This window comes from Sinohyriopsis cumingii, chromosome 16, assembly GCF_028554795.1.
Source record: "Sinohyriopsis cumingii isolate HCF-2022 chromosome 16, ASM2855479v2, whole genome shotgun sequence".
Lineage (NCBI taxonomy): Eukaryota > Metazoa > Mollusca > Bivalvia > Unionida > Unionidae > Sinohyriopsis > Sinohyriopsis cumingii.
Window position 1 is genome coordinate 29,245,506 of NC_142976.1, and position 141,131 is coordinate 29,386,636.

At 35.7% G+C, this 141,131-nt stretch overlaps 2 protein-coding genes and 1 long non-coding RNA gene across 4 annotated transcripts; 1 reads left to right on the forward strand and 2 right to left on the reverse strand.

Moving 5' to 3' along the window:
* Positions 1-2,178: 2,178 nt before the first annotated feature.
* On the reverse strand, positions 2,179-62,062 carry LOC149780124 (protein odr-4 homolog). The gene is made up of 12 exons (XM_089936894.1): positions 61,874-62,062; positions 56,738-56,923; positions 52,515-52,610; positions 46,926-47,032; positions 45,799-45,835; positions 41,085-41,222; positions 38,593-38,760; positions 20,395-20,520; positions 17,757-17,838; positions 15,076-15,258; positions 11,412-11,513; positions 2,179-7,292 (listed from the first exon to the last, which is right to left on the reverse strand). The coding sequence occupies exons 1-12, from the start codon at positions 61,967-61,969 to the stop codon at positions 7,222-7,224; spliced, it is 1,392 nt and encodes a 463-aa protein (XP_089793020.1). The 5' UTR covers positions 61,970-62,062; the 3' UTR covers positions 2,179-7,221.
* Positions 62,063-62,160: 98 nt separating this feature from the next.
* On the forward strand, positions 62,161-76,004 carry LOC149780125 (zinc transporter Slc39a7-like). 2 transcript variants are annotated; one of them, XR_016415010.1, is made up of 4 exons: positions 62,161-63,177; positions 66,914-67,125; positions 68,822-70,659; positions 70,748-76,004. XR_016415010.1 is itself a non-coding variant. In XM_089936895.1 (3 exons), the coding sequence occupies exons 1-3, from the start codon at positions 62,253-62,255 to the stop codon at positions 69,071-69,073; spliced, it is 1,389 nt and encodes a 462-aa protein (XP_089793021.1). In that variant the 5' UTR covers positions 62,161-62,252; the 3' UTR covers positions 69,074-76,004. The 2 variants fall into 2 exon arrangements, 1 of the variants encoding a protein (XP_089793021.1); XM_089936895.1 differs by having other exon boundaries at positions 68,822-76,004.
* A 38,611-nt stretch (positions 76,005-114,615) lies between these two features.
* On the reverse strand, positions 114,616-120,900 carry LOC149780126 (uncharacterized). Its single transcript, XR_016415011.1, has 2 exons — positions 118,322-120,900; positions 114,616-118,272 (listed from the first exon to the last, which is right to left on the reverse strand). It is a non-coding gene; the product is annotated as an uncharacterized LOC149780126 (long non-coding RNA).
* Between the last annotated feature and the right edge of the window lie 20,231 nt (positions 120,901-141,131).

A 141,131-nucleotide genomic window follows, 5' to 3' on the forward strand; every position in this document is an offset into this window, starting at 1 on the left:
GTACGTACATTTATTTCTACAAGGCACATAACTGTCATAATTTACATGTTCACAATGAGTGGTAATAATAAAAGATTAAATTCTCATAGAGATCAACATCAGTCAATTTCAGTTTTGTGTTTTAGCTGAACAAACATAACTTTCCACACAATGGAAAGCTTGATGTTTCGGTGTCTCCAATGTTGATAGTCGGCGAATTTGTCTTTCATTTTTTGACAGCAGTACAGGCCAGTTAATCATTAAAACCCTGAAACTAGCTTGTGATAAGAGGGAATTTTGACCCGTAACTATACCAGTTTAACATCGGTATATACGGTATAAAAATGCCAGGTGTTCACTCGTGTAAGTTTCTTTCGTGGAAATGGAGCTATAGCACATGGAGTTACAGCATTCGTGGTGATCATTCTTGGGATTGAAATTAATTGTGGACGATTTGATTGTTGTATTTTTTTTGTTCTGTTTTTTTTTTTAAATATTTGTTTTATTTTTGTAGAGGTAAAACAAATCATTAATTTACATAATTTTAAAACATAACGTTCTATTTAGTGAAGAAGCAAATTTTTTACATTAATTATTTCTTCACAATAATAATTCACAGGTGATCCAACAGAACATGTAGGACTTTTCTTGTTTAGAAGAAATGAAAATCAAAGAAATAATATAATCAGGAGTTCTCTGCAAAAATCGGAAGATATTATGAAATCGGGAGTTAGGCGTGCAGCGGCCTAAAAAATCAGGAGTTTTTTCTCTCCTCCCAGCGTGAAAGTTGACAGGTATGGTGTAAGGTCGCTTACATCAAAGCAAACTACAACTCAGCTTTTACGGCATTAGCATAATTTTCAAAGCATTATTTCCGAAACGTTATTATTGTATTTTGGAGATATAAAAGTTGAGTGCAGTAGTGGCCATGATTCGACTCCAAGGGATGTACTTAATTCAGCGTCTAATTACACCTACAATGTACATGCGGTGGCGCCATTATCTAAATATGTTCAGTAGCCTAATTGCGAGCATTGAATCGAACCATATTGTTTGTTTGTTGTGTTGTCATACTGGGATTACATTTTAATGAGTTTAGGTATTTACAATTTCAAAGCAAAGTAAAAATGTAATTACCAGTGCACTGATATAAAATGTCCAATGCAATAATGCATAAAAACAAACAATAATCGAGTCAAAATGGAGAGGTAGTGTTACAGGAACTCGCAATTGCTAATTTCTTGTCATCGTTCGATCAAATTGTACACAAATCTAAATTAGGCAGAAACAATAAGAAAACAGAAATTAAATAAATTACTTTTCAAATAAGTTTATACCATTTCTTTTTGGGGCTCCGAGTGGCCGAGTGGTCTAAAGCGCTCTCCATTACAGATCATTGCCATCTCACCTCTGTCTGCGTGGGTTTGAGTCTAGGATTCAGCCAATGTGGGTATGTGAGAAAGCTTGCCAGTAGCTTCTTATTGGTCGGTGGTTCTTTCTGGGGTTTTCCCAGGTTCTTCCTCCACCATTAATACTGGCCACCATGTATAGCCTATCGTGTGCTGAAAAATGGCGTTAAACACTACAACAACAACAACAACCATTTCTTTTTAATAATCATGCACGCCAACTTCGAGATAGGTATACATGTAATTTTTTTTAAATACATCTTTGCCTAAATAAATGCATTTAGAACTTACTTCGTGCATCTTGAGATGCCTCAGAGTTGTAAGTTGGCTTATAAACGGGTCATGCACTTTTTAGTGTTTATACCTGTTCAGTTTGGTGGTCAGCTTATACATGAATGGGCTTATATGCAAGTATATACAGTAATAATAAGTCTCATTGACAGAACTAGGATATTATCAAGACATTTAATAAAACAAGGTCCCATTGACAGAACCAGGATATTATCAAGACATTTAATAAAACAAAATCCCATTGACAGAATCAGCACAAAAATAATAGCCAGTTCTTAGTACAACATATGCAAATATCAAATACCGTATATACTCACATATAAGTCGGATCAAACTACAAACTGCATACACCCAGATCTTACACAAAAATCATACAAAAAAATGACACGGTTATAAAAAATGTGTACATGTTACACAAAGTCAAACACGATGGTTTCACAAACTGCTCCAGAGACATTCAACATTGCTATTATTACATAATACTCAAACCAAGTCCATGACAGAATTCAATGTTTAATGATATTACATTGAGGTTTCATAGACCAACAACACAGAATTCAATGTAAATGCTATTACTTTGAGGTTTCATACACTAACACCACAAAATTCATTGCAATGATATATTTATTATGTGAAAATATTAAAAAAAGCGTATGATAGTTTTGGGGTTTTATGCTACGGTTGAAAGCAATTTTAGCACCTGACAGGCTATATGCTGTGGTTGGTATATTAGGTGGAGGAAGAACCAGGAAAAACACCAGAAAGAACAACCAGCCCGTGGGAAGCTACTGGCAAGCTTTCTGACATACCCACATTGGTCAAGCCAAGGCTCAAACTTATGCAGACAGGTGAGATTTGTGAGTGAGCTGTAAAGGCATGTATCTTAGAGCACTTGCCCCACCCACCACAACAACGAAGAATTCAATGTAATGACATATTTCTGATGTAAAATTAATTAAATAAAAAAGCATATCATTGTAACTATATCTGACTGCTCAATTTAAAAAAAGGGAAAACAGTTCAGAGACAGTACTTGCACAAAAGACTGGAGTTCACAAAAAAGCACCAGAGAATTTCCAAGTTTTTTTGTTAAAAATGATCAGGTATCCATTTTGCTTGTTGTTGTTGTTGGTAATCATAATTGTTCAGCAGATTCTCCAAAAGAATCTTACATAATTACATTTTCCACTGACACCTGGCTAATACATTATGTAAATAGTGTTCTTTATCACTGTATAAAAACTGTATCCAGTGGTATAATTAGTGTTGTATGCCACATTATAAAAAGTATTGTATCCAATGGTATAGTGTTGTACACCATGGTATAAAGGTTTGGCAAGGTACAAAGGATATAAAATATTTAATTTGTTTGTATGTCCTTTGGCAGAATAATTGTGGAAAAAAGGTAGAAAGGTGTAACAGTTTGCACAATTTTTTTAAATCAATATTTTAAACATACAATCATCAAAATCAGTGCTCACATATATTCTTGTGCAGTTTATTTTGACATCTTGTGCTCTTTTCTATGTTGATAATAATTTGAACTTGTACTAAAATCTTGGACATGTACAACAATTTAATCTGATGAAATAATGACATCAAAAAGGAAAGTGAAAAAGGTTTTAATACAAATATACAGACTTTACAAACACTACCAATTTATAAAATTAGAAGTAAAAAAATATTAACGTCTACTTTCACTAAATATTTCCAAAAATTTACACTCATCCTCTAATTCTAACACAATGTTATATCCCAAACCCCTTCTATTGCACACTCACACATCCATCTCTAATCCAAAGACAATACCCATCTATATTCTGCTTTTTAAAAAAAAAAAATGTCCAATCTGATTCTTGCACTCTGCATTTTTATATTTCAAAAATCAAAGCTGCTTGTATTTTTTCCCCAACAATTTATTCACAGACTTTATCTCACAGGGCCATAAAATATATCTGAACATTTTTTCTGACAGATTTTGTTATAATAACATGCCATCTTCCCTGATTTTGAAGATGAAAACAATAAGGCAATGTCCTTTACAAAGGCACAATGTTTCAAAACATAATCCTGATTTAAGGCCTCAATATGTTAGGGCTGTTCCACTGAAACATGATTCCCATCCAAGGAAGATGCTTTCCATTTGGAATGTGTGTGTGTGTGTGTGTGATTAGGATTCTTAACGTAGCTTTAACAATTTTTCAGTCATATCACTACGATGTCTGCAGTGTGGCAGTTTATAGTGATGTCTAACACTTGGGCATCATGCTGCAGACATGTAGCATGATGTCCCACCCAGTCACATTATCCTGACACCAGGCTGACCAGTAATAACACTAACCGCTTAAGGCTGAGCGCCAAGCGAGGCAGCTGTAAGTACGATTTTTGTAAGCCTCTGGTATGACTCAGCCAGGGATCAAACCCACAACCTCCCACTTCCAAGGTGGACACTCTAACCACCAGGCCACCGGAGTGGTGTGCTTTCCATTTGGAGTATTTACTCATTGATTTGTAATTCTTGTATTATTTTTGTACGAACTTGTTGAGTGATCATAGTACCCTGGCAGAGCTGTCATACAGGGTGGGCAATATGGGCAACTGCCTGTAGTGCCATTTTGCAGAGTTTGCACTATATTTAAATGGAATGGCCCATAACATACAGAGCTCCTTTGAACTACCTCTGCTATTTCTGTGAGAAAAAATATGCCACAGATGTATGTTGGTTCAGTAATTTACAAAAAGCATCATCAAACATTTTATTCAATGAAAATAACTATCTGTATGGCTGGATTGACCATGACTGTACAAGAAGTCACAAATAAATAAAAAAGGTTTCATATATTAAAACCTACTTGGTCAATACATGTTTAGTAAAAATAAATTTGAGCCTGGGGCAAGTTGAACATTCTTTGCTGGGCCAGCAAAACATGTTGCTGACATCGATACAAAACCTTAATACAAAAATAACAACAAATTTCAATATTTATTACAGAAGAGAGAATTTCATGAAGATCAGACATGTAAGTTAGACATTTTCCCCTACCTGAAAGATCTGCTTGAATACAGAACACTAGAAAAGTGCAAGAGCTGGAGGATTCCTCAAATTCATACACATGGCTGAACCAAACAAGTCAATGAATTTTCAAAACCAAGATTTCTATAATCCTTAACAAAATAAACTGTAAGAAACCTTTGACAATTAAAATCAAAATATGTATAATATTAAAGTGCTCTCCATTGTACAACAATGCATTTTTGCACAACATTACAGGTTTGTACAACAATGCATTTTTGTACAACATTACAGGTTTGTACAACCATGCATTTTTGTACAACATTACAGGTTTGTACAACATTACAGGTTTGTACAACAATACAGGCTTGTACAATAATACAGGTTTGTACAACAATACAGGTTTGTACAGTAGATACTACTTTAATATTATATATCATTCGTTTTAAATTGACTGTCATTCCTAACAATGGGTAATGGGTAAATGTCCTCTTACTTTGAAGCAGGGGCCATGGTGGCCTAATGATTAGTGTGCAACCGAATTCTACCAACAGATTGGCCTGGACTGAATTCTACTATCAGACTGGCCTGGACTGAATTCTACCATCAGACTGGCCTGGACTGAATTCTACTATCAGACTGGCCTGAACTGAATTCTACTATCAGACTGGCCTGAACTGAATTCTACTATCAGACTGGCCTGAACTGAATTCTACCATCAGATTGGTCTAGACTGAATTCTACTATTAGACTAGCCTGGACTGAATTCTACCATCAGATTGGACTGAATTCTACCATCAGCTTGGACTGAATTCTACCATCAGCTTGGCCTAGACTGAATTCTACAATTAGACTAGCCTGGACTGAATTCTTCCATCAGACTAGCCTGGACTGAATTCTTCCATCAGCTTGGCCTAGACTGAATTCTACCATCAGCTTGGCCTAGACTGAATTCTACTATTAGACTAGCCTGGACTGAATTCTACTATTAGACTGGCCTGTACTGAATTCTATCATCAGACTGACCCAAACTGAATTGTGTGTTTGTGATTTCGATTTTTAACGTAGCTTTAAAAAAAATTCGGCATCACTGCGATGTCTGCAGTGTGACAGTTTATAGCAATGTACCATTTTTATAAGCCTTTGGTATGAATTGGCCAGGGATTGAACCCACGAATTCAGTAATGGGTTCGATCCCCAGCCGAGACATACCAAAGACTTACAAAAATGGTACTAACAGCTGCCTCGCTAGGCACTCAGCATTAAGAGGTTAGTGTTAGGACTGGTTGGTCTGGTGTCAGGATAATGTGACTGGGTGGGGACATCATGCTACATGTCTGCGGCATGATGCCCCAGTGCTAGACATCACTATAAACTGTCACACTGCAGACATCGTAGCAATATGACTGAAAAATTGTTAAAGCTATGTTAAAAATCCAAATCACACACACACACACTACCATCAGATTGGCCTTGGCTGGCTACTATAGTGTGTCCTTGGACAAGGTACTTTATGACAACTGCCTTGGTACAAAACAACCTCCATGTGGTACTGTACCATAAAGCGGTAAAACCAAATCAAGCCAGTCACACTACTAAGAACAGCTATACAAAATGTAATGCTTTGTACTTGAAGCTGAACTTAAAATGAGCTACACCTCAAGAATGATCATGTGAAAATACTTTCACCAATAGGTAACAATTTAAAAAATAATTTACCCCGTCTATTGATGCCCTTTACACTTAGTGCTGGCTGTACTCTTCATTAACACACAGGTGGCATGAGGGTGGTCAGTGATTATTTTTGACCTTTGCACATGAAGGCCCAAGAGACTGAATCCTGGATGGTAGAAGTACAAAAAACTGTTCTTTAAAAAGTAAAATTAAGCCACTTTCTTGAAAGCATATGTTACAAAATAAAGTACATGCTCTAATCCAGCTGACATGTCTGAACAGGTAAAATAGAATATAAAATAATCATGTGGTTTAGTGGAACTAATGAAATGTTAAATCAATAATTAATGCAGTGCAGAATTATGTAATTTTCATGTTTTTCTTTAACAGAGTACACTTGGCAAAAACACCACAATACTGGTTACCAGAATCATTACCTTGACGTAATAGTTCTATAATTGAAATATCTTGGTAAGGACATTAAATTTGTTACTGAAAGGAAAAACAAAAAAAATTCTATTTAGAAAGAGGGAAAGATAATGTTCTACATATTAATGAAAAATTGGGCAGAAAGTGGCCCAGTGACAATATTTTGAATTTTTACATGCAATACTGTCAAATGTTCCTCTGTGTCAAAGTTGCCTTCTAACAGCTGTGACAAATTTCTGGTCAAGGCATGAACATGCAATCATTTGCACATCTCTCACTTCAACGGGTTCGATGTTAACAGTGATGACCACTAAGCAGTAACTGATGTATTGTTCTTAAGTTGGTCCATCCCCAGTGTAAGGTAGGCAACATGCAGTACTTGCTTGCTGTTAGTAACAAAATCAAGATGCTGTCTTGTAGAACTTGTCAGGAATTATTTGTGAAGATGTAAGTGAACCCAGCTGCCACTGTTGCAATCAAAATACCAACTCCAGCTACTGCAATGGAAAATGTGCAATATTTCATTTATCAACATTTGGACCACCACTACATACAATTTTGTTGTCCAGTTACTGAGTTCTAAAGGTCAGAGGTGATTAAATGCAAGATGGTTACCAATAGTGGGTATCTGAAAGTGCATGCCATGCTAAAATGTTATATTCAGTGTACAAGCTTACATTTAACATTATATGAAACTGAATTCAGGCTGATTTTATAAGCAATGTCATAGCTCAGTGGTTAACATGTCTGGCTTGCAACTGAAAAGATGCCGATTTGGATTCGACCATTATATCATCCTGGGTCAGTTACTGTGGTGTGTTCTTAAGCAGTTTGATTTCCACCACTGTATCAGCCCAGGTCAGTTACTGTGGTGTGTTCTTAAGCAGTTTGAATTCGACCATCATCCTGGGTCAGTTACTGTGGTGTGTTTTTAAGCAGTTTGAATTCGACCAGTGTATCAGCCCAGGTCAGTTACTGTGATGTGTTCTTAAGCAGTTTGAATTCGACCATCATCCTGGGTCAGTTACTGTGGTGTGTTTTTAAACAGTTTGAATTCGACCGCTGTATCAGCCCAGGTCATCTTAAGCAGTTTGAATTCGACCACTGTATCAGCCCAGGTCATCTTAAGCAGTTTGAATTCGACCACTGTATCAGCCCAGGTCAGTTACTGTAATGTGTTCTTAAGCAGTTTGAATTCGACTGCTGTATCAGCCCAGGTCATCTTAAGCAGTTTGGATTCGACCACTGTATCAGCCCAGGTCATCTTAAGCAGTTTGAATTCGACCACTGTATCAGCCCAGGTCAGTTACTGTGGTGTGTTCTTAAGCATTTTGAATTTGACCACTGTATCAGCCCAGGTCAGTTAATGTGGTGTGTTCTTAAGCAGTTTGAATTTGACCACTGTATCTTTCCATCTCAGTTACTGTGGTGTGTTCTTGGGCATGGTATATTACTCAAATTGCCTCAGCACTGTATAGTTTTATGTGTTGATGTGCCATGAAATATGAGATCAAGCAAACTGTGTCAATCAATATTTTCTAAACATGAAAAATTCTAAAGGTCAGAGGTCTTCTAAGTTAGATGGTCACCTATAGTGGATATTTCTGAAATTGTGTGCTGTACTAAAATGTTATCTTCAGTGTACAAGTTTACATTTAACATGATGTGAAACTGATTTTATAGGCACTGTGATGGCTCAGTGGTTAACACGTCTAACATACTTTGTGTATCAATATTTTCTTCACCTGAACTGCCTCTGACCTAGTGAAAAAAGAAGCAACCCTTATCTCTGCTTGAAGAATATGTGGAATACTCAAATGCGTTTTTGGAATCATTTGTTACTTCTTTTATAAAGAACAGCATTCAGTTTTGAGTCATTGATGGATGGGGTTAAAATAAATTACTCTGAATTCATCTATATTGATGGGTGTCAATTTTTGTGGTTTTGCAACAAAAGAGAAACCTTAGTCAATATATAAAACTCCTGGATTGGGGAAGTACTGTTATTTCCACAGAAAAATCATTTTCTGTTAGGTTACTAACTTAATGGTTTATAGTAACCATGAAATCAAAGAATATTGACTCCTCATTAAAAAAGCAGCCATGAAATAAAAGAATATTGATTGCCCATGAAAAATAGTAACCATGAAAGCAAAGAATATTGACTCCCCATGAAAAATAGTAACCAAGAAATAAAAAAATACTGACTGTCCATTAAAAATAGTAACCAAGAAATAAACGAATATTGACTGCCCATGAAAAACAGTGAACTCGCAGTAATGTTGTTGCTGTTGTAGGGTTTAATGCCATTTTTCAGCACACGATAGGCTATACATGGCAGCAGTATTAATGGCAGAGGAAGAACCAGGGAAAACCCCGGAAAGAACCACTGACCCACCAGAAGCTCTCACAGTAATGAATGCAAGTGCTGCTCTTGTATTTATCTAGAAATGCATACAACTTTAACAATGGGCTCAATCTAAGGTGTGGGTGGAATGACGCATACATAAATATATTTATTTTGTGTTAAGAGAAGTATTGAAATTAATTCAAGTCTTTTGAGCTAAGGGCTGTTCCAGTAATTTATACCTCAGATCCTGGCAAGGCACATTCAATGTGGGATAGTCACCCATAGATGCAGTTCAGAATTTTTTATCATTTCATATAAACTCTCAGAGTACTCTAGCTTATATCTTTTAAAAAGTGCCCTCTTTTGGTATCATGTATGTTCAAATGGAACAGCCTTAATAAATTTCATTATATTATCACAGCTTTAGTTGCTTAATTTGACAGTCCTTTTCTCTTCAAAATAATTCTCCTGGCATGTATCTGTTGAGATTGAAGACTTCCATTCTCTGTGTGTGATGTCAAAAGATTAATTGGAAAAAAAAATATAAACAGCTAATGTTTATTCTGAAATATCAGTGTTTAAAATAACATGCAATCTCTGTAATAAAGGCTGTAATGACATGACAGTATGTGTGCTTCCTCACTGACCATTGCATTTCAGGCTGTTAAGACATGTCAGTATAATTGCTTCCTCATTGACCATTGCATTAAAGGCCAAGTCAGTATATCTGCTTCCTGATTGACCATTGCATTAAAGCTGTTAAGACATGACAGTATGTGTGTACAATAAAGAATCCACTATGCATGGGTAGATGTCCACTATATATGGGTAGATGTCCACTAGATATAGGTATAGATATCGACTAGGTATGGGTTGATATCCACTAGGTATGGGTAGATATCCACTAGCAATCATGGATGTCCACTAAGTCTAATGGTTGACTAATCAATCTAGTGGAATTCCATCACAGATTTCTTTGCAGCCATAGTAGGCATTATGGCACCCCTCACTGATTTATTGCATTTGCCCTGGGAGCAACACAGTAAAAAAAATACAGTTGGCAGAAACCCTTGACACCTTAAACCTGACCATGGCGGGCGTATATTCCATAGCTTTACCTGTACAAACTACAGAGTAGCAACCTCGCTTACCTTTGTATCATTATAAGTTGCTTAGCTTGGTATATTAATTTGGGACAATATAAATTCTATAGCCTAGGCAAATGTGGTACAGGTAAAATCCATTATAACGCAATGCTTGTGGTTCAAAGAATAACATCGCAATATAAGTGGGAATGCATTAATAAATTTTTATATAAAAAACTTCCTAATAAAAAATATGCATTGAAATTTTAATGTCATCAGTTTTAACTAACCTCCTGATCATATATCATTTGCTTTGTTTGCCGGGTTTCATTAGACATCAAATATATTCGTTAACATATATAACACTGCAATATGTTTTAGAAAATTTCAGAAGTTGAGGCAACATTAAACACAGTGCTGGGATTACAAATCTGCTGCGGATATGAATAATTGGCTTTTCTGAGAGCATGTATTTAAGATGTTAAGAGAGGTTACCTTAAATTAAAATATGGGAGCCATGCTGCCAATGTGTTATAAGCGAAATCACGTATTAATGAATCACATTATTATGGGTTTTACCTGTATTTTAATTTGGGATAATATAGATTCTATAGCCTAGGCAAACATGTAGTATTTTAAAGTGATGCATGTACTGTACAAACATATGCACATGATTGCCAACTAAGTGATTTGTGTACTGTACACATATACATATTCATACAGATGCCACCTAAGTGATGCATGTACAGTACATATATATGTACACAGATGCCAATTAAGTGATGATTGTACTGTACATACATATGTAAACAGATGCAAAAGTAATGATCAGGTGGGCTTCACAAGAAAATTTAAAAGAGACATTTTTCTACTTGAGAAAAAAAGGAAAAAAATGCAGTGATTATAAATTATTAAGATTACTTATAATTTATCATTAAATGAAATCAAACTCTTGATAATAAGTTTGATACTGAAATATATTTAAAATATTTTAAAAAGAATTTAGTCAAATGACAAAACAAAGCCATACCTAAATAATGCCTTACCTAAGCAGTGCCTTACCTAAATGTCTTACCTAAAAAAAATGCATTACCTAAGCAATGCCTTACCTAAATAATGCCTTTAGTACCTAAACAATGCCTTAAGTACCTAAACAATGCCTAACCTAAACAAAGCCTTACCTAAATAATACATTAATTCTTTTCTTAAATCTGAACCATTTTTATCTTTTTCCTCTTCCTCTTCTTCGTCCTCTTTATATCCTCCTGACCAATCCTCCTCCGCTAAAAGTAAAATTAAAATATTCAAAAATCATAAAGCTTGCAAACCAAGTAGTACTATTATAGATAGAACTGATGACATATTGGTTACAAATCTGATCAGCAATTGCTTGAATAATTCAAGCATGTTTTCTCTAAGTTTGTGGATCATAGCTCCTTCTGTTGCATGATTAAGTTGTGCTTGTAAAATAATGGAATTATGTGGTCTAGAAACAAGCAATAAAGCTTCAACCTCTGGGACTACAAATTCATACACACACTCAGAGCCTTTTCCTCTCAAAACCAATAAGAGATTCCATTTAGGAATTATGTGAGTGAGTGTGGTCTGTATATCCCAAAGCTAATCCATATTTTTCTTCAAAAATGCTTGAAACAATCTGGACACAGCAATTCCAAGCAGGGCAAAATAATGATCCACATCACTTCAAAAAGTGTGCCAGAGCTGAAATCTGCTATGAGTGCTCTTAATTTTCTCAATATCTATATGCTTTTTGTTAGCAATATGCTTTTTCAAATCATTCTGCCACATGCCCACAGGGGCTCATATCGTTGCTTACAATTTATATGACATAGATGTACTATATCATAATATTATCTATTTCCTGTTTGACAGGTAAATTGTAAGCAACTGTATTAGCCCTGGTGCTCATTCCTATTTCTGAAATTCGCAAAAAGCATAATGTCCATTGAAGTTTCATGGCTGAATGCAAGGCCAGTTTTCAATGCATTCCAATCTATGCTTCCCTTTTTGTGGAATACATATAATTTTCCTTGGAGGTGAAAACAATTTAAGTGTAGTGCAGTTAAATACATAATGGTATTAATCCAGAAATGAAATCTTGAACGTTTACTTTTTAGTGGTGTTGGTGCATGCGTGGAAAAATATGAACTCAAGCAAATTACGATATATGCTTCTTTCAATATCTCATAAATTCCTACACTTTAAAAAGCTGCCTTTGTTTAGTGTTCGTTTAAAGAAAAATAAAGTTGCTATGAGTATAAACACATGCCATTTAGAAAAAGATCAGTTGGGCTCCAGTTTTCTTCACAAGTATTTGTAAAACTTTTGTTCTACATATAGATTATATACTTCACAATACCTGCTTCAGGGCAAACTGTAACAACTGAATATAGTTCTACTTAGATCACAACAAGCAATGCAGGACAGTTTATTGGCATCAGTGACCACTGCTGATATCTTGATTAACACTTAATGGGATAAAAGTTTTATTCCTGATTTAAGCCCACTGATAATTTGGAATTCCAGAATTTTTGGCATGTAGCGTGAATCCATGAATCACTATCAAGAGTCGAGAAATTCCTGCCAAAATCATGAGGATTGGCAGATCTGAAAGTACATTTTTATTAATTTGTTTACTAATACTCTGTGATTAACAGTATCTTTTTCTTTGTGCCTAAGAGATATTTCTCAATCAACTGACTATCCAATTAACAGTATCTTTTTCTTTGTGCCTAAGAGATATTTCTCAACCATCTGACTATCCAATTAACAGTATCTTTTTCTCTGTGGCTATGTGATAATTTTCTACCAACTGACTATCCAATTAACAGTATCTTTTTCTTTGTGCCTATGTGATATTTCTCAACCAAATGACTATCCAATTAACAGTATCTTTTTCTTTGTGGCTATGTGATATTTCTCTACCAACTGACTATCCAATTAACAGTATCTTTTTCTTTGTGTCTATGTGATATTTCTCAACCAAATGACTATCCAATTAACAGTATCTTTTTATTTGTGTCTATGTGATATTTCTCTACCAACTATCCAATTAACAGTATCTTTTCTTTGTGTCTATGTGATATTTATCTAACAACTGACTATCCAATTAACAGTATCTTTTTCTTTGTGTCTATGTGATATTCCTCCACCAAATGACTATCCAATTAACAGAATCTTTTTCTTTGTGCCTATGTGATATTTCTCTACCAAATGACTATCCAATTAACAGTATCTTTTTCTTTGTGTCTATGTGATATTTATCTAACAACTGACTACCCAATTAACAGTATCTTTTTCTTTGTGTCTATGTGATATTTCTCAACCAAATGACTATCCAATTAACAGTATCTTTTTCTTTGTGTCTATTGATATTTCTCTACCAACTGACTATCCAATTAACAGTATCTTTTTCTTTGTGTCTATTGATATTTCTCTACCAACTGACTATCCAATTAACAGTATCTTTTTCTTTGTGTCTATGTGATATATCTCAACCAAATGACTATCCAATTAACAGTATCTTTTTCTTTGTGTCTATGTGATATTTCTCTACCAACTGACTATCCAATTAACAGTATCTTTTTCTTTGTGTCTATGTGATATTTCTCAACCAAATGACTATCCAATTAACAGTATCTTTTTCTTTGTGCCTATGTGATATTCCTCTACCAACTGACTATCCAATTAACAGTATCTTTTTCTTTGTGTCTATGTGATATTTATCTAACAACTAAATATCCAATTAACAGTATCTTTTTCTTTGTGTCTATGTGATATTTCTCAACTAACTGACTATCCAATTAACAGTATCTTTTTCTCTGTGGCTATGTGATAATTTTCTACCAACTGACTATCCAATTAACTGTATCTTTTTCTTTGTGTCTATGTGATATTTGTCAACCAAATGACTATCCAATTAACAGTATCTTTTTCTTTGTAGCTATGTGATATTTCTCTACCAACTGACTATCCAATTAACAGTATCTTTTTCTTTGTGTCTATGTGATATTTCTCTACCAAATGACTATCCAATTAACAGTATCTTTTCCTTTGTGTCTATGTGATATTTCTCTACCAAATGACTATCCAATTAACTGTATCTTTTTCTTTGTGTCTGTGTGATATTTCTCAACCAAATGACTATCCAATTAACAGTATCTTTTTCTTTGTAGCTATGTGATATTTCTCTACCAACTGACTATCCAATTAACAGTATCTTTTTCTTTGTGTCTATGTGATATTTCTCTACCAAATGACTATCCAATTAACAGTATCTTTTCCTTTGTGTCTATGTGATATTTCTCTACCAAATGACTATCCAATTAACTGTATCTTTTTCTTTGTGTCTGTGTGATATTTCTCAACCAAATGACTATCCAATTAACAGTATTTTTTTCATTGTGTTTATGTGATATTTCTCAACCAAATGACTATCCAATTAACAGTATATGTTTCTTTGTGTCATGTGATATTTCTCAACCAAATGACCATTCAATTAACAGTATCTTTTTCTTTGTGTCTATGTGATATTTATCTAACAAGTGACTATCCAATTAACAGTATCTTTTTCTTTGTGGCTATGTGATATTTTTCTACCAAATGACTATCCAATTAACAGTATCTTTTTCTTTGTATCTATGTGATATTTTTCTACCAACTGACTATCCAATTAACAGTATCTTTTTCTTTGTGTCTATGTGATATTTATCTAACAACTAACTATTCAATTAACTATCTTTTTCTTTGTGTCTATGTGGTATTTCTCTACCAACTGACTATCCAATTAACAGTCTATCTTACTATTTAGGACTTAATACCTACTTGCAACTCTTTCACCTGTAATATCAATGTCATCTTCTGTCACTGCAACATCAAGTAATTCTTTAATTCTGTCCATCACCTCCTGTATCTTTTCATCTTGAAACATGTAGTCACAGAATTCTACACTCGTATCTGGAAGCTTGCCAAACACTCGAATAGGGGTGTCATACAGCTCAATTGCATCTGAAAATAGTGTATAATAAAGGTATAGAAAATAGTGTCTGCCAAGTTAATGGAAAGTAACATTATACACTGATAGACATAATGTACCAGGCAGCATTCAGTAAGAGTAACGCTGTACACTGATAGACTTAATGTACCAGGCAGCATTATGAGTAATACTGACAGACAAAATGTACCAGGCATTATTCTGGGAAAGTGACACTATACACTGACAAAAATAATGTACCAGGCATTGTTCAGGGAAAGTGACACTATACACTGACAGAAATAATGTACCAGGCAGTATTCAGGGAAAGTAACACACTGATAGAAATAATGTAACAGGCAGTATTCAGTAACCCTATAGACAGAAAGAGCAGAATGTGATACTCTGTTATGGAATTTTTAGTACTACGTTGAATTGAACTTTTAACAACATAATCTGCCATAATATAAAGCACGAGTAGATCAGATTTCACGTTGCTTGTTTTACAGATTACTTGTAACAAACTACATAGGTTCAGATCTACAGTGCATTAAATGACAGCAGTCTCTGATCTGGGCACTTTACATTTAACTTAGATTAGATGACAGCAGACTCAGATCTGTGTACTTTACAGTTAACTTAGATTACATGACAGCAGACTCAGATCTGGGCACTTTACACTTAGATTATATGACAGCAGACTTGGATATGGGCACTTTACAGTTAACTTAGATTACATGACAGCAGACTCAGATCTGGGCACTTTACACTTAGATTATATGACAGCAGACTTGGATATGGGCACTTTACAGTTAACTTAGATTATATGACAGCAGACTCAGATCTGGGCACTTTACACTTAGATTATATGACAGCAGACTTGGATATGGGCACTTTACAGTTAACTTAGATTACATGACAGCAGACTCAGATCTGGGCACTTTAGAGTTAACTTAGATTACATGACAGCAGACTCTGATCTGGGCACTTTACAGTTAACTTAGATCACATGACAGCAGTCTCTGATCTGGGCACTTTACAGTTAACTTAGATTAGATGACAGCAGTCTCTGATGTGCGTACTTTACAGTCAACTTAATTTAAATGCCATCAGACTCTGATCTGGGCACTTTACAGTTAACTTAGATTATATGACAGCAGACTCAGATCTGGGCACTTTACAGTTAACTTAGATCACATGACAGCAGACTCAGATCTGGGCACTTTACAGTCAACTTAGATTAGATGACAGCAGTCTCTGATGTGCGTACTTTACAGTCAACTTAATTTAAATGCCATCAGACTCTGATCTGGGCACTTTACAGTTAACTTAGATTATATGACAGCAGACTTGGATCTGGGCACTTTACAGTTAACTTAGATTACATGACAGCAGTCTCTGATCTGGTCACTTTACAGTTAACTTAGATTACATGACAGCAGACTCAGATCTGGGCACTTTACAGTTAACTTAGATCACATGACAGCAGACTCAGATCTGGGCACTTTACAGTTAACTTAGATCACATGACAGTAGACTCAGATCTGGGCACTTTACAGTTAACTTAGATTACATGACAGCAGACTCAGATCTGGGCACTGGGTTCAAGTCTCAGGTTCAGTCAGTGTAGGTATGTGAGAAAGCTTGCCAGTAGCTTCGGGTCATGATTCTTTCCGAGGTTTTCCCGGGTTCTTCCTTCACCATTTATACTGGCTGCCATGTGTAGCCTATTTTGTGCTGAAAAATGGTGTTAAACCCTACAACAACAACAATTACTTTATGTAAAGAGCCCATGATATTGATGTTGCATCTTATCAAATATACTTGTTTCAAACTATCACTTCCAAAAGTTTGCTCTCCATCTGAACTCTGAAACTGTATCTTTCAGTTGCCCTGCTGTAATTTAATGTTGTCCCAGGCTACTGGGCAATGGACGTTTTATATAATGATATTAACATTCAATACAGAGTCCAGGATACTGCCGTTTTATATAAAGATTCCATAACACTGATATTTTATATAAAGAGTCCATGATACTGATATTTTATATAAAGAGTTCATGATAGTGATGTTTTATATAAAGAGTCCATGATACTGATATTTTATATAAAGAGTTCATGATACGGATGTTTTACATAAAGAGTCCATGATACTGATATTTTATATAAAGAGTTCATGATAGTGATGTTTTATATAAAGAGTCCATGATACTCATGTTTATACTGAGTCCATTACATTGATGTTTTATATAAAAATTCCATGATAATGATGTTTTATATAATGAGTCCATGATATTGATGTTGCATTGTGGCAAATATACTTATTTTAAGCTATTGCCACAGAAGTCTTTTGACTGTTGCCCTATTTTAATACAATGTTGTTCCAAACTACCATTTCATGGATTTTTCAACCCTTGAAAAATATGACCTCCTTTTGCATGAAGGTGATACACCCTGAAATGAACAAAAAACAAACACATGTAACTTTCAATATTACTGGAACAAACAACAGATTTTACAGATATTTAATTTACCATCCCCTTCCACAAGATCCAAGTCTTCACACAGAAGTTCACATCTGGACACCAGACTTCTGACTACATCATTCTTAAAGGCCTGTAAATATTGAATAAAAGTCAGTGTGGCTTGCGATATGGAGGCTTGTAAATATGGAATAAAGTCAATATGGCCCAAAATATGGTGGTAACATTACTTTGTATGTACATATATTTAACATGAGATGTCCTTAAAACTCATTTATTTACTAAAAATAAGTCATGGCATATGTAACCTATCATGACATGGCCGTAAATAAAGCAACAAAGGGGGAAAGGCACATTTTTATAAGTTATGCATGGTTAATCAATAGGGAGGAGGCTAATGGAGATATAAGTTATGCATGGATAATCAACAGGGAGGAGGCTAATGGAGATATAAGTTATGCATGGTTAATCAATAGGAGGAGGCTAATGGAGATATAAGTTATGCATGGATAATCAATAGGGAGGAGGCTAATGGAGATATAAGGTATGCATGGAAAATCAATAGGGAGGAGGCTAATGGAGATATAAGTTATGCATGGTTAATCAATAGGGAGGAGGCTAATGGAGACTAATACACATATTTTGCCGATTAGTCCAATTAGACAATGACGGGTGGTAGACTCTTGGACAAAGTGTCTTTCATTCCCACCCCTACCTTTATTTCTCTGACAGTTCTCATAACAATAAACCAAAACCGAGGTATCCTAGAAAGTGTATTTATAACAATATACAAAGGCCCAGGTATCCTAGAGTGTGGATTTATAACAAAATATACAAAGACCCAGGTATCCTAGGGTGTGGATTTATGACAATATACAAATACCAAGGTATCCTAGAGTGCGGATTTATAACAATATACAAAGACCAATGTTTTTCTTAGAGTGCAGATTTATAATAACATACAAAGACCAAGGTATCATAGAGTGTGGATTTATAACAATATACAAATACCAAGGTCTCCTAGAGTGTGGGTTTATAACAGTATACAAAGGCCAGGGTTTCCTAGAATGTGGATTTATAACAATATACAAAGACCTAGGTATCCTAGAGTGTGGATTTATAACAAAATATACAAAGACCCAGGTATCATAGAGTGTAGATTTATAACAATATACAAAGACCAATGTATCCTAGAGTGTTGATTTATAACAATATACAAAGACCCAGGTATCCTAGAGTGTGGATTTATAACAAAATATACAAAGACCCAGGTATCATAGAGTGTAGATTTATAACAATATACAAAGACCAATGTATCCTAGAGTGTGGATTTATAACAATATACAAAGACCAAGGTATCCTAGAGTGTGGATTTATAACAATATACAAAGAGCAAGGTCTCCTTGAGTGTGGGTTTGTAACAATATACAAAGACCAATGTATCCTAGAGTGTGGATTTATAACAAAATATACAAAGACCCAGGTATCCTAGAGTGTGGATTTATAACAATATACAAAGACCAAGGTATCCTAGAGTTTGGATTTATAACAATATACAAAGACCAAAATATCCTTAAGCGTGGATATAGTCACCCCTCCTAGTATTAACAACTTATCAATAAAAATGTACGAATTACCAAAATAAACAGACTCTTACACTGGTGTTTACTTCATATCAAATTTGTGAAAATCTTTGACTGATTTAAAACAAAATGACATTTAAATATCTTCTCTATAAAACTATACAAACAAGGGTTTTGCTAACCAAGGTGTTTGAATTATTAAAGACATTACAAGTCCACAAATACAGGCAAGACTGGAACTTCTATCATGTCAAGGTACGAAACTTCTGAAGTAGTTGTTGTTGTTGTTGTAGGGTTCAACGCCATTTTTCAGCACATGATAGGCTATACATGGCAGCCAGTATTAATGGTGGAGGAAGAACCCAGGAAAACCCCAGAAAGAACCACCAACCCATGAGAAGCTACTGGCAAGCTTTCTCTTATACCCACATTGGCTGAATCAGAGACTCGAACCCACGCAGACAGAGGTGAGATGGCAGTGATCCATAACGAAGAGTACTTTAGACCACTCGGGGCCCCAACTTCTGTAATAGTAATATTCTAGTGTCAAGGTACGAAAACTTTTAAGGTAATAGTATTCTATTGCCAAGGTACAAAACCTTCCAAGTAATAATATTCAGGCAATGTGGCAACTGAATACAATCCAGCCACTCACAAGGTGATATGTGACTTTCAAACGCCTAAACAGCTTCTTCAATAATACTAGTAATGCTGCCATTGCCAATGGAAATGTGATACATCTTGCCATCCAAAGATCAGTCAAAACTCTATCCAGTGGAAAAGCTGACCAAAGATCAGTCAAAACTCCATCCATTGGGAGTGCCATCCAAAGATCAGTCAAAACTCCATCCACTGGGAGTGCCATCCAAAGATCAGTCAAAACTCCATCCATTGGGAGTGCCATCCAAAGATTAGTCAAAACTCCATCCAGTGGGAGTGCCATCCAAAGATCAGTCAAAACTCCATCTATTGGGAGTGCCAGCCAAAGATCAGTCAAAACTCCATCTATTGGGAGTGCCATCCAAAGATCAGTCAAAACTCCATCCATTGGGAATGCCATCCAAAGCTCAGTCAAAGTTTTATCAGGCGAATAGATTCATACATACCCTCTCTGCTTCTGCAATGGTAGCTTTTGTAGTAACAAAGGCATGGCTGTTAAGGGTTCCTCTCAGTATCACTTTCCCTGCATGATCCTGAGGTATTGACTTATCTGTTGTTTGCTTTACATGGCACTGGAAAGAAAATAATTTTAAGATATAAAATATACTATATCTTTTGATGTATCGCAAAACATAAAATCAGGCTTGAAATTTTTTTTTAAAAATGTTCTATTTGCTCAGGATTTTTCCTTCACATTTGACACATAATATGAAGTGACAGAAATTTGTATTTGACCAGCAATCTGTTCAACTTGACTGATTGATCAACAAGCTTTCCACTTTGAACTGAACCAGATATTGATAGATATTATAACTAAACCACCATCTCACTGTATTGTGAAGCCAGATAGCATCTACCAGACAGATATGACAACTTTCTTAATGTGTCACTGTGCAGTGAATTAAGCCAAATAGTGTCTATCAGACAGATGTGGTAACTAGACCACTTAGTCACTGTGCTATGAATTAAGCCAGATAGTGTCTATTAGATGTGGTAACTAGACCATCGAGTCACTGTTCTATGAAGTAAGCCAGATAGTATCTATCAGACAGATGAGGTAACTAGACCATTGAGTCACTGTGCAATGAATTAAGCCAGATAGTATCTATCAGACAGATGAGGTAACTAGACAGATGAGGTAACTAGATCATTGAGTCACTTTGCTATGAATTAAGCCAGATAGTGTCTATTAGATGTGGCAACTAGACCATCGAGTCGCTGTTCTATGAAGTAAGCCAGATAGTGTCTATTGGATAGATGCGGTAACTAGACCACTGACTCGCTGTGCTATGAATTAAGCCAGATGACGTCTGTCAGGTAGATCTACTATGAATTAATTTCATTGGGTATCACTTTTGGAGGTTCTACAAAAAAGATCTGCTGCTACCTGAATTCATGGACTGGGCAAGGATGCCTATCATTTCCACAGAGGGGTTACTGTTCCTTGGATGTTTAAATGGACTTAGAAATGATGCTTAACTCATTAAACCCTGGCGCCATGTTTGTGTGTCAGGAGGTTGTACCCTACTTCAGAGCTCAGAAGCATCAAGGTCATTTAAGATACACCAAAATGGGTGGTATTACAGAAAAGAAGACAAATGTAGCTCTATAAAAATAACAAATAATCTGGACTTTCTACTGGCATTACAAAATACAGAGGGAAAAACATTTTTTGAGACCCGATTTTTTAACACCAACACAATTCATCCATTGTCTGAATCAGATTTTGGACTTTTCAGCAAACCTTTGCAAAAAGTAGGATAAATTGGGGATTTCAAGTTATAAGTAGCCAGGATATGAAAATGATGGGTCCAATAACCTAAAAAAAAATATTTTTATTTACTTTTCTGCACATGCGTGATCGAAAAAGGCTAAGAAAAATGTTTCTAACACAACTAGGCATCAGGCCCAGCAGAAATCATTTGGCTGCAGATTTTTGGGGATATATACAGAAGCAGCCCCCAAAATGTGTTTCCTACTCATATTTCTGGTGAAAATGTCAAAAATCTCCAGGAGTTATGAAGTAACATTTTTATATTGGGGTTACTGTTCCTTGCATGTTTAAAACTGTAACAAGCACAAAATCCATGAAAGCTGATACAAATGAAAAACAGTAAACTTAAAGTATTTCATTATCAAAAAAAATACTACAATTTACTTGCAGAAAATCTCCATCTTTGCAAAACATCTCTCTAAATCACATACCTTTGGAATAGCTTCGAAATTTGGAATAGCTTAAAAATGATCAAGTTTAATATATTAATCATAATTATCAAATCTTATCATTTTAATCATGTTTTTCATTTTTTGTTAGCTATTTAAAAATATGGAATCAATAAGAGTATGTGTTTCTGCTGAATCTATCCATCAGGAATGGTCTTAAAGGTGATGCCAAAATGCAGTTTTCCCAAGTTTTACCTTTGTTGATTATATATGTCAATTCATTTACAACATCCTAAGGATCATTGTGATATTGTTTCCTCCTGCTGTGTATATGTACATGATGAAAAAACTTGATAATGCAACTGTGTATATGTACATGATGAAAACCTTGATAACGCAACTGTGTATATGTACATGATGAAAACCTTGATAACGCAACTGTGTATATGTACATGATGAAAACCTTGATAACGCAACTGTGTATATGTACATGATGAAAACCTTGATAATGAAACTGTGTACATGTACATGATGAAAACCTTGATAACGCAACTGTGTATATGTACATGATGAAAACCTTGATAACGCAACTGTGTATATGTACATGATGAAAACCTTGATAACGCAACTGTGTATATGTACATGATGAAAACCTTGATAATGAAACTGTGTACATGTACATGATGAAAACCTTGATAACGCAACTGTGTATATGTACATGATGAAAACCTTGATAATGCAACTGTTTATATGTACATGATGAAAACCTGATAACGCAACTGTTTATATGTACATGATGAAAACCTTGATAACGCAACTGTGTATATGTACATGATGCAAACCTTGATAATGAAACTGTGTACATGTACATGATGAAAACCTTGATAACGCAACTGTGTATATGTACATGATGAAAACCTTGATAATGCAACTGTTTATATGTACATGATGAAAACCTTGATAACGCAACTGTGTATATGTACATGATGAAAACCTTGATAACGCAACTGTGTATATGTACATGATGAAAACCTTGATAATGCAACTGTGTATATGTACATGATGAAAACCTTGATAACACAACTGTGTATATGTACATGATGAAAACCTTGATAATGCAAACTGTGTATATGTACATGATGAGAAACCTTCATAATGCAACTGTTTATATTTGCATGATGAAAACCTTGATAATACAAACTATATATGTACATGATGAAAACCTTGATATTGCAGCGGTGTATATGTACATGATGGAAATCTTGATATTGCAACTGTGTATATGTACATGATGGAAACCATGATAATGCAAACTGTGTATATGTACATGATGGAATCCTTGATAATGCAAACTGTGTATATGTAAATGATGGAAACCTTGGTAATGCAAACTATGTATATGTACATGATGGAATCCTTGATAATGCAAACTGTGTATATGTACATGACGGAAACCATGATAATGCAAACTGTGTATATGTACATGATGGAAACCATGATAATGCAAACTGTGTATATGTACATGATGGAATCCTTGATAATGCAAACTGTGTATATGTACATGATGAAAAACCTTCATAATGCAACTGTTTATATTTGCATGATGAAAACCTTGATAATACAAACTATATGTACATGATGAAAACCTTGATATTGCAACTGTGTATATGTACATGATGGAAACCTTGATATTGCAACTGTTTATATGTACATGATGGTAACCATGATAACGCAAACTGTGTATATATACATGATGGAAACCATGATAATGCAAACTGTGTATATGTACATGATGGAAACCTTGATAATGCAAACTGTGTATATGTACATGATGGAAACCTTGATAATGCAAACTGTGTATATGTACATAATGGAATCCTTGATAATGCAAACTGTGTATATGTACATGATGGAATCCTTGATAACACAATCTGTGTATATGTACATGATGGAATCCTTGATAATGCAAACTGTGTATATGTACATGATGGAAACCTTCATAATGCAAACTGTGTATATGTACATGATGGAATCATTGATAATACAAACTGTGTATATGTACATGATCAAAAACCTTGATATTGCAACTGTTTATATTTGCATGATAAAAACCTTGATAATACAAACTATATGTACATGATGAAAACCTTGATATTGCAACTGTGTGTATGTACATGATGGAAACCTTGATATTGCAACTGTTTATATGTACATGATGGAATCCTTGATAATGCAAACTGTGTATATGTACATGATCAAAAACCTTGATATTGCAACTGTTTATATTTGCATGATGAAAACCTTGATACTGCAACTATGTATATGTACATGATGGAATCCTTGATAATGCAAACTGTGTATATGTACATCATGGAAACCATGACAATGCAAACTGTGTATATGTACATGATGGAAACCTTGATAATGCAAACTGTGTATATGTACATGATCAAAAACCTTGATATTGCAACTGTTTATATTTGCATGATGAAAACCTTGATAATACAAACTATATGTACATGATGAAAACCTTGATATTGCAACTGTGTGTATGTACATGATGGAAACCTTGATAATGCAAACTGTGTATTTGTACATGATGGAATCCTTGATAATGCAAACTGTGTATATGTACATGATGGAATCCTTGATAATGCAACTGTGTATATGTACATGACAGAAACCTTGATAATGCAACTGTGCATATGTACAAAATGTGTACTGCGTGTATGTAATGAAAACTTGTATAATGCAACTAGAGGTTCAGTTTGCATATGGGATTTTTTTTGCAATCTACAATAACTAAGAAACAAAGCAGCAGCCTACAAACTTGAAACAGTTTTCCTTTAAAATTAAATGCTAATTAACAATGTGATTCAGAGGTAAATAATCTAGTTCAAATAACTGTTATGTATTTGTCTATTTTTATCAGTAAATCAACATCATGTGCAATGTTGTGTACATTGTGTATTTATCTATTTTTATCAGTAGATCAATGTCATGTGTAATGTTGTGTACATTGTGTATTTGTCTATTTTTATCAGGAAATCAACATCATGTGCAATGTTGTGTACATTGTGTATTTATCTATTTTTATCAGTAGATCAATGTCATGTGCAATGTTGTGTACATTGTGTATTTGTCTATTTTATCAGGAAAGTAACATCATGTGCAATGTTGTGTACAATGAAATTAACATCATGTGTAAAGTTGTGTAAATTGTGTATTTGTCTATTTTATCAGTAAATCAATGTCATGTATAATGTTGTGTACATTGTGTATTTGTCTATTTTATCAGGAAATCAACATCATGTGTATTTTATCAGGAAATCAACATCATGCGTAATGTTGTGTACATTGTGTATTTGTCTATTTTATCAGTAAATCAACGTCATGTGTAATGTTGTGTACATTGTGTATTTGTCTATTTTATCAGTCAATCAATGTCATGTGTAATATTGTGTACACTGTATTTGTCTATTTTATCAGGAAATCAATGTCATGTGTAATGTTGTGTACATTGTGTATTTGTCTATTTTATCAGGAAATCAATGTCATGTGTAATGTTGTGTACATTGTGTATTTGTCTATTTTATCAGGAAATCAATGTCATGTGTAATGTTGTGTACATTGTGTATTTGTCTATTTTACCAGGAAATCAACATCATGTGTAATGTATTGTACTGTGCACAATAACCAATTCTTATGAGCTTTTTTTCCTAATGATGCAGCATTCAATATGAAAATTATACACACTTTAACAAAAGAATTAACATAAAAACCAAATAAACTGTCATCTTGAAAGTCGATGTGTTGAAATAGAATTAATTACAACTGATAGGCAGTTCCTGCATCAGTGACAGCCACAAACATTAATATGTTTGCCAATTTTGTAAATGTTGCAGCTGGGATTTTTCTTATACTTCTTTCCTACAACTTTCTGAAAATGACTGAAGTTACATTCTACTGTATACAGAGGTCACAAAACCATTTCACACATATTACAATCTTAACCATGATGTCAATACCCATGTATGAGTTTCACACCTATTGCAAACATAACCATGATGTCAATACCCATGCATGAGTTCACAAATATTGCAAGCTTAACCATGATGTCATTACCCATGGATGAGTTTCACACATATTGCAAACATAACCATGATGTCATTACCCATGGATGAGTTTCACACATATTGCAATCTTAACCATGATGTCATTACCCATGGATGAGTTTCACACATATTGCAAACATAACCATGATGTCAATACCCATGTATGAGTTTCCCACATATTGCAAACATAACCATGATGTCAATACCCATGCATGAGTTCACAAATATTGCAAACTTAACCATGATCTTAATACCCATGTATGAGTTTCACACATATTGCAAACATAACCATGATGTCAATACCCATGGATGAGTTTCACACATATTGCAAACATAACCATGATGTCAATACCCATGCATGAGTTCACAAATATTGCAATCTTAACCATGATGTCATTACCCATGGATGAGTTTCACACATATTGCAATCTTAACCATGATGTCATTACCCATGGATGAGTTTCACACACATTGCAATCTTAACCATGATGCCAATACCCATGTATGAGTTTCACACATATTGCAAACATAACCATGACGTCAATACCCATGGATGAGTTCACACATATTGCAAACATAACCATGATGTCAATACCCATGGATGAGTTTCACACATATTGCAAACATAACCATGATGTCAATACCCATGGATGAGTTTCACACATACTGCAAACATAACCATGATGCCAATACCCATGGATGAGTTTCACACATATTGCAAGCTTAACCATGATGTCATTACCCATGGATGAGTTTCACACATATTGCAAACATAACCATGATGTCATTACCCATGGATGAGTTTCACACATATTGCAATCTTAACCATGATGTCAATACCCATGTATGAGTTTCACACATATTGCAATCTTAACCATGATGTCAATACCCATGTATGAGTTTCACACATATTGCAATCTTAACCATGATGTCAATACCCATGGATGAGTTTCACACATATTGCAAACATAACCATGATGTCAATACCCATGGATGAGTTTCACACATATTGCAAACATAACCATGATGCCAATACCCATGGATGAGTTTCACACATACTGCAAGCTTAACCATGATGTCATTACCCATGGATGAGTTCACAAATATTGCAAACTTAACCATGATGTTAATACCCATGGATGAGTTTCACACATATTGCAAACATAACCATGATGTCATTACCCATGGATGAGTTACACACATATTGCAATCTTAACCATGATGTCAATACCCATGGATGAGTTTCACACATATTGCAATCTTGACCATGATGTCAATACCCATGGATGAGTTTCACACATATTACAAACTTAACCATGATGTCAATACCCATGGATGAGTTTCACACATATTGCAATCTTAACCATGATGTCAATACCCATGGATGAGTTTCACACATATTGCAAGCTTAACCATGATGGCATTACCCATGGATGAGTTTCACACATATTGCAATCTTAACCATGATGTCAATACCCATGGATGAGTTTCACACATATTGCAATCTTAACCATGATGCCAATAACCATGGATGAGTTTCACACATATTGCAATCTTAACCATGATGTCATTACCCATGGATGAGTTTCACACATATTACAAACTTAACCATGATGTGAATACCCATGGATGAGTTTCACACATATTGCAATCTTAACCATGATGCCAATACCCATGGATGAGTTTCACACATATTGCAAACTTAACCATGATGTCAATACCCATGTATGAGTTTCACACATATTGCAAACTTAACCATGATGTCAATACCCATGGATGAGTTTCACACATATTGCAATCTTAACCATGATGCCAATACCCATGTATGAGTTTCACACATATTGCAATCTTCACCATGATGTCAATACCCATGTATGAGTTTCACACATACTGCAAACATAACCATGATATCAATACCCATGGATCAGTTTCACACATATTGCAATCTTAACCATGATGTCAATACCCATGGATGAGTTTCACACATATTGCAATTTTAATTATGATGTCAATACCAATGGATGAGTTTCACACATATTGCAAGCTTAACCATGATGTCAATACCCATATATGAGTTCACACATATTGCAAGCTTAACCATGATGTCAATACCCATGTATGAGTTCACACCTATTGCAAACTTAACCATGATGTCAATACCCATGTATGAGTTTCACACATATTGCAAACATAACCATGATGTCAATACCCATGTATGAATTTCACACATATTGCAAACGTAACCATGATGTCAATACCCATATATGAGTTCACACATATTGCAAGCTTAACCATGATGTCAATACCCATGTATGAGTTCACACATATTGCAAACATAACCATGATGTCAATACCCATGTATGAGTTCACACATATTGCAAGCGTAACCATGTTAATACCCATGTATGAATTTCACACATATTGCAAACATAACAATGATGTCAATACCCGTGCATATGTTTCACACATATTGCAAGCTTAACAATGATGTCAAAACCCATGTATGAGTTTCACACATATTGCAATCTTGACCATGATGTCAATACCCATGGATGAGTTTCACACATATTGCAATCTTAACCATGATGTCATTACCCATGGATGAGTTTCCCACATATTGCAAACATAACCATGATGTCAATACCCATGTATGAGTTTCACACATATTGCAATCTTGACCATGATGTCAATACCCATGTATGAGTTTCACACATATTGCAATCTTAACCATGATGTCAATACCCATGGATGAGTTTCACACATATTGCAAACATAACCATGATGTCAATACCCATGTATGAGTTTACACCTACTGCAAACATAACCACGATGTCAATACCCATGTATGAGTTTACACCTATTGCAAACATAACCACGATGTCAATACCCATGTATGAGTTTACACCTATTGCAAACATAACCATGATGTCAATACCCATGTATGAGTTTACACCTATTGCAAACATAACCACGATGTCAATACCCATGTATGAGTTTCACACATATTGCAATCTTAACCATGATGTCAATACCCATGGATGAGTTTCACACATATTGCAATCTTGACCATGATGTCAATACCCATGTATGAGTTTACACCTATTGCAAACTTAACCATGATGTCAATACCCATGGATGAGTTTCACACATATTGCAATCTTGACCATGATGTCAATTCCCATGTATGAGTTTACACCTATTGCAAACATAACCATGATGTCAATACCCATGTATGAGTTTACACCTATTGCAAACATAACCATGATGTCAATACCCATGGATGAGTTTCACACATATTGCAATCTTGACCATGATGTCAATACCCATGTATGAGTTTACACCTATTGCAAACTTAACCATGATGTCAATACCCATGGATGAGTTTCACACATATTGCAATCTTGACCATGATGTCAATACCCATGTATGAGTTTACACCTATTGCAAACATAACCATGATGTCAATACCCATGTATGAGTTTACACCTACTGCAAACATAACCACGATGTCAATACCCATGTATGAGTTTCACACATATTGCAATCTTAACCATGATGTCAATACCCATGGATGAGTTTCACACATATTGCAAACATAACCATGATGTCAATACCCATGTATATGTTTCACACATATTGCAAACATAACCACGATGTCAATACCCATGTACGAGTTTCACACATATTGCAATCTTAACCATGATGTCAATACCCATGGATGAGTTTCACACATATTGCAAACATAACCATGATGTCAATACCCATGGATGAGTTTCACACATATTGCAAACATAACCATGATGCCAATACCCATGGATGAGTTTCACACATACTGCAAGCTTAACCATGATGTCATTACCCATGGATGAGTTCACAAATATTGCAAACTTAACCATGATGTTAATACCCATGGATGAGTTTCACACATATTGCAAACATAACCATGATGTCAATACCCATGTATATGTTTCACACATATTGCAAACATAACCACGATGTCAATACCCATGTATGAGTTTCACACATATTGCAATCTTAACCATGATGTCAATACCCATGGATGAGTTTCACACATATTGCAATCTTAACCATGATGTCAATACCCATGGATGAGTTTCACACATATTACAAACTTAACCATGATGTCAATACCCATGGATGAGTTTCACACATATTGCAATCTTAACCATGATGTCAATACCCATGGATGAGTTTCACACATATTGCAAGCTTAACCATGATGGCATTACCCATGGATGAGTTTCACACATATTGCAATCTTAACCATGATGTCAATACCCATGGATGAGTTTCACACATATTGCAATCTTAACCATGATGCCAATACCCATGGATGAGTTTCACACATATTGCAATCTTAACCATGATGTCATTACCCATGGATGAGTTTCACACATATTACAAACTTAACGATGATGTGAATACCCATGGATGAGTTTCACACATATTGCAATCTTAACCATGATGCCAATACCCATGGATGAGTTTCACACATATTGCAAACTTAACCATGATGTCAATACCCATGTATGAGTTTCACACATATTGCAAACTTAACCATGATGTCAATACCCATGGATGAGTTTCACACATATTGCAATCTTAACCATGATGCCAATACCCATGTATGAGTTTCACACATATTGCAATCTTAACCATGATGTCATTACCCATGGATGAGTTTCACACATATTGCAATCTTAACCATGATGTCAATACCCATGTATGACTTTCACACATATTGCAATCTTAACCATGATGTCAATACCCATGGACGAGTTTCACACATATTTCAATCTTAACCATGATGTCAATACCCATGTATGACTTTCACACATATTGCAGTCTTAACCATGATGTCAATACCCATGTATGAGTTTCACACATACTGCAAACATAACCATGATATCAATACCCATGGATGAGTTTCACACATATTGCAATCTTAACCATGATGTCAATACCCATGGATGAGTTTCACACATATTTCAATCTTAACCATGATGTCAATACCCATGGATGAGTTTCACACATATTGCAATTTTAATGATGATGTCAATACCCATGGATGAGTTTCACACATATTGCAAGCTTAACCATGATGTCAATACCCATGTATGAGTTCACACCTATTGCAAACTTAACCATGATGTCAATACCCATGTATGAGTTTCACACATATTGCAAACATAACCATGATGTCAATACCCATGTATGAATTTCACACATGTTGCAAACGTAACCATGATGTCAATACCCATATATGAGTTCACACATATTGCAAGCTTAACCATGATGTCAATACCCATGTATGAGTTCACACATATTGCAAACATAACCATGATGTCAATACCCATGTATGAGTTCACACATATTGCAAGCTTAACCATGTTAATACCCATGTATGAATTTCACACATATTGCAAACATAACAATGATGTCAATACCCATGCATATGTTTCACACATATTGCAAGCTTAACAATGATGTCAATACCCATGTATGAGTTTCACACATATTGCAATCTTGACCATGATGTCAATACCCATGGATGAGTTTCACACATATTGCAATCTTAACCATGATGTCATTACCCATGGATGAGTTTCCCACATATTGCAAACATAACCATGATGTCAATACCCATGTATGAGTTTACACCTATAGCAAACATAACCACGATGTCAATACCCATGTATGAGTTTACACCTATTGCAAACATAACCACGATGTCAATACCCATGTATGAGTTTACACCTATTGCAAACATAACCACGATGTCAATACCCATGTATGAGTTTCACACATATTGCAATCTTAACCATGATGTCAATACCCATGGATGAGTTTCACACATATTGCAAACATAACCATGATGTCAATACCCATGTATATGTTTCACACATATTGCAAACATAACCACGATGTCAATACCCATGTATGAGTTTCACACATATTGCAATCTTAACCAAGATGTCAATACCCATGGATGAGTTTCACACATATAGCAAACATAACCATGATGTCAATACCCATGTATATGTTTCACACATATTGCAAACATACCCACGATGTCAATACCCATGTATGAGTTTCACACATATTGCAATCTTAACCATGATGTCAATACCCATGGATGAGTTTCACACATATTGCAAACATAACCATGATGTCAATACCAATGGATGAGTTTCACACATATTGCAATCTTAACCATGATGTCAATACCCATGGATGAGTTTCACACATATTGCAAGCTTAACCATGATGTCATTACCCATGGATGAGTTTCACACATATTGCAATCTTAACCATGATGTCAATACCCATGGATGAGTTTCACACATATTGCAATCTTAACCATGATGCCAATACCCATGGATGAGTTTCACACATATTGCAAACATAACCATGATGTCAATACCCATGGATGAGTTTCACACATATTGCAATCTTAACCATGATGTCAATACCCATGGATGAGTTTCACACATATTGCAATCTTAACCATGATGTCATTACCCATGGATGAGTTTCACACGTATTACAAACTTAACCATGATGTGAATACCCATGGATGAGTTTCACACATATTGCAATCTTAACCATGATGTCAATACCCATGGATGAGTTTCACACATATTGCAATCTTAACCATGATGTCAATACCCATGGATGAGTTTCACACATATTGCAAGCTTAACAATGATGTCAATACCCATGTATGAGTTTCACACATATTGCAATCTTGACCATGATGTCAATACCCATGGATGAGTTTCACACATATTGCAATCTTAACCATGATGTCATTACCCATGGATGAGTTTCCCACATATTGCAAACATAACCATGATGTCAATACCCATGTATGAGTTTACACCTATTGCAAACATAACCACGATGTCAATACCCATGTATGAGTTTACACCTATTGCAAACATAACCACGATGTCAATACCCATGTATGAGTTTACACCTATTGCAAACATAACCATGATGTCAATACCCATGTATGAGTTTACACCTATTGCAAACATAACCACGATGTCAATACCCATGTATGAGTTTCACACATATTGCAATCTTAACCATGATGTCAATACCCATGGATGAGTTTCACACATATTGCAAACATAACCATGATGTCAATACCCATGTATATGTTTCACACATATTGCAAACATAACCACGATGTCAATACCCATGTATGAGTTTCACGCATATTGCAATCTTAACCATGATGTCAATACCCATGGATGAGTTTCACACATATTGCAAACATAACCATGATGTCAATACCCATGTATATGTTTCACACATATTGCAAATATAACCACGATGTCAATACCCATGTATGAGTTTCACACATATTGCAATCTTAACCATGATGTCAATACCCATGGATGAGTTTCCCACATATTGCAAACATAACCATGATGTCAATACCCATGTATGAGTTTACACCTATTGCAAACATAACCACGATGTCAATACCCATGTATGAGTTTACACCTATTGCAAACATAACCACGATGTCAATACCCATGTATGAGTTTACACCTATTGCAAACATAACCATGATGTCAATACCCATGTATGAGTTTACACCTATTGCAAACATAACCACGATGTCAATACCCATGTATGAGTTTCACACATATTGCAATCTTAACCATGATGTCAATACCCATGGATGAGTTTCACACATATTGCAAACATAACCATGATGTCAATACCCATGTATATGTTTCACACATATTGCAAACATAACCACGATGTCAATACCCATGTATGAGTTTCACACATATTGCAATCTTAGCCAAGATGTCAATACCCATGGATGAGTTTCACACATATTGCAAACATAACCATGATGTCAATACCCATGTATATGTTTCACACATATTGCAAACATAACCACGATGTCAATACCCATGTATGAGTTTCACACATATTGCAATCTTAACCATGATGTCAATACCCATGGATGAGTTTCACACATATTGCAAACATAACCATGATGTCAATACCCATGGATGAGTTTCACACATATTGCAATCTTAACCATGATGTCAATACCCATGGATGAGTTTCACACATATTGCAAGCTTAACCATGATGTCATTACCCATGGATGAGTTTCACACATATTGCAATCTTAACCATGATGTCAATACCCATGGATGAGTTTCACACATATTGCAATCTTAACCATGATGCCAATACCCATGGATGAGTTTCACACATATTGCAAACATAACCATGATGTCAATACCCATGGATGAGTTTCACACATATTGCAATCTTAACCATGATGTCAATACCCATGGATGAGTTTCACACATATTGCAATCTTAACCATGATGTCATTACCCATGGATGAGTTTCACACGTATTACAAACTTAACCATGATGTGAATACCCATGGATGAGTTTCACACATATTGCAATCTTAACCATGATGTCAATACCCATGGATGAGTTTCACACATATTGCAATCTTAACCGTGATGTCAATACCCATGGATGAGTTTCACACATATTGCAATCTTAACCATGATGCCAATACCCATGGATGAGTTTCACACATATTGCAATCTTAACCATGATGCCAATACCCATGGATGAGTTTCACACATATTGCAAACTTAACCATGATGTCAATACCCATGTATGAGTTTCACACATATTGCAATCTTAACCATGATGTCATTACCCATGGATGAGTTTCACACATATTGCAATCTTAACCATGATGTCAATACCCATGTATGACTTTCACACATATTGCAATCTTAACCATGATGTCAATACCCATGTATGAGTTTCACAAATATTGCAAACATAACCATGATATCAATACCCATGGATGAGTTTCACACATATTGCAATCTTGACCATGATGTCAATACCGATGTATGAGTTTACACCTATTGCAAACATAACCATGATATCAATACCCATGTATGAGTTTCACACATATTGCAATCTTAACCATGATGTCAATACCCATGTATGAGTTTCACACATATTGCAATCTTGACCATGATGTCAATACCCATGTATGAGTTTCACACATATTGCAAACATAACCATGATGTCAATACCCATGTATGAGTTTCACACATATTGCAATCTTAACCATGATGTCAATACCCATGGATGAGTTTCACACATATTGTAATCTTGACCATGATGTCAATACCCATGTATGAGTTTACACCTATTGCAAACTTAACCATGATGTCAATACCCATGGATGAGTTTCACACATATTGCAATCTTGACCATGATGTCAATACCCATGTATGAGTTTACACCTATTGCAAACATAACCATGATGTCAATACCCATGTATGAGTTTACACCTATTGCAAACATAACCATGATGTCAATACCCATGGATGAGTTTCACACATATTGCAATCTTGACCATGATGTCAATACCCATGTATGAGTTTACACCTATTGCAAACTTAACCATGATGTCAATACCCATGGATGAGTTTCACACATATTGCAATCTTGACCATGATGTCAATACCCATGTATGAGTTTACACCTATTGCAAACATAACCATGATGTCAATACCCATGTATGAGTTTACACCTATTGCAAACATAACCACGATGTCAATACCCATGTATGAGTTTCACACATATTGCAATCTTAACCATGATGTCAATACCCATGGATGAGTTTTACACATATTGCAAACATAACCATGATGTCAATACCCATGTATATGTTTCACACATATTGCAAACATAACCACGATGTCAATACCCATGTATGAGTTCACACCTACTGCAAACTTAACCATGATGTCAATACCCATGGATGAGTTTCACACATATTGCAAACATAACCATGATGTCAATACCCATGTATGAGTTTCACACATATTGCAATCTTAACCATGATGTCAATACCCATGGATGAGTTTCACACCTATTGCAAACATAACCATGATGTCAACACCCATGTATGAGTTTCACACATATTGCAATCTTAACCATGATGTCAATACCCACGTATGAGTTTCACACATATTGTAATCTTGACCATGATGTCAATACCCATGGATGAGTTTCACACACATTGCAATCTGGACCATGATGTCAATACCCATGGATGAGTTTCACACATATTGCAATCTTGACCATGATGTGAATACCCATGGATGAGTTTCACACATATTGCAATCTTGACCATGATGTGAATACCCATGGATGAGTTTCACACATATTGCAATCTTGACCATGATGTCAATACCCATGGATGAATTTCACACATATTACAAACTTAACTATGATGCCAATACCCATGTATGAGTTTCACTCATATTAAAAACTTAACCATGATGTCAATACCCATGGATGAGTTTCACACATATTGCAATCTTGACCATGATGTCAATACCCATGGATGAGTTTCATTTAAAACAAATATCTAGCTAGTCATAGTTGTTTCTTATGGCAGAAAACCAAATATCCAATCTTGGCATTTTATAGTCAGTCAAAATGTGAGTCACGCTGGACATGTCACAGATCTAATTCTGCATATCTGCAATCAAGATATCCAATTTAATCCGTTAAACTGGCCAATATTTGTGTGATTTCGAGGTCACTTCCCAAAGCAATTGTTAAGATCATTCATGTATTTAATCCAACAGATAACTGAGTTTCTACGCTTTACCATTTGTCTTCAGCAATAAAGGAACTTTATGCTTGAATCGAGTTTAAAGATAAATTGGAAAAATAACACCCCCATTCAACTGATTTGTTTGGGTCTGCATCCTCAAATAATTTATTCACAATCTCTGCAATGTCATTTAATTAGATTTAGATAACTCAATGAAGTGTTTTCAATGTGACTAGCTGGGAAAGGGAATTGATTATATTTAGATAACTCAATAAAGTGTTTTCAATGTGACTAACTGTGAAAGGGAATGGATTATATTTAGATAACTCAATAAAGTGTTTTAAATGTGACTAGCTGTGAAAGGGAATGGATTATATTTAGATAACTCAATAAAGTGTTTTCAATGTGACTAGATGGGAAAAGGAATGGATTATATTTAGATAACTCAATAAAGTGTTTTCAATGTGACTAGCTGTGAAAGGGAATGGATTATATTTAGATAACTCAATAAAGTGTTTTCAATGTGACTAGCTGTGAAAAGGAATGGATTAGATTTAGATAATTCAATAAGGCGTTTTCAACGCGACTAGCTGGGAAAGGGAATGGATTAGTTGTTGTTGTGGGGTTTAACGCCATTTTTCAGCACACGATAGGCTATGCAAGGTGGCCAGTATTAATGGTGGAGGAAGAACCGAGGAAAACCCCGAGAAGAACCACCGACCCATGAGAAGCTACTGGCAAGCTTCCTCACATACCCACATTGGCTGAATCCTGGACTCGAACCCACACAGACAGAGGTGAGATGGCAGTGATCCGTAACGGAAAGCGCTTTAGACACTCGGCCACTCGGGGCCCTGGAATGGATTAGACACTGATGATTCAATACAAATGGCGTGGATTATATTTAGATCATTCAATACAATGTTTTCAATGTTGCTATCTGGGAAATGGAATGGATTAGATTTAGATGATTAAATAAAGTGTTTTCAATATGTCTAGCTAGGAAATGGAATGGATATTATTTAGATGACTCCAATGCAGTGTTTTCGATTTGTCTAGCTGGGAAATGGAATGGATTAGATTTAGATGATTAAATAAAGTGTTTTTAATGTGACTAGCTGGGAAACAGTAGATTATATTTAGATGATTCATTTCAATGTGGTTAGCTGGGAAAGGGAATGAATTAGATTTAGATAACTCAATACAGTGTTTTCAATGTGACTAGCTAGGAAAGTGAATGGATTAGACACGTTCATTTACAGAGGATCATGTTTATACCAGTAAAATTTGTTCAGTCTCTTAAATGTCATTTATCAACAGGTATCATATGTTCCCTGTCATAAATCCAACAACCCACTAGACATATGTTATGTCCATGTATACATGCTAAACATGTTATATCCATGTATACATGCCAGACATATGTTATATCCATGTATACATGCTAGACATGTTATATCCATGTATACATGCTAGACATGTTATATATGTGTATACATGCTAGACATATGTTATATCCATGTATACATGCTAGCCATTTGATATCCATGTATACATGCTAGACATATGTTATAACCATGTATACATGCTAGACATATGTTATAACCATGTATACATGCTAGTCATATGTTATATCCAAGGTATTTTATCACAATACACAATATATTTTATCTCAATACAAATATTTTTGCTACTACCACTGGCAACAATAACTCCATGGAAAACGTTTGCTGTGTTGAAGGTTCCTTTCCCTTTCCTCTTTTGCTATCAGCAGACTGGTCAAGGTTTTCATTTCCTCCTCGTAATTCTCCATTTAAGGTAACCATTCCCCGTGTTATTCGTTCACAATAAGGCTGTAATCCACTCTGGGGGAGAAAAAAAAATGAAATTTAATAAAGTCTGATCATGTGATCATCAACCCACAATAAGACACTGCAGGAAATTTCTGGACTAATGACACAAAAGATACTTTAGAAAATTTAGAAAAATATTTGTTGGGGTTTCGATTTTATTGTAAACCAATATGAAACAGTACATGAAAATAAATTGGTGTATATTTAATAATAAGATCACCAGTCCCTATGCAGATAAATGAATCTGGCTGCTCTGAGGCATCGACTTATGTACTATGTTATGACACTGTATATATGCTAGACATATGTTATATCAATGTATACATGCTACACATGTTATAACAATGTATATATGCTAGACATGTTACAACCAGGTACACATGCTAGACATGTTATATCCTTCTATACATACTAGAAATGTTATATCTGTCTATGCTAGACATATGATATATCATCTATACATGCTAGACATGTCATCTCTAGTGTATACATGCTAGATATGTTATGACCATGTATACATGCTAGACATATTATATCCATATATACAAGCTAGACATATGTTATATACCAGACATGTTATAACCATGTATACATGTTAGACATGTTATAACCATGTATACATGCTAGACATGCTATATCCAAGTATACATGCTAGACATATCTTATTTCTAGTGTATACATGCTAGATATATGTTATGCCCATGTATACATGCTAGACATATATTATATCCATATATACATGCTAGACATATGTTATAGCCATATATACATGCTAGACATATGTTATAACCATGTATACATGCTAGACATGTTATAACCATGTATACATGCTAGACATATGTTATAACCATGTATACATGCTAGACATATGTTATAACCATGTATACATGCTAGACATATGTTATATACTAGACATGTTATAACCATGTATACATGTTAGACATATGTCATAACCATGTATACATGCTAGACATGTTATATCCATGGGTACAAACTAGACATGTTATAACCATGATACAAGCTAGACATGCTATAATCATGTATACATGCTAGACATGTTATATACATCTATACATGCTAGCCATTTTATATCCATGTATAAATGCTAGGCATACTATAATCATGTATACAATCTAGACATATGTTATAACCATGTATACATGCTAGACATGTTATATTCATGTATACATCCTAGACATATTATATCTATGCAAACATGCTACACGTTATACCATATATACATGCTAGACATGTTATATCCATGCTAGACATATTTTATATTCATGTATACATGCTAGACATGTTATATCCATGTATACATGCTAGACATGTTATAACCATGTATACAAGCTAGACATGGTATAACCATATATACATGCTAGTTATATTCATGTATACATGTTAGACATGTTATATCCATGTATACACACTAGATATATGTTATAACCATGTATACATGCTAGACATGTGTTATATCCATCTATACATGCTAGACATGTTATATCAATGTATACATCCTAGCCATTTTATATCCATGTATACATGCTAGACATATGTTATTTCCATGTATACATGCTAGCCATGTTATAGCCATGCATACATGCTAGACATGTTATATCCATGTATACATGCTAGACATATGTTAAAGCCATGTATACATGCTAGACATGTTATATCCCTGTATACATGCTAGACATATGTCATAACCATGTATATAAGCTAGACTGGAGTTCTATGCTACAACTATGTATACATGCTTGACATGTCATAACCATGTATACATGCTAGACATGTTTTAACCATGCATACGTGCTAGTCACATCTTATAACCATGTATTCATGCTAGACTTTGGTTTTATGTTATCAACATTGATATATGGTAGACTTAGGTTCTTTGTTATAACCATGTATACATGCTAGAACTGAGGCACGTATAAATAGACTGCTGTCCTGCATTACTGACTACTGACTACTGTCAAGCATCACTGACTACTGTCATGCATTACTGACTGTTGACTGATGTCATGCATTACTGACTGCTGACTGATGTCATGCATTACTGACTGTTGAATACTGTCATGCATTACTGACTGTTGACTGCTGTCATGCATTACTGACTGTTGACTGATGTCATGCATTACTGACTGTTGAATACTGTCATGCATTACTGACTGTTGACTGCTGTCATGCATTACTGACTGTTGATTGATGTCATGCATTACTGACTAATGAAGCAGGATAATTTATTTCACCAAACAACAAAAACAAAATGGTAAGTTATAATACATTAGAAAAAAATGTCTCTTTAGACAAATATATTATGACACACTTTCTACCTGTATTTGTTTGATAAGACTTGAATTCTGTAGCTTCTGAGGCACATTAACTGTGAAATCCATGGCAACTTGTGACTGCAGATGAATCCATCTCTCTGGTGTGGATTGATATTTCCACTCAGCTGGTCGGAATGTACTCTGTAAAAGGGCAAGTTTAGTAAGTTTATGTACTCATTCTTACAACAGAGATTACAGTATTCAATGACCCTCCCATCTGTGACCCTTATAGATTTAACAACGAAAGCATCATGGATATAAAAATGCACAAAACACTCATTTTCATTCATCAATTTATATTTTATAACTTGATGTTGCCAAGGGGTCCCTGATACTGTGAATTTGTTGGTGTCTTAAAGTAAATGGGTGTTTCTTTCTAACACAGTTATCTAAATTTGTGTCGGTGTCTATTTTTTTTCTTCAGACAACATATATAATGTTATCATCTGCAATAAACTCTGAATAATTCAATAAATTTCTTTAACTTCTGGAGTTACATTGATTCATTAAAACAGATGTATACAAGAGTTGCACCTTTTTAATATTTTTGTTATCGAAATACTAAAACCAGACTCTGGGAATATTAGCTGGAATTATGACTGAAATTCCAGCTAAACTCTTTCTGTTTAAATACCTAGAATAAATCTTGAAATACCTGGAGTAAATCTATTAGAATCTCTTTTGGATTACCTGAAGTAAATCATTTAGAATACCTGGAGTAAATCTCTTGGAATAGTGCAAATGTCCAGGATATCAGTCAACAAACACACTCTTGAAATACCTAGAGTAAATCTAATGAAAAGCCTGGAGTAAATCTTTTAAATACTTATCAATCTCTTGGAATACCTTGAGTTAATCTTTTGGAATACCTGGAGCAAATCCCTAAAATACCTGAAGTTAATCTCTTGGAATATCTGGAGTAAATCTCTTGGAACAGCCCCAATATCCAGTCAACAAACACACTCAAGTAAATATTATTTTGAAATAAATGTATCAAAGATGGAAAGAAATCTGAGACAAAGTGCATTTCAATTTGCTTTTTGAAGCAATAAACTTTCTCTGTTCCAAAAAATAGTACTTCTTAATAAAAGGAATTAAGGGAAAGGACAGCATCGGATTAAATCCATCAAATGCTTTGAGATCTGTTACTGGTTAGCACACATGCTGGAATAAGTTTTGTCAAATGTCCTGTCCAAAATTAACTTGAAGCTGTCTAAGAAGATATGCTGTGTTGAAAGATACAACAGTCTCATGGAAGTCCGAGTTGTTCTTAATGCCCTCACTACACAACTTTTCAACACAGGTGATCATTATAATAGGTCATACAAGCAATGTCCAAATGTGTAAACATTCTACAAAAAGATGGACACACTTGCTCTCCAAATGTGTGGTCTTATCAATGATATAGAACCAGGGTCTATTCTAGGGATGACAATTGCAGGGGTAAAATCCTTCCCTGCATTGGAAAACGGGAACTAAAAAAAAAGAGGGTAGGTTTTAACAAATGAAATAAGAAATTATTGTGAATCCTGCTATCAAAGATCCTCAAACAGATCATGTAGAACATGGTGATGGTGGTGGTGGTGTGTGTGTGTGTGATTTGGATTTTTAATGTAGCTTTAACAATTTTTTAGTCATATTGCTAAGATGTCTGCAGTGTGGCAGTTTATAGTGATGTCTAGCACTGAGGCATCACGTTGCAGACATGTAGCATGATGTCCCATCCTGTCACATTATCCTGACACCAGGCTGACCAGTCTTAACACTAACCTCTTAATGCTGAGTGCCAAGTGAAGCAGCTGTTAGTACCATTTGGATAAGTTTTTGGTATGACTTGGCAGGGGTTTGAACCCATGACCTCCCATATCCAAGGTGGATGCTCTAATCACTAGGCCTAGGAGTGGTCAACATGGTTGTGGAAATCCTATTATCAAAAATCCTAGAATAGACACTATAAAACATGATAGCAGAAATCATGAACTCAAACAATAAGGTTCATGGTTTTTCCCAGACACCACTGCCTAGACTCGGGGGGAGGGGGCTTGGTAATGCAGTTGCCAGAGTATTGGATTTTTAATCCAAGAGTCATGGGTTCAAACACAGTTTGACCTGAATCTTTTCATAAATACCTAATAACAGAAACACTGTTTCTATTTTTGAATTAGTTTCCGACCTTGATTCAAAAATCACTGAGACAAGTAAACAACTTTCTATTTTTATTTTATTCTCAAGTATAATGATTGGCTTTTATCAAGGTCATACTGGGAGTATGAGATTTTAGATTGTAAACAACCCTATTTTGCAATTCTGGGTTTCCAATAATTGCACAGTAGTTAGATTTATTAGTGATGTTTAGAGAGATATTTCTGAGTTTGGCTTAAAAACACTTGATGTCAAGGTGTTCATTTTGTTGTGACCAGTTTGGAGTTATATTTAATTTTTATTTAAATTATTTGGATTCTAAAGACACATGCTTTGGGGTCATTTGGCTTTACGATACACAATAGACACATGCCATGGGATCTTTTGGATTTATGATACATAATGGACACATTCTATAGGGTTATTTGGCTTTATGATACACAATGGACACATACCATGACTTATGTGGTTTTATGATACACAATGGACACATTCCATAGGTTATTTGGCTTTATGATACACAATGGACACATACCGGTACCATGGGTTCATTGGCTTTATGATACACAAAGGACACATACTGGTGTCATGGGATCATTTGGATTTATGATACACAATGGACACATGCCATGGGTTCATTGGATTTATGATACACAATGGACACATGCCATGGGATCATTTGGATTTATGATACACAATGGACACATGCCATGGGTTCATTGGATTTATGATACACAATGGACACATTCCATGGGGTCATTTGGCTGTATGATACACAATGGACATATAGCATGGGGTCATTTTGCTTTATGATACACAATGGACACATGCCATGAACTTATTTCGCTTATGGTCAGATCTGCTAAAAACTGCAATTAATTCTTGATGGATTTATAGTTAGTTCCAAAACATGGAGTAAATTACCCAATTAGTTCTTGATGGATCAATAGTTAGTTCCAAAACATTGAGTAAAATACCCAATTAGTTCTTGATGGATCAATAGTTAGTTCCAAAACATGGAGTAAAATACCCAATTAGTTCTTGACGGATCAATAGTTAGTTCCAAAACATGGAGTAAAATGCCCAATTAGTTCTTGATGGATCAATAGTTAGTTCCAAAATATGGAGCAAAATACCCAATTAGTTCTTGATGGATTAATAGTTAGTTCCAAAACATGGAGTAAATTGCCCAATTTATCAAGCTTATATCCACAACACTTGAGCTGACTCAGCAGTACTGTGGAAGTATGGACACTTTAATTTCAAAGCTGATATGCCACTGGGTAAGCAGATTTTAATCATTAGGTCAATATATCATGTCAAACTTGAAAAATTCTAAAAACTATTAAACTTAAGACCTTCTGAATTGTACTGATCAAACATATCACGCTTAATTGGTATTAAAGCCAAGATACTTCTACACAACTTGTCACCCATAACTGGTATTAACACAAAGATACTTCTACACAACTTGTCACCCATAACTGGTATTAAAGCCAAGATACTTCTACACAACTTGTCACCAATAGCTGGTATTAACACAAAGATACTTCTACACAACTTGTCACCCATAACTGGTATTAAAGCCAAGATACTTGTACACAACTTGTCACCCATAATTGGTATTAAAGCCAAGATACTTCTACACAACTTGTCACCCATAGCTGGTATTAACACAAAGATACTTCTACACAACTTGTCACCCATAATTGGTATTAAAGCCAAGATACTTCTACACAACTTGTCACCCATAACTGGTATTAAAGCCAAGATACTTCTACACAACTTGTCACCCATAACTGGTATTAACACAAAGATACTTCTACACAACTTGTCACCCATAACTGGTATTAAAGCCAAGATACTTCTACGCAACTTGTCACCCATAATTGGTATTAAAGCCAAGATACTTCTACATAACTTGTCACCCATAATTGGTATTAAAGCCAAGATACTTCTACACAACTTGTCACCCATAACTGGTATTAACACAAAGATACTTCTACACAACTTGTCACCCATTATTGGTATTAAAGCCAAGATACTTGTACACAACTTGTCACCCATAACTGGTATTAAAGCCAAGATACTTCTACATAACTTGTCACCCATAACTGGTATTAACACAAAGATACTTCTACACAACTTGTCACCCATAATTGGTATTAAAGCCAAGATACTTCTACACAACTTGTCACCCATAACTGGTATTAACACAAAGATACTTCTACACAACTTGTCACCAATTATTGGTATTAAAGCCAAGATACTTGTACACAACTTGTCACCCATAATTGGTATTAACACAAAGATACTTCTACACAACTTGTTACCCTTAATTGGTACTAAAGTGAAGATACTTCTAAACAATTTGTCTCCTTTAATTGGTATTAAAACGAAGATACTTCTACACAACTTGTCTCCTTTAATTGGTATTAATGCAAAGATACTTCTACATAACTTGTCACCCATAACTGGTATAAAAGTGAAGATACTTCTACACAACTTGTCACCCTTAATTGGTACTAAGCATATATACTTCTGCACAACTTATTGCAAGCAATTTTTATTTTACCTTTGGATCTGTAACATCTAAGGATCTGCAGGTCAATCTGAATTAGGTCAAGGAATTTTATAAAGCTAGCATTTCAAAAGATGTTTCAATATGTTGCATGATGAAAGAGAAAGTCATAAATACAGGTAAAATAATTTTTTTTATCCATTTATAAAATGCATTAAAATTTCCTCTTTTTACTTACTATTCTTCATTTTGAATTCTGCATTTCTGTTCTTTGCTGCCTTCAAATTTCATTAATCATTTCATGTTCATTTTATATTCCATTTCGTTTCACTGGTAAAAAGCACACATGATGTCAGTGTTTGTACCACTGATGTCTGCTAGTCAATAAAGGGACAAGTATGAAAATGGTCAAGACAAGTCACTTTTCCAATCTCACATGTCCTGGAAAAGTACACAAAAATATCTGTACAGCCCTGGTACCTATCAAAAGGGGCAGTGATGACGATGATGATGAAGCAAAAGGTGCTAGAAGGAATGAAGTATCTGAATCATTAAGATGAAGCAGAAGAGTTATGGAGGCTCTCGACAGTTATTATGTACTTATGATATTGTGACAGTTGTGAGGTTAAGTTACTTGCACTGTAAATATGCACAACGGAGACAATGTTGGCATACCTCTGTTACTTTCATAAACTGTAACTGAAATTTCTTTTGGTTATTGTATGATCTAAGCACAAATTTAACCAAAATGACTGATCCCATATGCTTAAAAGAACTGACCCGAATTAGTCTAATATGCACTATCTACACACTTATTAAAATAGGAAAACAAATTTTGCCAGACTAGACAATATCATCTTCAGAATGTGAGATGAATGAACTACAAAATATATAAAATGTAAAAAAAATACTGACTTTTTTTAAACTTAGTATGAGTTTCACACATATTGCAATCTTGACCATGATGTCAATACCCATGGATGAGTTTCAATTAAAACAAATATTACAATCTTGACCACGATGTCAATACCCATGTATGAGTTTCACACCTATTGCAATCTTAACCATGATGTCAGTTCTTGATATAGTGATGTGGCCAGTCTATCACACTATTATGGCCTTGTGAAAATTCTGAATAAGATATAGGGTGATCAACATAACATTATAAACATGAAGGATACTTTCTTGTGGTTGAACAGATCTGTAGTAATATTTTCTCTGATGATGCCTGGTCCATCCAGTCATTGTACATGGACTTATTCTTTGTCTTTTCTATTGCAAACATGATCTAAAGAAAAAGAAAACAGTAAAACATAATTGTGTTTATTATACATGTACATCCCATTGCAAAGTATTTGAATCTAGAAATTTCAAAAACCAGATAAAGCTTTCAAAAATCATTTAAATGACACAAGAATCTTGTGTAATCAATTATGCAAGCATGCAAACAAATCTCTTTTTGTCATGGGCTAATTTACACAATCATGCATAACAAATTTGATTTGTCAAGAGGTCATTTACACAATCATGCATAACAAACTTGATTTGTCAAGAGGTCATTTACACAATCATGCATAACAAAACTCACCTGTCATGACATCATTTACACAATCATGCATAACAAAACTCGCATGTCATAAGGTCATTTACATAATCATGCATAACAAAACTCACCTGTCATGATGTCATTTACACAATCATGCATAACAAAACTCACATGTCATAAGGTCATTTACACAATCATGCTTAACAAAACTCACATGTCATAAGGTCATTTACATAATCATGCATAACAAAACTCACCTATCATGACATCATTTACACAATCATGCATAACAAAACTCGCATGTCGTAAGGTCATTTACATAATTGTGCATAACAAAACTCACCTGTCATGATGTCATTTACACAATCATGAACCGCTCCGGTGGCCTAGTGGTTAGATTGTCCGCCTCGGATGCGGGAGGTCGTGGGTTCGATCCCCGGCCAAGTCATACCAAAGGCTTACAAAAATGGTACTAACAGCTGCTTCGCTTGGCGCTCAGCATTAAGAGGTTAGTGTTAGGACTGGTCGGCCTGGTGTCAGGATAATGTGACTGGGTGGGACATCATGCTACATGTCTGCGGCATGATGCCCCAGTGCTAGACATCACTATAAACTGCCACACTGCAGACATCGTAGCGATATGACTGAAAAATTGTTAAAGCTACGTTAAAAATCCAAATCACACACACATACACAATCATGCATAACAAAACTCACCTGTCATAAGGTCATTTACACAATCATACATAACAAAACTTGCATGTCATAAGGTCATTTACACAATCATGCATAACAAAACTCACATGTCATAAGGTCATTTACACAATCATGCATAACAAAACTCACATGTCATAAGGTCATTTACACAATCATGCATAACAAAACTCACATGTCATAAGGTCATTTACACAATCATGCATAACAAAACTCACATGTCATAAGATCATTTACATAATCATGCATAACAAAACTCACATGTCATAAGGTCATTTATACAATCATGCATAACAAAACTCACCTGTCATAAGGTCATTTACACAATCATGCATAACAAAACTCACCTGTCATAAGGTCATTTACACAATCATGCATAACAAAATGTGCATGTCATAAGGTCATTTACACAATCATGCATAAAAAAACTCACATGTTGTAAGGTCATTTACATAATCATGCTTAACAAAACTCACATGTCATAAGGTCATTTACACAATCATGCATAACAAAACTCACATGTCATAAGGTCATTTACATAATCATGCATAACAAAACTCACATGTCATAAGGTCATTTACACAATCATGCATAACAAAACTCACATGTCATAAGGTCATTTACACAATCATGCATAACAAAACTCACATGTCATAAGGTCATTTACATAATCATGCATAACAAAACTCACATGTCATAAGGTCATTTACATAATCATGCATAACAAAACTTGCATGTCATAAGGTCATTTACACAATCATGCATAACAAAACTTGCATGTCATAAGGTCATTTACACAATCATGCATAACAAAACTTGCATGTCATAAGGTCATTTACACAATCATGCATAACAAAACTCACATGTCATAAGGTCATTTACATAATCATGCATAACAAAACTCACATGTCATAAGGTCATTTACATAATCATGCATAACAAAACTCACATGTCATAAGGTCATTTACACAATCATGCATAACAAAACTCACATGTCATAAGGTCATTTACATAATAATGCATAACAAAACTCACATGTCATAAGGTCATTTACACAATCATGCATAACAAAACTCACATGTCATAAGGTCATTTACACAATCATGCATAACAAAACTTGCATGTCATAAGGTCATTTACACAATCATGCATAACAAAACTCACATGTCATAAGGTCATTTACACAATCATGCATAACAAAACTCACATGTCATAAGGTCATTTACATAATCATGCATAACAAAACTTGCATGTCATAAGGTCATTTACACAATCATGCATAACAAAACTTGCATGTTATAAGGTCATTTACACAATCATGCATAACAAAACTCACATGTCATAAGGTCATTTACATAATCATGCATAACAATTTTTTTTATCATGAGGTGATTTACACACTCATTCATAACAAAACTCACATGTCATGATGTTACTTACACAATTAAATACAATAAACCTGATCTATCAATGTAACAAAATCTCAAAATTATGACACTAGTAAGGTTTCATAAAAGTAAAAAAAGTCAGAAATGTTATTTAATTTAAATAAAATTCCTAAATCCATTTCAATAGCATGTGTGTGTGATTTGGATTTTTAATGTAACTTTAAAAAATTTTCAGTCATATCGATATGATGTCTGTAGTGTGGCAGTTTATAGTGATGTCTAGCACTGAGACATCATGCCGCAGACATGTACATAGCTGCCAACCTTTCAGGCTCACAATTAGTGAAAATAGGGATAAAATTTTAGTGAATTTGGAAATGAATTAGCAAAAAATACCATGACAATAACTCCATCCACTCTGACTGTCAATACTACACTATATCAAGATCACAATATAAAACTAAAACACTACATATCTGCATTTCTATTTATTATGGTATTCATAAACTTCACTTGTTCTTGCGATTAGTTATCAAGACATGATACTGTGGCAGACTTGAACTTCCACAACTGCTTGGTCATAAATTTGTTTTCAAAACAGTTCAGACTTCTTGCCTGCTGGTTGCTTTGGTGACTAAAATTGCTGACAAATTTTCTGCTCTTTAGGCCCTAAAGTCTGTCGTTTTTTTCCTCACTCTTTTACTGTCTCTGTTGCTGTGAGGAATACAGAGGAGCTGCAGCACTTTGGTTCTTCCACAGGAAAATTTGGAAATGATCTTCGAGTCCGGGAACATTTGCTGGAACAAATGTTTAGCATGGTCTCCAGCTGATAAAGATAGATTGTGTTCAACAAGAAAACTCACAAATAATGCTTCAGCATTCATAGCTCGCAGGTCTTCCGTCGATGGCTTAAAATATTCCAGAGCTGAAATCTGCAAATTCTTAATTTTCCCAACTTCTACGTGTTTTTTTTCACAATTGATGTGCTTCCTCACATCGTCTCTGCCACGATACCGAATACTAAAATTTGTGGCACATTGTCTGCAAAAGGCATGATGTATATCAATATTTAATGGCAGAATGCATGACCAATTTTTGGTCTATTCCAAATTAAACTTTCAAGATCTTACATGCAATGCCGAACGGTAATTCAAATCAGTGTTGGTGACGCATGCGCCACAGTTTCTCTCAAAAACTACTCTTATAGATTCAAATAGGCTAAAATGCTTGCTACCAGGACAACTGTACCATTTGGCAGTAGTTCTGCTAATATCGCGACCAGCAGTACCGGACCATTTTGGCAACTGCCAATATCACGACTAGCACTTAACTGGTTATTTTATTAAAGACTTAAAATATTTTTACTTGCACCGTGAATCTGTGAATCGTTGAAAAAGTCATGAAATTCATGCCAAAATCGTGAAAGCATTTCTTAAACAACTAAATTAAATGCTGCATATGGCAACAATGCAAGACCAGTACAGTATGCATACCTATTACAAATCAAATTAGGTTACAGTGACAGATGAGCAGTAGATTAATTCAATGTGTTTACCTGTTACTAATGAAAGTAGGTCATATATAGTGTTTCAGAATGGGCAAACTCCCAGTGGATTAGAACCAGAATACAAACACAAAACATATGAATAGGTTATTTATGTTCAAGACTCACTTTAACCACCCTGCATGATTGTATAATTTTTGCTGAATGATTGTAAAGTCACAAATTCTTATGTGCTCAACCTGAGTACTGTATTACATCACTATCATATTTTTCTTTTCAAATTTGCAAAGTGATGTCAATATTTCCTTTTTCTGATTGGACATGTTTTGAAGTTTTAGAAAATCCATATGCTTTAACAATTTTCATCCACAAATGTAAAAGCTCATTTCGCTTACTTTACTTTTTATGCCATTGAATACAAAACTAATTTTTTTTGAGGAACCATAATTTTTCTAATTTCAGTCTCTGTGACCTTGACCCTATTATATTGACCCTCCCAGTTCAACATGTACTGTTCATGTTTTAATGAAAGCCATTCATGAAGTTCACCTATGGCATGTGGTACAGAACACAACAGTTTTGTGGAAATCATTTGTTTTCTTTCTTCCAGTCCTGTTGACCTTGACCATTGACTTTTGGACCAGAAAATAAATACTTTAATATTATTTTGTTGATTAAATAAAATTAACCTTTAGTTTAATTGACTTCAACATCTCTGAGCTACCATCATTTATTTATGGTATTTTGTGCCCTTATGAAGAGTCATTCAAGGGCTGATGTAAGTCAATACTTACACAGTATTTTGTCCCCTTACGACAAAGCGTTCCAGGGCTGATGTAACTCAATACTTACACAGTATTTTGTCCCCTTACGACAAAGCGTTCCAGGGCTGATGTAACTCAATACTTACACAGTATTTCGACCCCTTACGACAAATCATTCCAGGGCTGATGTAAGTCAATAATTACACAGTATTTTGTCCCCTTACGACAAATCGTTCCAGGGCTGATGTAACTCAATACTTACACAGTATTTCGACCCCTTAAGAAAAATCATTCCAGGGCTGATGTAAGTCAATACTTACACAGTATTTTGTCCCCTTAAGAAAAATCATTCCAGGGCCGATGTAAGTCAATATTTTCATTATAAATGAGTTTCTTGTATACAGGGAAGACAGGTGTGCTGGTGTGTACTTCATGCTTACATAAGCTTTGACTATATGCAGCGAAGACAGGTAACCTACAGTGAAGTTCATGCTTATATGTCTAAGCTTTAACTGTATACAGAGAAGACAGGTGTGCGAGTGTGTACTGCATGCTTATCTAAGCTTCGACTGTATACAGGGAAGAGAGGTGAGCTACAGTGTACTTCATACTTATATAAGCTTAGACTGTATAAAGGTAGAGAGGTGAGTTACAGTGTACTTCATGCTTATCTGTCTAAGCTTTGACTATTTAAAGGTAAGACAGTTATGCATGCATGTACTTCATAATTACCTGTCTAAGCTTTGAATGTATAAAGGAAAGACAGTTGTGCATGCATGTACTTTATATTTACCTGTCTAAGCTTTGAATGTATAAAGGAAAGACAGATGTGCATGTATGTACTTTATATTTACCTGTCTAAGCTTTGTCTGTGAGCTTTGCATCATCGCTGGAGGTGCCATTGCAAAAATTCCAATTACATCTAGACCACCTGGCAACATCCTGCTGACCTTAAATTAAATAGATGGCTAGGGACAGATTAAAGAAGTTTGATACAAAATCAAAAAATTTAAAAACCAAACTTTAAAGGACAGGTAACGTTAAATTTCTATCACTGTGTTCATCAAGTGTACATATGTCCTATTATGGAAGATCTTAAAAACTGTATTATTGAATGTAATTGTAGAAAACCACATTTTTCCTTCATTTTATGATTTCATTTTTGAAGAGTTAAGTCTCAGCTGTGTATCACATACTATTATTTTTGAAGATGAGAAATTACTTCAATCGCTGAGGTCAAACGAGTAATCTATAAAATTGGCAAAATGTTGCTAGTCAATAATGTTATTGCTATCCTGGCAATTCAACCAGCAAAATGCATACATGGCAACCTTCTGAGCTGTTGTTGTTGTTGTTGTTGTTGTTGCAGTTGTTGTTGTAGGGTTTAATTCCATTTTTCAGCATACGATAGGCTGTACATGGCTGCTAGTATTAATGGTGGAGGAAGAACCCAGGAAAACCCCGGAAAGAACTACCGACCCTCGAGAAGCTACTGGCAAGCTTTCTCACATACCCACATTGGCCGAATCTGAGACCTGAACCTATGCAGACAGAGGTGAGATGGCAGTGAACCATAACAGAGAGCATTTTTGACCAAACTGGGCCCCAGATATATTGTTTACCAAGGATCCATTTTTCAGCATACGATAGGCTGTACATGGCTGCTAGTATTAATGGTGGAGGAAGAACCCAGGAAAACCCCGGAAAGAACTACCGACCCTTGAGAAACTACTGGCAAGCTTTCTCACATACCCACATTGGCCGAATCTGAGACTTGAACCTATGCAGACAGAGGTGAGATGGCAGTGATCCGTAACAGAGAGCACTTTAGACCACTTGGCCACTCGGGGCCCTGGCAACCCTCTGAGAGGTATAGCATAATTACTGCTGCCACATTCCTGGCAGTTCAACCAGCAAAAGGCATACTTGGCAACCCTCTGAGAGGTACAGCATAATTACTGCTGCCACATTCCTGGCAATTCAACCAGCAAAAGGTATACATGCCAACCCTCTGAGAGGTACAGCATAATTACTGCTGCCACATTCCTGACAATTCAACCAGCAAAATGCATACATGCCAACCCTCTGAGAGGTACAGCATAATTACTGCTGCCACATTCCTGGCAATTCAACCAGCAAAATGCATACATGCCAACCCTCTGAGAGGTATAAGAATAATTACTGCTGCCACATTCCTGGCAATTCAACCAGCAAAATGCATACATGCCAACCCTCTGAGAGGTACAGCATAATTACTGCTGCCACATTCCTGACAATTCAACCAGCAAAAGGCATACATGCCAACCCTCTGAGAGGTACAGCATAATTACTGCTGCCACATTCCTGGCAATTCAACCAGCAAAATGCATACATGCCAACCCTCTGAGAGGTATAAGAATAATTATTGCTATCACATTTCTGGCAATTCAACCAGCAAAATACATACATGCCAACCCTCTGAGAGGTTTAAGAATAATTATTGCTATTATAAATGGCGAAAAAGTGTAATTTGGTTGTTAAAAGTATAATCTATATCACATGCTATCTTTGCTACTTGCCTGATTCTGTCAAAATTCACGTTGCAGAGGGCAAAATCCATATAGATTAGGACCAGAATACAAAATATAATATAAAGTTATTTATATTCAGCATTCCATGTAACTAGTCTACATGTGTAACTGTTGCTGAATGATCATGAACTGGAATTCTGCAATGAGCACGATTGTGTGCTCAATCGGAGTGCTGTATTACATTATTCATATTATTCTTTAAAAGTCAGTAAACCGGTGTTTATTTGTCCTCTTGTCTAATCAGACATGTTTTGAAGTTGGAAAAGATCCATTTGCTCTAACATTTTCTGTCATATAACATCCACAACTCAGAAAATAAAGCATTTGGCTTAACATCTGGCACCATTTTCTTTAAATGTATAGATTGGTCCACTACCTAACCAGCTTAACAATATAACAAATCAGTCAAGTTCAAACTGAAGAAACCTGTCTGTTTTCTTGGAAATGGGTCATACTCAGTTGTTATAAATAGCAAATGAGAAATTATGCTACTATTATGCAGCAGTCCTCATTTTAAGAATATTCTCAAATTTATATGAATGGAATTAAAAGCTGATCATAAAAATGTCAAGCACTTTGTACTGGTTTATTTCTTTTTGTAATGTACCAAAATGAGCATAATCCATATACAAACAACATACATGCCAACCCCTGGTGAGGAAAAGGTGTAATCCATGTGGACAAAAAGAATAATCCGAGCAGAAAAAAGAGTAATCCACATAAAACATGATAAAAATTCAATGAGCATATGTACAGAATGATTTATTTATCCCTCTGGACTTTTAACATCAATTACTGCTTCAAGTTTCCATATATAACACTTTAAGCTTTAAAAAGCAACAGACTCTCATACTGCATTTCAAAACACTTTGTACCAGCTGAGACTATAAATGTTTTGCACACCAGTAGAGTACTAAGTGCTGGGTTACAGAGCCTGGATCTGAATTCAGTTTTACTTTTGTCAACAATACTGAACAATCTCTCACAGTCAGCATTAGAATGGTAAAGAACCAATATTTCTTTCATAACATGACAAAGAAGAGGAAATTTCTATCTTACAGTTATTGGCTCTTTTAGTGGAGAAATAAGATGAAAAAATCAACTCTGTCCACATGAAGTACATTGTCAGGTAGAGTGCTAGCTTGATACTGCAGGAGTACTCCTTTTAATTTATCAGCCACCTTTCCTGCAGCATGGTGCATCATATGACAGAGACAACCCGATATGTACAATGATGGAGACATTTTTCAAACCCCATACAGTTCTGCCAACTTATGTTTATTCAAAGCATTATCAAGCAAATAAAAAAATGTTTTCTCCACTAGAATCTACTGTTAATTCTGGTAATGAAAGAAGAGCACTCTGACTTTGCCCTTTTCATTGTCAAAGTCTCTTACACAGACTGGGTACAACTTTTTGTCATCATAATCACTACTCCTGTCTGTTGCAATACTAAACAGCCCAATTTTCATGGCTTCTGTAATTTTAAGTGAAGTATCTTCTGCTAAACTCCTAACACTATTAGATGATTTTGTTCTTGCACATGCAATTTTGGAATCAGGAAACATCCGTTTGAACAAAGAACCAATGTAGATTTTTTTACCATTAGGGGTAGTCCATGTTAAATGAAAAACTCTGTAGATAACTAATCTGCATTTATAAAATTCATGTCCACAACTTAGATCTGCTGTAAAAAAAGAAGTTACCTTAGTACTGAAGTTAGTAAAACGAGCTAATTCAAGATTTCTTTGTTTCACCACAATGACCAATATTAAAATCCTTGCTACGCAGCCTGCAAGGGGCGTGAAGCTGTCCTAGAATGGAATGCTTTATTCTTTGAAAAATATTTTTGCTCTAACACACACATCGACTAGAATAAATCTGATGTGACTTTTAGCGCCAAATACCTACAGACTGGTTCTGTATCAGATATGAATTAAAACAAAGAATCTGCGAACAAAGATTAAAAGTTTGAAAACCAGTCTGTTCTCTCCGAACTAAGCCATACAGCTGCTATAAATAGAAAACAAGGTCAAAAGTTGAAAGTCGAAACAAGCATGTTTCTTGGAAATAGGGCAACTGCTATAAATAGAACATAATATTGTTAGGAAAGTGGACAAACATACTCCTAGGTCATAGTTACACAGAAGCTGTCTTTTCTAGAATACGGTCTGTGGGATTAACAGGATGTTAATAAAAATCAGGAAACAAATTATTACATTTTTTGGAGGGTTATATACCGAAAACATGTAAACATGTAATCCAAATAAAGTTACTTGTAAGATATAATTTAGTGAAAAAAAGCATAATGATTATGCCAAATGCATAACGTTTGGCATGTATGAGACAAGCATAAAATGTAATTTGATGAAAAAAAGTGCAATGATTACACCAAAAGTAAAATGATTGCCATGTATACAAATGCTAGCTTGCTAGTATTACTTTTGAATCGTGTCAGAAGGTGTTTGTGTTAAATTCAAGTCCTAACAAAAGGTAATAAAGAAAACCTGTTTGGCATGTGTTGCTGGCCATTGTTCATTGAGAGCATCAAGACTTTCTGGTCGACTCAGTGACTTCCTCCTGGGTTTTACTGTGGGTTCATCTTCTGCATTCTCATCATCTTCACTGGCTTTATCTTCAACAGGTTCTGGTGTCCGTACTAAATGGACAGCATAGTCTTTCTGACTGGTTAACTGAAATAATAAATCAGACTTCATCTCCTAAGGAATTTTGACTCAGGGTTACTTTTACTAGATTTATATTGTTCAAGATTGTGAAAATCCCATTTAATGATAGGTATTCTGAAGAAATGTGCATTTAACCTGTTTGAATAATTGAAAAAAAGAAATAAAAAATTCTTTCAATATTCAAAGTTGCTCTTATATGCAGCTAAATTCCAAACATAAATAACATTTTGAACAAAGATTAGTGACATGGTCATGTCATTGTGTAAAACTGTCTGTAGACCATATGACAGTGTACTAATGGGTACCGGTGTGTAAACTGTCTATAGACCATATGTATTGATAATGGGTACTGGTGTGTAAACTGTCTATAGACCATATGTATTGATAATGGGTACTGGTGTGTAAACTGTCTATAGACCATGTGTATTGATAATGGGTACTGGTGTGTAAACTGTCTATAGACCATATGTATTGATAATGGGTACTGGTGTGTAAACTGTCTATAGACCATATGACATTGTATTGATAATGGGTACTGGTGTGTAAACTGTCTATAGACCATATGACATTGTATTGATAATGGGTACTGGTGTGTAAACTGTCTATAGACCATATGACATTGTATTGATAATGGGTACTGGTGTGTAAACTGTCTATAGACCATATGACATTGTATTCATAATGGGTACTGGCGTGTAAACTGTCTATAGACCATATGACATTGTATTCATAATGGGTACCGGTGCATAAACTGAGTTTTTAAAAATACTTCCAACAGATTTTTTTTTACTAGCATTCTGACATGGAAATTCAAGCCGCCAAGAATTTTACACATGTATAACATGGAAAGTCATCTCCCCAAGAATTTCAGGCATGTCTTCCATGGAAAGTCTGGTCCCTGAGAATTTCAGGCATGCCTGACATGGAAAGTCCGGTCTCTGAGAATTTCAGGCATGCCTGACATGGAAAGTCTGGTCCCTGAGAATTTCAGGCATGCCTGACATGGAATGTCCGGTCCCTGAGAATTACAGGCATGTCTTCCATGGAATGTCCAGTCCCTGAGAATTTCAGGTATGCCTGACAAGGAAAGTCCGGTCCCTGAATTTCATCTGGACAACTGGTCATCAGCATTGTTGAATTTTGATCAAAATCTTTAACTGTGAATGGACTAAATGGATCAGTAATTGTATGTATGACTATTAATTAATTAAGTAGATATTAATAGTTTGAACATGTATGACTGTAAGTGTATATACATCAGTAATTAAGTAGATATTAACATTATTTACAGGTCTGTATTTGCGTCACTCATATTTGTAAACTTTTCAACAGCCAAGCGGTAGACTGAATAATAGGGAGATTGGGACCTAAAATTGGGACGTTTTTCATGGCATTTTTAAGAGCCATTTTCACTAAATATTGACCAATCTTCTGGGTCCAATACATGTGAAATTATCCAAGTACGTAATGCCTCTCCCTGTGAGTCCTTAATTTCCCCTAGGGTATGCACCCTTTTTGTATTTTGGTCAGCTGTGGCCAAATGGCACAACAGCTAAAGGTTAGTCTTAATTAAATAAACAAGAAAACCAGTGTAACTAATTAACAGCAAATCCTTATCATAGCAATTATTTTGTGAAAAGGACTGTCCCTCCAACATACTTCAAATAAGCCATGTTCTACAGTGTGTGTATGTAAGCACCAGCCAGCAATTGATAAATGATGCCCTATCTTGTTGTAACTAATGGTGTGTAAAGCTGAACTTAACAGTGTATGCTGATTGAACTTAACAGTGTATGTTGATTGAACTTAACAGTGTATGTTGATTGAGCTTAACATTGTATGCTGATTGAACCTAACAGTGTATGTTGATTGAACCTAACAGTGTATGTTGATTGAAATTAACAGTGTATATTGACTGAACCTAGCAGTGTATCTTGATTGAACTTAAGTGTATGTTGATTGAGCTTAACAGTATATGTTGATTGAACCTAACAGTGTATGTTGATTGAACTAAACAGTGTATGTTGATTGAACTTAACAGTGTATGTTAATTGAACTTAACAGTGTATGTTGATTGAACTGAACAGTATATGTTGATTGAACTTAACAGTGTATGGTGATTGAGCTTAACAGTGTATGTTGATTGAACCTAACAGTGTATGTTGATTGAACCTAGCAGTGTATGTTGATTGAACGTAACAGTGTACTATGTTGATTGAACCTAACAGTGTATGTTGACTGAACCTAACAGTGTATGTTTATTGAACTTAACAGTGTATGTTGACTGAACTTAACAGTGTATGTTGATTGAACCTAACAGTGTATGTTGATTGAACTTAACAGTGTATGTTAATTGAACTTAACAGTGTATGTTGATTGAACTTAACAGTGTATGCTGATTGAACCTAACAGTGTATGTTGATTGAACTTAACAGTGTATGTTGATTGAACTTAACAGTGTATGTTGATTGAACTTAACAGTTCAAATCTGCAGTCTCAAGCCATCATACATGTGGCAACTATTTTTCCCATGTTTAATATCCCACCTTATTTACTTATTGTAAACTCATGTCATTTAACATTGTTACTAAATAAAATATTTAATATAAATTAGTTTCTCCAGGTCACATTTTGCACGGTATGTTTTTTATTCCTTCTTTTAATTTTATGATGGCAATTAATGTTTGTATATATGGCAAAGCAATGCCAGTTATTTACTAGTGTAAATTTCTTCAGTGGGATTTTTATTTTTCTATGCTATTTTGCTTGTTGAGAAAATTATACAATAGTCACTGTTATCATTCTTGGGATGCAAACTAATTCCTGATGATATTACTGTTGTGGTTTATTTTAGTATTGTTGCAGGGGTAAAAGAGTTCAAAAAATTTAAGTGAATAATGGTTAAACTTCACATTCTATCTACTAAATAACTTTTTTTTTGTGTAGTGTGATAATAAATATTTTATTACAACAATATCCAGCAATGATAAAACAGAACATGGCTTCTGTGGATTGCATGTGATATATCTATTTATGAAGGATTTTTTAAGGCTAAATGAAAATTGACAGACATAATGTAATAATCGGAAGTTATCTGCAAAAATCTGAAGATATCGTGAGATTGGGAGATGGGCACAGAATAACCCCAAAATCCAGTTGTTTTCTCAAAGCATGAGACTTGACAAATATGATCACTAATTAAGCAAATGTTCATAGTTTGTACATATCTGACTGTATATACATCAGTAATTTAGTAGATATATTTGTGATCATGATTGTTTCTAATTTCTGTTAACAGGTGTCCTGTTACTAGGCTGTAAACTTTATTGTTTTCTTTTAAGACAGTGAAAATGAATTTGCCCTTTGATTTTTTTTATGTATACTGTATGAAAGCATACTTGCCAACCCCCCAACCCCCCGAGGCATAAGCATAATTATTGCTATTAAAAGTAACAAGCATAATTTGGGCTTAAAATGTGTAATCCATATAACATGCTAGAATTACATCATGTGTAATCCATATAACATGCTAGAATTAAATCATGTGTAATCCATATAACATGCTAGAATTACATCATGTGTAATCCATATAACATGCTAGAATTACATCAAGTGTAACCCATATAACATGCTAGAATTACATCATGTGTAATCCATATAACATGCTAGAATTGCATCATGTATACAAAAGATATATATTTATCTTTGCTACTATAATCCTGGTTCTGCATCTGGTCAAGATTCTGTCACAAAATCCATATGGATTAGAACCAGAATACAAACACAAAATATAATGAAAAATTATTTATATTCAGCACTCACTTTAACTAGTCTACATGTATAACTTACAATTCACTGAATGATCATGATCCTGACTTCTGCAATGAGCATGATCATGTGCTCAGAGGGCTCTACTACATCACTCTCATATTCTTCTTTTAAAGTTTGTAAAGAGGTGATGATTAGTCTTTTCTTAAAAAATTAATCTGACATGTTTTGAAGTAACAGAAGATCATCTGTTCTAACATTTTCCATCATACAACATTCACAACTCACACTGTAATGTGTTTCAATTAACATCTGGCACCATTTTCCTTAAAGGTACATGTATGTATTGGTCTGCTAACTAAGTAGCCTATGAATATAATGAATCTCTGCTCCAAAGTCCATTTTTGAAGAAATAAACGTTTTCATGGAAATGGTTCATATAAAATTACTACAAATAACAAATCAGAACTTTTAAACAATACAGCTTCCTTTTTCTACTGATCTGAATAAAATGTCCAGTGGTATTAAAGGGCCTTTGTTTTTACTGTCACCTGACCTGAGATTAATATAAGTTAAATCATCCTTTAATTGTCCTGTACCACAGTATGGGGCACTGGATCTGAACAATTAAAAGGTTGAACACATTTTTCATGCATCCTGATCATATCAGACCCATGGACAATTTTTTTTCCAGTGTTCTTTAAATGTCGTTTATATCCTAATTTGGCTTATTCCTTTTTTAATGGGGGTCCATTTTCTTCATGTTGGGTTCCTGCAGCCTGTCCAAAAACAAGTTTACCATGCTGACTGACATCAGAATGAGCACGACCTCCCGCATCCGAGGGAGACACTCTTATACTAGGCCACCGGAGCGGTCCTATTCAAAGGTACGTGTAATCATATTCTAAAATAAGACACTCATTACTGACATAGTTGGAATGAATACCTGGCTTGTACGACTTACTATAGATGAACACATGACGTACACATTTGTCAACATTAATAAATACCATGTCATGGTACATTTGCTTTAATATTAACCGTCTAAATAAAAAGGTTATACTCACTGGTTGTAAATGAAAATCATCGATAACATGTAACATATTAGACACACCAAATAAAGTGCGAATCTTTTGCCGGATTGACCAAACATAATTCACTATCGTACCAATTTTACTCTAGTCTTACCTGGCCTATTATAAGACCGAGGTGCCATGATCCTTTCTGCAGGAGCTGACCAACATATGTTTGAATTCTGTCGTCAGCTAAAACTGTTCTACCCATTTTTTTTTTTAACCGGAAGTTAAACGACAGTACAATTTTGTAGATATCTCAAACTATTACATCTTGTATCTGCTTAGTTAGAAATTTTCTTGAAATCCAGTCAAACAGGCAAATTAGTCGGGTTCTCAAAAGTGATTAAAAATTTCACTTTTTATTGTGAATAGTGTTAAAACCAGTTGAAAGATTGAAGGCCACGTTATCAATCCGAGTCAATCTGTCAGCCTACACTATTGTTAATATGGATAAAAAAGCGCTCAGCTAGTTCTGATCGACACGTTTAAAGATGGCGACCATACGGACAGCAGAATGTTTTGCCGTCTGTTTCATATTTGTTGTTTTATTGGCTATAACGACATGTAGCGCACATGGTCATTCTCATGAGCACGGCCATAGCCACGAACAGCCGTCGTTCAAGTATTCCCAGGAAGCAAATGTGCCCAAGGAAGCCGTCCATTCTCATCACGGTCACTCACATGGGCATGGGCATGCACATTCACACGGGCATGCACACTCAGATGGACATGCACACTCACATGGACATGGACATTCGCACGGCCACGGGCAGGATGGGCATGTACATAACCACGAACATAGCCATAATGGACACTCGCATACCCATGAACATTCTCATGACGCTAAAGATGACGTACATGACATCAAGCCACAGACTGAAAATGGCCACAAAGAGCAGGAAACCCTTGCAGAAGGGACGAGTTACAGCTGGCTCATTTGGTTTCAAGCTCTCGGAGCTACCGCGTTCATCAGTATATCTCCCATCTTTATTCTCATCTTTATACCGTTAGATAACACGGGAGAACACCAGAATCTGTTGAAAATTTTGCTGAGTTTTGCATCAGGTGGTCTGCTTGGTGATGCATTCCTTCATCTCATTCCACATGCAGTTTCTCCCCATTCCCACAGTGGAGGAGATCATGGACATTCACACAGTCATGGACACTCACATGATGAGGCAGAAGGTCATTCTCATGACATGTCAGTTGGCCTTTGGGTTTTGGCAGGAATAATTGCATTTTTAATAATTGAAAAATTTGTTCGATATGTAAAGGGAGGTCACTCGCATGGCCATTCTCATACGGAGACTGAGAAGAAAGAGGTTAATGAAAAAAAAGACAAGTTAAATAGTGGAGAAGTAGACAAGAAAGATGTTCAAGATGGGAAGAAGGTTACAAATAAGAAAACTGATAAAGGTATGGGTTGTTTTCACAGACGTCACAATTGTGTATGTAAATACCCACAGTGCAATGAGCGTGTACCTTTAGTCACCATTTTGAGTCCCTAACACACTTTTATCAACACCAGTCACCACGTATATGCAAGATAATAATCTGATTAATTGTCGAATAGGATATTTACTTAATCGAAACAATACATAGATTAAACTTAAAATTATGTGCCCCAATAGCTTGAAAATAAAACTAAGCTACATGGCTTGTATCGAAAGACAGAAGAGTGAAGTTAAACTGTAATCGTGAATATTGCTATCAAATAGAAATGGTTTTTTATACAAACAGACAATATTTTATTTTTTTTTATTAAAAACAAAGTATTTCGTGTGATGTCCCTAAGCTTGTCGCCTTGAAAGAGTCATTCCGGACAATGATCTTTGGGATACAATAACAGTTACGGAAATACAATTTCATAGCATGTTTATTATGCCAGAACTTTTATGTACAAATACTTTTCGCAATAAACATGCATATGCCAAAGCTCGCTGACAAACCAGTTTTAATAGGTATGGTCAGATACTTGTATTTGTAGTGGTGATGATGGACGTAGGATGATATTAAAAGTAAGCAATAACTGTTAGAGAAGTTTCGCCTAAAACAAAACATTTGCCTAATGGATCATGACTTGGTACCAAATATCAAAACTGATTATTCTTGAAAAACTTTTAGAAATATGAAAATATATATTAACAGTTGGCTCTTTAACTTGAATTATAATCAGATGATTAATTTCAGCCCATGTAAATTGAAAATCATTACATGTTTCTACTTGTTTGTGTATCCCATTGCTTATGCATCTGTTTATTGATGGATCTGTTTATGAAAGAATAACAAAGCTGGTTGAAATTTCAATGTTTTACTTGAAGACGAAAGGGGGAAAGTCATGCATTTGGTCTCATGCAGTTGACATGCACAACAGAGTGCAATGCTGTATTATATTCTTGTGCACAAAATGAGACATGCCAACATAATTATGTGGGATGAACAATGTTTGTAGGTGCCTGCTTGCTTGGCTGGAGAATCAAAATGGCAGATATGGAAGTACACTTGTTTTGTGATGTCGCGTGAAATCAACAGATTTTGTTAGTAGAGGTTGCCATTTTGTCTAATACTGACTGCATTATTTGTAAAGATATGTTCATATAGCCTTGTCACCATATAATGATCAGGATTTGTCATGAAGCTATTTAAAGGTATGGTCTCCTTCAGGTGGCATTTTTGGCACAAGAATTACAGTGTTGTGCCAGTGGTTTTATTTCACCAAGAGGTAGGCTATGTTACAAAGAATCCTTGGCTACATTAAATTTTCATTTTAAGCTATTCAGGACTTCTATATTTTGAGGTTTTTGAAGTCCTTTGGTCAACCCTGAAACTCCAATAATTTCACCTCCCCAAATATAGTTCCTGTAAAATCTTCAATGATTCACCAGATTTTTCAGTATGGTGCTTCTGGTTTTTTAAAATATATTTTTGGTCAGTCATAGCTAATTGGGTAAACAGGCATAAAGCGAGTGTGACTCATTGACAGGTAGTCCTTCTCAGATATGATGACTTCAAAGATGTTCTATTGAATATGTTGCTAAGAAACCTGTTGACTTTGGGGTCAGAGATCAAGATCTTTGACAGAAGAAAATTGGTTGTGCACAGTAATATTAGTACTACAAAGTAACATCAGAGGAACTAGTTCAAACATTGGATTGCTTTGGGTCCAAAGAATCCTATTGATTGTAGGGTCAAATGGTCATGATCACACTCTGCAAGAAGAAATGTGGTTTCTGCTCTCTGATTTCAGTAAGCTACATGGATGACTATTAACTACATGGATGACTTAATTTTATTGATGACTATTAAATTCATGGGTGATTTAAAGACATGGATGACTATCAAGTAAATTGATGACTATTAAATACATGGATGACTATTAAATTCGTGGATGACCATTTAATATATAGATGACTTGTATTAGGCTTGATATTTGATTTTCCAAACCTTAACAAATTTTGTTCTGTTGTTTAGAGGCAAGGCTCCATCAGTGTGTCTTAATTTACCACCAAAACAGTTAGACAGAGCCATGTACATATATTTGTCATGTTTCCACACATGATGTCATAGCAACAAAAATCTGTTTATAAAAGCACATCTAGCAGAGCAGTCATATTGGAAAGTTCAAAATCTGAGTGATATAGGAATCAAGTATGGCTTGTAAAGTCATGGATCTTGTATCCTATGCCAGGAAATCTGTGAGAACAGAGTTTAGCATATAGTGCTAGTGCTAAGGCATCCTCGGATATTATGATACTACAGTGAAGTCTTTCAAAATGCATAGGTTTCTATCTTCATTGGCCTCCATTGTGTCAGATTTGGGTGTCAGTGAATTGTTTTGTGGCATAGCAAAAGATTTCTATCTTCATTAGCCTCTAATGTGTCAATATTTGGGTGTCAGTGAATTGTCTTTATTATTTGGGTGTCAGTGAATTGTCTTTATAGGCTTAGCAGAAGATTTATGTCTTCATTAGCCTCCATTGTGTCAATATTTGGGTGTCAGTGAATTGTCTTTAGCCTCCATTGTGTCAATATTTGGGTGTCCATGAACTGTCTTTATAGGATTAGCAGAAGATTTATATCTTCATTAGCCTCCATTGTGTCAATATTTGGGTGTCAGTGAATTGTCTTTATAGGCATAGCAAAAGATTTCTATCTTCATTAGCCTCCATTGTGTCAATATTTGGGTGTCAGTGAATTGTCTTTAGCCTCCATTGTGTCAGTTAAATTTTGTTTATGAAAAGGTTTTGATAAAGCAAATTTTAGGGCCAGCAACAGAATTTCATGATAAGAAGTCCTAGACTCTTCACTCATGGAACTATTTCCGAGTCCCAGGCATAAACTCTGGAGTCCATCACTTTCAGCAAGACAGAAAGGAAAATGAAAAATACATGCTCATGATTTTAATAACATCCATTTATAATTTAAACAAAGAAAGTATTTTTTAAGTAAATATAATGTTCAGTTTAAACTTTATAAACACAAAAAAAAAAAACGTGTTTGATCAATGGAAATGCTTTGTATCTTACTCCACAAGTTAAATGGCATCTCCCTTCCAACCAAAGAAATGTACATGAGTAAACACATGGCATTACACTGTACCAAAATATAAACATTAAATCAACCAAAAGATGTAATCAAATGAGTATGCCAAGCAGCATTTGGGCAAAAAACTACTAATTCAGAATAAATATGATAATTTGTAAAAGTGTTCAATGCCTTACAAGCTAACGCTAAGGAAATAACGTGGGATGTAATGTGGGTTTCCATATGTTGGTACCTGAATACTTGTAGCTTGAAACTGCTGTCAGTTCACACAAACTACTGGTACTCATACTCACATATCAACAATCAAATGGAATTTTCAAGTTTTGTTGTTTTTTGTTTTGCTTTTTTGGTTCATTTATTTTCTGAAAATGAAAAAAAAATTTGCTGACTCTGCAGATATTTCTTTTAAAAGGTTGTACTGTATCCCCAATCCATGTTTTACAGATACACTAGTCATGCCAGATCTGACAATGATATTGTATATCATGATGGTGATATAGTGATAACATTAGTATTGTCTATCTGGTATCATTTTCGAGGATTATGTGGACAAGGGGCAAAATTTGTTTATGCCTAACTTTCTCCATTTCATTTTTTTTGTTATTAGAAGAACCTGTGGAAGATATCAAAGTGGCTGGATATTTGAATCTAGTTGCGGACTTTTCCCACAATTTCACAGATGGACTGGCTATAGGAGCATCATTCCTTGTTGGCAGAAATCTAGGGATCATCACCACAATAACAATTTTCTTGCATGAAATTCCACATGAAATCGGGGACTTTGCTATCCTTGTGCAGTCTGGGTGTACCAAGAGAAAGGTATAGTACTTCTTACTGTGCTTACTAAAATAAATAAAATTGTCAGTTAAGAATGATGCCTGCTGTTTTAAAATCAAGGCATGCTGCACATTTCAGGGTCAAAAGAACTGGACATACATGTAATCAGACATTGGTCAAAAGCTTGTACAACATTTCAGTTGCACATGTATCCTTTTGTTCATGAAAGATTTACAAGGTAACTGAAATAAAATAGATTTTTCCATCTATTGTAATAATTCATGGATTATGGAAAATGTTTAGATTTTGTTTATAGAAAATAACATGGCAACATAATGAACAAAACTGAATACAATGTTAAATACAAAATTACAGGAATAGGCCATGATAGAAAACAGCTCAAAGGAATGGTGGTTTTGTGAAACAAATGAAATGTCTCTTATTGATCATGCTTCCCTAGTCAGAGCTTCCTCTGACCCTTCCTACCTCCTCAACGTTTACCAGCAGGCCTAGCAAAACTTTAAAAAAAATTCATCATAACTGCATGAAATTGATATAAAAATAAAAAAAATTCTGTGAAATTGTTAGTATTAAAATCATTATGAAACCTATCACTGTCATTGACAATGGAGCATGTGTTTTATCACTTGTCTGACATGTGCTTTCTGTTCATAAATGTTTCTTTGTCAGGGTTGCTCAAGTAAATTGGCAAGTATTTTTAAATTGCATATATCCCTCTAAACTAGTATTTACAGACAGACTGCTTGTTTGTTTTTGCTGTTATGCAAACAAATTTGATTAAAGAAATAATGGAGTGTTACCAGTACTATTTTTGATCAGTTATTCGCTTGGCAATCATTACATATGGAAACCGTGTATGCATCAGCTGATTATGGTATTTCCTAAAAAGGATAACATGTTCAATAGGCCTCTCCTATACTATTCATATATCATCCACGCTGATGTGAACATTGACCAGCAATGTAGAGCATGGAATTCAATATGTACAAGTTTCTCAGTTTACATTTACCTTTGTAATGGATGTACATGAAGGAGATTTTAAGATTTTTTTCTCTGAACTAAAATAGACAAAAGGCGCATCCAACAGGCACACAGGGTCTAAATGTGGGCATGTCGGACAAAAATCTGTGGGACTCTGCAGGCCTATGTTCTAGGTGCAACACTGATATCTTGGAAAATTCATTGATTTTAAGTTGAATGAAGCTAAATGAATAAATTGACATGGCAAGGATAGTAAAAATAGCCTCTTCACTTTCTTATGTTTGCACACAAAATTAATGAAAGACATTGAGAATTGTTACAGTATCACTGTGACAATTATCAACAATGGTTATCAACTGTCTTAATTTTCTTTTGTTTATTGTAATATCAAACAATACACAAATTAATGTAATATCAAATAATACAGTTTATTGAAATATCAAATAATATGCAGTTTTCTGTAATGTCAAATAATACACAATTTATTTAATATCAAATATTAGTGTTCTGAATTATTGCTTGGGAAAAGAGTAGCATTATTGGGACTTGCATTTTTCAGGAATGGACTGGAACTTTTTCCAAGGAAGATGTCCAGGACTGCAAGTTTCAGAATTAAGTGGAGAACTATTAGTAGGCAATATGTTTATTTTTTCCAACGAGAAAAAATATTTCGTTCTAGTCCAAAATGTATCACTACATGTAAATAACAGATTTTTCCATTTCTATTTTCCAACAGGCCATGATGCTTCAGTTCTCAACTGCAGTTGGTGCAATGTTGGGAACACTATCCAGCCTAGTTGCTGAGGGAATTGGAGAAATGGCAACTGCCTGGATTTTACCTTTCACCGCTGGTGGATTCATCTACATTGCAACTGTCTCTGTTATTCCAGAGTTGTTGGAGGAGACCAGGATGGGACAGTCCGTGAAAGAAATACTGGCTATTTTAGTAGGCGTGTACATGATGTTTTTGATAGGCCAGTATGAGTAGACATGAACTCTGTTGCATGCATAGAATCAGGCCTGTGTTAAGCAGCAACCTCCAGAAGTGACCCTCTAATATGGGTAGTTGCTTAATGCAGGTTCATTTCTACATACCGTGCTTATGGCACATTGTAAAGATGGTTGTTTAAGGCAGAATGTTGCTTAATAAAGGTTTATTTCTATATAATATATTATTGAACCTAATAAAAGTATTTGACTAAGATAGGTGGTTGGTTAATAAAGTTAAGTTTGAAAGTAATAATTTGTGGACCTAGTAAAGGTGTTTGTTTAAGGCAGGTGGTTGCTTATTACAGAGGATCTTTAAGGCAAGTTTGAGATTATTCTACAGTGGCTTTTCATTTCTAAGATTAAAGCTGCAGCCCTCTCATGAGCCTTGTCAGACTGATATGACATGTACATTTTGTGTCTCAGTACTGTGTAAAATGATTGGCTTACACCAGAATTGACTGAGGCAAATAATGCATGTTTAAAATAGGAGTAAGTAGATTTTAAGCACTGTATATCTTATAAACACATTTTTGTTGTTGTCTGATATGATGTGTAAATTATGTTTATTGGTACTGTGTAAAATCACTCACTGATGTGGATTTGTTGCCAGTGAGACTTGCTTTCCTCAAATTGTAAACATAAACTGTATTAGATGAATGTTTCATTTTTCAAATTAAGCTTTGTTCTCCTTTTGAGGCAAAATGGCCTTATGCTCGGCAGATGTTGTCTACTAGTGACATAATACACATGCATTAAGCTTGGCTTTTGCCAACCATTTATTTAGCTTAGAGTGGGCTATGTATAGTTTCATTTGATATTTTTTGTGTGTATGTGAATGGCAGTCTAAATGCTGGAAATTATCTTTGATCATCAGTATGTAATCACAGCAGCTGAAAAGGCATGCATGCCTTCTTCCTTCCCACCCATTGCTTGACTTTAATAATGTGTGTATTTGAAATATATATTTATTATTCACTTTAACGTGTATATTTGAAAAACACTTTCGTTATTCTCTTTCTGTTGTTTAATTTTTTTAAATCACTTTCATTATTCACTTTGATGTTTATTTTTGAAATATACATTAAATATTCTAAATTAATAGAGACACTTATTTATGTGGTGTTTAAAAAATTTGGGAATGAATGCTGTTTTAATAATGGACTTAAATTTAATTTATTTTTGTGCTTCAGGTACCAATGAAACATTAGCAGCCACAAGCAATGGCTCTTTTTAATGGCCAGCCATTAAAATTTATAGTTGGAGTTCTCTTAACGATATCTGTACATATTGCCTGGCCTCAAAACACTGGCAAAGGGCCTTAACTCTACATATTGTCTGGCCTCACTACACTCTGATAAAGAATCTTAACTCTGTAGATTGCCTGGCCTCAAAACACTGATAAAGGGTGTTAACTCTACATATTGTCTGGCCTCACTATACACTGATAAAGGATCTTGATTCTGTAGATTGCCTGGCCTCAAAACACTGATAAAGGGTGTTAACTCTACATATTGTCTGGCCTCACTACACACTGATAAAGGATATTAACTCTGTAGATTGCCTGGCCTCAAAACACTGATAAAGGTCGTTAACTGTCTAGATCACCAAGCCTATAAACACTGATATGGGCTTTAATTCCACATATTGCATGGCCTCAAAAACACTGATAAAGGGTGTTAACTCTACATATTGTCTGGCCTCACTACACACTGATAAAGGATATTAACTCTGTAGATTGCCTGGCCTCAAAACACTGATAAAGGGCGTTAACTGTCTAGATCACCAAGCCTATAAACACTGATATGGGCTTTAATTCCACATATTGCATGGCCTCAAAACACTGATAATGGGCCTTGGCCTTTATTGTCATCTGATGTTAGCTTTTGCAGGGCTCAGATTTGCAGCTGAGAGGTAACTAGAATCATTTCTATTGTCCAGTAGTGGTCTTTGCAATGCAATGATCTCCACTTCTGTCAATGATTTTGAGATGAGCTCCCCCAATGAAATCTGGTATCCTTGAAAAGTTCTTGAACTTCAGTTTTTGAGAGGGAATACAAAATGTATACATTTAAATATAAATATGTTGATATCAATTTTTAAATTCAGAATTGTAGTTCTTTATTTTAAAACACTGAAAGAATTAATGTTTAAAATGGCATAAAATTTGGTTGATCAATTGATGCACAAAAGGTTGTTTCCCTTCACTCTACACTATTCTTTTTCTTTTACCTGTGTTTGTATTTATGCAATGATTATTAAAAAAAAAGGAGAAAGTTTGTATGTATGCATTGATAAAGAAAATAACATGGAGTAAGTTTGTATTTATGCATTGATAAACAAAATAACTTGGTTAATGTTCAGTTTTAGTAAGAATAAAAAAATGCCTTGAAAAAATAGAATTATATTGAAACTCCATGAAAGGTCCTAGAGAAAACACGTGGGTTGTATTTGCCACTTATTAGCAACTACTGAGTGACAAGTTAAGACGTGAATAAAGAAGCAAATATATAGTTGAATAAAGAAGTTCTTAATATTTTTGCAAAACTCTTTTTAAAAACACACATTCTTCTCAAATTCTGATAGGGTATGTACAAATACTCTTGGATTATTTGAGTCTTTGACCAGTGTCCAAAAAGTGCTTCAGAGTCATGAAATGATAATGCATTATGAATGTACATCTGACTGAATCATGCATTTGTAATTTTCAGCACAGTAGTATTTTCTCTGAGAACATTTTTAGATCATTCTATTTTTGATCATGAAAAAAGATGTTGTTGAGAGTAAAAAGCTAGTTTTACTCATATTTCAATCCAATAAATATATATTTGCAAATGAAAATTATATTTACACTTTATTTCTCCCTAACTTCACCCTCAGACTATTAATTTTTGAAAGGCACTTTTTTGTCGAGCTGACCTCAGTTGGAAATGTAGCAGTGTCTTTCCTGATAGCTGTAGCACCATCAGTTGCAGTGGTGTGAACAGTTTGGTCTTTGTTTTTTGTTTGTGTATTTCCTAAATCCTTTGATAATTCTGATGAATCTAAGGCAGCTCAAATCTGACATGCATACCTGCCTCTTGTCCTTAGGGTCAAGGTCACAGTCACAGAAAACTTGCATTACGGTTTTGAATAAGTTTTAATTTGCGGTTATTTCTCAGTCTTTTGGAATAGATCATTATGAAACAAAGACTGCTCATTCTGCCCTTTTAACCTAGTGGCCAGAGTCTTGTGTCCCAGCAATGCTGAACATACAGGTCATCTTGTTTTTCTATCTGGATGAAAGTCACTTCTCCTATTTCTGACCTTAGTTCAAGCCCTGTGATATTAATTAAACCTCAGTCATATATGCATAATGGCAGTTAATGTTTTCTGCCAAATAAATTTTTGGTATTTGTTTCTATGTTTGCAATTTTCCAGCTCTGTACCATTAGCTGAGGTTGATGGTACAGGTCAGGTATTAAACTAGTCACTTTTATGCTCAAACTCATCATAGTCATGTATCAGACTGGTCACTTCTGTGGTCTATTTCATCATAGTCATGCATCAGATTGGTCACTTCTATGCTGTATTTCATCATAGTCATGTATCAGACTGGTCACTTTTATGGTTTATTTCATCATAGTCATGTATCAGACTGGTCACTCAGCATAGTCACCTGTAAAGATGGCACCCTAATATGGAATATGATTAAAAAAGGGAGTGTGCTATGAATTTAAATTTATCTATTAGATGCTTTTGACATGAAATGCTTCATATACATTAATTAGAAAGTGTTGATGTCATTTTTAAGTTGCTGCATGTCACTTTGATGACAAGTTGAGTTTTCACGTGTGTAGTTAGCTAACGTTTTAATTCAAAACATGGGACACTAAAGACTAAACATTAGTTTATGATTTCGAGCATCACACAAATTCTGTACAAGTTCTTTACTTAGAATTTAGTGATATTCAATATATTATATCTTGGTGATTTTTACCCTTTTAGAATGTGGATGCACAGAGATTTTTAATTTTATATATGCGTGTTTGAAAGTGTAGAGTGTATTTTGCGTAAATACATATTTACGGTACAATAAATATAGCTTGTTGAAAAGGAATGTGGGTAAAGACAGTCACATGGTCTTGACATGAAATACAAAATTATCTTTCAAATCATTTAACTACATGACTGAGTTGATGCAAGACTTTATTTATTATTACACAAATTATCACATTCATGCTATTGTGTAGAAATATTATTTTAATAATTTATTATTAAAATACTATTATTATTATATTATATATAATAATATATTTTATAATATTAATGGTTGCAAGAAAGAAAAAATGTTTAGGTATATTTTTAGAAATGGTCTTATTAGTTCAAAATATTAAGTCCTGTTGTATGTTGGAACCTTCCAAAGGTGTGATAGAGCAACAGTACTATAGCAGCATCATCAGTTAAGGTGTAGATTAGATACAGGGTGTGATAAAAATCCTGTGGTAGACCCACTGCTGCTGTTTGGCCTAAAAACATTGAAGGTTACTAAATTATTGAAGGCCAGAGCTCTAAATGAGCTGCCTATTTGTATTTTCTACACAGAAAATTTGACTACAAGTTTTTGACTACAAGTTATTAAGTAAATTTTTATTGGTCTCAAATTATGCAAATCAGTTCACTTTTTAACTTAATATAACAAATTTCCAGGATTTTGCACCCTCTGTAAGTACAGATGTATGATGGCATATTCACTCAAAATAAGTACAGCTGTATGATGGTGTATTGACTCAGGGTTAACTATGCTGTAAGTATGGCTGTATGATGGTGTATTCACTCAGGGTTAACTGTGCTGTAAGTATAGCTGTATGATGGTGTATTCACTAAGTGTTGACTGTGCTGTAAGTATAGCTGTATGATGGTGTATTCACTCAGTATTAACTATGCTGTAAGTGTAAGTACAGTGGTATGATGGTGTATTGCCTCAGGGTTAACTATGCTGTAAGTACATCTGTATGATGGTGTATTCACTCAATGTTAACTATGCAGTAAGTACAGGTGTATGATGGTGTATTCACTCAGTGTTAACTATGCTGTAAGTATGGCTGTATGATGGTGTTTTCACTCAATATTAGATGTTTTGTGCAAGTTTGAATGATAGTACTTGATCACTGTCAGTCGTCACTTGAATACAGTGCTTGATCACTTTGAGTCATCACTTGAATACAGTACTAGACAACTGCCAGGCATCATTTGAATAGAGAAATTGATCATTACCAGCCGTCTCTCATATAGAGCATTATAATGAAATGTATCAGAACTAGTCTTGGTCACTATGCTGCTTGATGCATTAAAAACAGAATGATAACTTCTTGCTGATAGAGATTCTAATCTTGTAGACAAATTCGTCTTTGCAGTGTTTACATACTCCGTTGAATTGAAGAAATATAAAGAGGTTGCTTAGTGTCTGTGGTTTTTTTTTCAAAACTGAAATATTACATGTTGTCATATCTACATATTTAGGATTTGATTTTACATAAAGCTGAATATTTCTGTAAAATCAATGATTTCTCTTGAATCTTCAGTATATTGGTATTGTTATTTATTTGGTGTTGGTGGTAATAGAACATATCAGATTATTTTGATCATAAATGAATGCATATTTATTTTTCATGTTGACTTAAGTAGAAAGTGAACGGCAGATATTATTTTTGTTTTACATTTATTTTGCCTAAATGTCCCAAAGATCTTGAATCACTGATGAATTTATTATTTGTATATTGAATATGTTCAGTTTACGAAAAAACTTCATTAGTAATGAAAATGAACTATTGTTACAACATCTTACCTGTAACAATGTCTGGCCACAAATGAATTTTCATGCCATAATTTTCTTTTAGTAATTCTTAAGTTTGTCTTGTTATTAGCATATTGACATGTTGAACTTGCGCTCTAGGGGGTTGCTTCATTTAAACATACATGGTACTAAGGGAGGGCACTTCTTAAGCATGGTATAAAGGGAGGGCACTGCCAGCATATTCTGATTATTTGTAGAGTTCATTTGAATATGACACAAAAATAAAAATTGCATCTAGGGGGCACTTCATAAATATTATGAACTTTTGAGAGTGTGACGGGTGTAAGGTGAAATTGCTTACATCTGCAACATGCACAATATAGAAAATGTTAGCATACCTCTGTTACTATCATGTCCTGTGGTTGAAATTACTTTGGATATTGAACTTGTGGAAATTGTAAATGATCTAAGCACACTGCTAACCAAAATGACTGCTCCCATGTGCTGAAAATATCAGCTTGAATTTGTCCAAAGTACACTAGTTTTAGCAGTTATTAAAATAAGGAAGAGAAATTTTGGCAAACAGACAATACCAGCAAAGTTATCTTTTTATTTTTTTTTTACAATTTAAGTCCAGGAAGTAAAAATGACCAAGCAGTGTTTTGATAGGTGCACATTTGAAGTAAGGCCAAGCTGTATACTCTATGACCCATATTACACACATCAGTCATTCACCAAAATAAAGGAATAACATATTCTTTTAACAAGACCCAAGATGTACGAGGCATTTTTAAATAGCCACTATCACCAATGAGGAAAATGGGGGGAAATATTTTTCTTTTAAAACCTAACCCTATGCAGAATATGAAACTGTAGAGCGCCACATTTTGGTGTCCTGGGTCCCAAGTATATTTGACTGGAACAGCCCTAATACATTCAAATGTATTTGATAAAATTTATTTGTTTTTTAGCTATGAAAACATTTTGGAACATTGATGTTATTTTGACATTAACAATCATAGTACAGATGAAAGTGATGCTAAATCTGCACTACAAAAAAGTACATGTGTACTTACATCGTCAATCTGTGTCTTGTAATTTTTAAATATTTCACTGTAAACAATTTAAACAAGAATTAAATCTATGAAAGTCTTTAGATTACATGTTGTTATTTACTCAGTATGCTTTTACAGTCGGTCCATTTATAAAGTTATGACTGGGCATTCATGGAATTCTTAGATGTTTGATTATTGATGATCATAAACTGCCCTTTTACAGTTAAAGTCTTTATCATTTGTTCTCTTGATCCATTAGTTTGTGTTGAGTCGTTTCATGGGAATGAAATGGACTTAAAAGACAGATCTGACTACTGTATATTTCTCTATTTAATTATTATTAATTATCTGATTAACATGAATGTATCTATTTAAAACATCGATCTAATTACTTATAAAGATATCATTTGTGATCTTTATTTTTGTAAGTGAGCAAATGTTATGGGGAGACAACTTGTGGAGATTATTTACTGTTGGGCAAAAGTTAGTGCAAATCTTATCTGTGTAAAAAGTTTAAAAATACGTCCAGAAGTTCTTGATAGAAATGTATCCTTGGGAGTTACTGACAGAAAATTTACTCTACAACCTCTGACTCGTGTGGGAACAAATGAGTATACTATTAAATGATTTGTCATATGGATCCATAACTGGGGTAAGAAAAATATTTATCTAGTGCTGAAAATAGCTAGAATTAATATAATTTTTAAAGAACAATCCATTAATTGTGCCAGAATTGATGGAGAAATTGCCTAATTATCCGACCCATCCGTAAAGTTAAAACATCTGGTTTGCGGCGAGGTTTTACACACGTAAATATATTGAAAAGACGTCCTTGATTTGCAAAATAATTTTTATGATAGTAAATGAGCTATATCCACCCAATTTCATCATTTGCCTATTTAGTATTCAAACACGAAAGAACAGGTGTGAATCAAGTGAAAAATCCCGTTAAGGTAAGATCGAATTATCACGAACTGAATTTGGAAGTTACACGCACAGAACTTCAGTAAATATATAGAAAGATAAATATATTATACGAAAGGTCAAACATGTATCATCAAGATAGTAAGTCCAAAAATGAAAGATTTAATTACAGCAATATGTTTTTCGTTACCGCGCTCATAAGACTTGCGACTTCACGCGCAATCAATCATAAGCTGTTGAATGCATTCAGTGTTCTTTTAGATGTATATTCTTGCTTCCATTGGTGATTTGATGACTTTGATTAACAAATGAATTGTGTTTGTATCCATAGTTCTGTTGTAAACGGCGTCTTATTAAAATAACACAAAATGTAAACACATGGCATTAATCTGTATTGTTTCCCCAAATTTAAAGAGGTTTTTAACAATAGCCAAAACGCTCAAGATGTTCTACTGGACCAGCTTGTATATTTAACTTAAAAGAACATTTATTTAGAGCTGCGTTAGACTATAATATTCTTACTCGTTTAGTCTTATTTCAGCATGTTTTACACTTGTTTAAAACTTCCAATCAGCGATACAAAACACCTTTACAAGGTACCTTGAATTAGCAAAGGTATAAACTAAGTGCTTTGGAAGGTGACCCGTGAGAGTGTTGTACCATTAAGGTATATTCTTGTTCATTCATGGCGCCAAAACAATGAAACAGGATAAACTGTTTGTAATAAGGTATTTGTAAATTATCCCCATCCACTAACTCTAGACATATATGTACTCTCATAGAACTCTGTACTTCACTTCTGGAATTAAGGAAGGATCTTGTTGATTTTTGGTGTGTGTGTGTGTGTGTGTGTGTGTGTGATTTAGATTTTTAACATAGCTTTAACAATTTTTCAGTCATATCGCTACGATGTCTGCATTGTAGCAGTTTATTGTGATGCATAAACACTGGGGCATGATGTTTCAAACATGTAGCATGATGTCCCACCCAGTCACATTATCCTGACACCAGGCCGACCAGTTCTAACACTTACCTCTTAATGCTGAGTGCCAAGCGAGGCAGCCGTTAGGTCCATTTTTATAAGTCTTTGGTATGACTCGACCGGGGTTCAAACCCGCGACCTCCCGCATCCGAGGCGAACGCTCTAACCACTAGACCACCGGAGCGATCAATACTAGTATGTATTATGAAGCATCCGTATCTAACACGGTATTTCATTTAGTTAATTGCCTATGAAAAAGTTAGTCGTATAGTTATTGTACATGAGACTCCTATCCAGATATAGACTTGTCGAGCAAAACTGCTTTTCAGTATCGTAAGAGTATCCGTTTTCTTTGTCTAACATAGCAGTGGATTACTTTCCCATAATTAAACCTTTACTTCTAAATTTTTATGTAATGTTATTAATTATAAAATTTTCCTGATATTCATGCAGAATGTTGGTGTCAGTTTGGATTTCAGATCTTGTCAGTTACACTACAATGGGTACAGTATATTTTGGTATTTCGCTAAAGCATAGAGGGGGAAAAAAGGTGCAGATCGAGCAGCTGTAAAAAATAAAAAAACCAATGAGAGCGAAACCATTCAGAAAATGCATTATTATTATTATTACACTACTAAGTTCAAGAGGTTACATCCTTTTTATATGTGTTGACGGTACACTGGTATTGTAAACGCACCATACAGCTGACATTTATTCCACTCATGGTCATTACATACTTCTTAAGGAAGATCCAACCCAGTTTAGCTATGTGAGATATTTTACGACAAAGCAAGCAGAGTAGGTTACTTAGTACCGACGGTACAGCGGAAGTGCCTCCGAGGAGCTAACCAGTGGGCCACTGCAGCTCCTAAATTCGACCCGTATATTTATATATTTACAAAATGACACAGTCGTCTGCAAAATGAAACACATATCATTTTTGACAGTATCCATTTTCCTTTAAAAATGTGCATCTAAAACGATAGTTTCACTTTATCGTTCACAAAACGTTTTTACGCATTGATAACTAAACACTGTCCCTACTAATAGTTGATACAAAAAACTTGGTCTTAATTTTCCTGTAGAGTTATATGCATGTATGTGCAGAAAACAGAAAACAGATTTCCTTTAAATGAATGCCCCTTCCTTCACGATATAAACGACAGTTTGATAATAAAAAAATAATTTGATTTTAATTTAATTTAATTTTAATTATTAATTTTTATTTATTTTACTTGTAATTATTATTTTACTCTCAGAGCTTTCTGACAGACTAACGTTATTGACCAATAGGGAATCAATACAATGAGCAAATTGCTTATGCACATTGGCCATGCACAATCTTTGCACATGCCGATTTCTAATCTTTTTGTTGAAGAAACCAGACGTTATATCACCGAAGAATGAAAATAAACTTTTGAGCTTTATGTATGCAAAAAATTCAGTTTCCCAATATCAGTCTTTGCGCAAGAAGGAGTGCATAAAACATCATGCTATTTACACCTTAGTTTCTGACTTGATTGTATGTAAGTCACCTGTAACATGAATCTTCAGTTGTAATGGAAGTTTAGTGTAAATTCCATTATAGAGGAAGTTGGTATACTATATGATTTGACCGTTGCTAACAATAACGGTAGAGTTTAAATGCAGTTAACAATATTCATTACAAACATTTTAGTGGCATCATTTTAATAGTCGTTTACATCAAACTAATGTATACTGGAAACTATGACGTACCGATGTTCCATTTATGTTCTATTTGAAAGAAAACACTGATTATTGTTTATAATCACATCTATAGAAAGAAAGATGTATTGAAACTCAGTATGCCAGTGAATTAAGTTTTCTGTTCGCATTTTTATTCATCACAATCTAACGTTAGTTATATACAAAAATATGAATAATAAAGCTTCCCTTTTCTAGCGATCAGCTAGCCATCCGAATGTTTTCATCTTCGCCCCACCCACATCCCCGGTGGACTAAGCATGTGTCTTTAAAACGGCTACAAATCGTACTAAAGAACCCTTACGTCAACCTGAGGCAAGCACATACTTACAATATAAAAAATAAAAATAAAAATAGCAGAGAGTTCCACCAATCAAAAGCTAATACTTCATACACTGTGACTTTTGCATGAACTGTCGACCGCCAGCAAAACAATACATGGTTTTAAGGCTCTTTTCGTCTTAAATAAAGATCCTAATTTTGTCGATTCTTCAAGGAGTGTGTTGTTTCCAAATATAGTAACAGTTACTAAACTGTATCTCAAATATACGTAGAAGTTACATGTCTGTGTAATGTAGTCCAACGTCAATTCCCACTCGCACGTTCTTAGTGTCAATGGTCAATCAAAATACAAGTTGAGCAAACCACACATTCTCTTTCTTCCCTGACTAATATGTCTCCTGTCCTCCTAGTGGCTAACTTATGAATTCTGAGTGTCTCAAACTTAAGACTCGCAAGCTCCATGGATGAATGGGGCCCTATTTGTATGGTCAGTCTCTCGACTTCAGAGCACAGAAAAAAATATGGATGCTACCAAATTTAATGAACCACACGCAATGCCAGCTTTTTTTAGATATTCGAGATTTTGCTTTCATCAGCATAAAATATTTCAATGTATTTCGTCTTGCAAGAAACTGCTATTGAATGCGAATATGTAATGTCGGACAAATTGCAAATTCTTTTCTATGTTTGCACTTGGTTAATACGATGTAAAAATATTTAAAATGACGTTTGTAACTAGCATTTATGTAGGTTTAGAACAGTGGAGATAAATATTTCTTAACTTATTCATTTATTATAAGAGGATGCACAATACACAAAACAGAGTTCATTGTAAATACTGGAAGTGAGTTACAGAGTACAGTTAGTGTTTGAGATTTTTTAACTTGTCTATGTATCTGGTTTTTTGTAGATTGCTGTTACCTTAACTATGAAAGAAACACACTTCAAAATATGATATATCTGCCAATAATAATATGGATCGCCTCAGTTTATATTTTTCATTTTCACGAGGTATTTTGTCTTCATATATTGGTCAATACCGTCATTAATTGCTTTAAATGATCACTCCTTGGCTCTCCACACTACATTGTGCTCTAGACTAAACGAACTGGGACTACATTCATCATTACCTAAATGTAAACAGAAGCGAAAAAAGAAACGTTGTTTCAGAGCTGGCTGGCGTAGAACAGGAAGAAGAATTCCAGTTATCTCCCTTATTTCGGCTCAACAATTCAAAAATAAATCGACCGTTAATTTAGAGAGCCTAATTAAACTCCCTATTAATTCGTCAACCTTTGTGTCAACTATCCAGGAGATAGCTCTGCTTATTGCATTATGCAATACCCAGTCAGTAGGACCACCAGAAAAGCGCACAGAAATAGTTAATGTTATCAACGACCAGAATATTGACCTATTTTTCGTGACAGAAACATGGCTAAAAACATCAGGCGATGAGACCAAGTGTGCGGATCTTACACCCACTGGTTACTCTATCAAGTTGTTCACCCGTAATTCTCGCGGAGGTGGAATTGTTGTCATTACAAAGAACGCCATGATAAAACGTCTTAACCACAACACAACATTCAATTTTGACCACACATCGTTTGAACTAGTCCAAACCACACTCACACTGGAGCAAAGGTCAGTACATTTTTTCTGCCTATACCGCCATCATCCTAGTAGAAAAAACAAGCTGGCTGACTCTCTCTTTTTGGAACAGTTTCCGAATCTCCTGGACTATGGAAATTCGATAGGTGGCAACCTGGTTATTCTTGGAGATTTCAATTTTCACTTTGACTGTCCCGGAAAACCAAATACATCAAAACTCATAGATTCCATTAATGTTTTCAACCTGAAACAGTCAGTTAACCAACCCACCCATAAACACCGACACATTTTAGACTGGATTCTTCATAGACCTGATGATAACATTCTACGGTCCTCCCTGGTATCCCATGACCTTGTATTAGATAACCTCTGCATTATATGCCATCTTGACGTATCAGCCCCAACCATCCACCTTTATCTGCTACTAAGAAAAACCTCTGTATGATAAATAGAACCAAACTAATGCACGACATCCAAGCTAACTTAACAACTTGCTTACCTCCTACCGCAGAACAACTCGATAACTGCCTGCGTTCATTGCTTGACAAACATGCACCAGCTACCAAGTGTAGAGTATCACTTCCAAAGTGTTCTCCATGGTATAGCAGTATTAGGGACCAGCTTCGCACTGCAAATAGAGACCGTCGTAGAGCTTGAGAGGCTCTGGCTTTCCACCAGAATTACTATTCATAAGCAAATCTATTAGGCCGCTAAGAAGAATGTCACAAATATAGCCCATGCTGCGAAATCAGGCCAGTGCACTATTAAGATCATGGAAAGTTCGAGCTGCAAAGACCTCTTTGAGCTTATTAACAAGCTAATGTCAAGGAACAAATCTACCCCACTTCCAACTACCGTCTATGCAGTCGACCTTCCGGACATGTTTGCAGATTTCTTCCGTGACAATGTACAAACCATTAGAGATAAGGTTGACACCACAATTTCAATTGACTCGTCGTCACCATACAGTTGAGATACAGAATTTGAGCGGCAACCATTAGCAGCATTTGAACCTGTCTATATGGATTCCCTAGGTAAAATCGTGATGAAGAGTGCACCAAAGTCACGTGAACGTGATTCAATTCCAGCAGCACTGCCGCTTGAGTGCTTAGATGTATTGCCTTCACTAAATGATGTTATTAATACCTCCCTCTCATCTGAGGAATTCCCATCATTTTTCAAAACTGCAATTGTAAAACCTCTGCTGAAGAAACCAACACCTGACTAAAGAACTACCGCCCAGTTTTTAAGATCACATTCATATAAAAAATCTTAGAAAAGGTTGTTCTATCCCAGCTTGTATCTCATCTAAATTCAAACAGTCTTTTTAGCAATATACAATCTGCATATCGCCCTTGCCACAGTACTGAAACTACTCTTCTAAAAGTAGTTAATGATATTCTCTCTGCGTTGGATAGCGGAATGATTACAGTCCTCACCCTCCTTGATTTGTCTGCAGCATTTGATACAACAGACCATGATATATAACTTCACCGTCTGCATGCATGTATCTGACATTCATGATACAGCCTTACTGTGGTTCAAGTCCTACTTGGTCAACAGGACACACATTGTATCTGCAAATAGAATACACTCCAGCCCAGTTGATCTATGTTGTGTTGTTCCACAAGGGTTTGTTCTTGGACCTGTTCTCTTGATTCTGTACACTCAGTCGCTCTCAAGTGTCATAGATCATCATCCAGTGTTTCACCAATTGTACTGAAGTTGATGCTACCATCCAAGGTGTAGAGAGGTGCATTTCTGACATGAAATCATGGAGGGCTTGTAACAAGCTGCAGATGAATGATTATAAAACTGAGGCCATTCTGATCACAACATAAAGACTTTCTCATTCACATCCTTTACCTCAAAAATAAATATTAGCAACACCAACATTAAATTCACACAATCAGTACGAAACCTAGGTGTTACTCTGGACAGTACTCTCACACTGCACCAACATGTCATGAACATATGCAAGGCTGCATATCTTCAGCTGAGACGCATCGGCTCAATTTGCAAATATCTTTCAGCTGATGCCACTAAAACACTTGTGTATTCATTAGTACTTTCAAGATTGGCCTATTGCAACTCAATTATATCTGGTTCATCTCAATATCTGCTCCAGAAACTTCAAAAAGTTCAAAACACAGCTGCTCGGATCATACTTAGAGTACCACGATCAGAGCACACCTCCCCGCTGCTCTGTATCCTACACTGGCTATCCATTAGATCCAGAATCGAAACAAAATCTGTTCTCTGTGCTACGTTTCACTGTCTGACTCTAGTCCAACATACCTATCCGACCTTACTCATGTGTATACACCAGCAAGATACTTACGCTCCTCTTCTGACAATCGTATACTCATTATTCCTAGTATGAAAACAAAGTCATATGGACAGCGTTCTTTTGCATACCAGGGCCCAGCAACGTGGAATGAATTGCCCACTGAACTTTGACACAAAGACACAGTGATCATATTCAAATGAGCTCTCAAAACTCACTTATTCCGACTGCAAGAGCAAACTTAAAGACCTAATAATGTTTCCTACCTTAAATATTCTCAGCATGTTTTTTTAAAAAATGTTTTCTAATTTCATGGTGTTTGTTTTTGTTATCATATCATTATATGTTTTTTTATCTTATAGGTGTTGTCTAATGATACAAAGCGCTTAGAGCTTCTAAAGATTAGGCGCTATACAAAGTCCTCATTATTATTATTATTATTATTATATATTCGAAATTTGTGTCATTTACAGAATCTCCCAAAACCGGTACCAGGCTAACGGTAATTAATTCAGTAAAACAATGTTCCACCAGTTTTTAAGTAAGCTTTTAACATTTGCAAAGGCTTTCTTGCTATGCTACAAACTAGTTGATGAGAGAGAGAGAGAGAGAGAGAGAGAGAGAGAGAGAGAGAGAGAGTATGTGGGATGTTATTGTTAGACTTAAGGAATTCGAATATATTTTCAGAGGAACATGAATGACGCTTCTTATTTCACAGCTCCCATACATTTGAATGATATCAAAGGTGCTACAGCTTTAGATGAAATCATCATCGTGAATGTGCGTTGCTGAGATTAAAAGATGCATGTTGAAACGATGCAGTTCGTCCCGTGCCATATATAAACTGTACGTGGCAACGTCGAAAAGGATTTTATTTATATTTTTCGTGACCTACACAAACTCTTTTACAAGAACAACATAATATTTACAGATTACATAGCTTACCTCTACAAAGTTTTCCATAGTCCCCAAAACGATCGAGACCTACAAAATATTAGCCCTTGCAACAAGCATAAAATACACAGAACACTTATAAACATTATTTTTTTGTTTTAAGAAAGCATAGGTACCATAATGATTTGATGAAAACCAAAGTTTTCTTCCTTTTTTCTTCTCGAAATCATTGGTAATAAAAAACAACTTCAGAAACTATTAATATTGTTCACCCTAGAAGCCACTGCGGCTGTTATGCATGCAGTTCATTATTTTAATAAAAAAAAGCATGTGCAACGTCCTCAGAGGCTTGAGCTGGGATAAGGGACGTTTCAAGCCACACCTTATGATGATGCTTTTGTTGTTGTACGGTTTAACGCAATTTTTCAACAAACGATAAGCTATATATGACGACCAGTATAACTGGTCGAAGAAGAAACCGAGAAAACCCAGCCAAGAAACACACACCCACTGGAAGCAAACATTCTCACGTACGCACATTGGCTGAACCCGAGACTCGAACCCAAACAGGCAGAGTTGAGATGTCAGTGATCTGCAACAGTGAGCGCTTTAGACCACATGAACACCCCACCCCACCCCTAATGTAAATAAGGTTAATAAGCGGATAAGAACAGGTCGTTAGCTATAGGGTGCCTTGCCTGTTCTAATGATTACTCATTCACGTGTTACAGAGAGTAACTTACAACAATATAAATATCTAGACGTAAATATTACAATTGAATAAAAATATGTATTCCAACTATTATCTGCACCGGATGCGTGATTATATGAAGTGCTCTTTTAGACATGGAGAAAGATTAGTATAATACAGATTGAAAAAATGTTTAACTCTACTTAAATTCGAACCAGTGTCCATCGCATTGTCTGCACACGCGAACTATCGTGTGTATACAAAGACGCTGAAATAGATATTCGTGCGTAGAATTCATAAAGAAAAAAAATCTTATTTCTGACAACTTTACAAAACCTCTCAGTGTTTTCGTCAGTGGTCCTGTCCCATTACGGTAATTTCTTATGTGACTAGTTAAAACAAGTTATCGCAGACAGGAAGCAAGATTCTGTGATATTGTAAATGTCTGTCGTGCGTGTAAATGGAGTAAATTTTCAGTTTGTTTCGTAAGAAGATAAGAAAATACAGAATGAATACGAGAGTAAGTAGCAGATTTCCTAAAATTAACAACTGCGATAAAGTTAACAACTTCTCTGAATTTACAAACGTCATTATGTACAGCAACTGAGCCAGTAGTGTCACCGCAAACGAGATGCACCAGAGATATAAATGAACGTGACTTAAGGGAAAACTAATGACGTAGAGTTGCGACGGTGATGCCTCTAAATGAAGAATCGTACTGCCGAGCGGTAACAACAATAATGTTCTCTACTCTTGCACACTTGGAGAACTGGCATAATGAAACACGTTCTTCCAATTATAATGTGTGTGCGTGTGTGCGATTTGGATTTTGAACGTAACTTTATGGGGTTTAGTCATATCGCTGCTATGTCTGCAGTGTGGCAATTAACAGTGATGTCTAGCATTGGGGCATCATGCCGCAGACATGTAGAATCATATCCCATCGAGTCATTATTCTGACACCAGGTCGACGAGTCCGAACACTAAGCTCTTAATGCTGAATGCCAAGCGAGGCAGCTGCTAGCACCATTGTTAAAGTCTTCGGAATGAATCGGCCGGGTTTCGAACTCTGTCATACTATATATGTATTTAAGAGTTTAATGTTTTGTCTGCGTTTATCGTGATATAAACTGTTTGTTGCCGAATTACACAGCAAATAACGCCCGAAAGGCATTATGTAAGCTCTGTGAGTTGGCAACGGCCAGTTTATTCCACGATAAACAAAAATAACATCCAACTTTTCTAATTGCAATTTTTATATTTTTATTTAATATGTTATTGCTATTTTTTGTGCTAAATATATTTTCTATCAGATTTATTTTAGCGTATGAATTTTTGTTGATGGCGTTTGCTACGTAGCTATTTATAGAACATGGGATTCTCCCTCTGCAACTTAATAGTTACGTCAACATTCAAAAACAAAACAACAACAACAACAAAAACAACAACAACAAAAATCAACAATAAAATCACATTCTTGCAATGGTAGGCGATCTGGGGTGGTCTTAACCTTTTACCTAAATTGTCATTTCTGGACTGAGTAGAAGTACAATATTCCAAGCAAAGGATGCGTTAATTTGTTTGACATATGAATGACTCTTGGATTTGATGCCCTCATGGATTCGTTGTGACGAAGCAGCAGAGGGGGCGAATCTCACAACTTTTAGAAGCCTCCAAACGCCGAAATAAGCCCTTTATAAAACCCACGCTTCATTGTAAACGCAATTGTCGCCGTTTTGTTGTTGTCGTCGTCAGAAGGGGCACCGCCTACAACTTCCAAAGGCCGAAATGGAGGGCTCTAACCCTACGCCGTTGTAAACATAATTGTCGCCGTTGTTGCTGCGTTTTGTTGTCGTCGCCCCCTCTGCTGCTCTGAATTAAAAATTTAAGTTAACAATAATGGCCAACACTGGAGAAGCACATTCTGCTAGACTAGCTCGAGAGCGACTAGCCGCAATAAAAAAAATTCTTCCTGTGAGAGATTCTGTAAGACAAAAATTACAAGAACGACAGCAAGTACAAGTTGAATTTGCGACAGGTGCAGAACAATTATTTAAACTCGTCACAACAACTACTGAAAAAGCTGTTGGTAGCGCTGCCGGTAAAGCATTCCTGGCAATCAAGGACATACTAGCACGATTAATACGCAGAAAACCTCCACCGGTAAAATTACCAGCCACCGCAGACATGCCTACAAATGTTAGTAAAGTAATAAACGAAGCCGCAAATCAAAAACTGGCAGCGCTGATAAAACCTGAACAAATAAACACAAGTTTGGTGGCGGGAAGTGGTCTTCGTTTTGGACGATAACTTCTATAATAAAATGTTTAAACGGGAATCCGACCCAGCATTCGACATAGACGAGCCAGTCTCTAAAAATGAATCAGTGCGTGATTATCAGTATTATTCTTATGACGCACGAGAACCAAATAAACGAGGACGAATTGAATTACAGGTTCAGGATACAAGTAGATATTTCTTGCCTGCTGAAGCATTTATTGAAGTAGAAGGTGAAATTATAAAAACAGATGATACAGTATACGGGGATGCGGTTAAAATCGGTTTTGTCAATAACGGAATTATGGCCTTGTTTGATAGTGCTATCTACATGATTGATGGAAAAAATATTGAATCGATTCAGAAGGATGTCGATGTTGCTACAAGAATAATTGGTCTAGCAAGATATTCTGATTATACAAGATCAGCTGGTCCATCAATGATGTTTGCCAAGGACACTTCTAATTTTCCTAACAGTGATCAGTACGATATTAGACGACCAAAAAACCGTGCTGCCCCTAATCCTGTTAATATCGACGTCGAAGACATGATTATTAGCGCTAATACAGAATTTAATTTAGGTTTCGCTGCACGTAGACAAATGTTGAAAGGTAATCGAAGAAATTTTTCAAGTGCCATTCCGCTGTCGCACATCTTTGGATTTTGCAGAGATGTCAGAAAGGTAATTTTTGGAGCAAAACATACGGTCGTGCTTGTTAGAAAAAATAACGATAATGATGCTTTATGGCGACCTATGGGTGACCCTGGTAAGGTAGAAATAACAAAACTATCACTGTGGATGCCAGTAATGACTCCTGCAATTACTGAAGAACAGCGACTGCTTTCTTTTATGGATCAAGGTGGTAAAGTATTGTGATCGTGGCTTACAATAACCACAGATAGTATTCAAAGTGCCAATAACGGTTTATTTACATGGCATATAGCATCACAGCAGGGGTTTCCGCGCCGCGACATATTTTGAATTGCTTTTCAGGATGCTACACGAGTAGGTGATGAAACACGTTCGCATATGATATTTGATCAACTTGGTATCACTGACGTTTCTCTGAGAATAAACGGACATCAAGAACCGTCTGAGAACATGCTGTTAAATTTTGGTAATAATCATGTTGCGCGTGTATATCAACGATTGGCGAAATATCTAGCGCGTGATCTAAATATCGATACTGGTTTGCAAATATCACAGTTGGATTTTATATCTCATTATCCAATCTATTACTTCTCGCTGGAGCATCTTGATCTAACCAGACAGTCTGTCGTTGATATTCACTTTCGGTCTGCCGTGAACAGACCCCTAGTAGGAGCAGGTGTTATAGATAATTACAGAGCAATCGCTGTTATACTTTCTGATAAAACAATGTTACTTGAAGGTGCTGGCGGCCGAATGAGATTCGTTGATGCACCAGTGGAAAATATGTAACAATTATATCGATCACGTTAATTATAAAAATGTCAAACAGTCACGTTAATGTCACTCTGACTCCTGGTCAGGCCAAGAAATTACAATCGAAGAACGCGAGCACATGTGGGACAAAAATAACACTAAAACATGATCAAATCGCTAATGGTGGCCCAAACAAACTGTCATTAACTAAAACACAACTTAATCATTTCAATAAGGCGAAGCAAGCGAAAACTGGGACTCAGCTTGATTTCTCTCCTGCAGCTGTCAAGAACATGGTTAAAACCGGTGGTATATTTCCTCTTCTTGCCGCGATACCAGCACTGATAGCTGCTGCTGCCCCAGCTGTTGCTAAGGCCGCTGCGCTAGAAGCTGTTGGAACCGCTGATGGAATGGCACTAAAGAAAGCCACTGGAAAAGGATACAAAAAAAAAGGGACGCGGGCTAAGACTTCCAGGAACTCCACCATCATGGTACCCAAAACGGTTTTGAAAACCACACCGGTGTCCAATTTTGATTTGCTCGATGCTGTTAAACAATTAAATATAAAAAATTTCAGAGGCGACTTTATGAGAGATCAACTACCACGACAACCGAATAATCCAGAAACCGGAATTATTAATCTTGATAACAGCGATGGTCCAGGAACTCACTGGGTTGCTTACGCGATCGATCCACGTGGAATTATCTATTTTGATTTGTATGGGTTAGCGCCGCCAGTTGAATTTCTCAAATATACAAAAGTTATCCCCGCGTCAGGGTCAAAAGTTTGGTACTCAACGCTGCCAACACAAACACTGACCGATCCTCCGATATGTGGCCGTGAAGTATTGAATATTCTTGATGCGATATCAGCGTCAACCAAATCACTTCACAAAGTCGTGCACGAGTATACCACGGGTCAATTTAAAACGGTTTCCTATCAAATAATGGTTGATATCTACGGAAGATCTCTTCTCAACAGAAAAGTGAAGCGCGCCGACGTGGATTTATGAAAACATGCAACCAAGGATGAAATTGATGATGTTTTAAGTTTGACCGGGATAGACCCAGATGAGGTTGTTATTTTTCAGGACCGACACGGAAAACTAAAAACCAGTGATATCAAATGGCATGAAATAGTTCGTAGGGTTATTGGAGCTACTCCGGGTAACATACCTGTGTTCACTGATAGCGGAAAAATCAGAGATTCGCTGCTATCAATCGCGGCGTTGCGAGATGATATGCAGAAAGTTGCAGTAAAAAAGACCGGTGATACAATGACAGGTGAACTTAGCATGAACGGTAACAAAATAACCGTTTTAAGAGATCCAACATCCCCGGAAGATGCCGCAACCAAACAATATGTTGACGCGTTATTTACAACCGTCGAAGACATACTCGTTACTTGTTTAAGAAATACCGGCGACACAATGACAGGTGAACTCAACATGAACAAAAATAAAATAACCGTGTTAGCGGATCCAACATCCCCGGAAGATGCCGCGATAAAAAATTATGTTGACGCCATTGACGGTAAATTATCCACGTTGCGAGCCGAGTATGATGTTCATGTAAACGCGTTTACAAATCTCCGTAGAAACTTTAGAAAAACCGATGAGACCACAGACAAGTTCTTTGGAACTCCTCCCGTCATCGATATGTAGCTATCTGATATCAAGACCAACATTGACACAATCAAACAAGCACAGCAGGATATCGTAACGGGGATTCCTGAGATCGTTAACAAAACCAGTTTGATTACAGTCCCCACTGGAGTTACTCCCGGGCATATCACCAACATAGTATACACGATATCATCTGGTCTCGACAAAATAATACTATAAAATATACAGCAACAGTCACTGGAGTGTACAGACTGTCTGTGTTCAGTGCCGCTAAATTTGAAATCTTCACAACATATCCCTGGAGACATTCCACTGACAAGTTTTCCGGGGTTGTGACTATCATAGTAAACAAGGGAACCGAAGAAACATTTGTACTGGAATCCGCCGACAAGAAATTAACCGCAACATCTTACTGGTGGTGTTTGGAATTTGTAGCTGAAACGCCTCACTTGGTTACTGCGTAAAATAATAAAATGGCATCGGATGCGCAACAATACAGATATGATCAAGTACGCGAATGGAAGTCAGAGTTAAAAAATACCATCAACGAATACACAGCAAAGGTAAAAAAATACAAGCGGCGTGTAACCATGTTAGACACAATAGTATATTCGGTGTCCGCGATAGTCGCATCCACGGGAGTATTATTATCAGCGTTAACACCAGTGACAACTGAAATCGCGGTCACAATTACAGTTTCAACATCAACGACAATTGCAGAAGTTGCTAATATTATCGCGAAAAAAAAATCCTCGTGCGAGCTAACAAAATTGCACGAGCATGAAAAGTTAAACAGCGCGGCCACAAGCACCTACTCGAAATTGTCGTCGTTGATATCATCCAGTCTTGACGATACAACAATATCAGATTCCGAATTCGCGCAAATGGAAAAGGTGTATGAAGACTACACTCAGCGTATAAAGCACTTCGATTTGAAACGACAGCAGATAAATAATGACGGAATTACTTCAACAGATAGTCGAAAATACAAGCCCAGCGCGAACATCTTTGTTAACAGCAACCTCAACTAAGCCAGAATTCAATATTAATTTTCCAACTGCGATTCCAGCAAGCGAGATCGCGTTAGCACAATTACGAGTATATCACAGTTGGCCCAATATCAGATCAAAATCGTTTGGTGGATTGCCAGCGAATAATTCATTTGTGTTTGCATATAAAAATAAACCCGATAGTACACCAGACTGGAACGTCATTGGGCTACCAACCGGGTCTTATCAAATCGAAGAAATCAATGAAGAATTACAACGTCGAATAAAAAATATCACAACAAAGGAATCCAAAATAGCAATAACTGTTTATGAGCCAACGCTGTCGGCGGCCATTGAAATAAAAACCCCAGACTACGCCGTGGATATATACAATAGTTCAATCAGAACAGTGTCAGGATGGCCTGAAAATCCACCGCCTGCACCACCACCGTTACCTGGTGAACCTATAAAGTGTGATTATACCTCCGATAAAAAATCGTATCATGATTATATTCCAAAATATGACAATAATTCGTTATGTAAAGGTGTAAATACTAAACCGGATAATAGCAGATTTAGTATTACATCCAATAATCTGATATGGGGGTGGTATTATGGATCGCCGCTGCGACCGTATCTCGAGAAAGATATCAAAATTACTTTTGAAGATATTAGTCGCGAGCATGAAATGCAGCAAAAAAATTACATCAAATATTAACCGAGTATCTCCTTGACACGTCGTCGTCGGCAAAAAATGAAATCATTAAACAAGTCGAAATATTAAATCAAATACAATTTGATATTGAATTTCTTCATCAAGCTATTATACAAACAGCAGTGAGATGGAATAGACGACAGTTTTTAGATATATATAAAATAACAGAGCTGAATTGCCAAATTTCAAATTTCCCGGGTATAATTCAGCTGAGTTAAGAAAATCAACTGACAAAATCGTTAATGAATTATTCGATAACATACTCTCACAGCACAGAAAAACACTGCCGGAGCCAACTATCCTCAGACACAACAATAGTATTTCGGGTGACGGCCGGCATCTATCCCCGGGCATCGTAAATATAACCGAAGTTGTCGCGGTCAATCTTGTGTGTGATGTCATTGATGGCAGTTACAGTACGGACACGACAGTATCAAATCAAGCCCAGCAAGGATTTATTCTTTATTCGTTTACTCCGAAAGATGTACCACCTGGATTTCTGATTGTGCAAGAACCGATCAATCCGGTCTACCTACGATGTCATAATCCGTGGCTGACCAGAATAAATTTCGCGCTGACAGACCAGCGTGACCATCTTCTTGATTTTCGAGGTGATACACTACATATTAGTCTGCTAGTGAAATCCTAGGGATTTTTTAGTGAAAAATCCTAGGGATTGTTCAGTGAAAATTAATTTTATTTTATATTTTCTGCAACGCTGACAAATTCACTGAAATTTATAGGGTAATTACTAGTAAAAATCACAGAAATCGACCAATTTCTCAATTTTGATAGGGTGCTTACTAGTAAAAATCACAGAAATCGACCAATTTCTCAATTTGGAAAGGTAATTTACTAGTAAAAATCGTGCCAATTTAGTAAAAAGTAAAAAAAAAAAAATATAAGACCGAAAATCGTTTACGATTTCACAATTAATCAAGCAATTATTATATAATGTGTCACCGCGTGAAATGTTTCATACATAATAAAGAACTTCTTGATGAAGCTGTCAGCGGGGGAAAAGTTACCCCGGAAAAATAATTATTGATGAATACGGTAATGACGATTTTATACTGACTGATACGCAACTACAGCGACTAAAAAAAGGTCATATTGTGATCGCGCATTGCTGTATACATCAAATTTTAGAATATATACGCGTATTTAGATCTTAGATTTATATGTACCACCACATAGATGTTTTCGTGTATGACAAACAAGTGCTCGAGCAAGCAGTTAGGGCTGCATTTGCACAAGAAGAAATTAACGTTAAATTCATTATTGACGAATACGGAGACGAAGACTTCTTACTAACACAGCAACAGTTAGATAATCTCAGACGCGAGCATATTATTTCAATTGTATGCGACAGAGATCAAATTCTCAATTATGCACACTCCTGCATTAAACCCCACCGACTAAGGAAAATACTATCTAACTCAGACTGATGCAAGTAAATAAAAAGTGACATATTTTTTTTACTTTCAATTTCACTTCCAAGTACTTGACTTAATCAAGGTGAGGTATTTACTTCCTTGATGCTTGACTTTGTCAAGGTGAGGTATTTGCTTCCTTGACTTCGTCAGCCTTGATTTCATCAGCGCACATACAATCCTTTAATCTCCTTACACGAGTATTTATTATCTTTTTTGTTTCATACTCTTGAGCTAATTTCAACCTAATCTTTTCAATTGCACGAGACAATGAAACAAATTCATTTATTTGTGCTTCTTCTACTGTAGCCAGCGATTTATACAAATTGTTTTGAATTCTTTTTATAAATCGATACTGAGCAGGAAGAATATAACGCCCTGCGCATTTAGCTTCATGTAGTGATTCAAAATCAGACATAATTGTTTCAGAATTTAGTGATATATTAAATCCGCGCTCTTCTAACTTCTTAATAGCAACAATCACATCATTGATATTTTCGTAATTCATATATATAATATTATATATTTAAAAGAAAAAATGGACGCCACATCTCCTTGAGTCTCTAGCTTATCAAATAATAGGCTACCAAACTCAGGAGCGGAAACACAACTCCCATGTGAGCCCCTAACCTGTAAAATAACAGTCTTGAGAGCCCAGAGGGTGTGTTTGCGAAAGACGAGACATTCCCCGTGTTGAGCCCCTAGCTTACCCAAATGATATGCTAGCGGGTTCATATAGGGACAATACAACATATAGTATTTACACTATTATACATAATATTTACATGTATTTACATTTGTAAAGCTTCTAAAGTGCATCCGCATTTTAGCAAGCTTACAGTAGGACATAGTATTTACACTATTATACATAATATTTACATTTGCAAAGCTTGCTAAAGTGCCACCGCATTTTAGCAAGCTTACAGTAGGACAGTACAACATATAGTATTATACATAATATTTACGTGTATTTACAGTAGGATATTTAGTAACTAAGGACGACACAGACAGATACGGGGCAAGCTTACAGTAGGATATATAGTATTTACACTATTACACATAGTATTTACATGTATTTACAGTAGGATATATAGTAACTAAGGACGGCACAGACAGATACGGGGATATATTCTACGCTCAACAAAGTTGCAACACCCTCCCCAAAATCAATCCCGCGGAGTGCAAAATGTCACCCCGTCAGGGTGATAACGCGGAAAGTTATGCAACTTTGTTGGGTTTCGAAACCCCGTATATAATTCGGACGCTATAGTATATAATCCGACTGATACTTGGAAGTTCAAAAATAGTTCACTCGGTTTTTCGTACTTGTTTTCTTAAATATAATCGCAGAAAAAATACAGATGAACCAAAAAACCGAACAAATGTAATAAAATAAAGATTTTATCTGTGAAAAAAATATTATTTATTGTACAGCCGCCCGCGTTGACAGTTTTTGACGAAGTCACCTTGACGAAGTCAAAGGGGAAGTAATTGAATATCCTGTTGTGATCGTATAAGTAACACGGAGAACTGTTTACCCGTTTGTAGTACATATCGTTAACAAATTCTGAACTGGATTTGAAAAATACCTGTACTCGTAAACGCGTAAGTGTTATAGACTGTAAAAAATAATAATTATATACCGCTTTGGGTATTGCACAATCACCTTGACAAAGGGAGGGAACTAATTACATGAGATATGCTTAACGGAGTTATCTCCCATTTATATTAAATATCCTCGGATTTTAGTGAAGTAAATAATGAAAAACAAAACTTGTGTATTTTTTCTGCGACTTTTCGTACTGAGGGTTCACAAATATCAAAATATTTGCCAGCTGAGTTCATCGATTGAAATATTATTTCTTCCTTCGTATCTAAGTTTATGGATACAACTCTCTTGGCGCCCTTATTACTACAGCCAATATTACCAGACCAACAATTTTGGCTTTGTGTCACAATTCTCAGATTGGATAAATTATTGTCGGTTTCTGCACCATTGATCGATCACAAGATCGTCTTGGATCACTCCGTTAAATACCTCGAACACGAAGCGATGACAGAAATACTTCTTTTTCCCAACAGTAAATCTAAGATAACCAGTATTACTAACAGCACCAACTGTTTTTTTCCGCCTACAATTTCTAACTATTCCATTACGATTCGCTTCGTAATTCTTAATGATAGGATGTGGGACAAATTCTTGGCTCATTTATATAATAAAATATTTGTCTAATTTATAATTTGTCTGAAAACTTAGTTAAATAATCACGCTCACATTTTAGCGCAACATCGTTATTTTTTTGTTATAATATCGCTTGAGTTCACGGTATCTCTTTCCTTCGCAATTTGCACATAACTGTGTTTTACTCCTGACCCAAACACCACATCGCAGGCATGGTATTGGTCCTAAACTCCCCTTCGGACGCATTGGGAATGGTTCTCGCAGAATTCTTTTCTGCAGAATTTATTACAAGGAATTACGGATCCAACTTGAAGCCACTTGCACCGGTTCATTATACAATATTTTCTTATTAAATGTTTGTCTTAAATATAATATGGAGGAGTTTGAAAGATTATCTGCCATTGGCACCGGGAAAGCTTCCAGATTCGATCTTGACAGACTAAACCCTGACTGGCGGAGACGGGCCCTGACTGATCTGTTTTATATTATCAGAAATGCCAAAAAAGAATCTCGTAACGACGGTGCATCTCACGTATGGTCGTCATTTAAAAGTATACCCATTACCGAAGGTGTCGCTGACTCTGTCAAGGACGCTACAATGAATGATGCACGTGCGAAAACAGTTATTAATTATCTCTTTGATAATCAGAAATATTTTTTTCAGAATAAAATTTATTGTGCAAGCAGATTCCGATACTTGAATTATCCGTGACAAAAATGACCCTATCCTTGCTAATGGAAAAACCGTTCTGTTAAGTAAAGATTCCAAACCAGGAATGCTGACCGGGATTGATAAACCATATTACGCTCGAGCGTATCCTGTGACCGCGGTCATTTATGGAATCTATCCGATAAAAAAACCAAAAATCAATAAACTCACCCCGATGAGATTGTCAAGGCTGAATTGTGTAGCCGAGCGAGTAATGGAACATTTTAAAAATGCAATGTGCGGAAACGGTCTGACTGCGTTAAGACGTTCCAAGATAGCAGCGTGGGCTGAGCGAGTCAAGGATACAGAAGCATCAATAAATGATGTCGCCGAGCTAGAAAAAGCATTACGATTTCCCATAACCGTAACAACGATAACAGAGGAAGTATTATACAAATCGAAATATAATCGATACGGAGCTCCAATAAATATCGTTGATCATAACGCTCACGCTTGGACTAAGGCAGTTACGATATTTCCGCGGGATCGTGTTGTGAAATATTATTCGGGAAATATATTTGATTTTATTTATCAAATAAGTAAAAACGACCCTGTGTCGATGTGGTTGTTTAAAAGTTCCGAAGATGGCGAGTATGATCAATTTGTAAGACCCAGCGGTGAATTATACCGGACGGAGTCTCTGCAACAACAAATGAAAAAACTCGCAGAGTAATATGTAAAAATCGAAGATTTTAAAAACACTGAGCAGTTATTAACTAATTGTTTTACAGTTCCAAGTGTTGCCGCTCACACCGCCAGAGAGAGAAATTCGTAGAGGCCAACCGAAGTGAGTTTCTCGAAGATATACAATTGAGTTGTGTCGAGTATGGACACGGCGGTTTGTGGAATACCAAGTATGACCAAAGCGAGATGATTTCCGTGGATATGACTGCGTGTTATCCGGGAAGCTTTCTCGGAATGGGTGAGTGTAACGAATACTTTAAAAGATTTGGACATCCCACGAACTCGATGACACGAGTTGCTATAAACGGTCCTTTACCCGATTTTCCCCTGACAGGATTTGCTCGTGTGATATTGTTTGAATTTGCTGAAAATCTTCATCCATGCTGTTATGTTTGGTTTGGCAGACACTTTAGTGAAAAGCGTTGGGCACCAATAGTGTTATTGCGATATATGCTTGACAGCCGAATACTGGTATCGTTGACGGTCAGTGAAGCAATCATATCATATCGACCGCAGACTTTAGTTTGGTTACCAACACCGGAGCGTATCAGTCTTGATGAAGTCATTGAAAAATATGCACGAGAGAGTCCAAAAACTCCCATGGATGTCATTGTCGGTGAGGCTCCTAAAGCTCTTAAGATTAAACTCAGCAATAGTGAAAAAACAGCAAAGGATCTCGGGAGAAGAATAATCGGTAAATTTACTCAAGGTGGTGCATATGATCATAAACTACATCACTCACGATTGATTATCGATGACACTGAATTAAATTTTATAATTGCTGATGCCACTGCGAGAAATATTATTTGTAATCGGGAGGACGCGCTCTTGTCCGACGGGAAAAAGTTAGGCACAATTGTAAGTTATATTAATGGAGAATCGCCTCAATACACTCTTTTAAGATCTTCGATGCTGGCTTATGTTTCTATAAATTTGCTATCAATGATAAATCGATTTCCTGACACTGCAGTTAGAGTTGCAACGGATTCATTTTATATCGATAAAAGATATTCAGAATCACTGGCTACAAGCAATGATGAATCATGGAGCTTGTGGAGAATAAAAAAGGAAATGTTACATGGATATTGTGAATCCACTGATGTTGAAATTAAGGATGATTATTGCAAATCAGAATTATCAGAAATGTCGAATGCACCATCTGTGTATGATCCAATCACCAGACACAAAACCGTTTATTTGAACGGACCGGGTGGATCTGGTAAGACAACTCGAGCGATTGAATTATTTCGAAATTCAGATATGATTGTGCTAACACCTACACACAGACTCGCCAGGGAGATGAAACAACGAGGAGTCCATTCTTGTACTTATCACAGTTTTTTCAAATACAGCGGCGGTGTATGGACTCCAGATCGAATGAGAACAAAATATATTCCTGGGAAAATAATTTGGGATGAGATATGCACAGTGTCGTTAGATATATTAAAATTGTTCCTGGATTGGCTGCTAACAAAAAATACAGCTGTGATAATATGCGGCGATCACGGTCAGCCACCACCTTTTGTTGGTCCATCTCCGCATTTGTGGTTAAAAGATTTTGTTGATTATTATGAAGAAGTGTCTGATGATCATAGAGCACTTGGTGCAACGTTGAAGGAATTTAAAACATTAATCAGATTACAACCGAATAAAATTCAATGTGAAATCATGCGCGAGATGATTCCTGAAACTTCAATGAGCGACTTTTGGAAAACATCGAAACCAGACGATTTGACAGTGGCAAGTAGAAAGATAGTCAGAGACACACTTCAACAGCAGTTATTTCAATTACAACAAGAAAAATTCCCAATGTTGCCAACGCCGCTGTGCTATAGACCAGCTGATACGCGGTTACAGGATATAGATGTTGATATACCATTACAGACCGAGAAACAGAATTTAGTATTGAATGATATTGTGCTAGTTGATGTCAATGTTGTCAAAGATGCACTGCGCATGAACAAATCCCCGTGGACGTTAGGATACGCAATGACGATACATTCATCTCAAGGACTGACTATCAATGATACAACTGTCTGGATCGTTGATGATCGAATCGAGTGGTCAAATTTAGTTTACTTATCTGTGTCCAGAGTCAGAAGAATATCTCAACTGCGAAGAATTGTCTTGGATGAGTCAATGGCTGTTGAAATTAATAATGAAAACAACAGCGACATAATAAGAAAAAAATTAGCCGGTTACAAACAGAGTGACAAAAAAAATAATCACGATTTCGACCTTGATGTTGAATTTATCATGACACTGAAGCAACAGCAGAATAATCACTGTGCGAGCTGTAATTGTATAATGTTGTGGCAGTATTCGAGTAAACACCCAAACCAATTTACCGTAGATAGAAAAGATAACAGTCGCGGTTATACACGACAAAATGTGATGCGAGTGCAACCGGCGTAGAGGTGCTAGTTAAGTGATTTGGGCGGCAATTGTGTGTCCTCGGAAATTACTTGTAATTGCTCACGTGTGAATCCACGCTGAGGAGCAGTCGAATCCAGCCTGTAGATTGCTGGTCCACCAGTGGATCTAGTTATGTTAGATATCTTGTGTGTGGTAATACTCCAGATAGGATCAGTTGCTCTTTTTTTATCGCCTTCAAGTTCACCTGGTTCATATAAATATCTCACAGTGACATTACCCAGTATTGGTCGTGCTGAAAAACCACGTCATTGTACAGGTATATGTTTTTTAGTGACCGCGATAGCAGGTTTCATGTTGGTTGTTCGAGTAATTTCATTATTTAATGCAGCTATCACACTTGGTAATCTTGCCACCCATTCGCGTGATCTCGTATCCTGAATGAATTCCTTCGCGTATTGATATCCAAATAACCGCTCAGCAAGTGTTCGATTAAATCGCTCAACAATTGCCTGATCACGATGAATTGCAGTATGTCCTCGCCTGATGGCGACATTATGTTGCTTCATCAACGACGATACTGCGCCTTGAAATTCTTTACCAGGATCAACTTGTAGCAGTTGTGGCCATCGTAGAGGTCCTCGTTGATAAATTCGTTCAAACGCAGAAGCAACCTCAGATGCTGTTTTAGTCGCTAACGGTTCCGCATCTTTGTATTTACTTGCAACATCAACTACAGTTAACGTGTACTTGTATGTTCGGCGACGAATGGTATAATGTGGCAGAAATAATATATCAGCTTGATGAACTTCATTCGGCACACTAACATCAAAATGTGCAAAGAGAAATTGTTTAGGCGGTGGTTGGTAAATTTGCCATATTGCCTGTTTGGATAACCAATTTTTAGCAGTATCACGTGTGACTTTTGCTGCACTGGCGAGCTTGCCGATTGCTGCGCTACCTCTCCAGTATCCTCTTGGGGAATAATAAATCGTCTCCATTATAATTAATTACCAGCACCTAATACAAGCTTAGATTTCATTGCAGATTTTATTAACCAACTAGCTAATCTTTCTTTGAGAGATTTATCAGTGATGGCATTTAACGCATGAATTAATTTTACATCCGCGAGATGGCACTGTTGCGGATCTTTACTTCGGTAAGCTACATCATGGACATGGCATGCGCTATCGATAGCATTTATCGGATACTCATCTGGTTTTAGTTGATCTTGGTCATCAAGTCTGATATCAAGTCGTGTTCCAGGACTACAGTAATTATATCCTGGGAGATGTTTTTCTCCTGGGTATTTCGCCCAAGGAGTTCCTGGTAATTTTCCTAACTTGGCGGCAATATCACCTCCTTTTTTTTTTTAGCTGACTTTGGTTTTGGCGCTGACTTTGGTTTCGGCTCTGGTTTCGGCGCTCCACCTGACCCAATAAATTTAAACTTTTTTGTGCCGCATCGTTCACACTTGCCTGTAAGCGCTTGTCGATTATTTTTTGTTGTAGTGGTTATTATGTCCGCAGTTGGGGTACGTGCTCTACATTTCACACAATATAAATCCATATTCTTTTATAATATATCTAATGGAGATCACTGACTTTTCTGCTACAAAACGACGAGAGCCAATCAAACATAACTCGGTGTTACCAAATTCAATTCGAATGATAATTATAGGCCCATCTGGGAGTAGTAAGACGCAGTTGTTATTTAATTTAATAATGAAGTGGATGAAACGGGATAAGTTGTATTTGGTAGCTCCATCTGTGGACCATCAGCGATGCTACAGCGTGTTAAAAGATTTTAATGAAAGTGTAAAGTCGCTAAACGACGGCGATGATGTTGTTGAATTTATTACTAGTATTGATGAATCACCAAGTATCGATGATATCGATGGGAGAATTAACAATTTAGTCGTGTACGACGATGTGATGTTGGACAAACAATCAAATCCTGCCAGGATATTCTCACGCGGCAGACATAAAAATGTGGATGTGATTTATGTAACTCAACGATATACACAAATCCCGAAAGTGATCAGGGACAACTGTAACATTCTTGCGCTGTTTAACGGCGTTGACACACACACACACGTTACGAAATATACATCAGACTTGGTGCAGCGGCGATATGAATATATAAATAAGTTTAAACATTTCTTTAGTCGTGCTCAGGCAAAACACATGGGTTTGTAACGATAAATTTACATGATCCTCGAACACGGTATCGAGTCGGGTTAGATACGATTTTCAGCTAGAGAGCAGCAGAAGGGGCGACGGCAACAAAACGCAGCAACAACGGCGACAATTATGTTTACAACGGCGTGGGGTTAGAGCTCTCCATTTCGGCGTTTGGAAGTTGTAGGCGGTGCCCCTTCTGACGACGACAACAACAAAACGGCGACAATTGCGTTTACAATGAAGCGTGGGTTTTATAAAGGGTTTATTTCGGCGTTTGGAGGCTTCTAAAAGTTGTGGGATTCGCCCCCTCTGCTGCTGACGAACCGAATAGTTATTGTCTAGACACGTCAGTAACCAGTTTGCGTTTCTTTAAATCTATTTTCGTGTTCATTACCAGGTTAGGCTAGCTACAGGGGCTACTTACAAATGAAATTAAGACTATCGGTAAATGGTTATAGTGATGGGGGTGCAATAGTCAACAGTACAAGACATCGACTATAACAGTTGCGATGGGGGAATAGAGGGATTTCTATCTCCGGCCCCCACAGTTTAACTAGGCCAGTATCTTACATTGTATGACTGTGAAACCAGTTGTTATGATGATATTCTTTGAACCCCCTCCTCCCAATCCCTATATCCATTTACTTATAGCTCTAAATTCATTTGTAACGAGTCGAAGTAAAAGTCCTGTACAACATAGCCCCAGTGTTCTTCTTGGTGGATTTTGAGTTTTCCAGCTTTTTTCCATTCAAATCTAATCAAAGAAAGAATTATTTATCTTAAGAAAAGTTATAAAGATCAATGTATAGATTTTCTAAATATAATAAAGACACACCGTTTGTATTTAGTTTCATAGGCATGCAGTGTGTATGCCTTCCGATCCAGCGTTTATATTAGTTATTTTGCACGTCACTCTATTTATAGAAGTACTTAAGTAGTTCTCCTTACAGTTTATATAAAAATAAAGGCAATTGGGTCTGAACACATAGTTATGTTTTGACCAATGGAAATCTTCCCAACATTGATCAACTGATGGAACTGTATGTATGTATGTATGTATGTATGTATGTATGTATGTATGTGTGTGTGTGCTTGCATATATTAGTAGTTTTTTTCTATATTTATGTCTGTCTGTTTCTCTAGCTGTTGTCCTTCCTTCTTTCTTCTATTCATTCTGGTATTAAGACAGTAATTATATAAACAAAAAGAAGAAATAGAATATTCCTCACTATAGTCAAGGCACATCCTGGTTCAGCATCCGTCAAGTATCATGCAAGATTGTCTGATATGGGATCTGTGAATCAAAGTGACATTTGCCCAGTTAAAGTGACCGTTTATGTAAGGGACAGTTGTTATGAAATCGGTCATAAAGAAACTTGTGATGTATGGAGACTTACTGTAAAATGATCCATTGTCTACTGTGTAGTTAACTATCAACACAATATGGACTTGACAAATAACTCTGTATTTTATTTTGTATTGTAATTGATGCTGACAATTATCAGATTATTTGGAAGGTTTATCTTTCTGAAGTTTTGTGTCATTTGTCATTTTTACACTCATACATACATACATACATACATACATACATACATACATACATACACGCATACATACATACATACAACTGAGTATATTCTATCGCGCCCTTGATGAGACGCAAGGGAGGTATATTAGCCCATAAGTTAGATCACGATGTCAAAAAACACTTAAGGTCTCACTGGACAGTTTTTCTGGTGAATTTTCATCCGACATTGACCTACTGCAGAAAAATGAGAATACGTTTAGACTGAAGTTACAAATAAAAACAAACTAATGATTTTTGTAGAAAGCATGCGTCTGAGATTTTGACTGCGGCAATCAGGTTCATCCCTTATACAACTGGTGGCTTTTATACTGAACCATTACTGCCACCAACCCCTCTCTTTTACATTTATTTTTGACAGCAAAGAGTTATTTTGAATATTTTCCCGTGACAAGGCAGCTACAATAATCAGCATGTGCCTTATGCACGAATAAAGTTCACTAGTGTTATAACAAATTAGCATACTTTTCATCGCCCCTCAGCCATCTCGAGTTTTATATATTTACATATGTAGCAAAAATACGTAAATACGTAAGTTATGTCGGTTGTTCATTTGCAGCCCAAGTTACGCATTTGATCTCCGGTGCTAGTTTAACTGTGACAGGCACTCACACAACAAGTTTACCCATTTTCAAAACTAACTCAAAGTAAATCTGAACCACATTACATATTTAGCTTCTGTGTGAATTTATAAATGTTATGCTTATGATAATTAAGTAAATGCCTTCTACCTTAAAAATTAGGTAGGTGTCAAAATACGAAACTCTTCAGTGAGACCTAATATCGTTCTCCCTACGACCCCCAAATAAAAAAAAAAACCAACCCAACAAACAGGCAGCTGCCAGTGTTAGATAGGGTCCGTTATATAAGGACATTATGGAAGGTTTTCATTGGGAATCCTTTAAATCTCTGTTATGGATGTGCCTCCACCGTATGGATGTTTCCGCTAAGACATATTGAAATGTTCATTCAAGAGTACAATGAATCGGAAACAGTATATTACTTGGAAAGAATCATATATAACGTCCCGCTTGTAAAGACAAAGACGTTACCATGCATTTAGTCTTTAGTCTGCTTTTTCAGTATAAAAAAGCAAGTCGTCGATCCCCCAGACTGTGAACTTAAATTGTTGAATAATCGTGGACTTCATTACGTATTGTTGTATTAGACAAGATATTTGATATAATGGTATTTTACTATCTGTATTAAACATTAATGTAGACAAAGACATATGCAGACATTTTGGGTCTTTTATTATGCAAAGAACAATGCAATGGTATCTAGCATATTGATCTAAATTATAGACGGTCACGCACTTCATTACGTGCTCTATATTGTAGAACGTAACACGATATGTGATAAAAGAAGTTAGCATTTCATGTATGAAAGATTAAGGCAAAGGGCTAATGTATAGACCGATGTCTGTCAGATAGATTAATCAGGTTATTTGTGTCTCATAGACGTTTAGAATTCCGATGCTTACAAAGATTAGGGAATTCCACACACCAATGGATTACGAGTGAGACGCTCAACCATCTGAGTTTCGACGGTTCCATACGTACAAAGATAAATGTTCAGAGGATTTAATATTTTGTCTCAAGACCATTGTAAAAAGTTTCACCTAAATTATCAAATTGCGAAACACACACGGTGTAAGGCATTTGGGACAATATCAAGATTTAGCGACTTTGGTAAGATTCGAGTACATATTTTGATGCGAATAATGGAAGACATTTATAGTACGTCCATGTATTTGACAATAAAGCTATAGAAAAGAGAAATTCATCCTCACTGAAACAATTAGAAGATCATGCCGACTGTTTATATCATACATATTTAGTGATTCTGTATGTACCAATAAAATACAGAACGAATAGTTTCAAATTAAGAGGAATTACTTGTACATTCTTGATTGCTCGTTTGATTGATTATCAGGTAATTGATTGACTGCTTGATTTATTGATTGGTTGATTGATTGATTGATTGTCAGTTAATTCAGGTTCACATATTTATCGCATTAAAGGCATTGCAATATATTTAAAGAAAGAGTTCAACCTACAACGAGGTTTGTAACTATCAATAAGAATATTAACAAGTACAAGGTGTCTGCAAGATTTAGTCCCAGTCTCAAGTGGATTAAGTATGCTAAGCTTGAACTATGCAGGTCATCCTTTTGTGGAAACTATCTTTGTTACTAAATTGGTATTCCATGCATATCTCTGCAATGATGTCTACAATTCTCCAAAGAGGATGTTCTGTTATTTTCATAACATCTTTGATTTTCTAGTCCCATTCTAAGCCCTCTCTCTCTCTCTCTCTCTCTCTCTCTCTCTCTCTCTCTCACACACACACACACACACACACACACACACACACATTATGCTCATCTATGTAGTTATCTTCTGAACATTTTTCCATACACGAGAGAGAGATTAACAGCTGAACTACATCCATATAAGAAGGAAGCTGGCTGTTGTTGTATATCCAGATCATGTGGTGTTTGACAATTGCTTTACTTCCGTATCAGAGGGAGGTTTATGTTAGATAGCCATAACAAGTGGCGATTGTCTGTTAAACATCCGTTTCAGATGGAGATTGGCTGTTGCTATGTATCCATATCAGTTGGGGATTGTTGTTATACATCAGTTTCAGAGGGAGGCTGACAGTTGTTAGACATATTATACCAGAATTGGATTATACATTCTCATCACAGAGAGATCGACAGCTGTTATACGTACATATCAGGGGCAGACGTTGGGGTAATACATCCGTATCAGAGTGAGACTGTTGTTATTCGTCCATGCCAGATGTAGAGTTGGCTGTTGTTTTACATTCATGTCGGAGGAAGATTGTTGTTATACATCCGTATCAGAGGGAGGTTGACTGTTGTTTGACATATATGTCTGAGGAATACTGGCTGTTCTTAAACATCATATCGAAGGGAGGTTCTTGTTATTCGCGTATGTCAACGGGAGATACTTCGTTGTTAAACATCTATGTCAACTGGTACTTGGATGTTGTATACATCGATATCAGAAGTAGATTGTTATTATGCATCCATATCAGAATGAGATTGGCTGTTGTTATACACCGATATCAGAGGGAGACTAGTTGTTTTTATCCATCCACAGCAGATGAAAAGTTGCTGTTATTGCACATCCATATGAGAGGGTGACTATCTGCTATTATGCATCCATTTCTTTCTTTCTACTTGGATATAAATTATCGTTATCAGCTAATGTTATTTCAGCTCAGAGAGAGGCAAGTTAGAGCTTGGGTTTTCCTTGTTGTGATAATATTTTGTTTTAATTACAAGGTTTGTTACGGCCAATGCCCTGGTAAATATTGGACAGAACACCTCCTTAGTTTCGTCGTCTATACAAGCCGAGAGATATTGTTTCTCTCCAAATATTTTAAACGTAAAAGAACCAGTAACTATTTAATAAATGAGTTAATTAATCGAAAGGCTACCAGATTATAGAGCTAAATGTATAGTGAACCGATGCTCACTGTGGTAAATATAATATTGACAATTACATGTTTGTTTTTTAAAAAGCGGACACATATATCATTCTAAATATATTCGACATATACAGTAGGGAAAGCATATTTCACATATCTCTAATTACTTTCACGCATGCAAAGAGAAGTAATTAAACGGAGAGAGAGAGAGAGATCAGATCAAGGTTGTGCCGTTTGTTATATCGGTGAAGTCCAATTGGACAGCACTAACTTATTATCGCTTTGGCGACAAAAGTCTTTGATAAATAGGAAGCTAGAATTCTCATTTGTTATGTTCTTACATCTCAGAGATAAATACGATAACACTGCATTTTTATTCCAGTTTTATTTCCTTTTATCCTTTTTATCACAAATACACAATTGGCACCTAGTATTACACTTGGCTACCTGTCTGTCAGCGATCAATCTATAAGACTCGTAATTCAAATCAAAATTATTTTCCGTACATAGTACCGTCATGTATTTGTCAGTACTGAACCTTCTAATTTATACAAATCCTAACAGATCATATGTTAATCCCAAACATCACTCGTAATTGTATGCTACGCAAACCAACCGTGGAAAATTGACTTCAACATTGTTTCATTTCTTCAGTCAGTTGCGATAAATAAGTTCGGCAATATCTGTATTTTTATTTCTTTTAAATCTTATTTAAAAATATCATCTTTCCGTTTTATAATTTCCTGACTACACAATATTCCATTGAAAGGTAAATTTCATGGCATTATCTTATGCGCCATTTTCGCAATGGGATCAGAGATCCGTAAAATTTAAACTCATGCAGATACTTGGAACTAAACTTTTATATGACTGTAAAGGACTAAATCATGAAATAATTTAAACACACAAAGTTTCCGAAAATCGAAAATAAATATTAATGGCAGTATAATTCATCTACTTATATGGTAGCATATCCTAAATCTTAATATTTTTTTTAAAAAAATGTACACGTTGGTCATGCTCTACCAATGTCCACGGTCCCTGTTATTTTGTCAATAATGTGCGTCCTTAGTTTCTATTGATAGTTAGATTAGTTGTGTAAATGCATCAGAGTGGTTCATGAGGTGCCAATGTCCACGGTCTCCATGATATTGTCAATAGTGTGCTTCCTTAGTTTCTACTGATAGTTACATTAGTTGTGTAAATGCATCAGAGTGGTTCATGAGGTGCCAATGTCCACGGTCTCCGTGATATTGTCAGTAGTGTGCGTCCTTAGTTTGTATTGATAGTTACATTAGTTGTGTAAATGCATCAGAGTGGTTCATGAGGTGCCAATGTCCACGGTCTCTGTGATATTGTCAGTAGTGTGCGTCCTTAGTTTGTATTGATAGTTACATTAGTTGTGTAAATGCATCAGAGTGGTTCATGAGGTGCCAATGTCCACGGTCTCTGTGATATTGTCAGTAGTGTGCGTCCTTAGTTTGTATTGATAGTTACATTAGTTGTGTAAATGCATCAGAGTGGTTCATGAGGTGCCAACGTCCACGGTCTCTGTGATATTGTCAGTAGTGTGCGTCCTTAGTTTCTATTGATAATTCAGACTAGATGTGTAAATACATCTTCGTTGCCCATAACGTATCAATGTTCACCGTCTCCTTGACTTTGTCGATAGGGTGCGTCCTTAATTTGTATTAATTGTTAAGACTAGACCATATCTGTAAACATGTTCCCGTTGGTCATAACGTATCAATGTTCACCGTCTCCTTGACTTTGTCGATAGGGTGCGTCCTTAATTTGTATTGATTGTTAAGACTAGACCATATCTGTAAACATGTTCCCGTTGGTCATAACGTATCAGTGTTCACCGTCTCCTTGACTTTGTCGATAGGGTGCGTCCTTAATTTGTATTGATTGTTAAGACTAGACCATGTCTGTAAACATGTTCACGTTGGTCATAACGTATCAATGTTCACCGTCTCCTTGACTTTGTCAGTAGTGTGCATACTTAATTTGCATTGATTGTTAAGACTTGAGTAGATGTGTAAGCATGTCCTTGTTGGTCATGATTTACCTATGTCCACGGTCCCCGTTATTTTGTCAATAATGTGCGTCCTAAGTTTGTATTAATAGTTCAGATTAGATGTGTAAATACGCTGCATTCTCCATAACGTCCACGGTCTCCGTGTTTTGCCAATAGTGTACGTCCTTCGTTTGTATTGATAGCTCATACTGGATGTGTGAGTCTTCGTTGTCCATGACGTAATAATAATGTCCCCGGTCTCCGTGATTTTGTCAGTAGTGTGCGTCCTTATTTTGTATTGATAGTTCAGACTACATGTGCAATGAGTCATCATTGTTCGTGACGTACTAAACTCCACGGTCTCCGTGATTTTGTCAAGAGTGTGCGTCCCTGCTTTCTATTGACAGTTAAATGTTTAAGCGTCTTAGTTTTCCATTGACCTGTCAATGTCCACACTCTCCTTATTTTGTCATCCTTAATTTGTATTGATTATTAAATCAGTGTGTGTTTGCGATTGGAATTTTTAACATAGCTTTTAAAAAAAATCAGTCATATCGCTACCATGTCTGTTGTGTGGTAGTTTATAGCGATGTCTAGCACTGGGGCATCATGCAGCAGACATGTAGATTATGCCCCATCCATTTACACTATTCTGACACCAGGACGATGATTCCTAACGCTAACCTGGTAATGCTGAACGAAACAACAGTTAGTGCCATTTTTAGAAGTCTTTGTTGTCACTCGGCCAGGGTTCGAACCCGCGACCTCCCGCATCCGAGGCGGACGTTCTAACCATTAGACCACCGGAGAGGTCGTATTGAATGTTAAGACTGAACTAGATGTGCAGACATGTCATCGTTGGTCATATTGTACTAATGTCAACGGTCTCCATGATATTATCAATAGTGTGTGTACTTAGTTTGTAGTGATAGTTCAGGATAGATGTGTGAATGCGTCTTTATTGTTGATGAGGTACCAATGTCCACGGTCTCCGTGACTTTATCAGTAGTGTGGGTCCTTAGTTTGTACTGATAATTCAGGCTACATGTGTAAATGAGTCATCGTTGTTCATGAGATACCAACGTCCACGGTCTCTGTGATATTGCAATTAGTGTGCGTCATTAGTTTCTGTTAATAGTTCAGACTAGATGTGCAAATAATCTTCATTGTCATTGAAGTACCAAATTCCACAGTCTCTGTGATATTGTCAATAGCGTGTATCCTTGCTTTGTATTGATTGGTCAGACTAGATGTGTATATCCATCTTCGTTGTCCATGATGTATCAACGTCCACGGTTTTCTTGAGTCTGTCAATAGTGTGCGTCCTTAATTTTGATTGATTGTTAAGACTAGACCATATGTGTAAACCTATCCCGGTTGGTCATAATGTACCAGTGTCCACGGTCTCCTTGATTTTGTCATTAGTATACGTCCTTAATTTGGATTGATAGTTAAATCTGGATTATATGTGTACATCGTTGTTCATGAGGTACAAATGTTCACAGTCTCCATAATTTTATCAGTACTTTGCGTGCTTAGTTTGTATTGATTGTAGAGACTAGATGTGTAAATAAGTCTTCGTTGTCCATAAGGCTCCAATGTCCAAGGTCTCCGTGTTTTGCAAAATAATGAGTGTCCTTAGTTTATATTGATAGTTCAGACTAGATGTGCAAATTCGTCTTCACTCTCCATGAGGTACCAATGTCCACGGCCTACGTTATAGTGTCAACAGTGCGTGTCGTTGGTTTGTATTGATAATTCAAACTAGATGTGTATACAAATCTTCGTTGCCCATGACGTTTCAGTGTCCACATTCTCCTTGATTTTGTCAGTAGTGTGCGTCCTTAATTTGGATTGATTGTTATGACTAGACTAGATGTGTAAACATGTTCTTGTTGGTCAAAATGTACCAATGTCAACGGTGTCCTTGATTTTTTGAACAGTGTGCGTCCTTAGTTTGTAATGATAATTCCGACTAGATGTGTAAATGCTCCTTTGTTGTCTATGACGCACCAATGTCACTGTCTCCGTGATTTCGTCAGTAGCGTGCATCCTTTGTTTGTATTGACAGTTCAAAATAGATGTGTGTCCTTAATTTAATTTGATAGTCCAGACTGGATGCGTGAATGCGTCTTCGATGTTGATTTGGTACCAATGTCCACGGTGTCCGTGATACTGTCAATAATGTCCCTCCTTAGTTTGTATTGATAGTTCAGATTAGCTGTGTAAATGCGTCTTCGTTGCCCATGACGTTCCAATATCCACGGTCTGCGTGATTTTATGAATAGTATACGTCCTTAGTCTGTATTGATAGTTCAGATTAGATGTGCAAATACATTTTTGTCGTCGATGACCTTGCAATGTCCGTAGTCTCCGTGATTTTGTTAGTAGTGTGTATCCTTAATTTGAAGTGATTGTTCAAACTCGTTGTTCATGAAGTGTCAATGTCTGTGGTCTCCGTGATTTTGTCAGTAGTGCGCGTCCTTGATTTGTATTGTTTGTTCAGACAAGATGTGTAAATATGTCCTCGTTATTCATGCTGTACTGATGATCACAGCCTCCGTGATTTTGTCAGTAGCACGAGTCCCTTGTTTGTACTAATCATTTAGAGAATAGATTGGTAAATATGTTCTCTTTGTCCGTGATTTACGAATATCTTTATTATTCATGTTTTCTCAATAATTGTGTGCGTTTTTAATTTGTATTGATCTTTTTTGTCTGTGTAAACGTGTTTACGTCATCCATTATGTCCGCAGTCTCATGTGTGTCAACAATTACGTGCATCCTTTGTATTGATATTTGATTATATATGTATAAAGATTTCTTCTTCAACTATGATACACCATATTCGATAGTCGTCATGATTTTTAAAAATTAGTGTTGACTTTCGTTTAAAGAATTGTATCAGCGTAAAAACGTTCGTTAAATTTTTAGGTCAAAGTTAACAAAAAGTATTCATATATATTAACAATAAAGCACATCAGTTTCAGATTTCATGAATTATATAATGGCTTAAGATTTAGTAGAATAGGTCCATGTCGTATATAAATCGCTCTTGATATTATCAATTTATGGACACTTACAATAGAACAATACATGTTTTGATACATGAGCATATTAATAATACCAATACGGTGCTTCCGTCTAAACACATCTATGAATAGTGTTATGTATATTTGATTTAATTTATATTTGATTTAACTTAATTGTTTGTAAGTTTTAAAATCTTTCTATTTTTAATTTCATTACATGTCAGAGTAATGTAGTTTTGCTTACTAGGAATTTTATATTTTCCAGAAATCAGTTTGACCTGACTGTCGTAAACACAACACTTTGTATCATTTGCTGACCTAGTTCCTGGATTTGATTGAGAATCAAGAAAAGAACTTCTTTTTTAATTCATTTTTAATGTGTGAATGATAATAGTGAAATCGAGGCTGTACATGAATACATGACCTTAGACGTGTAGATACCTTCTAAACCATTCTGGAATGTGATCACGTGACCCTCATATGTATCTGTTTTGCGCATTATTTGTCTGTATAACCTTTGTCTATAGAGAAATAATCTCAGTTGGGCTTTTACCTTGGACACTGGAAACGTGTTTGTTTTGATCAGTTTGAAGTTATATTTTAATTTTTATTCAAATTATTTGAATTCTAAAAGATTATTTCTTTTTACTGGAAATATTTGAATGTTCATACAGAATTCTTGGACAAAGACATTTCTTTAAATTTTATTCGGAAATTCAAACACTGGATTATTGTTTGTGAATAACAAAGAACTGTAGACACTACAGCACCATACTGACTACAGTATACGTTATCGCCTTCCACTGGATTTTTTGTCGGGACTCGAACTTAAATTCATTAGAACATTTCATTACTAGCACTTCTAAAATTTAATTCGTGGATTATTCTTGGATTATTTTTGGATTTGATTCTTAAAACCGGAAATTCTTTTTTTAAAATATTTTTACAATGTTTTTCCAGGAAAATAAATTATTTGTTAATTTTTTCAAGCTTGTTGTTTTCACTCTTTCTTTCTTTTACTGTTTATTAGAGCCTAAACACGTAACATAAGAACAGTATGGAATTACAAGCCTGACACATTGTTGTTTGAAGTAACAATTAAAGACTAATGCCTTAATTAGAGAAGAGATAATCATAATGTGATCGGACTTTTATTCTGGAAACAGTTAACAATATTTCTGAGATGAAGAAGAAAAAAAGAACCACAATTACGTCTGAGTAAACCAACCCTCTTAGTCTAAACCGTTCATGTACGTCTCAGTAATGTTTATCTACAAGATAACGGGAGTCACAGCTGGCCCTGACATCACATTGTCTACAGTTTCCATGTTGTGGTCAATAGTTACGTGTGTCCTTAGTTTGCATGGATTATACAGAATATCTGTGTAAATATGTGCGTCCTCGCTTGCATTGCTAAATTTCATATTCCTTAGAATGGATCATGCAGTTTCCTCCTTGATACATCCCAATTTGCTATTAATTGACTGCGAGAAACTATTTCTTTTCGCTCTAAGATCACCAAGACAAATGTCCTCGGTACGCGGTTCTCTACCCGAGTCCTCGATATCCACCAAATACAAGAATGTGTGTGTGTGTGTGTGTGTGTGTGTGTGTGAGAGAGAGAGAGAGAGAGAGAGAGAGAGAGGGTGGGGAATGGTGTAATAAAAACAAGCAATTAAAACCACTTCATAGAAAAAATAAACATTGAGGTGATGAGAATAATAATTTGTGCAACCAAAAGTGCATCTAGTTCACAATTGTACCATGAAACCAGCTGGGAAGATCTAAATTCATGCTGTTAAAAGCATAAACTGACTCAGTTATTTAAAATTCATCGCGGACTAACTCCCACATATCTTCAAGACTTGATTCTACTGTTATTTATAGAACAAAGGACCATCTCCATTCTATCTTCAAATGATTTTTGACCTAAAATGTGTAGAACGATTTTGTTCTACAATTAATATTTACCTTCTACAATTCGAATATGGAACATGTTACATGTTGAAGTGAGAAACAACCCTTCAATACATAATTTTATAGCCTACTTAAATCGAGATAAAGAAACCACTCCATGTTACTACAACACTGGTAATAGAATGTCACAGATCATGCACCCTAGGCTAAGAAAAAGTTTTAGTAACTTAAGTTATGATTTATATATGAATCGTGTATCTAGTAATAAGCATTGCTCCTGTGGTGAAATTGAGAATGAAATGATAAAGTTTCCTCTAGATTGTTTCAAATATTCAAATCTTAGAGATTAAATCCTATACACACCTTTTCGCTCTTACGATTGAAACATTATTTTTTGGCAACCCTGTGATAACTGTAGAAAACAACATACACGTTTTTAGCTGTGCAAAATTACTAAGAGATTTAATTAACTGACTTAACTCACAGCCATTTGAATCGAAATTAATTAGCTCTTATTTATTGTTATGCATTGTATTTCAGTGTATGCATATTTTCTTTAAAACCATTGGTACCGGCGTCGAGATCTTTGATGTTATATTTTCTTTCTTGTTACTTTTTGGGAGACAGTGCTAATAATACACTTGTGCTTTCTACTAAATCTCGTAAATCATACGCTTGTATTTGCGTTTGACAAAATTTCTCAAATAAATATGGTTTAAACTAAACCATTCATAAAATAGGTTTACTGAGCAGGAGGATGTGTAGAATGAGGACATAATTAGCCTGAAAATACAAATAAAATACATTCAACACAAATATACATCAATATAAATCACGAGGACATTTTTTACCCTAAAAATATAAATTAAATACATTTACTACAAATATGCAGGACGATACCTATAAGAGCATTACATATTTTCCATGTATAAATTAATCCATTTTCCTTGTACATGTGAATTCATTTTCCATGTACATATGGATCCATTTTCCGTGTAGATATGAATCCATTTGCCATGTAAATATGAATCCAGTTTCCATGTACATATGAATCCAGTTTCCATTTAAATATGAATCCATTTTCCATGTACATATGAATCCAGTTTCCATGTACATGTGAATCCATTTTCCATGTACATATGAATCCAGTTTCCATGTACATATGAATCCAGTTTCCATGTAAATATGAATCCATTTTCCAGGTACATATGAATCCATTTCCCTTTATATATGAATCCATTTTCCATGTACATATGAATCCAGTTTCCATGTACATGTGAATCCATTTTCCATGTAAATATGAATCCATTTGCCATGTAAATATGAATCCAGTTTCCATGTACATATGAATCCAGTTTCCATATAAATATGAATCCATTTTCCATGTACATATGAATCCAGTTTCCATGTACATGTGAATCCATTTTCCATGTACATATGAATCCAGTTTCCATGTACATATGAATCCAGTTTCCATGTAAATATGAATCCATTTTCCAGGTACATATGAATCCATTTCCCTTTATATATGAATCTATTTTCCATGTACATATGAATCCAGTTTCCATGTACATGTGAATCCATTTTCCATGTAAATATGAATCCATTTTCCATGTACATATGAATCCAGTTTCCATGGACATATGAATCCAGTTTCCAGCTACATATGAATCCATTTCCCTTTATATATGAATCCATTTTCCTTGTACATGTGAATTCAGTTACCATGTACATATGGATCCATTTTTCGTGTAGATATGAATCCATCTGCCATGTAAATATGAATCCATTTTCCACGTACATTTGAATCCAGTTTCCATGTACATGTGAATCCATTTTCCATGTAAATATGAATCCATTTTCCATGTACATATGAATCCAGTTTCCATGTACATGTGAATCCATTTTCCATGTACATATGAATCCAGTTTCCATGTGCATATGAATCCAGTTTCCATGTAAATATGAATCCATTTTCCAGGTACATATGAATCCATTTCCCTTTATATATGAATCCATTTTCCATGTACATATGAATTCAGTTTCAATGTGCATGCGAATCCATTTTCCATGTAAATATGAATCCATTTTCCAGGTATATATGAATCCATTTTCCTTGTACATGTGAATTCAGTTTCGATGTACATATGGATCCATTTTCCGTGTAGATATGAATCCATTTGCCATGTAAATATGAATCCATTTTCCATGTACATATGAATCCAGTTTCCATGTACATGTGAATCCATTTTCCATGTAAATATGAATCCATTTTCCATGTACATATGAATCCAGTTTCCATGTACATATGAATTCAGTTTCCATGTAAATATGAATCCATTTTCCAGGTACATATGAATCCATTTCCCTTTATATATGAATCCATTTTCCATGTACATATGAATCCAGTTTCCATGTACATGTGAATCCATTTTCCATGTAAATATGAATCCATTTTCCATGTACATATGAATCCAGTTTCCATGTACATACGAATCCAGTTTCCATGTAAATATGAATCCATTTTCCAGGTATATATGAATCCATTTCCCTTTATATATGAATCCATTTTCCGTGTACATATGAATCCAGTTTCCAGGTACATATGAATCCATTTCCCTTTATGTATGAATCCATTTCCCTTTATATATGAATCCATTTTCCATGCACATATGAATGCATTTGCCAGTACATTCAAAAAGAATGACTTAACATATCTCGCATTCATTTTCCATATATAGAGATAAGGACTCAACTATAGCTAAAGGTAACTGTGCAAATTACAGGTGCAAAAGCAATCTGTGTGGTAGAGCATGAGAGAGAGAGAGAGAGAGAGAGAGATGGACAAAGTAGTTACAAGGCCCAGACAAGAATAGGCAGACTGACAGCCTATTAAGTGTAATTAAAGCTGAACAACACACAGTGATTCCTTTGGAATATATGAACTGTCTTAATTACATACATTTCAGAGAGAAATATACAAATATACCAAAGATGAATGATATATAAAGTTTTAAACTGATATATCAACAACGTATGATATACAAAGTACATAAAACTGAAATATCAATGGTTTATAATATGCAAAGTATATAAAACTGATATATCAATGATATACAAAGTATATAAAACTGATACATCAAAGATGTATGGTATATAAAACTGATACATCAAAGATGTATGAAATACAAAGCATATGAAGCTGATATATCAACAATATGTGATTTCCAAAGTATATGAAACTGATATATCAATGGTTTATGACATACAAAGTATATAAAACTGAAATATCAATGGTTTATGATATACAAAGTATATAGAATCTGATATATCAATGGTGTATGATATACATATGTAAATCCAGGCACCTTATCATATGGCACAAAGGTAACATTTCACGTACTTTGAAACAAATCACCAAATTCTGATCTGGATAATAGTGTTAATGAATCGTACATATGAAGACCCTCATTTGTCTTTCTTATTTTAAGTCCTGTCAGACAAGAGGTTGTAAGTTCAAAAACTAAAAATGACACCCCAAACTTTTTAAAACATTTTTGTTTCTTTTTTATGTATTTTTCTTTTAAACTGGTTCACTCCAATTTTTAAATATTTGTTATTAACTTTTTTCAAATTCCATCCTAGGACCTAGTTAAAAATAAGAATTACCATACATCTAAATACATTTGGTATTCAAGTACACTTAAGAAAATGAGTTCTGAAAAATTGATTAACTACAGCAAAAGCAATGGCATTTTCTTGCACAAATAGACAATTTGATTTTAAGATCATGAATACATAATTAAATAAAAAATTTAAAATATGTTTATTTGCATTCAATATTATACCTTGAGTACTTCTCTACAAGTTACTACCGGTAGTGATCAACATCACCAAAATGTCGAGTAGCAATTTAAAGTGATAATACATTATCTTTAACAGCTTAGAGCTGGATTTTAAAAAATAATCTAAAATGGAAAAAAATGTACATATTACAAAGAAAATATGCAGACTGATGGAACGAAAAAATGGAGATATTCAAATTGATAACCGCACTACAATTCATGCCTCAAGTATGCAAACAAGTACACTTCAGACAAGACTGACTCTGATGTTTATCATTAAAATAATGTTCATACAATATCATCCTAAACACTGTCAGACAAGGGTCTGACAATTGTCGATACTAACATTTATTCAATCTGACCAATTGGAATGTCAATTATTGCTTTTACTACGAATTAAACAAAACAGCATAAACAGTAATCAGGGTAGCCTAATTACCTGTGGGAATACAAAATGTGATGAACAGTAATCTGGGTAGCCTAATTACCTGTGGGAATAAAAAAAAACGTGATGAACAGTAATCAGGGTAGCCTAATTACCTGTGGGAATACAAAACGTGATGAACAGTAACCAGGGTAGCCTAATTACCTGTGGGAATATAAAAAAACATGTTGAACAGTAATCAGGGTAGCCTAATTACCTGTGGAAATAAAAACACGATGAATAGTAATCAGGGTAGCTTAATTACGTGTCAGAATACAAAGCAGCATGAACAGTAATCAAGGTAGCCTAATTACCTGTGGGAATACAAAATGTGATGAACAGTACTCTGGGTAGCCTAATTACCTGTGGGAATAAAAAACATGATAAAAAGTAATCAGGGTAGCATAATTACCTGTGGGAATACAAAATGTGATGAACGGTAATCAGGGTAGCCTAATTACCTGTGGGAATACAAAATATGATGAACAGTAATCTGGATAGCCTAATTACCTGTGGGAATACAAAACGTGATGAACAGTAATCAGGGTAGCCTAATTACCTGTGGGAATAAAAGACACAATGAATAGTAATCAGGGTAGCTTAATTACATGTCGGAATACAAAGCAGCATGAACAGTTATCAGGGTAGCCTAATTACCTGTGGGAATACAAAACAGCATGAATAGTAATCAGGGTAGCCTAATTGCCTATGGGAATACAAAATATGATGAACAGTAATCAGGGTAGTCTAATTACCTGTGGGAATACAAAATGTGATAAACAGTAATCTGGTAGTCTAATTACCTTTGGGAATACAACACGTGATGAACAGTAATCAGGGTAGCCTAACTACCTGTGGGAATAAAAAAACACGATGAATAGTAATCAGGGTAGCTTAATTACATGTCAGAATACAAAGCAGCATGAACAGTAATCAAGGTAGTATAATTGCCTTTGGGAATACAAAACAGCATGAATAGTAATCAGGGTAGCCTAATTGGCTATGGGAATACAAAATGTGATGAACAGTAATAAGGGTAACCTAATTACCTGTTGGAAAACAAAACAGCATGAACAGTTATCAGGGTAGCCTAATTACCTTTGGGCATACAAAACAGTTTGAACAGCAATCAGGGTAGCCTAATTTCCAGTTGGAAAACAAAACAGTATGAACAGTAATAAGGGTAGCCTAACTGCCTGTGGGAAAACAAAACAGCATGAATAGTAATCAGGGCAGCCTAATTGCCTGTTGGGAAAACAAAGGAACTGAACAAAGTAATCCTGATACAATATTTGCCTAATTAACTAATGTGTGTGCCAACAAAATAAAGAATAAAAGTAATTGCATGGTCACCCTGAGGAATGCCTTGAGGTGAAAAAGTGTTTCCAGCTCAAACTGCTTGGGGTCACAAGAAGACCAGCACACTTTAGGCAGTGCCCTCACCCCCTCAGTGAGGTCCTTATTGGAGAGGTGACAGATCATTAATGGAGGGGTGAGGTCATTATTAACATTTATTTCCTTTATGTCACCCTACCAAAGTACAATAGTCCCATACCATAATACTGTTCATTTGAGCTATAATGGTGTACCACCTTATAAGGTATATTGTATGCAAAATGTATGTCTTAAGGGTTTGGAGCACAAATCAGTGAATTAGATTGTGCGTCATTTTCTGATTTACAAGTTGTAAGAGCATTAACTTGTGCAAAGATGATGTTGAGAGTATTAACTTGTGCAAAGATGATGTTGAGAGTATTAACTTGTGCAAAGATGATGTTGAGAATATAAACTACAAGGATGATGTTGAGAGTATTAACTTGTACTAGGATGATGTAGACTATTAACTCAGGCAAAGGATTATGTTGATTCGTGTTTAGATAATAGTCCCCTTCACAATACAATCTAACTGGCAAAATCCAATATCTCATTCACATTTTATTAGAAAGTATATCTGTGTGAGTTGTTTATCTGTCAAGGATAAGAAATCTTTGAATTATTTTGAATATATAGCCTGCACTGCTTGTTATAATAGTCAACAGTCCAGCACATTCTTTCATGTGCAGAGTTTAAATGTGTTGGCACTAAAAGTTAATAAACAGTAATTAATGGGAAATAGAGATATTTGATAATGTGAAATTATTTTGCCTCTTCAATGTGTGTTTTACTATTGTTATTGAATGTTAAAAAGCTGTAAATTTTAGGCGGTAAGTCTGTGATTGAATGATACCCTTGTTTAAATATAAGAAGACAGGAGTCGAAACATGAATGATACACTTGTTTAAATATAAGAAGACAGGAGTCGAAACATGAATGATACCCTTGTTTAAATATAAGAAGACAGGAGTCGAAACATGAATGCTACCCTGGTTGAAATATATGATGACATATTTTTACATGTAAGAAAATAAGGATTCTATTAATGAGATTGTCTTCTAGGATTTCCTGCCAATGTTTTGTATTTATTTATTCAACAATGACAGGGCAAAATCATAAAACATATATATTTTATATTTCAAAGGAACTATAAATGTCCACAATTTTGTTTGCAGAAGCATTAGTAATTTGGTTCCTGTTTGGTTAAAATGATTTGATTGATTTCTTGCTAATGTAGTTTATCTTTTATTTTTCAAGATATATTCACTAAATCAGGCACTTTTTGTTTGCAAAAATCATCAATCAAAGAGACATAATGATACAAAACTTGTCAAGGATATGGCATTTCCTTGTCCAGCATTAGACAACTATAAGAATGTATCAGAATGAGGTGGAGAACCTTTATATATATATATATATATATATATATATATATATATATATATATATATATATATATATATATATATAAGAAGTCTCAACAATCTTCAAAATCATATCACAAAACTAGGTAACACAAGCACATGAATGGGTGTAAGTTTATATACGAAAGGAGTATTTGGGTTGATGGATATGTAGATTAAGAAATAGATTTAAGGATAAATTCATATAGAACATAATCAAAATACAGCGGGGTAGTGAAAGTATGGTGGACAAATAATCACATAAACAAATACACAGACCTATACAAAATATATAGTAATAGTGTGTTATAGACTGATTATTTACATCAGTCAAAGGCTCGTAAGAAACAAAACTGACATGTTCATTGAATATAATTTCCAAAATGTATTCAATTGCAAGATGTGATCAAATAGATTATTAAAACTATGTAAAGCTGATTTATAATGATTACAAATAAAGAGCTGATGCTTTCACAAACAGAAACAAAATTATGTTGGGATTATTAAATTTACCCATCAAAAAATATTAACTTGGTTTTTGTCTACAAAAGCTAAACATGAAATTTGACGAGATCCACAAACTTTGTCTATAAAAAACCACGTGACAGAACTACTTGCACAACTACAAATATAAGTTGTTCTCTACACTTTCAATTATAAAGTAACATTTGCCCTCGGTCCCCTGTATTAATACTTAAATCCAGTTATTATTATTATTATTATTATTATTATTGCCGTTGTTGGATGGCTTGCTTGCAATACCTACTATCACTTTCACCACAGAAAAGTTGTGTCAATCTACATTGCTAATATATTTTCTTTGCTCTTTTTCTGTCACACATTTGCATGTAAAACAGTAGCTGACACACAAGAACCTCCAACATTTAAAAGTATGACAGTATATAAAGCACTAAAATTTCAATAATATTTTGCATCAGTTGATAAAGGGAAGGAAAATATTAACGAATTCTGTAATAATTTCTAAATGTAAAGGGTATTAAGCTGTAGTTTCTTTTTTGATGCTGTTTTGTCACTATTTGCCTCCATTACCTATTCTGTTATGTCACCTTTATTTCCAGTTACCTATTCTGCAATAAGTTCACATTTACTTGTATCCCCTATTTCTTTGTGTAAAACCTCTTACACTTACGTGCATGTCTACAGGTCTTGAACCATGAGAACTAGATGAATGTATTAAACTGTTTATTGGTTCTAAATTCAATCATTCTGGCTTCATAACTGAGCGAGGTATCAACTGCAAGAATTTTTATTACGTGTGTTTTGAATTATGAAGCATTTTACCAAACACTAGAAGATGCTCTTTCCTCGTGTTAAAAGAGTTCCTTAGACCGTGCAAATTACTCTTTCATCATGCTAATTATTGATATCATTTCTTTGAGGTTGTCTGTATTTTATTCTTGCCTCTTTGAAGTTGTCTGTATTTTATTCTTGCCTCTTTGAAGTTGGGTGTATTTTATTCTTGCCTCTTTGAGGTTGTTTGTATTTTATTCTTGCCTCTTTGAGGTTGGTGGCATTTTATTCTTGTCTCTTTGAAGTTGGTTGTATTTTATACTTGATCCATGCTATTGTTGATATTTTCATATCAACTCAGTAATTTAAAGAACAACAGGAGCATGTATGTATACTTCAGATTTCCATCCTCATCCCCATCCACCACCAAACCAAAACACTTCCACGATTACTGGGTATGAGACGCATAGGCTTCGACACAACGGTCATATTGACATAAACATGAAATAATTCTTGCAGAATAAAATTAAATACCCCCCAGTTCGAATAATTTTAAAGACCTATATAATGTTTGGAGTGGCGTGGGAGTAAGTAGGGTTTTGGTGTATGCTGGAATGGGGACGGACCAAAACAAACTTTTATATATATGTTTGATTTAGAGCGCTTTACGATTTCCTTCCATATGAAGAAAACCTGTTCACAAATGAAATTTTCATTATCATTATCTAACCAATTTACAATCTTGTCTCTTGCTGACAAATTTAAACCACCATTTTGCTCGCAAATGCGTGATATATGTTACCTTATAAACACAATTCTTCTCGGAAATTTTTATTTGAATGTCAATCTGCTTACTTCAATCAATTCCATGTCTTCTTCTAGCAATAAAGACCTTGCGAAACAGAATTCCCAAGTAGAATTTAGCAGCGTTGTGAAATGGACGAATTTGCAGAGATTTGTAAAAGCAAATGAAAGCATTTCTGAGCTGGACCTCCCGCATGAAACAGTAACCTAGGAGATTTAGTTCCGTGTCTCTGTCGGGCATGTCTGGTTCTGTCTTCATCACATGTATCATATTGTCCATGGCAGCCTGTTGATGTCTCCTTTTTCCAAGCCTGAAGAAATTCAGATACTGGAAAAAGTACAAACATATAAGGGAATCTACAACGACCCAATCATACCAGAAATGTTCCAACTTATTCCGCAAAGCTGGGGGTGCACCAACTGACCTGAAAATCTCCATCCTCAAGGCGGTGGGGGTAATAGAGGTCTCTGACGGGAGGTAAACCACACTGTAAGACAGCTCATTCTGCAACAGTTCCTCAGTACTGTATTGGTCCATATCGTTCTTATGGATGCGAAAAATCTCACTACAGCCGATACGATACATATTATCTAACTTGAACGAGAACATGTATCCCATCCTATGATCATGTATATGTTGTAGGCAAATCTCTGTCACATCATAGTATCCGAATATTATCCCAAGTCCACACAGCTTTAACCTCACTGAAGTGGCATCACTGTTAATCCCATGTGACAGACACCTTGATGCTAGAGCCATGAGATAATCTCGTTGTTCGAGGACTAAAGAATGTGTATGTGTTTGACATACAGAAGCCAGATAAAACCCCATTCGTGACATCAGAGTCATCAATATATGATGTTCATATGCTAGTAATGTGTTGGGTCTAACTTGCAAAGCACCCATTATTAATCTTATGCAGCCAGATAGAATATTGTATTCTTGGGGAATGTATCTGAGCATATTAGATCTATACAGGGCTGCAGCCGACAGAAACAATACATAATCCAGAACTAACTCAAAGTATTGACTGGCTTTGAAGGGAATGTGGATAATGCCCAAAGTGCTGCTAGCATACCATAGAAGCTGTCCCAGATTACAGCATCCTAATCCCAACAAAAATCGACAATCTTGTGACAAAAGATCTCCCAGAATACTTGTCAAAGTGGATTGTGCTGTTCCAAATATCTTTCTATCGTAGATGTTATTGGTGACAATGAAGTAGTCGGGACAATATCCAATACTCGCCCACTCGTATAACTGCTTGATACACAAAGTGAGACAGTGTAGAATGTTTTCAATTTGCCACAACTCTGGTGGTGTATTTTCTCTCATCCACAACATACAAACTTTGCAACTGTAGCTTGAGAAAGCATCACCAAGGACAGGTGTAATGTATGCTTTCTTGACCATTTTCAGCAGTATATATACTTTCATCACTGTCTCCTCAAACGATCTTGTAAGCCGTCTTTCTGTTAACGAGAAAGATAATCTCCATTCTAAATCTTCTTCACTGCTTCTTGGGTGTCCGACAGCCGTAGCAAAACATCCCTCACGCCGTGCATTTTGTATCTGACGTTCATTTGGCCAACCATGACGTCGGCGGTGGAACCATTCGTGTGCCTCATTAGGCCATTCTGTAGACCTAAAAGCATATACAATGTCAGATTCATACTCCTTCAAATTATCATCTTTTTGATGGAATGCTGGACCAGTGACAGTGCCATCACCACGAAAATAATGACGAATTGTATTGGACAACACAGATCTACCACATGAATCTAGTTTGTTGAATTCGTCCTGACAAAACATCATTGGTAAAGGAGGAATAATGGGGTGAAATCTGTGTATGGTTACTAGCTGTAGTTTAACATACCCAGGATGATTATGCTTGTCTTTGACCATGAGGAAATTGACCTTCCCTTTCACACAGTAAGACAGGTCAGGGACAATCTTGATGGCAGTATCGTGATACAAACTGTCCTGATCGGAGTGGAGTTCAGGCCCTGTGGATCCTTCCCCTCTGCTGCCTAATATGAATGAAGGGAGTCTATTTGTCGAAACAATTTTATGTATGTTCCTGAAAAATTCACACCCAATGGCACACCTGACCTTCCTGTCCCTGTCACGTTCTGAGTAGCCAATACCATCTAAAATGTTTGCTACCCGCTCAGACACCCCACGGTAGAATTCTGGGACTTGATGATACATGTAGGCTGAAGTTTAAAGACAAATATTCAAAGACAATATTGATATTGCGAATTTTGCAATGTGGAAAATCGTTTTATTTATGATAGTTTCAATCAGCTACAACAATAACAACAACAATAACAACAACGACTTTCACTTATCATTACCTTAAAAAAGATATCATGCGACTGGATTGGAAAACACTCTTTTTTCTTGTTTGTTTGGGGTATTTGGTTCTTTTAATGGGAGATATTGGGTTTTTAGGTTTTCCAAATCGTTTACTATTTTGTCTATTAATAATATTTATTTATAAATATCGAGTACGTATTATATTCACCTACTTGTATCACCGAAATAAGCTTAAATTAAGCGTACATTCAATAATATTTATTTATTTATAGTTAATGGGCTAGCTGAAAAAAAAAAGATTAATGATGGCTACAAAAAATTTGCCAACTTATCATTATATGTAATGAATGAACAGAAATAAGGGTATTCCTATATCGTAGTAGTTATTATTCATTTATATTTCGTCCCCCAGGACTATAAGTACTTTCATATACGTGAAGTAAGTCCTCCTTTTATTAGGGATGTAAGATCCTTGTCTACATGTGAAATAACTGTCAGATATATATTATATAAAATCAATCTCTTTACATATATAAATCTATATTTGTATATGTGTGAACAGTTTGTTATTCAAAGATATCCGATGACCTGAATTACTGCAAAGACGGTTTCACATTAATTTGCACTTTCATTTCTGCAGTTTTGAAATAATTTTGTTAAACGAAACTTTATGATAATTTGGACCCCAATACACCTCTGACAAATACCTGAATTATTAACAAATGAATCACAAATGAGAACATTTATAATTATCCCTGTTAAACTATGTTTTAAGGACTCTTCTTGGCATCCGTCCGTCTACGGGAGACGATTGCGTAGCTCCAAAGTAAGCTTTTGTTTATCCTTCTTTCTAGCTCTCTTTTCAGCTTGTTTTATTTTTCTCTCTTCCTCTGCGTTTTGAACTCCCTGCCTGACAGTTAGACGCCAGCTGGAACGGTTGTTTGCACATCTCTCCCAGTCGTTGACATTGATGTTTGCCGTCTTCATATCCTTCTTGCAAACATCTTTGTAGCGCAGATGTGGTCGTCCAGTTGGTCGTGCACCTTCTGCTAACTCCCCATATAACAGGTCCTTGGGAATGCGGCCTGGGTCCATTCTCTTGACATTGCCAAGCCAGCGAAGGCGCCTCTCGCTGAGAATGGAGAACATGCTGTTCATGTTGGCGCGTTCTAACACCTCTGTGTTGGGTACTTTGTCCTGCCACTGGATGTGCAGAATGCGCCGCAGACATCTCAGGTGGAAGCTGTTGAGTTTCCTCTCGTGTCTTGCATAGGTGGTCCATGTTTCGCTGCTGTAGAGAAGTGAGCTGAGCACGCAGGCTTGGTAGACACGCAGTTTGGTATTCTCTGTGAGGTTGTGGTTGTTCCAGACTCTCTGGTTAAGTCTGGCCATCACTGCTGCTGCCTTGGCAATGCTGCCGTTGACCTCAGAATCAATGGAGAGTGAGCTGGAGATGTTAGTCCCGAGGTATGTGAAGTTCTCGACAACTTCCAAGTTGTACCCATCGATGGTGACAGAGGGACGGGAGTCTGCGTCCTGCGCCATGACGTTCGTTTTCTTCAAACTGATGGTCAGTCCAAATTCCTTACAAGCATAGGAGAGGCGGCATACCAGCTGCTGCAGTTCATCTTCCGTGTGTGATGTCAAGGGTGCATCGTCGGCGAAGAGCAATTCACGGACGAGTACTTCTGTGACTTTAGTCTTATCACGGAGACGGGCGATGTTGAACAGCTTGCCGTCATCCCTGGTATGGATGTACACTCCCTCGCTGCAGTCCTTGAATGCGTACTGGAGAAGCATGGAGAAGAAGATGGCAAAGAGCGTCGGCGCAAGGACACAGCCTTGTTTGACTCTGCTGATGACTGGGAATGCTTCAGATGTTGCGCCATTTAAGCACACTGTACTGTGCATGTTCTAGTGGAATGACATGATGACAGCAAGCAGACGTGTGGGGGGGGGGGGGGCAGCCGATCTTCTCCAGGAGTCTGAAGAGTCCACTCCGACTAACCAGGTCAAACGCCTTCGTCAGGTCTATGAAGGCAATGTAGAGGGGCATCTGCTGCTCGCGACACTTCTCCTGCAGCTGACGTAGTGAGAAGATCATGTCTACAGTTGACCTGCCACCTCGAAATCCACACTGGGACTCTGGGTAGACGCGGGAGGCTAGGATCTGCAAGCGCGCCAAGGCAACACGGGCGAAAGCCTTTCCGACGATGCTGAGGAGGGAGATGCGCCGATAGTTGTTGCAGTCGCTACGGTCTCCTTTGTTTTTGTACAAAGTGACGATGTTGGCGTCACGCATGTCCTGTGGGATGTATCCCTGTTCCCAGCAAAGGCAGAGGAGTATGTGTAGGGGCTGGAGCAATGCTGGTTTTCCGCTCTTGAGGACTTCAGGCGGAATGCCGTCGTTTCCAGGAGCCTTCCCACAAGCAAGGCAATCGACGGCTTTTCCGAGCTCTTCCAGGGTGGGCTGTGTGTCTAGCTCGTCCATGACAGGCAGGTCTGGAATGGCGTCCAGGGCAGTTCCAGTGACATTGTTTTGGGTTGCATATAGCTCGAGATAGTGCTGAACCCATCGCTGCAGTTGGTTCCCCTGGTCTGTGATGACTTCGCCCGTCTTGGACTTGAGGGGGGCGGTCTTGTAGCTGGGAGGGGGCCTGGGGGGGATTGTCACCTTTTTGATACCCTCATACATTCTTCTTGTATCCCCGGTGTCGGCAGCTGACTGTATACTGTTGCAAAGGTTCAGCCAGTAGGTGTTGGCACAGCGGCGGCCGGTCTTCTGGGCGTTGTTCCTTGCAATCCTGAGGGCTTGTAGTATTCTGGGGCTAGGTGCAGCCTTGTATGCCAGGAAGGCTTTCCTCTAGCTGTTGCCAGTGGCGTGAACGTGGGTGTCTCCACGACACCTGGTGGATCTCCTTGCATTTGAAGAAAGTGTTGGTCACACATAGGCTGTGGGAGCACATCTCCAGCAGTCGCTGACCATTCTCGTTGATCTTGCCCCTTCTGTAAAAGCCGAGACAGGTGGACCAGGCCTTATGGTCAGCTCCCACTCTAGCATTGAAGTCTCCTAGTAAGTAAAGGCTTTCATTGTTGGGGATACTGGATATTGCCTGATCCAGAGCCTCATAAAACTTGTCTTTCTCCTCGTGGGTGGAGCAGAGGGTTGGGGCGTACACGCTGAAGATGTTGACCGAGCCTAAGGATGTTGACAGCCGGAGGGCAAGGATTCTCTCAGTACCTGATAATGGAGGTTAATGAAGGCGATTAGCATGTCCTTTACGGCAAAGCCTACACCATGCTGCCTAGGTTCATCCGAGGGCTTCCCCTGCCAAAAGAACGTGTAACTGGCTTCCCTGATGGTGCCGCTGTCAGCCAGTTGGGTCTCCTGGAGGCATGCAATGTCGATGTTCAGTCGGGAGAGTTCTCTGTCAATCACGGCAGTCTTCCGTGCATCGTCGATCTGCTGTAGGTCAGCGGTCAATCCAGGACACATGGTCCTGATGTTCCAGGTTGCAAAACGAAGAGTTGCAGTCTTCTTATTTCTTCTTTTAGTCTTTCCTGGCGCGGAGTTTTGTGGCCCAGTTGTCGAGATGGTTCTCTAAGCTCCACGCACCCAGTGAAGCAGGCAGGCCATGGCGGGCAGCACCTTACTGACTGGGGGCTGCCCAGCTTGAGGCGGGCGGTAGCTGTCCAGTGAGACCTGGTGATCTCTCCCACCGTCAGAAGTAACCCCTGGCGCCAAGCTCTACGCCAATTGAGCTTTGACTTTGAACCGGTAAACTGCTACTTCTCGTGTTGTGCCGACGCCGTACGACGACGCTGGAGTGTCCTCTCCAGTGGAACTATGAAGCCTGGGCAGGGTGGTATGGAGAATCAGCTGTTGTCCATGCAGCAGATCCCCCCTCTCCACGCAGCTGGTGGGCCCAAGGGAACGACGAATGCCGATACAGCTTGGCACCAACGACGTCGCAGGAGTTGCCGGAATGACGTTGAAGTCAATGTCAGACTGCCTTAGGGACGCCATCTCCGGATTTTCTGTCGGGATTTACTCCCTTAGCCTTTCCCATGAGTGGGTATAGCCACAAGGCAGCAGAGGTTTGGAATCGGAGTTTTCCTTCTCCTAGATGAGCTACCATCCAAGGTTTACAAGTCCCATCTACCCGAAGCAACTGGTTTTAAGGCGCCAGTGGCCCGCCTTCACCCATTCTCCTGTTAGTGGAAAACGTGGTCTGCCGGACTTCAAATCTAAGCCACTCGCGAAGGCCAGGAGCTGGATTTTAGTTGACAGAGGCAATCAGAGGCGCAAGCCATATGGGGCATTTTTGGAGGATTGGGGCGCTTGTCTGCCACTCCCACCCCGGGCAATGTCAACCTTAGACCACTTTAAGGACTACAAACTGCTTAAACAGGGTTTAATAAAAACATCCCCATCTCTGATATCGTACATTGGTATGACTAACAATTCGAAATTACCTGTAGGCTCGTGTGCATGTTATATGTTGTCGCGAGTGACTAACCCAAATAAGTGATTTAAAAAAAAAACAAAGAAAAATTACCTGAGTTTGAAATACTCTTAGTGGAACTGTATGATATTTTTTCCACTGAGGCCGAGGCCGACTGTTTCTTGGTAGATCAACGTGTATATGTGTTGCCGCACATTTGCTCCGGTTATTCCGCTGCATCTAAAATTAGAAATACGTTTTTGCTTAACCAAGGAACAAACTCTTATTTAGACATTGTTTCACAAGAATTTAAAGACGTTTTTGAATTATTTTATTTATAGTCTACCATGCTCATCTGATAAAGTTTGAAAACTACGAATTATGCAGACTGTAAATTCAAACTAAAATAAACCTACATTATTATCATTTCCTTCCTAGTCCATAACCATCACAATTTTCACCATCAAAATGCCGAGTTATTACCATTGTTATGACAGCCATACTATTGTTGTTTTTTGTGTCTTTTCAACAATTTATGACACAGCTGATATAATTCACACTTAAATTATATTTAGGAATTCTCTAGACATGTTAAAATGTGAAAAGCGTAAATCAGTATCCATCCAGACAGTTCATTTTATCTTGAAAACCTGTTATTTTGCTGTCATCGACTTGCTTCTTTAATTCTTCCTTTCTAACTAACAATGCTGTGTATTTATATCAAATTCTTTTTTCATTTAATTGCGTTTGTTTTTTCTTGTTTCAATTTTAACTTCTTATGTTTTAGTGTAAACACCACCAACATTACCGCTTAACAGGAAGGTCCTTTTTATTTAGTTCAGTTTTAAATTCATCTCTTACTAAGCTAAAGGCTTGCTCGAAAGTATTTAAATGTTTTCTATTTTTTTATTCATCCCTTTTGTCAATGCTGTCGTACATCATATTTAGATTACGGAGCACTTCTCTAACACCATACTCTTTTCTACTTGTTTTATGATCTTTAAGCTCAGCTTGTAATTTGCCGTTAATCTCGGTGAATGCCACATTTCTTATCATTTTCTTAATATCTGTTAAATATTTTGTTTTCTGCATCTCTAACGATTTATTCGTATTTACAGTGATAGTTTTGATCAGTAACTTTTGTGCATAAATCTTTGAAATGCTATCTATGCTCGATATTGTTCTGTTTGATTTCGTTATCAAAATCTTTCTTCAACTCCAACAAAAACCGTTGAGTGCCATAATTCAACAGAGAACTCTTAATTATTGTTCACTTGTTTTCTCAATGTCACAGTATCTTTCAAATTGTCAACACAAAATGTTTTAAGTATCTAGTCAGAAATAATTTTCATTTCAAATCTTGGTATGTGATGAGTTAGTTAATATGTCTGGGCTGCGAAGTTTGACTGTACGATTATTAATGTGACACAGGTCACAGTTCGCCATTTGAGCTAGAGATGTATGGTCACTATGACCTCAAAGGGATACTTTTCCTATCTGTATGTGCTCTGCTCTATTTACCATATATGGAAATACATGTTACAGGCATAGCGTAAGCATTCATTTCTTAATCTTCTTCATCCTTGATGCTGCTTCCCAGTCATTTAAATGTAAATCATCGTGCGCAGCAACGTCATCAATCGGTCAAATGTACTCCTCTGTAACTTTATCTTAATGCCCTCAACATTGTACGTAGAAAAGATTGGGTAAAACACACTGCTGGCTGGTAGAGACGCAAGCGAGCACGATTAATAGACATTAGAATAATTTGATCGTTACTGATTTAGGGGGCTCCGAGTGGCCGAGTGGTCTAAAGCGCTCTCCGTTACGGATCACTGCCATCTCACCTCTGTCTGCGTGGGTTCGAGTCTCGGATTCGGATAATGTGGGTATGTGAGAAAGCTTGCCAGTAGCTTCTCGTGGGTCAGTGGTTCTTTACGGGGTTTTCCTAGGTTCTTCCTCCACCATTAATACTGTCAGCCATGTATAGCCTATCGTGTGCTGAAAATGGCGTTAAACCCTACAACAACAACAACAACGTTACTGATTTTCTCCAGGAAAATACAGAGACGTTTGAAGAATGTGCGGGGCTCAAGGCAGCATGTGGGGCCCAAGGCAGCAAAAGCGATGAACAGGGACCCGAAGCAAAAGAAAATTGCATTGCGGAGTTGATTTCCTGAAAGCTCTGGGCACAATGCGGTTGCCTCGTTCTCCTTGCCGCGGGAATTTTGTGGATTAAAAAAAAGATACAATTATTATATGATTTAGTAGATGACTATATAGTTTTCGGGTTATGGTATAATAACAATTTATTACTGGGTCTGTATAAAGCGACCATATACAAAGTAAAACTTGGAGAGTCATACGTACAATCTCTATGGACAGGCGCTAAAACCTGGACATTTAGAGCGGCCAGATTATGCCGCTTCCAACTTGGGGAGATTAGGCCTAGTTGAGACTGCAAACTTAAGATTGTGCTAGCCAGGGAATCCAGCCACAAGGGTAGACAATCCGGGACATACTAAAAACGTCGGGACACGGGAGCCCCGGTCACATGAACCGCCTAGTTAGGACTAGTTTGAGAGACTGCTGAAGAAAGGAGTTCTGCTAGCCAGGAAATCCTGCCACAAGGGAGGAGCAAACCCGGTACGTCCTAAGTACGTCGGAACACGTGGGCCTCTGTCACAATTACCATGAAGTTCACTACACAGTGGGGAAGCCATGGAAAGGCGCACTAACACAATGAAGGGAGCCACTGGAGGGCGTACCTATGCAGTAAAGAAGCCATTGGAGAGCGTATATAATCAGTGAAAATAATTAAGTGCGGAAGTACCAGTGAATATAAAGTGTTCTTAAGAACTTTAAGAATAGACATTACTTAAGAATGGTTTAACTGCAGTTTTTGTTACTATTGTGCAAAACATTTTTCTGTTCATCATTATCATCTAATTAAATCATCTTTTCTTTCCGTATTGTCTCTGTATTATTTATAAGTATCATTCCAATCATCCATTCGGTGACAGTAAACAATTCAAAAATGTCATCAAAAACTTGCAGATCACAAGAACAAAATTAAATCATTTAAGACAGCGAACAGATCACCGTGCATATCATTTAAAGTATTAAATTATTCCAATGTTTGTAGCACTGACCCGTAAAATTATTTCACACGTTTATTTTTTTAATCGTTTATCATCCATATTTTCAAATTTGTTTTTAGCCAAGCGTTTATCACTTATCTTGTTGGATGTTTAATTTGATCTTTCGGTATTTTTCGGTCCTGTTCATGCATTGTTTCAATTGCTGTTCTAGGATAAATGCATTTATTTTTGTCATCATGAGTCAAACTGTGGCTATCAATTATTATCGTTCTTTAAATAACAGAAACTACATAAATGAAACAAATAGATAATTAAGCGATGCCAATTTCTACCAAACTAGACAAAGATCCAGCAATGGACTATGCACAAATCATTACAACTCGTACTGATGCAGCAAACTAAATCGGACACATGGGCCAACAAAAGAAAGAAACTTAAGCCCAGAAAAACCCGGAGCAGGAACTTTTAACTTCTACCTAAAATTCACAGAAAAGAAAATCAGGTCTGACCTAAAATCCCTGGTAACGGACAAACCACAAAAAAGAATATCAGTAATCTGGATCATTTCTTGAGACCACGTGTCCTGGAATTACTATCCTATCTTCAGCACACAACAACTTACCTCATAAAACGCAAAGATAGCGAACCGTTACCGCGAGATAAAATACATGTTTCCTTACATGTCACATTCCAGTGTATCAATATACCGCACAGTCAAGGGATATAGGTGTGTAAGGAAGCATGGGACACTATGGACGATCCGCCCACTCATTTCCAACTTAAACTCATGGAGCTAGTCTCAAAAATCAGTAACTTCGTATTCAGTGAAAAAAAACTACCTTTAAAAGAATATTTAAAATGGCTGCAAAAATCCCCCCCCCCATGTTAATAATTTTATGGGAAGACTGGAGAGTCGGATTTCAACTTCTATTAAATTTACACCATGTCAGTGGGTACGTTTCATCGATAATATAAAAATGAAGTTGTAACATGGAAGAGATTATCTCGATGAATTCATATCAAAAGCAAACAACTTTCCTTCCTCAATAAAATACACAACAGAAGTCTCGAACTCAAATCATTTATTTCTGTTCAAAACTACGTAACGGGTAGATAACAAATTCAACACATACATCAACCCTAAACCAACTGAAAAACACCAGCATATTATCCCATCCGGGTGTCATCCAAGGCATTGCACTCTGAACGTCTCGTATAACCAAGCATCAAGGATACATAGAATTCGTTCAGAAGATGAACTTTCCAAAAAGGTCTAAAAACTGCTCTGAAAATTTGATGAACCGAGGCTACGACAACCACGTGGGAGCAGAGTCAGCACAAAGGGTTAAAAAAAAACAAAAAAAAAAACAACAACAACTACAATCGCAATGACCTATATACGGATGTTCTTTACCGATACATACATTGTGAGTAATTGGTTATGTCTTTCCCCATTGCAACAGTGTACACAGTCTTTCCCCATTGCAACAGTGTACACAGTCTTTCCCCATTGCAACAGTGTACACAACTTAAAGCGCTGAATACATTTTAATACAGCAACTATCCTGAACCTTGAAACCACTATGTAATATATAGATAACAATGAGATATATATCATTATGTAATGTATAGATAGCAATGAAATATATATCACTATATAATGTATAGATAACAATGAAATATATATCACTGTGTAATGTATAGATAACAATGAAATATACATCACTATGTAATGTATAGATAACAATGAAATATACATCACTATGTAATGCATAGATAACAATGAAATATATATCACTATGTAATGTATAGATAACAATGAAATATATATATCACTATGTAATGCATAGATAACAATGAAATATATGTCACTATGTAATGTATAGATAACAATGACATATATATCACTATGTAATGTATAGACAACAATGAAATATACATCACTTTGTAATGCATAGATAACAATGAAATATACATCACTATGTAATGCATAGATAACAATGAAATATACATCACTATGTAATGTATAGATAACAATGAAATATATATCACTGTGTAATGCATAGATAACAATCAAAGATACAACACGATTACGATTTGAAGTTCAATCTTTCAGAACAGTTTTGCATAAAGGTTTTGCGCATAGTTTTGTTTCAATTATTTTTCTTTTATCCTCTTTTGTTGTATCCTTGAATGCTTGTCATGTAACGAATTGCAATATTTGCGAGAGAAATATTGGCCTCATTTTATTTCAATCAAATTTAAATTTCAAAGCTGCCAATTGTTACGAGTCTATGCTCTAAAAATAAGTAACAGAAAATAGTGAAGACAACAAGCCTTGCAAAATTTAACAAATAATTTATTTCCCTAGAATACAAAGTGAAAAGATGAGAAAAAGAACTTACGATATTGAGAATTAAATCCAAAAATAATCCAAGAATTAAAGACAGAAGTCCTAGTAATAAAAAGTTCTGAATGAAACTAAAGTCCCGAAGAGATCCAAATTTGAAGGCGATGACGTGTCTGTTATAGCCTACGAAATACTGATGTGTCAACTTTTAGTTGAATCACATAAATATTTTTTTAGGTTTGAATTCAGTATAAATTCCAGTGAATGTCTTTATTCAAGAATTTTATCAGAACACTTTGTATTTCCAGAGAAACTAATCACTTTAATTCAATAATTGGAAGAAATTAAAATTCAGCCCAAACTGGTGACACCATAATACAACTTAAAGTACTAGATGGTAAAATCCTTACAGTCACAAGATAATATAGTTCTCTGCTTGAACCCAGGTCACAAATTAGCATTTTCTAAAAGCAACTATTACATAATGGAAAATAACCTTCTAGAATGATACAATGAGTCTTGTTTATTTACAACACAATAGCCTATAAAATTCACTTTGGAATCTCCAAAACCCTGACCTAAATCAAGATGTATACCTGAATAATAATTCGGTTAAGAAGTACATACACATAGAGAATAATGAAACTATTATTAGTTGTTTACATAAATGAAATTTTAAAAAATAAGAAATGTCAATCAGGTCAAGCAGAAATGAACTCAATGATTTGCAAGTGAAGTCTAGTAAACAATGCTACATTACAATAACATGTAATGAAATATAAAGAAATAAAAAACTAACAGACAATTAAATTAAATATACATAACGAAATACATATATTATATATGTTAAGCAATAAGCCATTGATATTGAAGGAAAATAACCTCAGCCACAAGATTGTTTCGAAATCTAAAAACATTCCCTCTTCCCATTATTAACTGCATGTATGCACATTTTTAAAATCTGTTTTGCACATTATTTGTTTTATGATATGTTGTATACAGTTATCCACAATGTGTAATTTGATTGAAACAGTATCGTGGTACAGCATACCTATGTTAATTGGCTGATAGACATACTTACTTGACATTCTGATGCACTGTTTCCTAATGTGGTATTTTCAGCTGAGGATAGTTGTATTATTACCCTTGCCACGTTACAATTCTTGCCATTTTATCCCGTATTTCATCAGTTTTGGATTTTAACAACTTCGTCCCAGTATGCAAAGTTAAGTCATTAGACACAATCTACGAACCTTGACACAGACACTAATGTGACAATCTTTAGGTGTATAAACCATGAAAGATAAGTAATTGTGAGCACAAAGTCTAAATTGGCAGAAGTCCAAATCTTCAGCTAGTATTAATGAATAGAGACGAAAACTTTATATGTTGAATTTTAACCGACCTTCTCCTGCAGAGTATTATATTTCTCTATGCTTTTTCAGTGTTGATATAGTGCTAAGTTATTCAATCGAGTCAAGAGAATTTAAAACGTACAGTGAATATTTAACCACATGATCGACAGTTAACTGAGCACAATGTAACATTGATAAGTATCTTTTATGGTGTAATTTATACAGTGCATTTTGATGTCTTTTTATTACCCCTGGCTTTCGTGTACAGAGAGAGAGAGAGAGAGAGAGAGAGAGAGATCATGATAGTACATGTGTTAAAGCCGACGTACGATCCTGTCTCATGGAAACCGTTTGTACACAAAGTGTCCTTAAGAAAAGCATTTCATTCTGTCATCATTCAACAAAACACAAATTATTATGTATAAAGAAAACTCTATATATGCTGCATATGCTTACTTAAACAATACAAAGAAATAAAAAGGAAAGCGATCATGGCTTTACGGAGTCGATTATTGCTGCAATTTATGATACATTCTGATGCAATGCTTGAAATGACCATGAGAAATGTAAACATGTAAATATTCATAACCAAAGTATGACATGGCTAGAACAAAGGTAGACATGTAAATATTCAAAACCAACGTATGACATGGCTAGAACAAAGGTAAACATGCAAATATTCACAACCAACGTATGACATGGCTAGAACAAAGGTAAACTTGTAAATATTCACAACCAAAGTATGACATGGCTAGAACAAAGGTAGACATGTAAATATTCAAAACCAACGTATGACATGGCTAGAACAAAGGTAAACATGCAAATATTCACAACCAACGTATGACATGGCTAGAACAAAGGTAAACATGTAAATATTCACAACCAAAGTATGACATGGCTAGAACAAAGGTAGACATGTAAATATTCAAAACAACGTATGACATGGCTAGAACAAAGGTAGACATGTACATATTCAAAACCATAATATGACAAAGGTAAATAGTTAAATGTTCACAATCATATATAGAAATGGCAGAACAAAATGTAACCAGTTAAATATTCACAGCATTAAAATGGAAATGGCCAGAACCAAGGTAAACAGCAGTTCTCTTGGTAAAACGTTCATTGATGTCATCCTGACTGGAATCACCCATACGATAATACTTCGACGGGTTCTGACAAGACCTGGGACGTATTCCTTGAATGCCATAAAACTCAGAACATTTACTAAATTCATAGAACGGTTATCAAGTCACTGAAACACATAAACACGCATGCTCTCTCTCTCTCTCTCTCTCTCATACATACACACACCAACTCTCATACAAGCATTACCTACATTAGGAGGACCTTGTAAAATTCACATAAATTAGGAAGTCCACCTCACGGAATGCATCTATATGCTTCCTTGATAGAGGAATATATTTGATTTTAGACTAAAACATTTTAACGGGGACTAAATGTTTTGAAAATATACATGTTTTGGACCTGATATGATGTGCTTTCCACATATATATTGGCGAGACGTCACAGCTGGTAAATGCTATACACAAATGGGAAACAGGTTCACACACGTAGTACATGCACCACACTTGATAGGACTTCGCAGAATTGCCTGCCACTACCAACACTCTAACACACACACACACACACACACACACACACGCACACACACACATTCCTGGCGAACGGGATAATTATGAAGATTTTACTCACCCTTAGGTAACAGAACAATAATTGAAATAAGGAGCTGTTTTTGTCCTTTATTGAAGTCGTTAATAAAAACGCTAATAGTTTTATGAATATTTGCTGATTAGTGAGGAATGTTACTGGATAGAGAAAACGGAATTGAAGACGTAACCTAGTTACTTGCATTAAACATTATAGTAATTTCATTAAAAAGCAGCTGTTTTCAAAAAATGCAATACAAACAATGTTGTTTATATACGTTGTGTACAGGTTATTGGTGAACAAAGGTAAGACATTTATGGTGGTTTAATATTGCAGCTAATGCACCGAATTTCATTACAAATGTAGAAAATTGATGGAATGATATATCGTATGGTATAGGACTTGATTACAAATGTAGAAATATGATGGAAGTGTATATGGTATGGTAGATGATTTCATTACAAATGTAGAAATATGATGGAAGTGTATATTGTATGGTATAGGATTTTATTACAAATGTAGAAATATGATGGAAGTGTATATGGTACGTAACAGGATTTCATTACAAATGGAGACAAATGATGGAAGTGTACTTGGTATGGTACAAGATTTCATTACAAATGTAGAAATATGATGGAAGTGTATATGGTACGTAACAGGATTTCATTACAAATGGAGACAAATGATGGAAGTGTATATGGTATGGTATATGATTTTATTACAAATGTAGAAATATGTTGGAAGTTATATGGTATGGTATAGAATTTCATTACAAATGTAGAAATATGATGGAAGTATATATGGTACGTAACAGGATTTCATTACAAATGGAGACAAATGATGGAAGTGTATATGATATGGTATAGGATTTTATTACAAATGTAGAAATATGATGGAAGTGTATATGGTACAGGATTTTATTACAAATGGAGACAAATGATGGAAGTATATATGGTATAGGATTTTATTACAAATGTAGAAATATGATGGAAGTGTATATGGTACGTAATAGGATTTCATTACAAATGGAGACAAATGATGGAAGTGTATATGATATGGTATTGGATTTTATTACAAATGTAGAAATATGTTGGAAGTGTATATGGTATGGTATAGAATTTCATTACAAATGTAGAAATATGATGGAAGTCTATATTGTATGGTATAGGATTCCATTACAAATGTAGAAATATGATGGAAGTATATATTGTATGACATAGAATTTCATTAGAAATGTAGAAATATGATGGAAGGATATCTGTTATGATATAGGAATTCATTACAAATATAGAAACATGATGGAAGTGTATATGGTATGGTATAGGATTTTATTACAAATGTAGAAATATGATGGAAGTGTATATGGTACGTAACAGGATTTCATTACAAATGGAGACAAATGATGGAAGTGTACATGGTATGGTACAGGATTTCATTACAAATGTAGAAATATGATGGAAGTGTATATGGCATGGTATAGGATTTCATTACAAATGTAGAAATATGATGGAAGTGTATATGGTACGTAACAGGATTTCTTTACAAATGGAGACAAATGATGGAAGTGTATATGGTATGGTATAGGATTTCATTACAAATGTAGAAATATGATGGAAGTGTATATGGTACGTAACAGGATTTCATTACAAATGGCGACAAATGATGGAAGTGTATATGGTATGGTATAGGATTTTATTACAAATGTAGAAATATGATGGAAGTATATATTGTATGGTATAGAATTTCATTAGAAATGTAGAAATATGGTGGAAGTATATCTGTTATGGTATAGGATTTCATTACAAATGTAGAAACATGATGGAAGTGTATATGGTATGGTATAGGATTTTATTACAAATGTAGAAATATGATGGAAGTGTATATGGTACGTAACAGGATTTCATTACAAATGGAGACAAATGATGGAAGTTTACTTGGTATGGTACAAGATTTCATTACAAATGTAGAAATATGATGGAAGTGTATATGGTACGTGACAGGATTTCATTACAAATGGAGACAAATGATGGAAGTGTATATGGTATGGTATATGATTTTATTACAAATGTAGAAATATGTTGGAAGTTATATGGTATGGTATAGAATTTCATTACAAATGTAGAAATATGATGGAAGTATATATGGTACGTAACAGGATTTCATTACAAATGGAGACAAATGATGGAAGTGTATATGATATGGTATAGGATTTTATTACAAATGTAGAAATATGTTGGAAGTGTATATGGTACAGGATTTTATTACAAATGGAGACAAATGATGGAAGTATATATGGTATAGGATTTTATTACAAATGTAGAAATATGATGGAAGTGTATATGGTACGTAATAGGATTTCATTACAAATGGAGACAAATGATGGAAGTGTATATGATATGGTATTGGATTTTATTACAAATGTAGAAATATGTTGGAAGTGTATATGGTATGGTATAGAATTTCATTACAAATGTAGAAATATGATGGAAGTCTATATTGTATGGTATAGGATTCCATTACAAATGTAGAAATATGATGGAAGTATATATTGTATGACATAGAATTTCATTAGAAATGTAGAAATATGATGGAAGGATATCTGTTATGATATAGGAATTCATTACAAATGTAGAAACATGATGGAAGTGTATATGGTATGATATAGGATTTTATTACAAATGTAGAAATATGATGGAAGTATATATGGTATGGTACAGGATTTCATTACAAAATGTAGAAATATGATGGAAGTATATATGGTATTGTACAGGATTTCATTACAAATGTAGAAATATGATGGAAGTGTATATGGTATGGTATAGGATTTCATTACAAATGTAGAAACATGATGGAAGTGTACATGGTATGGTACAGGATTTTATTACAAATGTAGAAATATGA

What these genes read in the sequence shown, in the direction of transcription:
- LOC149780124 (XM_089936894.1), bottom strand. Translation starts at nt 61,969, where the DNA reads ATGGGTAGAACAGTTTTAGCTGACGACAGAATTCAAACATATGTTGGT. An exon ending in ATCTGTTCAACCACAAGAAA is followed by an intron (nt 45,836 to 46,925) that starts GTATCCTTCATG and finishes GACCTAATTCAG; the next exon opens with ATTGACCTGCAGATCCTTAG. An exon ending in CCATTGCAGAAGCAGAGAGG is followed by an intron (nt 17,839 to 20,394) that starts GTATGTATGAAT and finishes CAATATTTACAG; the next exon opens with GCCTTTAAGAATGATGTAGT.
- LOC149780125 (XM_089936895.1), top strand. Translation starts at nt 62,253, where the DNA reads ATGGCGACCATACGGACAGCAGAATGTTTTGCCGTCTGTTTCATATTT. An exon ending in AAATAAGAAAACTGATAAAG is followed by an intron (nt 63,178 to 66,913) that starts GTATGGGTTGTT and finishes TTTTGTTATTAG; the next exon opens with AAGAACCTGTGGAAGATATC. An exon ending in CTGGGTGTACCAAGAGAAAG is followed by an intron (nt 67,126 to 68,821) that starts GTATAGTACTTC and finishes ATTTTCCAACAG; the next exon opens with GCCATGATGCTTCAGTTCTC.